Source organism: Pararge aegeria, chromosome 20, assembly GCF_905163445.1.
Source record: "Pararge aegeria chromosome 20, ilParAegt1.1, whole genome shotgun sequence".
NCBI lineage: Eukaryota > Metazoa > Arthropoda > Insecta > Lepidoptera > Nymphalidae > Pararge > Pararge aegeria.
In genome coordinates, this window is record NC_053199.1 from 894,833 (window position 1) to 1,024,207 (window position 129,375).

General features: G+C 37.5%; 5 protein-coding genes across 7 annotated transcripts; 3 read left to right on the forward strand and 2 right to left on the reverse strand.

Moving 5' to 3' along the window:
- Positions 1-29,903: 29,903 nt before the first annotated feature.
- Positions 29,904-39,369, reverse strand: LOC120632851 (cytochrome b-c1 complex subunit 2, mitochondrial-like). Its single transcript, XM_039902889.1, has 9 exons — positions 39,169-39,369; positions 38,499-38,728; positions 37,548-37,833; positions 36,982-37,112; positions 36,164-36,336; positions 35,024-35,143; positions 34,217-34,384; positions 31,202-31,578; positions 29,904-30,180 (listed from the first exon to the last, which is right to left on the reverse strand). The coding sequence occupies exons 1-9, from the start codon at positions 39,367-39,369 to the stop codon at positions 29,941-29,943; spliced, it is 1,926 nt and encodes a 641-aa protein (XP_039758823.1). The 3' UTR covers positions 29,904-29,940.
- A 10,446-nt stretch (positions 39,370-49,815) lies between these two features.
- Positions 49,816-51,722, forward strand: LOC120632718 (kynureninase-like). Its single transcript, XM_039902698.1, has one exon. The coding sequence runs from the start codon at positions 50,026-50,028 to the stop codon at positions 51,304-51,306; it is 1,281 nt and encodes a 426-aa protein (XP_039758632.1). The 5' UTR covers positions 49,816-50,025; the 3' UTR covers positions 51,307-51,722.
- A 1,162-nt stretch (positions 51,723-52,884) lies between these two features.
- On the forward strand, positions 52,885-58,221 carry LOC120632852. Its single transcript, XM_039902890.1, has 3 exons — positions 52,885-53,524; positions 54,014-54,406; positions 54,677-58,221. The coding sequence occupies exons 1-3, from the start codon at positions 52,885-52,887 to the stop codon at positions 58,219-58,221; spliced, it is 4,578 nt and encodes a 1,525-aa protein (XP_039758824.1).
- An 890-nt stretch (positions 58,222-59,111) lies between these two features.
- On the reverse strand, positions 59,112-99,252 carry LOC120632714 (ATP-dependent Clp protease ATP-binding subunit clpX-like, mitochondrial). 2 transcript variants are annotated; one of them, XR_005659148.1, is made up of 14 exons: positions 98,819-99,252; positions 85,981-86,112; positions 78,007-78,211; positions 72,965-73,134; positions 69,287-69,418; positions 68,083-68,227; positions 67,449-67,540; positions 66,832-66,985; positions 65,132-65,327; positions 64,035-64,127; positions 63,330-63,458; positions 62,457-62,622; positions 61,523-61,582; positions 59,112-60,523 (listed from the first exon to the last, which is right to left on the reverse strand). XR_005659148.1 is itself a non-coding variant. In XM_039902691.1 (13 exons), coding segments are annotated over exons 1-13 (1,689 nt in total). In that variant the 5' UTR covers positions 98,892-99,251; the 3' UTR covers positions 59,112-60,521. The 2 variants fall into 2 exon arrangements, 1 of the variants encoding a protein (XP_039758625.1); XM_039902691.1 differs by lacking the exon at positions 61,523-61,582 and having other exon boundaries at positions 98,819-99,251.
- A 1,179-nt stretch (positions 99,253-100,431) lies between these two features.
- On the forward strand, positions 100,432-121,409 carry LOC120632715 (sorting nexin-27). 2 transcript variants are annotated; one of them, XM_039902692.1, is made up of 10 exons: positions 100,432-100,723; positions 107,337-107,439; positions 109,523-109,796; positions 110,778-110,875; positions 111,833-111,928; positions 112,621-112,771; positions 113,559-113,722; positions 114,849-115,038; positions 117,114-117,292; positions 119,164-121,409. In XM_039902692.1, the coding sequence occupies exons 1-10, from the start codon at positions 100,455-100,457 to the stop codon at positions 119,230-119,232; spliced, it is 1,593 nt and encodes a 530-aa protein (XP_039758626.1). In that variant the 5' UTR covers positions 100,432-100,454; the 3' UTR covers positions 119,233-121,409. The 2 variants fall into 2 exon arrangements, with proteins under 2 accessions (XP_039758626.1, XP_039758627.1); XM_039902693.1 differs by lacking the exon at positions 100,432-100,723 and adding an exon at positions 105,596-105,717.
- The last annotated feature ends 7,966 nt before the right edge of the window (positions 121,410-129,375 follow it).

A 129,375-nucleotide genomic window follows, 5' to 3' on the forward strand; every position in this document is an offset into this window, starting at 1 on the left:
TATGTTCAGCAATGGACGTCCATTGGTTGACATGATGATAATGATGATGGTATAACAAGGGATACCATATTATTTTGAATGGTTAAAATAAGTATACCGCGTGGTGACGGCAGATCAGAATACAGTTGTCACCACTCTTCTGCCCGTGGGTATCGTAAAAGGTTATCGTAAAAGGTGAATAACGAAATATAATGAAGAGCGGGCAGCAGCGTTCTCTGTGCTACTTAACCCTTCTTTTCACCCCGTCCATTGGGAAAGGCTTTTAGTCAGCAGTGGACCGTAACAAGTTTTTTGAGATTTATGTATTCGATTCCTAGTCGAGATTGACCTTTGCATGGCATTGACAAACGGAGTAAGTTGATCTCAAACTGGAACCCAAAGAACTTGAAATTCTCATGATTCGTACTTATAAAGTTTTAATATTACAAAAATGTACTTTTCATCACACTTGCTCGTAATCCAAGATAATACACGCGTGGTTTATTTAAAATTATCGTACTTGTGCTTTATTTATGATGACCCGGTTAGATTATACCTCACTGCAAGTTATATGTATGAAGATGCACCATTTTTAATGTAGCCAGGTAGTAGGTAATACAGATTCTTATTTTACTAACAATTTCACGCGGCTAAAAATAGTAGGAATTTCTTTAAAATAACAAACGTCTTTACCTTCTCAATGATGAACTTTTAAATGTTATCAAATTATTCACAATTCATAACTAGTTATGTTTTAAACATATTTAAAATAACAAAATTTTATTATATTTTTCATATAGGCTGTATGCAGCGAACAATGCTGGCTGCATATCACTTTTAAATAATCAACAAATGGTTAACTTAACAAAACAAGTAATGATAAATCTAAGAAAAGGACTACTGACAGCACGGCTAGCGTGGACAGGTGACATTTTTCTTCCCGGGGAAAGTACGAAATGTTATCTTTACCCACAGTTTTATCAACTCTCCAAACATTGGCGCACAAGTAAAAATAATATCCATGGGTATACTGCTCATATATCCTGTTGCCATGCTTTGGCAGGTTGACATAATGATCACATTGCATCCCTTCTCTTTCGATATACTCGGGGTAAGTACTTAATATTTGTCTCCTGCCCATGCACTGTCGTAGTTGACACCAAATTATGTAGCTCTTTTCGTAGCACTAGCGATCACACCGTAGACGTGTAGCCGCAGTAGGTCTATATATCAAGTGACATATGAATGGTTGGGTGGGAAGTAATGTTGCCATGCTTGTTCCTGCCGCTAAGCAGCATTTTTGTAATGCTGTGTTCCGGCTGACCGACGTGTTTGCTGGTGAAACCACAGGCACGTGTGGTTTAACACCTACGCCTCAAATTGATGGCCACAGGGCGGCATGTTGCTTTACGTGCTCCTTGCATGCCCATGTCAAAGTCAAAGTCAAATATTTCTTTATTCAAATATGCACATAGAAGATCACAAACAAAATGTGTACATAGTAGTGAGAAGTGATGGCGTTAACCACATTCATAAACTTAAAACTAAAGCTACGAGGCGCGTTTGGCTTCTTCTTAAGAAGCCTACAACTTAGCCGGGTTGGAAGTTTTAATTATTATTAGTATGATTAAGCCCACACTTTGTGAAGATCTGGTCAATAATGTTGGAGATACAGTATTTAATCCCTCAACGATCGGAAAGCGAACCCCTAACTTATGACGTAATAACTGCATGTAAACATGCCTGGTTTTTTTCTTTTTTTTTAAATCCACTAACAGGTAGCCCTTGAATGCAATCTCCAATACCTGGTGGTAAGTAATGAATGGTCTAATATGATCGCGGGCTAACGTGTTTTCTTAGCAACATCTTCCAGTTCCAGTTTCATTCCAACATTCCAGACCAGAGATAATTCAGAAATTATAAATACCCAAATTGCCTTCGCTGAGAATCAAACCCGGGACCGGGACTGGTGAATAAGAGCGTGCCCGCTCGGAGTTTTAATCACATAATCATTTATTTTCGGTATCACCATCTCACATTGTCATTTGAAAATATTTAAGGAGCAACCTGGTTCACACAACCTGGTTCACACAACCTGGTTCACACTACTACTGGCAATAGTTCACACCCAAGCTTTTTTATAGTTTACGTAATTTTTTTTTTTTTTTAATGTAATAAATATTTCTATTAATTATTTGTATACCTAAAATATAATTTTTATTAATACATAACTATAACTTGAAATAAACTATTTAAAAACTAAATAAAATCTAAAACGTTTACGTAATTCTTTATACTATAATAGGAAAGGAATATAATTTCATGCCCAAGTATTCCTCTGTTTATAGATCATCTGCTTGGCCCGTCAATTATTACCTACTATAAAATAAAAAAACGTGGCTTGCGCTAGGAGTAAACCGCTACAAATAGTACCATAAAAAAAACATCATTCGGTACTGTCCGGCGTAGTTCGGATATCATCGTCAAACTTTGGCTGCCATACTTAGTTGTTCACATTGTTCATGTGCTACATAATGTGACTCAAGAGGGAGCTTTATATGTGGTAACTAAAAGTACAGTAAATTTAATATTATAGCAAAGAAAAGCTAAGAAATTCAAATATTTCTAATGTGATGTGTTAATAAATGTAACAACACATTGAAGCGGTGATAGCGCATTGGGTAGGAGCTCGACTTCACTTTCGGGGGGCCGAGTTCGCATCCCAGAGCGCACCTCAAATTTTTCTAAGTTATGTGCATTTTAAATAATTGAAATATACCTCGCTTCAACGGTGAAGGAAAACATCGTGAGGAAACCGAGGAGGAGCAGTGTTCTACATTATGTTCTTCAAAGGTGTGTGGAGTCCACCAATCAGCACTGGGCCAGCGTGGTGGGCTACGGCCTTAACCCCTTCTCATTGTGGGAGGAGACCCGTGCCAGGTAGGCCAGTAATGTCATGAATAAATATATTTTTGTGCGCAAAAGCTAAACCTTACGAGAAAGATAGAAATAAATAATGCACCTACTACAGAATTGTGTTATATTAATCACTCCCAAATTGCCCCACGTTAGTATTTATATTGTAAAGCCGAAAAAGGTAAAAGCTTTTTGACTTCATAATTGATATTTTAATGACATCTTTATACAAGTGTGTATTATGTAAATAAAAGTATAGTAATAAGGCTATCTATCTATTTTCACGTAACAACACGAGTCCTCCGAACACCAAGCACTAGAGTAAAAAATGTCGTTAAAACTCAGGTGAAGCGATACCCCATTAATCAAATAAAAGAGACGGTTCTCTGAAAGCTGAGAGTCATTTTATATTCTAAGGCCTATTTAACATTTTATAGTCCCCGACATAAGGCCGCTTCACACTGACCCCCATAACGGCAACAAACGATCGGTGCTAAATAAAAAGGCCATTCGAGTATTTTATGGCCCTAAGTTGAAAGCTCGGAAGGAAGGGGACGTTTGGGGCCATTCGTCTTACAGCAGACGCCGTTAGGAGGTTGCCAGGCACGCCTCTCCTACACTTGATACATACACGTAGCAGCTAGATGTGTCCGCAGAAAATAGGCTTTGAATTTTTAGCATACCTTCATCGGCGTCCGCCATTGTTATTATTTTAAGTAAAACTTCTCAGGTTTTGTTACAATAATTTTTAAACCAGAAATGAGAATTAAATTTTCAGGAAGCTTCAAGTTTAGTCCCATTTTGCTACATATAAATAATACAACAAATATACCATATACTAGCTATAGCTAGCTTTATAATATACAGATAAACACCAAGACACTGAAAAACATTCATGTTCATTACACAATCATTTCCCAGTGGTGGGAATCGAACCCTCGGCCTTGGACTCAGATAGCAAGGACCCTGCCCGGCTACAACGTAAGCGGAAGGAGAAAAAGATTAATTGTGAAAACTTAGCATGGCAATTAGTCGGTACAACTGTCACAGGAGTGGAAGAAAAGAAAGCGACCTCAAACACGATAGAATAAGATAGTTTGAGAGAACTTGTAGGTTGCTGCATTTTTACAAGGACTTTTTCAAACAAAAAATATTCTAGAAATATAGAACTATATTACGTAAATGATGCAAACTAATAAACAAACTTGTAAACTCTTATTTATAAAAAAAGGTTTTTCTTTTTAATTAACAAAAAGGCGTAGGTAGTCCGTGGTCACCGTAATTTATTTATTTTTCCAAATTATAACAGTCATAACAGGGCATAGTTTTCCTAATGCGATAATCTAGGACGTTAATCAATATAAAATAATATACAACTATAACGAATATGATATAGTACAAATCGCTATTCTGTGTAAGTTGACTCAGAGTGCAACAAAGTGGCGGAGTAATGTTGATCATACGGCGGTTTCCGACACTGCCAATAATTGTGACCGTGTGAAACCGCCAACGTCGTTCCAGTTATCAGACCACGGACTACGCCTATTTGTTAAATATAATATATGTTTGTAAGCTCCAGGGCAAGAATACAACTTAACGAATTACCTGTGAATACAGCTAAGTAAATTTAATTTGTAATCGAGATCTTATATTTGACACAAAACTCGAAACATTTCTCTCAAATATTTAAACATAAATTATTATTGCACGTCTTGGTTTAAGGTGAAAACAGAATCGGCGCTCATGTTTGCTTGCGATTTTTTGTTTCTTCCAGTTCCCAAAATAACTCTGCGTTACGTCGCATAGCCTCTTGTCACATCTGTATTGAAGCTTCGAACAAGAGAACAACTTGAATACTTGTACGAAAAGATTAATGTTGTTAACAATAAGCGTTTCCCTCTCAATGCGAGACAGCGCAGGGGAATACCGCTCGGCGACATGTTTATACACGTTAGTGACACAAGGCACACTTTATAAAAAAGCTTTATAAAGTCTTCTCCGTTATTAACATTAGCCTTAGTATAGGATTTTCTCCCTCGCAATCGAGGAGTCGTTTTCAAGTACGGAAAAACGTGAACATCGGAGTAAAAGTGAACTTATTTTCATTCTTGTAAAGCTCAAATTTGCCTACAATTCTTTAGCTTGGGCTTTTAAAAGAACGTTTGGAAATTAAAAATTACAAATACAGGATTTGCGACTCTAAAACAAATAGCATTAGTTCCATCTTACTTTGACAATGCAGAGCTTTATTCTCGAAAACGATTCCTCGATTGCGACTTAGCGAAACTTATACTGAGGTGACCTCGAAATTTTATCAACGTATGTAATTCAATTCAATCCAACATTCATTTATTTACTTTTGACTACTGTATCAGCACTTTAGTAAAGTTTTCTTTTTTGTAGTACAAAGATATGTTTCAGAAGAAAGTTCACCAGAAGAAGGTGCCTTCTAAAGAATATCATAAAAGGTTTTTAAAAAATAAAAATAATAGATACTACAATGTATAATAATATAATCACACTGTTTTCTCTAAATTCAATCCCCTAAATAAATGGTTACTAAAAATACCTTTATTAAATGTGGTGTGTCAATGTTGTATGTTTTGTATGTGGTGTTTTTTTTTCAGCATCCGCGAAGTTTGCCTGATAGACAAATACAACAAGAAATATTAAGAGCCCCTTCACTCTAACTCTGGAAGGAATGATGTACCTACCTACCTAAATAAAACTTTTTCACATTACTTACGTCCAATGGACAGTCTACTCCATAGTTTCATGAAAATCAAGCCTACCTTTCGGCAAGGCAGATTCTACCGAGAAGAATGCCGCGAGAAACTCAACAGATTGCTCTTTTCCATTGTACATTTTAACAATCAATGTTAGTAGGTATGGATAATTGAGTCAATGTAAAAGCGGTGACTGCCTAGAGGTTAGGACTTCGGCCTTCCTTTCAGAGTTATGTGTTTTAATGGAATTAACATAACTTGCTTCAACGGTGAAGGAGAACATCTTGAGGAAGCAAGCAGTTGTCAGATGCTTTTTATTTCGTTGTGGTTCTGAATGGAACTAGGATTTCATTTTAGTTAGCACTAACAACCTATTATTGGTTGGGTATACCTATCCGTACTTGGCAAGTACGGATGGCCAATAATAGGTTGTTAGTGCTAACTAAAATGAAATCCTAGTTCCATTCAGAACCACAACGAAATAAAAAGCATCTGATAGTCCTGCAATCATAAATAAGGAGTCAAATGAATCATCACCTCAACTCATTACCGGCCCACTACAGTGCACGGGTCTCCTCCCACAATAAGAGGCCGTGGGTTAAGGCCGTAGTCTACCACGCTGGCCGAGTGCGGATTGGTGGACTTCACACATCTTTGAAAACATTATGGAAAACTCTCAGGCATGCAGGTTTTCTCACGATGAAACAAGTCACCTTCACCGTTAAAACAAGTGATATTGTAATTACTTAAAACGCACCTAACTTAGAAAAGTTAGAACTGCGTGCTGGGATTCGAACTCGCTCCCCGTAAGTGAAGCCGAAGTTCTACCCACTCGGCTATCACTGCTTCTGGCAAATGAATACCTCCTCAATTTAAGAAGTCGCTAGAATCTTCTTCTAAAATTTTGTTATTACTTATCTTCAAATTCAAATTCAAGAGTTCTTTATTCATGTAGGCCTGTCACAGGCACATATATGTTAACATAATTATTGGAAGGTGATAGCAATAACTGCCATTCGCCATTTTAAATCTAAAGCTACGGTTCCAAGCGCACCATGGTCTAAGAAGAGCCAACAACAAACTTCGCCGCGTATTTTTTTTGTTATCTCCAACTTATAGTTAATTATTATTAAGCTATGAAGTAAGAGCAATTCATATCCAAGCTTATTTATCGTTTTAGCAATACTTAACACGATATTAGGATTTTCCTGTAAGCTTACGTTTTATATACTTAAAACTTTTAACTTATTAACAGCCATCTCAAAGATTTCATTCGGTAATTTGTTATAAAATAATAAACAATTGAAAATTGTAGCCTAACTATCTAAAGCCTTTTCAACTTCTTAGCCGGTTATGCAAAGCGGCGTAAATCCAAATGGCTCCCCGTAAAACAATATCAGTGTTATGTATTCCAGTGTCTACGGTCTAAGACACACATACGTTTGTGTCCGACACAATCCTGTTACTGATGTGTAGCAGTTAGGACGATTCCGAGTCTAGATCTTAGTCCTAGTCGACGTTATGCTGAGATATTCATTTCTGTCAGAATAAGATGACAAAGTTTTTAGTTGAAGACACTGAAAATTGTAAGGGAGTCACGTATTTTTAACCGACAAAACGGAGGAGGTTATGAATTCGGTTGTTTTTTATATATTTTAGGGCATTTAGAGAAGCGGTGATAGACCAGTGGGTAGGACTTCGACTTTACTTTCGGGGGAGGGCGTTCGAATCCCGGCACGCATCTCTAACTTTTCTAAACTTTCCTAAGTTATGTTCGTTAAAAGCAATTAAAATATCACTTGCTTTTTAACGATGAAGGAAATCATCGTTAGGAAACCTGCATACCTGAGAGTTTTCCATAATGTTCTCAAAGATGTGTGAAGTCCACCAATCCGCACTGGGCCAGCGTGGTGGACTACGGCCTTAACCCACGGCCTCTCATCGTGAGAGGAGTGCCCTATATACGGAAATGGGTTGGTATGATGATATGATGATAGATATTTTATTTTATTTTGGCGGCTTTATCTTAAATTTTATGCATTGTGTGAACTTATCATTTATAATTTTCCAGTATTCTCGAGATTCTTCCTGAATTTTCCTGCCTGGAACAGGAAGCTATGATGTGCTTCTTTTATTTTCTGTAAAAATGTGGTGTACAGTACAAGTGTATTCATTAATTTAATATTCCAATATGATCCCATTAAAATTTCATATAGATCTGATGAACAGTGTCGGAGTTAGACAATGGAACTCTTCAAAAATGTCAGCAAATCAAAAGCTATTTTTAAATTTTGACGACCTCTCTGGCGCAACGGTTAGCGCTGTGAATTTAAATCGGTGGCCCCGGGTTCGATTCCCGGCAGGGTCAATTTGGGAATTTATCATATCTGAATTTTCTCCGGTCTGGTCTGTTGGACGCTTTGGCTCAGGCTAGTTACAGCCCTATCGACAAAGTCGCGCCGCTAAGCGATTTAGTGTTCCGGTGCGATGTCGCGTAGAAACCGATTTGGGGTATTACTACCATACTACCTAACAGGTTAGCCCGCTTAGCGGCGCTAAGATGTTACCACCAGGTGAGATTGCAGTGAAAAGCTAACCTGTAGTGAAATAAAAAAATAGCTATGAAATGCTATCACTAGTATGTAAGTATGCATTTTTTACGCAATCACACCACGTAACATCACGCCTGTACACTCGAAAGGGCAACGCAGACGTACTGAGTTTATCTGGATACATCCACATTTTCTATCAAAATTAATAGTAGACGCAAATATCACGCACACACGCAAATGTTTGTCACCCCGTTGTTATTCCGTCGGGGGTTAAAAAGATGACATAATAATAAATAAGCGTATGTATGTCTTCATTCCGTTGCTAACCAATAGTGTCACTTTATTCCATAGTCACTGGGACTCCTTGCTGACCCCACTTTTCTGGGAAATTAGCAAAGTGGGGCAACACCTTAATATACACCTAGACCTACGTGGACACGTACGCCGTTCAATCCTTCCTTCATCCTTCCTTCCCAGCTTCATCGCAATTGGGTAAAAATGGACAAAACAAAGTATAAAAGGTAATATTTTACAAAAATATTTGCCAAGACCGAAACTACAAACGCTTTGTTCTGAATGTAAGACCGATAAGGGCATTATCACACTCGATGCTTTTGAAATCAGTTTCCTGATTATGTATGAAAGATCCATAATCTTAAAATCATCAGTTTTAATTGATTTTAAGATTGAAAAAATGCTTTACATTCTCTTAAAATTATTCTAATCCGACCTTTCGGTTACCTTTCTTATTAATAGAAAATTAAACTTTTCGTACATATACTACGACAATATACATATAGTCATGTAGCGTATCCAAAGTAAGCGTAACTTGTGTTAGGGGTATTAATATAACTGATGAATAATATATATAAATACTTATAATATAGAGATAAACACCCCGACACTGAAAAGCAGTCAAGTTCATCACAAAAACATTTTCCAGTTGTGGGAATCGAACTCTCGGTCTTGGACTCGGAAAGCAGGGTCACTGCCTACTGCGCCATTGGCCGTCAACAGATTAATTCGTCTATTTATTTATATATGACAGATTTGCCTGGTGGGAGGCTTTGGCCGTAGCTAGTTACCACCCTGCCGACAAAACGGGCTGCTAAGCGATTAAGTGTTACGGTGTGATGTCGCGTAGAAACCGATTAGGGGTATGACTACCATAACAGGTAAACACGATACCATCTTAGACTGCATGATCTCTTACCACCAGGTTAAATCGCAGTCAAGGGCTAACTTGTAGTGGACTAAAAAAAAGCATCTAATTGTAAAAATGCTCGTCATCGCTAGCAGTGTGTTGGCGGCTTAACACAAATAAGAGAGCGAGTCCTTTGTTCTCGGCCGGTAATCTTGTAAGGAGGTTCCGCAAATTTCTCTATCACGAAACAATCGGGACAATAAAGTGTATTTTGTTTTTATTGGACCCTCTTCAGAGGGATGGCGAGGGTGACCAGCTGGGCAGCGGTCACTTTTAGGACTAGACTAGAGTTTAGAGAAAATTAGACCTTTTTTTCGTGGAAATCCGCGCCACGGGCCGGTAGGAAGGTTATGTCAGACTCTTACTGACTAAAACCCCAAGGTGTTCCTACTCACCGCCTGACGACGCAAACACGGGAACGATAACGCACACATCCGCGACTCCGCCAGCGCCAGCGGTATCCGCCGAAGCGAACCTACCTTGAACCCAACCACCACCCAACTACGTGCCCGTGTTTAGGTTAACCGGTGGTGGTTGGTGTACCAGTGGTACTTTAACAGTAGTGGGAATCGAACCACGGCCTTGGACTCAGAAAGCAGGGCCGCTGAACACTGCGCCAATCGGCCGTCTTAAATGAAAATAAAATCAAAACAATGAAATAAAAAGAGATCATATGGTCCCAAAAGAAACTTTATCTTTTGAGGCTACGAGAGTTTAAGCGCGCCCTGGTCTTGGAAGTAGCTCACAACAAACTTAGCCAGGATTGTTTAAGTTATTACCATCACACAAGGTTCAGCATATTGTGGTGGCGACCATCCTAGACCGATTTTCATCACTATCACCCACACATCACTATTTCGCCTTTCAAAAATAACAAAATCAAAATCGGTTCATCCGTTCGTGAGCTATGATGCAACAGACACACAGACTCACACACACAAACAGCCAAGTGAAACTTATAACACAGCTTTGTTTTTGTGTTGGAGGCCAAAAATTTTAACTGAAATAACCCAAACTATTTGCACAAGTAAGCAATTTGACCCCAGGTCTCTAGCGCTAGGATTAATTGGTGAAACCAGAACACGGCGAATCGCAAGCATCGATAACCTTTCCGAGCCGCCGGAGCCGAAACACGGATTCAATTGCTCCCCCAAATACCCCACTACGGCCCAATATGGCGCGGCAAACAAGCCCCGGCCTATAGCCTACAATCTAGAATTTAAACTAGATAGGAATGGAATTCTAAGAAATTACAGAATTGAAACAATGATAGCAACGAGAAACTGAAATTAAAATTTTAGTATGAAAAAAAAATGTACGAAGTGTTAACAATACATATGAAATTTTAACACAAACAATCGATTTTGGAAATAAATGTTGTGTCAACGAAAAGAAAATACGGTTTTGTATAAATCAAACCATTATTGGCCCACTACAGGGCACGGGGCTCCTCCCACAATGAGAAGGGGTTCAGGCCGTAGTCCACCACGCTGGCCCAGTGCGGATAGGGGGACTCCACACCTTTGATAACATTATGTAAAACTCTCAGGCATACAGATTTCCTCACGATGTTTGCCTTCACTGTTGAAGCAAGTGATATTTTAATTACTTAAAACGCATATAACTTAGAAATGTTAGAGGTGCGTGTTGTGATTTCAACTCGGCCCACGGAAAGTGAAGTCAAGCTCTTACCCACTGGGCTTTCACCGCTTCGATTCGGTATATGAAATTTAAATGGAATAATTTCATAATAAACGGATTTCGAACAAAAAAGGTTTTGCAAATCTGTCCATGCTAGGAGTTATGCCCAATTATACATCCCTATCCCTACTCCCTACTTAATATTATAAATGTCAATGTATGTTTGTCTACTTAACCGATCCTCATGAAACTTTGTACACATATTTTTGAAAGTGTTAGAAGTAATATAGGATTCTTTTTATCCTGACATTAAGCTCGGTTCCTTTGGGAGAGGGGATGAAAGTGTTTGAGGATTTTACACCATAACTCCGACAAATTGTAACTTTAATTTAATTTGTTTATTATTAAATTAATTATTTTTGTACTATGGAGGTATAATATGTGTTTAATTTTGCCGAAACTTTGTGTAGATCTGATGAATGTGGTTGGAGATAGAGGACATAACTACTTTAATTTTTTTTAGAACTACTTATGCCACATCAAAAATCAAAATCAAACGCGGCTGAAGTCGCGGGCAACAGCTAGCAAAAAATATTTAAACTTTGGAATAGAACTCTTTCTCTTTTGAAGTTTGTTAGTAAAAATATCTATGAAATGAAAATGTTTGTTTCTAACTAAAAGGCCTTATAAGTAGAAAATGCGGCGTGACTCAGTAATAAAGTGAGAGAGTAGTTCTTCTTCGTTACGTGTCGTTTGACCTCTGACCATTACTTATTCAGCCTCCACGGTACATAATGCGTACAATTTAGATTACTTCTTTGTTCTGTCTTATTGACTGAGCGACTTTATTTGGTGTTTCTTTATTTATTATCTCCTTAAATGTTCTTCATCGCACTTTCATTTATACAACGTGTAACGGAATTACGAAATACTGTTGAAGTGTGCATAAGTATATTTCATAAGAAATCACCCTGTGAAAATATTAAATGTAAAGAAGCTTATTTATTTTTCCATACAAAATAATTCAAATCATTCGAAGTGCTTACTCATGACAACCCTATTGCAGTAAGAGACCGACATGTGCATAGTACCAACGCTACGCGACGCGTAACTAATAAAGTGGCAGGAGTCACTTGATTTTACTTTTACATTTGATGTTAGGGCTGTATCTGATTTCTTTCAGTAAAACTATTAGTGTTTTTGATTTACAGATAAGTCTCAGTGATAGTTAATAGCCTCGGAAGCCTCTGAAGTATTTTGTCCTATTTTATTTACACGTTGTATACATCATGAAATATAATGAAAAATTGGAATTCAAAATTAAAAAATCGTTCGTTTCAAGAAGGCCTAGTGTTTATAAAGTGATTATTCACTTTTCAAATGTTATGTCTGTCTGGTGTTTAATTTATAATTTAGAGTTTTCTTTGGGCTGGTCTGGTGGGTGGCTTTTGCCGTGGCTAGTTACCACCCTACCGACAAAGACGTGCCTCTAAGCGATTTAGCGTTCCGTTGCGATGTCGCGTAGAAATAAATTGGGGGTATGACAACCAAACTGACGAGCCTCTAACCTAACAAGTTAGCCCGATACCATCTTAGACTGTTTCATCACTTACCACCGGCTCAAAGCAGTTAAAGACAAATACTAGTCAGAAACAAAATGATCACGCAATAAGTCGCATCTTAGCAAGAGCACTTGCCAAAAAAGCGAAACAACATTTTTATTAAACGCAAATCATACCCCCGAGTATCAGGAAATTTTCATTAAGTATAAAAATGAAAAACTTTTTTACGCGCGCCATCGCTTAGCATTTTGAGTTTTCCCGGAGTTTCGGCCATAAATCGTCCGTTAAGAACTCCGCTTATTTATTTTTTACCTCGGTCGGGGAACTTTGTACTATAAAATTGCGGCAAATATTACGATGTGTTGTAAACCGCTATCAAACTTTTCTACGACCCTCTAGTTTCTGAAAAGTCAATCGAACACGAGTGGTTGACTAAGCCACTAACTAACTGTTAAAGTTGAAAGTTATAAAAGATACGCTAGCAGAAAAAAATGTGCCGCCAAGCGATCTAATATTCCTCACCGGTATGAAAATACAGTCAATGGCTTTTTTGTAGTGGAATAATGAAAAAGCTAAATTTTGTATAAAATTACCGTACAGCGATGCTGTCGTTCAGTGTTTTAATTGCGACAGCGCGCATCAGAATAATCCTCTGGAATAGCAATTTTTGCTCAAAGCGATAAATATATGGACGACCGACTAGAACCGATCGATTGAAAGTCCGAATTCAACAAAATAATTGTTTCCTTAGAGCTGGAATTCATTACCTAAACCCACCAACCCACAGTAGAGCTGCGCGGATGCTGCGGCCTGTAAATCTTTATCCATCTATTTTGTCTAACGATGAATTATCCTTTTGCTATCCCTGTTTGAAAATTATCATCAAAGATTCGGCCGATTCGCTAATTTGATCAATGATCAGCGTTTCAGTAACTGGGGGATTAAGATACTTGTAAAGTCTCGTACTTCCTTTTGTGGGTTCTATTATTTACTTAGGTAGGTATTCAGGCTACAACCTACAAGACATCGAAGAAACTGTGACTAAATTGCCAAGAGTAATAATGTACTAGAGACGACGCGAAGTCAGCTGTTGTTAGCTTTGCGGTCCGATGAGCTACAAGTGAGTGCGTAAATGAATTGGCTCTCTATATTAGACTAGCTGTTCCGGCAAAATTCTTCTTTTTTTTTTAATGTTACATTTTAATACTTATTTTAATCCTATTCCGGTCTAACAGGAATCCAAAAAATCAAATATCATAAAAATTGGTCGAGCAGTTTTTGAGTTATAAATGGTGTAACTAACACAACTTTCTTATTTATATAAAAGATTATATCTTTATTATCTACATTTACATCAATAAATTAAATTACATGGGAGGTTTACACGTGAATCAAGTAATTAAGTCACGTGTAAACTCTTATTCCGCAATGCACGTCATGAATTAGAAATCAGCACATAAAATTATTAACGACAATAATTACATAAAATTGCTTTTGGGCGGGTTATTCAGTATCTGATGAACCCGACTATTTTCACCGGAAACCTCAGATGGTTGGTTTAAATGCCTTTGATCACGTAGACCGACGTAGTCATTCGGCATGCTGTTTCCACTTTTATGTTACAACTCAATGGCAAGTTGTTATGATATTTTAACAAGATTGGTTGTCTCGAACTCGTTAGAAGCAATCGTTAAAATGTAAACACGATTATCCGAACAATCTAAACTTCCCCGGTATTCCGGTCGTAAAACATTACCATCAAAGGGATGTTTACCTTTAACAATTCGAGATATATCGTCGCTCTTAGGAAAAGAAAATATAAAATTGTGAAATGTACTTCAACTTATGTTTAGTGCCTAGTGTCTATACCAGCGGTCTTGCCCCCATGTAAACCTTGTGTAGCCTACTAAATTAAGATAAGCTTTTTGAGACAAGGGAACATTCGGGAAAGTACTCCTGCGGACCGCCATGCTTATTTCTGCCGCCAAATATTGCTGTGTCTTAAAGGCATAGTTACCGGTGTAATTACAGGCACATCAGGCTAAAACTTAAGAATCAGGTTGACAGACATAGCCCGGGATTATATCGGGCCTGTTCCTGGAATGCCTTGTGAAGTGTTGCTCTGGTTATAGGCGATGGTTTTCCACTTAAAATGGTTACTATAAAAGATATTTTTTTGAAGTAATACATCTTTAGGCACGGCAAGGGAGTAACTCAGATCTTTTTTCAGACGGAAGTAACGCTTACGTCAGACGTCTGTGTAGTTTCCGCTATTTAAAAATATTAATTTGGATTGTTCGTAATTATATGTCATATATGCCTCTTGACTTATACGCCAGCTCGTGGCAAATATTATAATCAATTAGGATTATTTACATTATTTTCAAACGGATCAATTGTGAATAGAAAAGTGAATAAAAATTCAACCGTTTAAAAAAAAAATTAAATTGCAAAGTTTTTTGAAAATCTCTAAATGTACTTGTTTATTTATTGCTTTTGTAATAAATCCATTATTAATAAATTTTCTCACGATTGCGACATTCTATAATATTCAATGACAAGGTTATATCGACTTGTGCTGATCTAACCTTCAATTTTCTACTCTCAATTATTCTGTTTAACAAATGTAAATATTTATAAAATGTGAAAGTGTAAAATATCAATGAATTTTAAATAGAATATAAAATTAAATTGTGAATACTAAATGAAATGGCGAAATTCCAGGAACATTTTACTCTTTCATCAATGAATAATAATAATAATAATAAAAATTTTACTTCAATCGCGCGTAAAGGTTACACGCATACACTTTTTTTTCAGAATTTTTTCGTGGATAGTAAGTTAGGCTGAACCGTCACGCTCTGAGGTGAAAGGCTCCATCGGGTGACCTCGGGACCGCCGAGTGTGCCTTTGGTTGCCTGGAAGAGATCACTAGAACCTAAACGATTAACGCCCCGGATTCGGGAAAAGCAGTTTTTTGCAAAAGGTTATGAACAGTTGACATTTGGCTATTAAACATAACTTAGATGTAAATGCGAATCTTCCCACTAAAAGGCGTGTTTTTTTTTCTATTTTGTGTGCAATAAAAGTGTATTTATTCATTCATTCATTCCATTGTGTCAAAACTTTGAATATATACCGTTTTTAATCCACCCTAAGTTAGCCCTAGACTGCAAGCTCACCTGGTAGTATGTGATGATGCAGTCTAAGATGGTAGTGGGCTAACCTGTTAGGGAGTATACCATACTCCCTAACAGGTTAGCCCGCTATCATACCCCTAATTGATTTCTACGCGAACGCTGAATCGCTTAGCAGCACTTCTTTGGGGTGGTAACTAGCCACGGCCAAAGCCTCCCACAAAACTTCCTCTAAGAACAATAAATAATTAAGTCTACCTCTTACGGTCCAAGAAGAGATACAGCCCACTGTCATACAGACGGAGTTATAGATGTCGCGCCCAGTTTAATTATACGAACTCAGCATTGCTGTGATCTGTAACACAGACGTCAACGTAAACTCAATATGTCCTGGAAGCGATAAAACGTAACAGCTCAGTCGGTTACGAGGCACGGCCGCCGCGCACCAATCTGTTAAATACGTTTGTGTTTATGTATTTCGCCCCCCGTAAAAAACCCGATCCCCGATTTTACGGCGGCTGTCGCAAAAAGTTATAAAAGCCGATAAGCCGCCGTATAATCAATTCCTGAACGCCGTTCCGTAAATGTACCTTTTAATACGATCCTTTTTTTATTCGATGCCGAGTTAGTGCTTGTCGGCGACCTGACTTTATTCTTGGTTCTACTTTATTTATTTACTTGTATCTACGATATAAAATAGTCATGAGGTCTGTGAAAAAGTTTGACCTTTATAATCATCACAAATACACGATTTCTGCCTTAGGATTCTAATCAATGTTAGTAGACTATGTCAGAATAATTAGTCACTATTAAAGATTGTCAAGTTAATAAATTTCTTATAATCCTACATAATTTAATTTTAGCGATACTGAATACTTGAATGCCACATCAAAAAACAAAATCAAACGCAGACGAAGTCGCGGGCAGCAACTAGTAATATGTAAAAGTGTGGATGTTTGTTACTCAATCACGCAAAACCGGCAGAACGGATTTGGATGAAATTTAGCATGCATCTAGCCTTTGACATGGAAAAGAACATAAGCTACCTTTTATCCGGATTCCTCAAGTAGCTCCCGAGGGAAATTTGTTAACGAGCAATTTGAAAAACGAGACCCTAATTCTCAAGTCCACGGATACGAAGTCGGGGGCAGAAGCTAGTATTAAATAATTGTTCATGCCACGTTATGTATGGCCAGCACATCAACATCTTAATATCGAACAAAAGAATTTAAAAAAAACTTTTATTTCAAGTAGGTCCAGTTTATAGTGACTCTACCACCGGTTCAGAAGGCAGATTCTACCGAGAAGAGCCGCCAAGAAACTCAGCAGATAGCTCCTTTTCAACATAACTCTACAGTTTACAATGTAATGTGAGAGATGAGAGCGAAGCCTCCTTCTAAGCAGCCTCGTTGTTAAGAAATTCATCAATCGTATAGTTACCACGATTAATTAAATGTTTAACACATTGTTTAAACTTATGCATTGGCAGGTCCAAAATTACCTTGGGAATCAGATTATAAAAACATGTACAAATGACTTCTGCACCTTTCGCAAACGATATGCAGATGTCACTAACTTATGTCCATTTCGAGTAAGGTGGTTGTTTATATCCACTTTTCGTTTATAAAGAGTAATCTTTTGTCTTACAAATACCATATTGTTATAAATATATCTACCAATGGACGTCCACTGCACCACGTCGGAAATTGGGAATGGTTTTTGGATTCGGAGGGAAACCCTTCTCATTCTGAGAGGAGACCTTTGCCTTGCAGAGGGGTAGGTTAATGAAGGTGATGATATCATATAGCATCCGGCTCCGCTTTCATTTCTCACAAGTAGAATGAATGTAAATGTAAAATGCAAATTGTTGATGTTGGAAAAGAGCAACTGCTGAGTTTCTTGCCGGCTTCTTCTCGGTAGAATCTGTCTTCCGAACCGGTGGTAGAGTCATTAAAAACAGACAAACTTGACGTTTAAAAAGTGCTTATAGAGTAAGCCTACTTGAAATAAATGAATGAATTTTATAACAATACTTAAAAAAATACCAGCCAATATTTTGTTCTGTGCTAACGTGTATGAATGAATGAATGAGTGAATTTATTGTACACCAAAGAAAAAAGTAGTAACAGAGATTCTTGTGCGAAAATTGGAATTGATCGGAATAAGAGGAATAACGCTGGAGCTATTCAAAAATTATCTTTCAGTTCGTACTCAGAGAGTTAAAATTGATCGACACGTTAGTAGGGATTTAGACATTACATACGGAGTCCCACAGGGAAGTGTCCTTGGCCCTACTTTGTTTCTAATATACATAAACGATCTGTGTGAATTGGAGAAAAGTGGAGCCCGTATTTTTTCATACGCCGATGACACAGCAGTCGTATTCACTGGCAATGACTGGGAATCTGTACGACGGGATTCGGAATTAGGAATGTCGCGTATTACTCTTTGGATGAATAATAATTTGCTAACAATTAATACTCAGAAAACAAATTATATGTGCTATTCTTTAACCAAAAGGACAGAACCTAATATTAGCTTCTCTGTCAAAATTCATAAATACAGTTGTAGCGGTGATTGCGATTGCAGTTGTTCGGTTATCCAAAAAGTGGAAAAAGCTAAATATTTGGGTATAGTTTTAGATCAGCGACTCTCATGGCATAATCATATTGATTTAGTAAGTACGCGTATTAGAAAACTTATTTGGATTTTTAAGAAATTAAGGCATGTTGCATCAACTAACATACTTAAGACAATTTACCTTGCTTTAGCTCAATCTATTATAACCTATTGCATCCCCGTTTGGGGTGGTGCTACTAAAGTAAAGTTTTTAAATGTAGAAAGGGCCCAGCGTGCCTTACTTAAAACCATGTATTTTAAGCGTTATCATTTCTCCACTGATAATCTTTATAAGCTTTGTGACCTATTAACTGTCAGAAAATTGTATATCTTAAACTCTATTTTGAAAATGCATAAAACAACAAAGTTTGATACTAGTCGACTAAGTGGGAATAGAAGAATATGCAATGTTTTACTCAGTCATAGAACAAGGACTGCTTTTGCTCGTCGACAATACATCACGCAAGCCACCACTCTTTACAATAAAATAAACAAAGAATTAGCTATATACCAAAAAACGTTTTTTGAATGTAACAAAACATTGACAGCCTGGCTGAAGACACTAACCTATGAAGAAACTGAGGTGCTTCTTCAGTTTATTTCTATTTAAAATGTAATGGATATAGACGCACTTAATAACATGTACACACACTCACACACAAACACACACTCACACGCGCACACACACACAAACATAAACACACCATACACACCAAGACACACTACTCAATCGTTTTATTTTAATTTTATCTTGTTTTTGCTATGGAAGAGTAAGGCCTCCTGACACAGGTATTTTGATGCTTACTAGGAGGTCTTTACAACATGTATCATTTACAATGTAAGAAACGAAATAAACGATTTTTATTTTTTATTATTATTAGAGATATAAACATAGAGTGTGTAATGTGCATAATTGAACAAAATCATGGTTCTTCCTATTTATACGAGTACTATACATACAAACTGCGAAAGCTCTCTAATAGGCATTAGATATTTACATAAAAAGGTCCAAATCAACAAATCCAATATTTACCTTTAAAGGGGAGGCACAAAACTAAGAGGAAAATCGTGGCAGATTTGCGCTCGCGGAATTTAGTTTTAATGGATTTCTTATTTGGTACTGGCTGATGCCCGCGAATTTTTCTGCGTAGTTTATCTAATTTACCGTGAGATTAACAAGTTCTTCTATGTGGCCAATGCCCGTCTGCCAAAATAAGCTATAGCAAAATTCCTTAATAACAGTTAAACAGTTTCTACGTTCGTTATAAGGACATAAAAAGAAAGAAAAACTGACTTAATTTATTTCTAATAGGTATATTCATGCATATGTTTAAAAGCAAAGATTCTAAGAAACCCGTTGAAAAAACCTTGAAGAAAAAGTATTTTTTTACTAGCTAGCATAGGCACGAGAAAACATTTTTATCACCCGATTATATCCTTTGACAAGGGATAAAATTTACTTGTCCACCTGTAGCATAGCAACAGGGAAATGGACAAGTTTAGCCCCGTGTGATATTACAGGTATATTATTGAAATGTTATTACCAATTGTGTGATCATGCTCAGAATGGATAAAACTAGGAGAAGACAAACGTGTCTTTCCCCGTGGTAAAAATGACTTCTACCTACGCTTGCCTTGCTGGGAGGCTTCAACCGTGGCTAGTTACTACACTAATGACAAAGTTTTGCCGCCAAACGATTTAGTGTTGCGGTACGATGCAGCGTAAAAACCGACTAGGGGTATTGGCTTAATTGTTTTACGCCTAATACGTCAGCACGCTTCCATCATATCTTGAGACTGCAGGCAAGTTATAAAAATAAATCGCAATAAATATTTTTTAAGAATATTTGAATGAATGAATGAATTAACACACTTTTATTGTTTACCACATAAAATATATAAAGCATAGAGATCTCTTCCAGGCTCTTCCATTAAAAGAGACAGCTACAGATAATAGAAAGAGATAGACGAAAGTAGATTGATACGAGTATGTGGTGCATATAAATATTCAAATCGATTCGTGTGTCTCAGCAATAACAATTAATATTGCGATCTAATATATTATCTAGCTAATTAACTAGGACAAAACCTATGTTATCAGTGGAATCGATTTCAATTAAAGATCTAATAATTAGATTTCTATTGTCGGATTTAACCATTGACATGTTTGAGAGCTAGCAACATTCCCCGGTTTACAAAAGTGTAAGGGACGTTTTCACTGTTTTTGGACACAACGGACTTTATGAAAAAATGGCTGCATAAGGTTTCTATATGTTTTAATTTTATGGCCTACCCCGCACCGATGAAAGCGCAGCGTTGGCTAACCCCAACTAGTCTAGTCTAGTCTAACTAGTGCAAGCGGCACAAGACCCTGGAATTTGTAACTTCCTACGGAAGTCCAACAGTGGACGTCCATTGGTTGTCCATTGTCCGATGTCATTAACCAATGTCGTGTCTTTTACATCGTTATTCCGCTCTGTCTTTGCTGATTTAAGCCGTTCTTCGTTCCAGATTAGGTTGTTCATTCTTTATGTCATAAAGACAAAGGCAAAGATATGCCGCTATGCGATTTAGTGTTCCGGTACGATGTCGCATAGTTTACAGTTAACAGTTAGCGGTATGACTACCATACTCCGTAACAGGTTAGCCCGCTACCATCTTAGACTGCATCATCACATACCACCAGGTGCGATTTCAGTCAAGGGCTAACTTGTAGTGAAATACATAAAGATATACGAAATATGTCGTATTATAAAAAGTCAGATCGTGAATTTGTAAACAAAATATCTGGTTTTATACTCCAAATTCATTCTATCACTGCGAGTATAAGGAATGAATACAAAATGATAAGTACAAGCGGTGATAAAGCATTGGGTAGGAGCTCGACTTCACTTTCGGGGGGCAGAGTTCGAATCCCAGCACGCACCTCTAACTTTTCTTAGTTCGTTTTAAGGAATTAAAAGTATCACTTGCTTCAACGGTGAATGAAAACATCGTGAGGAAACCTGCATGCCTGAGAGTTTTCCAGGATGATCCCAAAGGCGTTGAAGCCACAGTGCAGGTACCTATATATTTCAAAAAACGATAACAAGTTCTTAAGCTAAGTAAGTACCAAGATACCTACCCCTATATGATATAACGAACAAAAAATAAAGTAATCTAAACCCGTAAGCCGGCACTGCAGCGCTAAAGCTTTTAAAAGGAAACTAGAGCTCGCTTCTTAGGAGCATGTCCGATTAGATACAAACTAAAAGGTTTGAAGCGAGGGCACCGTAATCCACCGGGCAATATTTGCAGTTCGCGCCATTGCATCGGCGCCGCTCACTGAACCCGTGATTACTTTCTCACGTGGCACGCTGAACAAACTTTGTAGACTTCAGGGCTGGTGACAAATCTAGCGGAATTCTCGCGCGCGGATTTTGCAACACGAGAAAGTTCGACGGAATTTACGGCTCTTGCTGCCAATTCTACATAAACATTCTGTGTATTATGTACCTCGCGACTTCGTCTGCGTATAAATCAACCTTAAAAGAAAGAAAATCAATCTGGTGTGACGGCCTATTGACGCAGTTTTGTAGCGACCCTGCTTCCTGAGTCAAAGGCCGTGGGTTCGATTTCCACTACTGGAAAATGTTTGTGTGATGACCATGAATATTTTTCAGTGTCTGGATGTTTTATGTACATTCTAAGTATTTATGTAGGTATATTATTCATAATAATATTCATCAGTCATCTTAGTACTCATAACACAAGCTACTTTTGGGCTAGTTGGCGTTTTGTGTAATGTCGTAGTATGATTATAATTATTTATAATAACTTATTTACGCGGATTTTTTTGGGAACTTTTAAAGGTCATCATTCATCATCGGTCATCATCTATGATGATTTTATCGCAACTTCAACTGTGTACGCAGCAAACGAAGTGGAAGGTTTCAACAGGAAAAAAGCCCGATTTTGAAACATTATTCATTGATGCTTTGCTCCTATTGGTCTTAGCGTGATGATATATACACTATAGCCTTCCTCGATAAATGGCCTATCCAACGATGAAATAATTTTTCAAATCAGACCAGTAATTCATGAGATCATCGCGTTCAAGTAAACAAACAAACACTTTAGCTTTTTATATAAATAAAAGATTAGTTTATGTATAGTTATTATTTGTAAAGTCTATACATCAGTGGCGTGCATACAGAGTATGCAGATGGCATAAATTGAGAAAATCTCCAGTACGAGCCACACACACTTAAAGGTAGGCTTAGTATAACTCTTACCATGCATAACCTAAAGTTTTATAGCACGTATTAGACATTATATTCATTTTATATAATCTCATCACTGCTATACATATATAATATATATATGTATAGCAGTGAATATATGTTACGAGTATAGCTATGAATATTCAGTGACAGTTAGTCGTGCCGCGTTCTTTAGATCTGGGTAACTAAGTCCGATCCACCCCTTTATATCGTACAACCATTTGCGTCTCTGTCGCCGTGGAGATCCCTTGCCAGCCGTTTGACTGGAAAACTGATCTCCTCTTTGTCGGGTGCCAATTTCTTGTACTTTCCTATTAGAGGTGAAACTGGCCACTAAGATAATGTACAAAATAATAAATTTAAATATAGAACAAAGTTATTCTATTTTCAAATATTTTATTTTGAGCGGTCCAACGGCTCCGTGTATAAATAGGTCTAAGGCGAGACGACATTATCAGTTTGACGAGAAGAAAATAATTCAGTGACGACCAAAAATAATAAATTATGAATGTGTTTGTGAAAACTGTCGCTTATAAAACCTAATAAGGAAAACCACCATTTATTTTTCATATTCGTTCTTTTTAGCTTGAAAAAATAGCGTGCATTTCTATGTGATATGAAAAAATATGTTACAATTTTCCTCGCCGTAAGTATAATTCTATTTGAGCTTTTCTCCTTCTTTTCGTCGCTTTTGAACGTATTTTCATTGGCCGCGTGATAAATCGTATCCTTTGTGTTTCAGGTCAAGAAAGTTTAATCTTTGAGAGCCTAGATTTAAAGCCTTCTGTGAACAATGTCGGATTTTTTATGAGTGACAATGCCTCAATAGCCCAACGGTTTATGGCCGTATACCTGACTTCATATGAAAGTAAATCATTAACAAATAGTATTAATGATTTACTTTCTTCCTTTATCAGAGATTTTCTGACGCTCCTAGCGTATTTGGCAAGGTCTGTGGGTGGTTGCGCCTATTCGGTATAATAAAGTTGAACAGTTATATTTATTTCTTTTAACACGTTAATCTCTGACACTACCAGTCAGAATACGAATGTCCTATTAAATAAATAAATAATAATTTATATACCACAAAGCACACATCGCCATCTAGGCCCAAAGTAAGCGTAGCTTGTGTTATGGGTACATAAATAATTATAATATACATATAAACACCCAGACACTGAAAAACCTTCATGCTCATCACACTAACATTCTCCAGTTGTGGGAATCGATCCCTCGGCCTTGGACTCAGATAGCAGGGTCGCTGCAAACTGCGCCAATCGGCCGTCAATTGGTGCAGACTTGCGATCGGTGGCGAACAACGATTTGGACTCCCAAAACCTCATGCACGCATTTTGTCCAGTGAAGATGATTAGAATGTTGGATGGATAATTGGATTTGAAAATATGGCCAGATGCTGACAAGCATAGTGATGACAAGAAGCGGAGAAGAGAAAGCGAAAAGAAGAGAAGATAAAGCGAGATATCATCTCAGAGGGTCCGCACGAAGTAATACCATGCAGTTCTGTGAAGACCCGGATGTTTTTGAGGGGGTTTTATTATGTGCCGTTAAGACGCGACCTGCCAGCAGACAGTATTCTGTAGGGATTTTTTCATTCTCAACACAAAAAAAGGCCTGATTACTAAAAAAATTAATGTCACGATATCATCACGGCTTCAATTATGCAATTATTAATAAGCGATATATAGTATTGCATTAAATAAACCAAATATAGTTTACGCCTAAATAGGTGGTCATGCAGATGAGCGGAGCTAGGTCAACATTGCACGCCCTAGGGAGCTTGCTGTAAACACTCGACTTACCTATTAGGCAGTCTTGGTTATTTGCACCAGCATACGAGAACCCGACCAGAAGTTCTTTAACAATAACAGGTACTAGGAAGAAGAATAAACGACCAAATCTTGCAGCGAGTAAACGAATTTAAAAGAATCATAAAACTGACTGTCACTGTATATTTATTTAACTTTTGATCAAAGTGCCTTATTCTATAATTCCATACTGCTTACAGTATGGAATAAATTATAGAATAAGGCTAGTCACAAAAATAGTTAGTCCACACTATCAGCTTAATCGTGCTGCTGTCATTGGCGTAGGTTTAGTGAACCAATCTCCATGTCTACTTTCTCAAATAAGTATCTTATCTTTAAGGTGTCCATATCTACTATCTGAATTGCCATTATGCCGTCCACGGCTTCCTAAATTGTTTCATATTGCACCAAGCAAGACAAATTACGCTACAAAAATGTTTATTAGAAGAAGTAGCAACCAATTTAATGAGTTATTTATGGAAATCGACATTTTTTATAACTCTATATTCATACTAACAATAAAGGATATCTTGTCGAGAGCTGACAAGCTGGGGCTGCCGCCGCTAGTTCGGCTTTTTGTATGTTTCACCACTTTATTAATTTTATGCGGCTACACCCAACTTATTTGTTTGGGGGTGTTTAATAATGTTATGAGTACCATACTTACATTAATTAGGTTTAAATATGTATCACCCGAACCTAATTATAATATGTATGTTTCCACAAAATAACTAAATAAGATGTAGTTTGGTGGTCTTGTTTGGTCTCGTATGGTGGTTACAACCTGGTTTTGAAATGGGTTTGCGTGAGGTCACATCGCCGGGGAACTAGTTTTATTAGCCAGTTGAGATTTTTCAAGATCCAGCGAGTTTAGTATTCTTTAGTTATATATTCTGTGCATCATTCCTATAACCTAGGTTACCTTTCTTGATCAGCCATAAATTATTTAATTTATTATAAATTGTCAGCCATAATCGAAATTCAGCATGAAGAATTCAGCATATAAATGGTCTTTCAATCTGTACCATACTAAATTTCTTAAGTTTCGTTTTCATTCGAGTTTCACCAACCTGCGAATATGTGCCAAAAGGCTATGCAATTAAAATTTAAATTCTCTGAGTTTAACGCGTTTAGCTTACAATTATACTTTCATCTCCTATATATTTAATATGATGGTAAATACCAATTTTCATCGTCGATATAACTTGAAAAATAAATGACTTTAATACAAACTTCAACAAACAAACCTCAAGTATGGATATCGGTATTATCATCATCACAATCAAGTCATTACTAGCCTATTACAGGGCACGGTTCTCCTCTCAGAATGAGATGGGTTTAGGCCGTAGTACAGTGAGGCCCAGTGCGGATTGGTAGACTCCACACACCTTTAGAAACAATATGCAGAACTCTCAGGTATGCAGCTCACTATATTTCCCTTCACCGTCTAAGCAAGTGATATTTTAATTGATTAAAACGCACATAACTCAGGAAAGTTTAAGGTGCTAGGATTCGAAGTTCCCCCGAAAGTGAAGTGGAAGTCCATTGGGCTATCACCGCTTCAATTACAAACGCACATAACTCCGGAAAGTTAATGGCGCGTGCCGGGAATCGAACTCTGTGCCCCCGAAGGGGAAAGCCTTACCCAACTCGGTTAAGGTCTGGTTTGGTCGTGGTTCATCAATATTTTAAAGAAGTTATAAATTGCACCTTCCAGATTTTCCTGGTTCCAGATTTCCTGGCAAATGAAGCTTAAAATTCATAATTGTATTAAAGTAACGCCTGCTTCAATCTGAAAAAGGTATAGATTATTATTAGAAGCCACCTACCTAATCTAATCTCACCATGTCCATGAATAACAGATTCATAACAAAAGAATAATAAAACAGCACCCCAATTAAATCGATGTTTTCGTAAACAAGGAAAATACTTGGCTGGCTCCCTCCTGCGGGGCCACAGCCTTTCCGCCATCCACGCTTACGCGGTTACGAACAAAAAATAATCTAATCTAATCTTTTTTTTTGGTCGTAATAATTTAACACGTACAACGGACTGTTCAGGCCAACCAAGTACGGATACAGGCCGAGGAACAGGAGAAGAATTGACGGACCAAAAAAAAAAAAAGGCGTAAACACTTGCACTTAATAGCAGTGTAACACCCGGTAAAGAACGCTGAATAGTAACTCAATACTTGGGGCCAGATAAGCCCGACTCGTAAAATTATATACGCCCATGTGGCCTTATGCTTACAAATACCTAGTAGGTTTAATTTACCTGTCCTATTATAATGTAAATGTTATCTATAAATATGTTTTTTATTGTTTGTCGCCTCTCAGGCTCTCGCACAGGCCACAGCTTCTAGCTGCCGCTTATATACAAGTTCGTGGCCCTAAGAAAACCAAACAAAATATTTTAAACGTGAGAGAGCTTTTCTAAAGCCGGGTTCGCATCAGCGTTTTGTTATAGATCAGAAGACCGATAGAAACCTTATAAGGTTTCGGCCCCAAACGTGACAACGAGATAGGTCATATAAGTTTGTCCGTTTTGTGTGTGTGTCCCATCATAAAGCTGAAAAAGATTAAATTGTGATTTTTGCATTAAGCATTTACGGTTTTAAGTCCCAAATAAACTACTACAAATAAACCAAGAAGTATGAAGATAGGCAAGATATGATTGAAATACTGGATTGAAGCAGGTGTTACTTGGCGGAATTCCTTAATATACATTTAAAATTAAGCTCAATTTGCTATTATCCAAGAAATGCAGGAAAATCTGTACGGTGCAATTTATTATTTAAATCTTTATAAGTACTCCACAATATACAGATAGGTACTCCAAAATGTACTAACGCTCGACATTGCGTCCTCAGAAGATGTTGACTTTACAATGAATAATAATTACCTACTAAGTCTCGCAAATCAATTACTTACTACACAGAATCTAGTGTGTCTCGTTTTTGAGTCGCCATTTCCCAGTGTGTTCGATCGACAACCTTAAGCTGCTTGACGTCATACCACTACGAGTATGTATTCGGTGTTATAAAATCATTTCAACACCACACCCGCGTGTATATCCGGCGTTATAAAAGCACTTCAGACAGATGCTACAAAAGAGTGAGCGGTCAGCACAAGGGCGACCATTAATCCGTGTCAACAAGACGTCGAATCAGTAATTAAGAAGTTTATCATAATGCAAAAAATTAAGCTCCGCGAGCGGTTGACCTAAATATCAGTAGGAAGGGTGGAGCCGCAGTGTAAGCGAGGGCGAATGCCAAAACGAGAAGTCAGTTTTCACTAAACCTAGACATCCCCTCGAATGCCTCACGATTTAGGTGATTTTTACAGGCGTAAGGAAATTGGCGTTGTTAATCCCCTTGCCTAGAAGAGCACGTCAAGCTTGCAGTCCCGGTTATTATCACTTACTTATGGGATTGGCCGTTAAAGCCCACGAACCCGCAGCTTGTGGGTCTATGCTCTTAAGCCGCATCTCCTGAAAGACGACGCCAGTGACCAGCAGTGTTACGTGAATAGGCAGCTGATGATGATGCCAAATAAAATTTTTATACATGATGTCTATCGATAGGCACGTCTTTTAACAAGGCTGCTTGTAAGCAAGCTCCGCTTTCATCTCTGACAAGATAGGAAATTTAAAAGATTGTAATCTATGAAATGATGTTGAAAAAGAGCCGTCTGCTGAGTTTCTTGCTGGCTCATCTCGGTGGAATCTGCCTTCCGAACTGGTGGTAGAGTCACTACAAACAGACTGACTTGACGTTTCAAAAGTGCTAATAAACTGGGCCTACTTCAAATAAATGAACTTTGATTTATTTATTTTTTTATGAAAATGCCACTGTAGATACTAGATACATATTCCCCAAGTCTTCTCTTAAAATCATTAGCCATGTTTATTTTGATGCCAGCTCGGACTGGCACCACGCAACATCCTAATATTATTTTAATTCACGTCCCTTCGTCTGTGATGAATACGGCAAAACAAAATTAAAGATCGCCCACTTAACTCTGCATTGCAGATTTGGCTCCAAATAATAACTCAAAAGAAAATATAAATGAATCTCCATCCTCGAGGATAAGCTTCCAGCTGATACGAATTATTTAACACGGATGAATTCCACCATCGCGGAACGCTTCTTGAGGAAATCGAATACTGAAAACTGACGTAGGTCAGTTAGTTATAACGTTAGCTTTAGTCGACCTATTGTTTGCATAAAGCCCATTATTAAGTGTATTGTTGATTTTCTTTGACATAACAGCCAATAGGTGAGATTTTAGGCCCTTATCTGTAATATAAACCTTGTGGTAAGTGATGCAGTCTAACATGGTAGCGGGCTAGCCTGTAAAGATAGTGACAGTTACCTATACTAAAAACCCCTTGGTTTTAAACGTAATCGTACCGTAACGCTACCGCTGGCAGATTTCCCCAACCAGAGCAAAGAAAATTCAGAAAATTCCCTAATTGCACTTACCAGGGATCAAACTCTAAACCTCCCATTCACTGGAAAATCGCGCTATTATTCCCAGGACAGTGGTGGCCCCGGGAGAAATTGAGATTGGCATATTTATTTTTTCTACAATTATTTTTACACCTTTTTACTGTGTAAATATATGAATTCATCATACTCATATAAAATTTCTAACGTTTAATTATAAAAATAACGCAATGGTTGTTGGAAAATCAGCTTTGAGCATTGTTGCCAATGCGCATCATTATTGCCATTTGCCATATTGTTAAATAATAAAGGGTTAATTACTTAGTTCGAGAACTTGCATTAACAAGAGAGTATGGCAATAAGGTATTATTAATATTATTAATTTATTTAATTTAGATTAAATTTGATGTGTTATCTTCCCACTTCCTTGTGTTGGGTGTTCCCTGAGAAAATTCAGTTGAAATGCTGTATCATGACTGACAATACCTAGCATAGATTATTCCTTGCAATGTGAAACCTGCCTGTAAAAGTCACACAAAAACTTATTATTTAGCCTTTCTTAATATTAGCCCAGACATTGGCCAAATATGACGTGTGAGAAAAGTAGAAACGTGTTTGGGGCTATAGTACAATTATATTACCTACACAATTTTAAATTCTTTAAACTTCACGGGATTTATTAACTTTGGTGGGCTTAAATATCCAGACTGTCTCCATTACATATGTTAGTTATGCATAATTTAGATCTACAATATAAAAAGCTGTCTTGAGAAGAAAAGCGATGGCTAAGTTTGTTGTAGGGTTCTCAAAGACTCATGCACGTTTGGAACCCTTAGTGTTAAGTTAACATATGTAGAAATCACTATTACATTATGGGCTTGCAATTACATGAACACTTAATGGGTGCCTATAATACGGCTAATTGCTTAACATTTATTTGCCTATTTGAATAAAGGACATTATTGTTCAAATAAAGAGCACATACACCCATAAACAATAATTTATGATGCAGTCAAAGAAGAATACACCCAAAACAGTACTATAATATTATATTATTAAATCTACAAATTCAAGCTTTATAAACATCAGTGTGTTTGTAGTTGATCTTCTTATCAATGCCCAGTAGTTGTCTTATAATGAACTCTGGTAGTCTCTTGTGACGCCAGCGAGTGGGCAGCGGTGTATGGTTGGCCTTCTGCAGCTTGCCTGATACGTATTGCTCTGCTGAGAACTCATTGGCCTGCTTCACCATTGCTAGTAGCTCATTTTGAAAGATCTTCTCCTTTTTTATGCGGCGATTTTTCTTAACCTGGAAATAGTAAAGTAGACTTGTAAACCATATGACTTTGCAAGGTTTAATTTTGTTTTAAAACCATATTTTATTAAGTTTAATTCCAAGCAGACACAAGCAGATGTAGATAGAGAGTTCAAATGTTACCTTTCAATATACAAACATGACATAATGTTGGTAATTGCAGTTGATATCTAATAAATATCACTACAGAATAAAATAATGATCATCAGGTCTTTGGTTTTTATTATTACGGTGATACTAATTTGGTTATACAAAACTAAAGCTAGGCAGGCAAGAGGAGTTTTGCTGCTATTCTTAACTACTGTGTATGACCTAATTATGTTTAATTCACATGTAGATTCATGGTAAACTGCATGTTTCCAGCAACTCCCTGCAACTTGTTTGTTGGTCGCTATCTAAATCTACAGCGCAAGGCCAAAAATGTAGCACCATGGGCAGTGGCATGCATAGAGGGTATGCAGGTGATATAAAATGAAAACAATCTGAGTTATGAAAAACTAAAGAATAGACTTTGTAAGAGTTAGGTATAAAAAGCCTACCCTTAAGTTTTTATAACTTGTACTGGACTAATTTTTTATCATCTGCATACCCTTTATGAACGCCAACCATGGGACCCAATGTACATGTCATGAGACAGCTCAGTGAAAGAAGAGCTACCCACTTGTTGTGGTCAACTATCCAAAATCCTTAAGTGCAGTTTTCGTGACTCTACTCCTTGGCTATGAAATAATAAAAAGTTTTATATATTTCTGTATCCTCCCTTCCCTTAGAGATTCTTGGGTTTTTATATCAGACAAGTAATTTGACATAGTTAAACAAGAAGTATCCAACACACTAACTGGCAGCACCTTTTAAACATCTTGAGAGTGTAAAGCCCTCCCTCTATTATGACATAATGCCACCTTTATTTTTAAGGCCCTAAAATCTCCCAACTTCCTCAACATGGGCAGGATCGTTTTTTTTAAACTACCTCCGATTAGCAACTACTTTTTACCAAATATAATATATTAATTACCCTGGCCCAGCGATATCTCATCCTCTTCCACAGCTTGTGCCTCTGATGCTTTTTCATCTTTTTCCTACGAATTACAATCAGACGGACTGCCTGCTTTTCTTCTTGTTGCAGTGCGGGTAAACCGATCTCATCCTTCTTCCAATTTGTGTCAATCAAAGGTAAGATAGACCGGGGATTTATTATAGGTATGTAGGATAGAGGATCTTGCTTTCTCTTTACCCCATTAGGCTGTTCATTGATCTCAAAATTAATACATCTAGGAGCAAAAGTCAAATTTTTCGCTTTCGATATTACGTCTATTTTTGGTTTCAACTGCGCTGTTGTTTTGTTCTCCTTTAAGGTATTTAGAGCGGTCTTTAAGTTCACGAGCCGTAAATCTGGAAATAAATACGATGTTATATTAAAAAAGCGATGAAATAATGGTAATACAGCTATATAATAGGATAACCTATAAATATTACGTACATTTTACGGTGTTCTGCAGTGAGTTCATCATTATTCAAACTTCTTAGATACCAAGCATGTTTTTTATATTACTTAATACAATTATTAATATTCCAAAACTGTATTTGGAAACCCCTTTAGCATAACCTCAGTATTATGATTTCGATTTTTAATTCAAGATAAGGATTTAAGATGACACTGACATTTGAGTTTTAGTTTTTTTTTTTATTACAACAGGATTTACGGTTTCAGAATCTAGTTTTCTTAATCTTTGGGTTTTAACATGATCAATGTGAACCCAGAGATGATACTAACAATACTGTAATTATTATTATTATTATTATTTTTATATAATAGACTAATCCGCTTTCTCAGAAAATACTTAAATAATTAATAAATAGGTTATAATTGTTTGTTTGTAAATACTATATTTTTTGTTTACATATTATAAAATATGTCTGTGGGTACTGCAGCAACATCGCCAACAATGGCTATAGCCATTTGATTACCTGAAATATAAATCTAAAATTAGATTAAGCAATATAACTAATATTATAAAAAATGGTTCTCTACACAAATTGAATTTCACGTTATTCCGACGCATGCAATGTGGGTCATGATAGTTGCCTTTAAAACAGATACCTTATCTTAGTAAATTTTCTTCTTCAGCTTGATCATCTGTGTTATTATAGGTAGGTTGTCGGTAGTGATGGACGGAGTACTCGTGTATTACTCGGTACTCTGCATATTCGGCAGTTTTTTAAATTGCTCATACTCGGCCGAATAATTCGGTTTAAATGCAAGAGTTATTTGGGTAAATACAATAAAATTGTAGGTACTGGATAGTATACTTAGGTACCATTTTCCCTATTTAATTGAGGTATTTACGCAATAGGAACTACTGTTTCTTATAATTAAATTTATAGAAATGTATTCTCATTTCTCAGCTGCTATAATAGGATTTATTTTATAGGTGCATACTCTATACAAGACGTATTAAGCTTGCATAAAAGACACATTCTTCATGTATATGAGACGTACTAAACTTGCATAAAAGACACTTGTAACCTGTATACGAGAAGTATTCAATTGCATAAATGACACTAGCGACCTCTTTACGAGACAAGCTAATCTTGCATAAACGACCCTTACTTAGAAGTACTAAACTTGCGTAAATGACACTTACTTCCTATTTAGAAGACGTACTAAACTTGCATAAACGACACTTGCGACCTGTATACGAGACGTACTAAACTGTCATAAAAGGCACTGGCGACCTGTATACGAGAAGTATTCCATTGCGTAAAAGACACTAGCGACCTCTATACGAGACACTAATCTTGCATACACGATCCTTGCGACCTTTATATGAGACGTACTAAACTTGCGTAAATGACACTTACTTCCTATTTAGGAGACGTACTAAACTGGCATAAACGACACTTGCGACCTGTATACGAGACGTACTAAACTTGCATAAAAGACACTTGCTACCTGGATACGAGAAGTATTCAATTGCACAAAAGACACTAGCGCCCTCTATACGAGACACTAATCTTGCATTAAAGACTCTAACGAACTTTATACGAAACGTAACAAACTTGCATAAAAGGTACTTGCGACCTGTATACGAGACGTAACAAACTTGCATAAACAACACTTGCGATCTTTATATTTATTATTTATAAATCATAAATTGTGATTGTGCGCATAAGATACATGAAGTGTACAAAGGTATACAAGACGTACTAAACTTGCATAAACGACACTTGCGACCTGTATCCGAGACGTATTAAACTTGCATAAAAGACACTACGAACTCTATACGAGACATACTAATCTTGCATTAAAGACTCTTGCAACCTTTATACGAAACGTAACAAACTTGCATAAAAGGTACTTGCGATCTGTATACGAGACGTACTAAACTTGCATAAAAGACACTTGCGACCCGGATATGAGAAGTATTTAATTGCATAAAAGACACTAGCGCCCTCTATACGAGACACTAATCTTACATTAAAGACTTACGACCTTTATACGAAACGTAACAAACTTGCATAAAAGGTTCTTGCGACCTGTACCTATACGAGACGTAAGAAACTTGCATAAACGACACTAGCGATCTTTATATTTATTATTTATGTATCATAAATTGTGATTGTGTGCATAAGATACATGAAGTGTACAAAGGTATACAAGACGTACTAAACGTGCATAAACGACACTTGCGACCTGTATACGAGACGTATTAAACTTGCATAAAAGACACTAGCGACCTCTATACGAGACATACTAATCTTGCATTAAAGACTCTTGCAACCTTTATACGAAACGTAACAAACTTGCATAAAAGGTACTTGCGACCTGTATACGAGACGTACTAAATTTGCATAAAAGACACTTGCGACCTCGACGCTGACTCGCAACTAGGGTTCTCGTGCCTGTAGAAATCTTCGCTTCAAGCTCGGTTGAGTACTCGTAATGAAACCGAGTCAAACTCGGTACTCGTTTACTCGGCGAAAATTGTACTCGGCACATCAGTATATGATTTTAATGAAAATGACAAACGGTTAGCCGCCAGCGTTTCCGCAGCGGCAGCGACATCTTCGTTGGGAATAGCGTCGACCATAGCGATGGATTTGTCTGCGGTGTCTATGGATGTGCAGTTGAGGGCCTGCAAGGCGAGGCCTTGCGAGGCCTTTACGGAGTCCTCGTCGTGTAACGCGAGACTTAATTCTAAAAAAGAAATTGAGTTGGCTCTCATATGATTTAGTAAATATTTATACACCGACTGTTGGAATGTACTGGATTCTATTTAATATTATAACATCTCAATGTGTAGGAACATTCTTGTGAGTAAATTATTATTATTGTTATTGTTATTACTATAGTAGGAAATTATTTTAAACTTATAAAATAGGCCTTTAAGGTTTCATAGCTTCATCATCATCATCATTATCATATCAACTCATGATCGGCCAACTACAGGGCACGGGTCCCCTCCATTGAGAAGGGGTTACGACTGTAGTCCACCACGCTGGCCCAGTGCTGATTGGTGGACTCTAACACCTTTGAGAACATTATGGAGAGCTCTTATGCCAGGTTTCCTAACGATGTCTCCTTGACCGTTGAAACAAGTGATATTTTAATAACTTAAAAAAACAGCGAACAATGTCTAATTGGTTTTTTAATCTACCTTCATCTTAGAGGTCTAATAAGAAACAAAATATATATTTTTTAAGGCGCTCAGGCCGCGATTGCCAGAGGGTCGCAGGTTCATGCATTTTAATTTAAAGAATTGATAATTCCTCCAAGTTTAGGAAAACTAATAAAAATTATAAAATGAAACATAATAATGAGTGTAAATGTCTTTACGCAGTCTCTTTTTTCCATCTTCAATATGTTGTGAATTCAGTTTGGAAACGTTAGCCAGGAAATCCGATGCGAGGTAGGCGACGTGGCAGGCTGTGGCTGCTTTAGATTTAGCAACTACTCCTAAAACAATAATTAACGATTTTTGTATGAGAGCTGATCGCAGCAGTGCAAATCAGTCGACTAAGAACTTTTGCCCAAGACATAAAGCGCCCGTCCCGGTTGAAAATCATCCATACTAAAATGCGATTTTTAAAGTGGGAGAAGAAATTGAGCGTAAGAAACAAACCTTCTCACTAATAAACTATGTTCTTACCACTGTATTAAATAACTTTTCATCGATTGGTAAACGGCAGAGATCTTCTCTTCCTTCTTCACCTTCTGTGTTTGTCTCCGTACTTGGTCGGAAGGAACCTTTTTGCGTAGTGCCACTGGTACAGCTGGGTCACCGCTGGGTCACTCAAGCCAGCCGAGCTCACTCCAGAAGGTTAGCAGGCCGCCCAGGTCACCAAGTGACGGTAGAGGTCTGTCATCTCCATATAAAATTTGGTGATGACTAGAATACGAGTATATGAAGCGGTGCAAAACAATATAATTTTGTAAGAGGACAACCGATTGGCAATGCGTTTGGAAAGGCATTTTCTAGCCAAGCGCGACCCAACCTAGAGTTCATCATTGCCTTTTAACAGGCATGATGGGCAAGCAATGCTTAGTGAAGATCACTTCGAGGTTGAGTTTTAGTCAACGCCAAATTCCTTATTGGGCTGGTACTTACGTGGTACCTCATAAGATCACGACAGAAAATCTCGGTATAACCTCCTGATCTGCAGTTGAACATGCCAACCACTAAACAAACGGACTAACAGATCAACAATAGTCTAACAGTCCACTGTTGGACTAAAGGCCTCTTCCAATGGGAGGGTCTGACCATTATCACCACGCTGGCTAAACGAGCTGGTGATCGCAGTAAATGGTTGTAGCTACACAGAGGACGCTGCCGACCGTTCTTCGCTATATTCCCTTAGTCCCTTAGAACCTCGTACAACACCGGCAGGAAGAAGGAGAGGGGTGGTTTAAACTGTATTCAGATCTGACGTCACCAAGTGGCCAGTGGCCAACAGAAACAGACTAACAGATGCGTACCGAAAATACCAGTGTCCGCATAGGAGATGTTGAACGCTCCGTAATCAGCAAAGAGATCGCCCTGGGACAACATTCCGTTCGGTCCTTGAGGAGTTCGATCCAAGCTGTGCTGCCCCTGAGTCATGTTGCCGGTGCCACACGCCGATGCTACTATAGCATGTCTAAAAAGATTGCTGCAACAAACGTTCAGTTTTGATACTCTGCGATATATAGGTACCTAGTGTTCGATTCAGTCACTTTTCTGTCTTTCCAACCGCAAATTTCATGAAACTGACTCTGACACTGAACACTGTACAATCCAATAAAATTTATCAAACAAAACTCCCCCATACTCAAATGGAAAGCGAGCAAGGCAAGGCTTTTTACTTCATTAAAACCAAACAATAAGATTCGGGAGAAAACATCTATCGCGTCATCTATCAATAACCTTATTCGTAAATTCCTGTACGTCTTCGCTGAGTGGATACGCATCCAGTAGCCGTTTTCACAGCGCGACAGTTTCCTCTTCTCTTCACTCATATAAGTTTAGTTAAATAATGTTAATCATCAATATCAACTCATTACCGGCTCAGTAACGACACGAGTCTTCTCTCAGAATAGGAAGGCCGTAGCCACAACGCTGACCAAGTGCGGAGAACTCTCCTCACGATGTTTTCCTTCATCGTTGAAGCAAGTGACAGGTATATTTAAGTTGCTTGTAAGTTGTACAGCTGCAGGTCACTAAGCTATCACCGCATTACTGCTGATATTGATCATCACGCCATCAAATGAGAAAAAGTACATAAATGTAGATATCCCTTTCTATCTGAGTTACTAACTTAACATTATTAGTTCCACAGCCGCGCACAGCTACCGCTATCCAGGTGTCGCTGCCGGGGCCCAGGTCGTGGGTCTCAATACCACTGCGAAAGCAAGGTTGAGGGTGGCATTGTTCAGACGTGGCTCGGACCTAAAACAAAACTCTTTTAAGCCAAGAAAGATCTATGAAGGTGGGAATGATCATCATAATCAACCCAAGACCAATACAGGGCACGGGCACACGCCTTTAAGAACGGAGAACTATCAGGCATACTAAAAATACTGTTAAAAACGCACATCACTCCGAAAAGTTAGAGGTGCGTGCCGGAGATCGAAATCGGTCACCCAAAAAGATAAGCCGAAGCCTTACCAAGCTTTTAGCTTTAGCTATCACCGTCCTACAGCTGAGGCCATGCCACTAGGACAGAAGTAGGCCAGGCCTCTTAGAGAACGTAGACTAGTGTTCTCACACAAATGAAATGAAAATAATGGAATGTCTCGAGAAAGCCTCAGTGCTTCTAGCTTTTAAAGATTTTGGAAGTGCCTAAAAAAAGTACATTTTTAACGAAAATATGTAACTCACCACCCTAGAGTCAATCATTTCGGCCAGCTCAATGGTTTCCTCAAACGGTATGCCTACAGAGGCCACAGCACAGTGAATGGACTTAAAGTTCAATGCTGCATAATTCATCAACGTATCCGAAGTAATGCTGTCAATTCTTTCCTTTTCGCAGAACATAGAGTTGGCCAGTGGGCCGGCCCAGCATGCGTTTTGAACTAAGTCTAATACGCGCTGTTCTGCAGGCATTCTGGTTAGATCACCTGTTATTAACATCCTCCGATCATCTATTTCCCATTCGTGGTACGAACATCTAGGGAGAAAGCATTCTGAATATCATATAGCATAAAGATCTGGCTTATATCAGTTCTATCTTCAAGACAAGATATAAATCAGATACATTTAATGTTCAAACTAAGTATAAGGGTTTTGGACTGCATTTTTGTAAATAAATGACAAGTATATAATTCTTTGCCCAGACCAGTGTAAAACTTAAATCCAGTTTAGATACCCCGCATGAGACGAACAACTGGTAAATAATGGAAATCAAGGATCACCCTTTTAACAAAGAACTGCCTGTATGCGACAGACAGACTTTCTAACATGCCTGTTAGAAAGCAATGATGAAGTATAGATTAGTTGAAGCGCGCTAGCCTACAAAATGCTTATTTACTTTTTCTTTGAAGTAGAACATGTTTCTTCACTTTTGCCGTGAAGTATATAATGCTTATTCACTTTTACCTTGTAGTTACTTAAGTTATATCTACGTGGCAAGAAAACACATTTGGCTTGAGGGCGTTCAACATTTAACGGTACGCATCAGAACCGTGGATAAGAAACGTTTCTGACGAGTTGATTGAATATTTATATAAACCATGGGACGCATTGGCTATCCAACTCAGTTAAACGCTTATATGCCAATGTGTGCCAAACACTTTGCATGGCAAAATATTTAATTTTAAATTGAAATGTGCACACCTCGCTGCAGCATCCATCAAATAACCTTTCAGCGTGGTAAATAGGGGTGTAGGACATCTTAGCGTGAAGGCAATGGTCTGCCTGTCCGACGTACAGGTTAAATAAGCCCCTTGCTGCTGCAATACTCGGAGTTTCGCGAAGGCGGTTGAATTACTTCCAGATCCAGAGGACATGGCGCGGATGAAGTGGGTGGCGCCAAGGTCGTCATTTGTTTCATATCGGGAACCCGCCTGGGAAATTGGTGTAATATATATATATATATATCTCATATGACTATACTGCTCATTGAAACAGAATCCTCATCCAACCAGTATTGCATGCAGTGCATTGTGTCCAAAAACAGAGGAGACGCCTCGAGCTCGTCTCACGTCACACCCGTCGAATGTTGCAAGAATACAAACATTTCCCATATTCCTCATTTTATGGTAATCGTTTGGAACATTAAAGGTAAAATAATTACTGCCGACTGCTTAATGACTGAAGTGACTAACCGCCTGTTCGAGAAACACTACTAAAGTGCATTGATTTTTGGTTAAAACACACGTATTTTCGAAAAGTTGCCAAAGTTGAGGTGAGTGCCAAACTCGGTCCCCCAAAAGAGATGTCGAAGCCTAAACGAGATCATATCACTCACTTTCATTCGAAGAGAGACTGTGGAAAGTGTTTAAACCTGGAACATAATGGTGCAAGCAGTCATCAGTGCTCCAGAGACCCTCGCCGCCACGATCTTGATGCCGTTAAGCATTTTCGTCTTCTGGATCTCCGTCGGCCCATACGCAGCCTGGGGGAAGCAGACCTCCTGCAGTAGCATGCTTGTGTATATGCTTCTGTTACTTCTATATTGATATAAGATTTGAGACAGCTTTTTCATTTTGAACCAGCTAGGATTTTCCTTCAAGTTTAATTTGATTCACGTTTAATTAATTATTTTCGTTTCGCGATTTATTCACGAAAATATCGTTCTGAAATTACTTACAGAAGTTCTGAAGTTGAACTATTTATGTCACAGATTTATGTTTATTTCTCTTTTTGACATTGTTGCATATTGATTTAAAATGTTACTTTATGTTAGCTCACTGGATCTAACATGTTTACATTCTCTGTTGCAAGTGTTTATTTACTCTTTGACAACACTTTAACAATACCTTCTGCTAAAATCGAAAACGGAAGACAAAGAAAAACGAATTAAAATCTTATAGGTCATGTCGTACGTATGGTATCCTTTTGAAGACGCATGACATTATTCTGAAACCGATAGAAAGATTCGGACCGACATTATTAACCCGCTCGGTGCTTTGACAGAGTGGACCTGTTTCGTTAGCTCCTGTGTACAAAATTACAAAACGGTCAACTTGCTGCTTTAATTACCACAAAAATCTCAAGTGCATAGAGTTAAATCGGTTTAAGTGCAGTGTTTTGTGTTTGCTAAGAACTTTCACCTCGAAAAGTGTTAAAAGAAGTAAAAAATGTTTTAAAAAGACTGGAAATAAACTTATCTTAATGTGTAAAAGTGGGTAGGACAATAATTTTATCAGGGAATTGGCACAATAACATCATCTACGAGTAACACCATCTGCAAATTCGTCAAATCTTGTAAATATACTCGTGGTCTAATGGTAAAGACGTCACCTTACCTGTCGCTGCTGTGAGTTCGAATCCCAACGCGAGCGCGGAATTTTTTTTCATTTATATTATTTCTTCAAAATATTAATTAAAGGAAGACTACCAAGAATGGTCGGAACCTGTGAAGCATGCCAGGGCCATATCAGTGTGACAGTTAAGCGCATAAAATGTACGGTCTGTAATCAAATGTACCATTCTGAATGCGTCAGATTTACTGGCGATACGACATCAGCAAGATCTCAATGGAAATGCCCGAACTGCGTAGCAACTGGGCGCAAAGGTGGGGACAATAGTAACACACCAGTGCGAACAGATAAACTAAGCAAAATCTCCCGTTCCGCTGACACCGATTCCGATGTATCGATTGCGGAGATTGCTGTCCCCTTTGCCATGGCTGATGATGCTAACATATTCAGTCGTTTCGAGATAATTTTAGATGCTAAATTAAAGTCGATTAAATGTGAAATAGTCGAAGAACTTAAAACCACTATCTTCAACGAACTAAAGAACGATATGGCATCGTTATCTACAGAGTTTACTCAGTTACAGTCTTCTTATAGTCAACTGCAAATTGAAAACGACCATCTCAAAAACGACTTATGTATGCTGCAAAACCGCATCAGCAAATCTGAGGATCAGGTCTTGGAATTGCGCTCCCAGTTTGGTAAACAACAACAGCAAGCGAGAATAAATAACTTGGAAATTGTAGGGCTGCCACAAACAAGTACCGATTCGCCTATAGATTTTGTACTAAGAATAGCTAAGTACGCTGGCGTCGAATTAAGCCACGGAGATATCGAGTTTGCACATCGCGTCCAGCCCCAAAGAACTATTGCTGGAAGGCCTAAACCTATTGTCGCTAAGCTAAGAGACCGATTATACAAAGACAGAATACTCTCTGGCTTAAAAAAGAAGAAAGGCATTTGCACGAAAGATGTAGGAATTGAAGGCCCTGAAAAAAAAATCTTCGTTAACGAACACCTAACCCCTGAAAACAAACAGCTTCTAAAATCTACTAAAAACAAAGCGAAAGAAAAAGCCTACAAGTTTGTTTGGGTTAGAAGTTGTAATATTTTTTTAAGAAAAAACGAGGATTCGCCGGCTATAAGTGTCCGTCTGGAAAAAGACCTAGCCAGGATAAAGTGATTTCCTATATTTATGTTTTTCTATTGATCTACAATTATGTATTAGATTTAACTACACGTACCTTCATTATAATTAGCGCTCATAAATATTCACAACCTATACTTCGACCTTACCACACACTATATTCAAAGACATGCATTCAGCACATATTTCCAAGAGCACACAAAAATCACACAAAAACCAATATTCCATTCACACAGCAATCTTCTCTCGTCACTCAGTTTTACTTTTCGTCAAGCTTACAACTGAGCTACCGCAACCAGTTTATTATAGTAACTAGCCATGAAATCATTTTTGGTCCCTCATGCCAGTTGATCATTTCATGTTATAAATCACGCACATCATTTTGTACATCTACATATACCTTTTTTTTCTATATTTTGGTACTAATAATATACTCACCGGCGCCAATCCCATAGATATACTATACCAGAATGTACGCGGTTTACGCACTAAAACGAACGAATTTCGACAAAATATTCTTCATAACGATTATGACTTAATCTTAATCACAGAATCATGGTTAGTTAGTGGTATCTATGACCCTGAAATTTGTGATAATAGATATGATATCTTACGTTGCGACCGAAATCCTGTTTCATCTACGAAGACAAAGGGAGGTGGAGTCGTTATGTGTGCTTCAAAGAAACTACACATACAACATCAACATGAGTGGGACTGCCCTGGAGTTGAAGCTCTATGGGCAACTATACCTGCCCAGTCTCTAAATGTCCAAGGCAATCAAAATATCCATATAGGATTAATTTACGCGCCACCAGACGTTTTGTTACCTGCTCGTCTTGAGTCAATCTCTTCACGACTAGCAGAAATCGTTGCGTCGCATCCCAATGACTTCCTTATCTTAGCTGGTGATTTTAATTTACCAAATATTACATGGTCGGACTCCGGACCTACCATACAAAAACGAGGATCACTGGACTTACAGAATGCTTTTGTGAATTTTGTAGACTTATGCAATATATCTGGCCTTAAACAACAGAATACCATTAAAAACAGTAAACATAATACTTTGGACTTATTGTTTAGCAACATAGACTTTGATGTTATTCACTGCCCAAACCCTTTAGTTTCGGAAGACGTGTATCACCCTTGTCTTGAGTTCAATCTCTCCAACCTGCTTGTTCGCAAAGCTCGCCAGATATCTATAAGCAAGCCAAACTTTTTTAAAGGTGACTATATTAAAATAAACGAATACTTATCTAAAATTAATTGGAAAGTAGTTCTCGTAGGTGACTCAATAGACAGAGTAATTGAAATATTTTACTCGATTCTCAACGAAACTATTAACAATTACATCCCGATTAAAGCTAAGTTTAATTCAAATTTTCCTGTGTGGTACTCTAAATCTTTAACTCACATAGTGAAGGAAAAGCTGCTTAAGCACAAACGGTGGAAAGAAGGCAAAAACCCACGTGATTACGATGAGTTCGCACTACTAAGGACCAGGCAAAAAAATGTACAAAAGAAGTGTTACAACTCATATATACGTCGTATGCAAAGCTACATTCTAAAGGACCCTAAACTTCTCTTTTCCTACACAAAATCCCTAAGGAGCAATAATAATGGGTATCCTACTAAGCTTACACGAGGGGACACTGCGTACACAGATGAAACCTCCATCTGCAGTGGGTTCAGTGAATACTTTGAGAGCGTTTTTGTTAAGCCAACGAACACCTATGACCCAACTAGCCTTATTAATTTGACCCATAATGAATCCCTCAGTAAAATCATTTTTGCTGAAGACGATATTCTTAGACTGCTAAAATCTTTAAAAACTAATAAAGGAGCGGGTAGTGATGGTATTCCTCCTATTTTTCTCAGTAAATGTGCTTCCAACTTGGCTAAGCCTCTAGCCATAATTTTTAACCTTTCCATTAACGTCTTTTGCTGTTTTCCCGAAATATGGAAACAAGCCCTAATAGTTCCTATTCATAAGAGTGGGTCCAGAACCAAAATAGAGAACTACCGGCCGATATCTATTCTCAACGTGATGAGCAAACTATTTGAAACAGCGGTTTACAGACACATAAACCCTATTATTACTAGATCAATACCATATGAGCAGCACGGTTTCATGAAAAATCGTTCTACAGTTACAAACTTGGCTGCTTTCACTGACTATGTACTACGAAGTATGGACGAGAGATGCCAGGTGGACGTAATCTACACAGATTTCGAAAAAGCTTTTGACCGTGTGGATCATATAATCCTACTTGAAAAACTGAGCGTCTTGGGAATAAATGGGAACCTGCTTCGATGGTTGACTTCATATATTAGAAATCGTATGCAGGCAGTTGTGACGGGAAGTGCTAGAAGTGACTTTTTAACAATACCTTCTGGTGTGCCTCAGGGGTCTATTCTAGGTCCGCTTCTATATAACGCGTATTTATTTGATATTGGTAACTGCTTCAGTCATGCACAACACTTAATGTTTGCTGACGACAAAAAAATCTTCTATAAAATATACACCCTGGACGACTGTCACAAGCTACAGGAAGACTTAAATGCGTTGTCAGATTATTATACTAAAAATAAAATTTCAGTTAATGTCAAAAAATGCCATCAAATAACTTTTTCTCGTAAAAAAACATCAATTATTTTCGACTATAAAATTAACGATGTAACGATACCTAAAGTGAACACTGTTAGAGACTTGGGTATCAAGATAGACAGAAAGCTATCTATGAATGAACACGTTGATGTTGTAGTAGATCGAGCTTTTAAACAATTGGGTTTCATTAAACGAGTGACCCGTCATTTTAATAATATTGAATGTATCAAAGCGCTATACTTTGCTTTTGTCCGAAGTCTACTTGAATATGCATGCAACGTCTGGTCACCTTATTATATCATACACACCCAAAGACTTGAATCCGTACAAAATAAGTTTCTTAAGTACTTAGCATTTAAAGATTTTAAAACTTTCGATACTTACGAGGAAGCTTGTACTCATTACGGAATGGATTCTCTAGAACAAAGAAGAAATCAGAGTGATATGTTACTGCTGCAAGCTATTCTGACAGGCAAACTAAATTGTCCCAGCTTACTGTCAGCCTACTCATTGAATGCCTCCTCGATTCGAACACGTCACCGGCGCTTACTGGTTGTCCCCAAGTCAAATACAAATTATGCTCAGAATTCTATAATATTGCGTCTGGCAAGAAACTATAATAAATTTTATTCAAAACTTGATATATTTCATTTATCGAAAACACAATTGAAGAATGAAATAACTAAACTGCATCGCGAGAGATAATAAATGATGTGAAATCATTCATTTTTGCACACTTACGAACACACGCACACACTTACGCACACTCACACCCACTTACACTCATTCATGCTGTTGTGAATATCGTAAGTGATTATTTTGTATATTTTGTACTTGTACCTATTGCTTTATATATGTAATCTAGATTTGGCCTTATTTTACTAATAAGATAAACCCTTAACAAAAATTGTTTGTAACGCTGTTGGATTACTAATAAATAAATAAATAAATAAATAAGATATTAAAAATTCGCAGTTTTCATTAGTATACACTTGCTTGGCTTATTTGTAAATTAATTTAAAAAAAAAATATTTTTGGTTTTCACCCGCCACGCTATTCTTTTGCGGGTTGGCGGGCAAAATAATATTATTTATTATTCTGCATGACTAGCTGGAACTCCGGAATTACACTCAATTTCCAAGAACACGCTCTTAAGCGGGAAACATATTTGTTTATTTATCTTCCTTTAAGGCTTAGCTTATCTTATTATTCGAATGCATCGCTCTGATAGAAAACATTATTGAATGGAATTCCACCAGCAAGCCCGCTGAAGACTGCCTTCTTGTTATTTTTTATTCGACCTGTCAACCTATCTTCTATTTATAAATTTAAACATAAATCTTTTTTTTAGTTATAAGATTAAAAAAAACATACAAATTTACAGGTAACATATATTTACAAGAAAATTTTTTGCTTAATCCATTTGAGGTTGTCTTTTTTTTTTTTAAATTATTACACTGAAGAGTTATTAAAAGACTATACAAATTACAATCTGCAATGTTGGTGATATAAACCCTCTTATCTCGGAAATAAAAATCAGCCAAGTGCGAGTCACACTCGCGCAAGAAGAGTTCCGTAAAATCTATAAAAACGGCAAAAAATTGTTTCTGTTGTAGCCATCCATTATTGTAATTTGATTATCTAGATATTTATATGTCAAGCAAAAACTTTGTACCCCTTTCTACAAAAAATTGCGTGGACGAAGGTGTATGAAATAACCCACGCTTAAAGTTTATAAAGAGGAGTACATAGTGCTATTTTTTTTTTAAGTACATCAATAAAAACTGTAGTGGCATAAGATAAATAAACAATGTAGCCTTGGCGAAATCTGTGATTGAAAAAGTATAATTTTTGACAACAGAACATATAAAGTTCAAACTGTCAATTTAAATTAATTACGGTTAAATGTTGACCACTAGACGACCGGTTACTATTTTTAAAGTGAATATAAAACTAAATATTCTGTGACTATTCATGTGCCGTTATCAATATCGTGCAAAAACTTGCCCTTGTATGGGAGCCCCCTTGAATATTTATTTTATTCTGCTATTCAGTATACATTCTGAAAACAGGAACAGAAATACATTATTTGTGAAAATTTCAACTGTCTAACTATCACGGTTCATGAGATACAGCCTGGTGACAAACGGACAGTCACATAGACAGGCAGAAGGACGGACAGCTGAATATTGGTAATCCCGTTTTATCCATTGGTTAAGGAACCCTAAAAATAAAGTTTCTAAGTTTATTATTATCTCACATAGCGACATACTCCTAATGATTTTTTATAATTTTTTTATTACTTACATTGAATAAATACAAACAAGTTTGTTTCCGTATCACAGTGTTAAGTGTTTTATGACTTAAGCTTGGCTTTACGGATCATTCTCGCTGATAACATAGTAACGTTGATTTGCAGGTTACAGGGTGGAAAATGGTGAGACTTTTAAATTTGATGATCTCTCGAGTACCTACTCTTAGGATATGAATGGCAAGCATACGGTTTTCTTCCCAGGTCAGGTCTGGTAAGTGCTTTGAATGCGGTTAATTACTAGTGGCGTACATTTCGTACATGCATAAAAACACTTCCTAGCCTTAAAATCATGCTCTTCCTACCTAAGAATTTTTATTCCCATCAAACAAATAGGACAAAGGTCCTATTTGTTTGATGGGAATAAAAATTCTTTAAATACATAGGAGGTGATGGATTTCATGTAATAAACGAAATACATAACTTTAGATTGCAGTGCAGGTAAATACTTACTACAACTAAAACGAGGCGGTGATAGCCAAGTGGCCAGAACATCGACTTCACTTCCGGGGGGCCGAGTTCGAACTCATCGACCTTGTAACTTTTGTACGTTATGTCCGCAATTAAAATAATACTTCTTTCAACAGTGAAGGAAAACATCATAAGGAACCCTACATGCCTGAGAGATCTCCATAAGAGTTATCCATGGTCTCAAAGGTGTGTGGAGTCCACCAACCCGCACTGGGTCAGCATGGTGATCTACGGCCTTAACCCCTTCTCATTTTAGGAGGAGACCCGTGCACCGGGCCAGTAATAGGTTTATGTGATGATGATCATCTAAGACTGCATCATGACTAATAGGTGAGATTGCAGTCAATGGCTAATTTTTAGCCATATATATACAGGGTACTGACGAATTCAAAAAGACTGCCCGTTTTCACTAGACCAAGGAATCTCCTAAATCAACTCCATTTGGTTGATGCGTAGAGAAAAGAAAGGTACTCTTATGTGATGTCCTCACCTTAGGCGCCGTCTAAAGTAACGACACCGATTCGGCAGATCGTACAGTTTAGGGGACTTTTAAACTGACACTTGTCAGATGAAAAATTATAAATTTTTTTTTAAATATTATAATACAAACGCAAAATAAATACTGGTAAGAGCCATAGACAAATAGCAAATGAATAGCTATGAAGTAGTGTGTTTCAACACTCAGGGGTTCCCAACCTTATCAAGCCAGCTGCGCACTTACAAGTAAACCTTTTTTGTCACCGCGGCGCCGGCGAACTAACTAGTTAAAATAGGTAATTGTTAGTTAGGCAGAAAGGCAAAAAAATAAATCCCCAGTATGAAACTAATAAAACCATAATAAATAAAAGTTTTTAACATAGAATTAGGAAAATATAACTATACGAACAATGATTGTATTGGGCTGAGCTTGATGATTTCTACATAAATTTCGAAAGTTTGGAATGTGTGGTCTTTTGAAGTACAGAAGGAGCGCCTCGCGGTGCACCTCTGTTCTTTCTACGGCGGCAGTTTACTCAAAACATTTGCAGAATAGTATGTTTTGCCAATCTAACTAAAACTGTTATTTACACGGTGTTGATCTATTTGCCTTATAAATCCATTTGCCCACGGTATAGCCCTCGATTGAATGTTTTAACTTTTAAGTTCTTACTTTTATTATTTTTCAAATTCAAACGATTTTAGTACGGAAGTATAAATGTTTACCCTAGTCACTTCGTTTACCGCCATGACTGCTTGGAAAAAAAATTAAGTTTTTTTTATATAAAGCGAGCAAACAAGCAAGCGGGTGACTGTTTCAAAGTAACCTACTTTTCGGGTTAGCCGATAATGGGTCATGGAAAGAACTGGTTGGATCATCTATCACCTAAAATGCCGCCACGTTCCGAATCAACCTATCACTTTTACGACTTGATTGCCTACACTATCACGATATCAGTGATCTTCTATTTGGTTGTTTTCCTGTGAATGTCAACGTGGTGGCCATGATATATGAATTTCAGATGGAATCCGGAATTCTTTTATGAGCTTTTAGATTGAGCTTTATCAGTTTCTCCTATGAGAGAGTAGGAATGCACTTAAACTTGTTTAAAAGCTAGTATACCACTTTTTTATTTATCGCCAGTGATTTTGATTGCCGCAAGTAAATGAAAAGGCTTATAAAGAGACATACTCAGCGCCAACTGCGTCGGATCTTAGATCAGATAACCCTTAAAGAAATGTACAATTGTGTCCGGTATTGGGGTTTTTAAATTAAAAAACACACCGTAGGTAAAGTACCTACATGCAGATACTGTCAATGATAAATAGCGAGCAACATGATTTTTGTCAAAATTCAGGAACGCCGAACATTAGCCACGGGTAAATCGAATAAAAACAAAATTATAAATGCTGAAGTTTATTTAGCTCTCTACCAGGTTAAGATATCTTGCATTCGCATTCAATAATGAGATAAGAGAGAAAGTACTAACGTAACTTTGGTCGAAGTTGTGAAGTTGTGAGCAGCCGTCGCAACGAGTTCATCACCGCAAACACCTTCACTTCCTACTCGATTCTTACACATGCACGAAACACGACAACTCCCTGTCCAGCTCCGAAAACTCTCAATCGACCCTTGCGATCATTTCTGGGCTAGCAAAAATTATACTTTTGAATTTTGCAGGATTGACCTTAAGTCCATGCCGCCATCGAGATCACTATTTATATAGCAGCAACGATAGAAACAAGATTTCCAAGACCAGAGGTGCGATATATTTGAATATCGTCTGCATACATGTGATTGAAAGAAGAAATGTTTTGAGTAATATAGTTGATGTAAATGTCAAAAAGTAAAGGAGATACCATACCACCCTGAGGTACCCCGGCCACACACTGACGATATCGGTGTCACCAATTTCCATGGAATTTTGAATGTGTCGTCGTTTAGCATCAGTACGCAATAGACCTTCAGCGATTTCGTGCTTTATTATATTTTCCGGTTAGCGTCTGTCACATTTCCATATTGTCCATTAAGATTTTTATCTCATACGATAACGACGAAGTTGGTAGATGCTTCAACTTGATTGGTCTTATCGGAGCATGCATATCATAGAGTTGCGTTACGATGGAATAAATATTTGAATTCTAAGCTCATCCGAGTCAATATCAGCGATAGCCAGTCAAAAATGACTAGCATCAACACAGGCAACGCTTGTCGATTTTGCCAATCTTACGTCCCAGAAGTATCTACCCTAGATTTAGCTTTAAGTGGATATAGATAAATCAATTCGTAAAATGCTTCGTTTCTAGCCGTGCCTGACGCTGAAATTCGGAGAACAATTCTATAATTAGAACAAGAAAAGAAGCAAAGATAATAATGTGTGCAAGGGGCAGGACAGGCAAATAACGTAGTAGTGTCCTAACATAATGGAGTGGCTTTGCAAAAAGTTTCTTCCTCTTAATAAGGTATCAAATTGAAAGTAATCACACTCAGCCGCATCAATCAATAAATGGAGGTTATGAAGCCGAACTTATTTACTTATTTATGTATTTCTTCAATTAACTCTGAAAACTACTACTTTTACTTGTCCCACTGTTGAAATAAATCATGGGCACACGCATAACTTTCGCACGATATGAACAATACGTGCGTCATATAAACACACTTATCATATAAAAGCAGTTACAAAATACTAACGGTATCATTAGTACATCTCTTCACCACGAAAATCTATATCCTTTGATGAAAGTGCAACTTGATTAAGTATTATATACAATCCTAAAAATAAGTTTTAACATTAAGAAACTTACCGTTGCAGTTTAACAACAAAGTAAAATAATAATTACGTTATCAACAAGTTTTGTTTAAAATACATTGAATTCAGAAGATTTAATCGCAATTAAATTAAGTAAAATACTAGAACTGCAATATGGATCAACAGTTTAAAGATGGTTCAGACTTCCCAATTTTTTTGGACAACAATGACCCTCTAGGCCATTTCCGTCATAGATTCTATCTTAAAAAAGATACAATTTATATGTGCGGAAATTCCTTAGGCCTAGCATCAAGGGACGCCGAAGCAGCCATATTAAAAGCTATGCAAAAATGGAAAGAGGAAGGCGTAAAAATTTGGAACGTGGACGATAACAAATATTTTCTGTACTCAGCAGAATTAGCCAAAATAATGTCGGGATTAGTCGGAGTCGACGCAGACGAAATAGCAGTGTCCGCTTCTACTACAGTGAACATACACCAAGCGGTCAGCACGTTTTATAAGCCCACCAAGGACAGATATAAAATCTTGGTGGACAATATAAATTTCCCCACAGACAAATACGCAATTGATAGCCAAGTGAGGTTGAAAGGCTACGAACCAAAAGAAGCAGTGAAAATTGTTAAATGTAGAGACTCTTTGATGGATGAAGACGATATCATTGAAGCAATGACTTCAGACGTAGCTTTGATTTTACTACCTACAGTTTACTATAGATCTGCACAAATTCTAAACATGGCAAAGGTTACTAAAGCTGCAAAGTCAAAAGGTATCATAATTGGCTGGGATTTGAGCCATGCAGTCGGCAGCATAGAAATTGATTTGAAATCCTTAGACATAGATTTTGCTGTGTGGTGTACTTATAAATACTTAAATGGAGGTCCAGGATCTACTTCAGCCCTTTATATAAATAGAAAGCATTTTAAAAATCTGCCTGGTTTAGCTGGATGGCTTGGCAACAAACCAGAGACACAGTTTCAACTACTGCAAGATTTTGACCACCAGCAAGACGCTAACGGTTGGCTGATAGGCACACCACATCTACTTTCCATGGCAGGTTTGGAAGGCTCCTTAAAAATGTTCAACGAAGCTGGAATGGCCAATCTTAGGAAGAAATCTTTGCATATAACAGCATATTTGATGTTTTTGGTCGACACAAAATTGGCAAGTTATGGTTTTACTATTGGTAATCCTAGGGCCGACGATAAGAGGGGAGGTCACGTATGTTTAGAACATGATGAGGGTTACAGGATCTCTATAGCTTTGAAAGCTCGCGGTGTGGTGCCAGATTTCAGAGACCCTAATGTCATACGCTTGACCCCTACGGCCTTGTACACGAGTTATGAAGAAGTGTATGAAATAGTGGAAATTATATTGGATATTGTCAAAAACGAGACTTACAAAAAAATTAGCCAGAAAAGGAATTTGGTTGTCTAAAATTTGTAATTTCTCAAGTATCCATTGTGTGTACTTTAGGCTGGGCGCACATTGATACTAGAGCGACTATTGTACCAAAATGATTTAATTTCATACATAGGACTGTAAAAATCAGACACGGGGACAGCCTGCGGAACTACAGACTTAATTCATGTGCCACTGATCGTGTCGCTTGAAAGGCTGTTTTTCGGAGGGAAATCAAGCTGCAATACTTCAACGGTTTTGAGGATTTGGTACTATAATCCGAAAGTTCATAGGTCCAAATTCGACAAGCGCAATAATTAGTTAAGAGCAAAAAGGCAATAGTGTTAAGTTTTCATTCAACATAGCGTTCTTTATATTAATATTAGATCTAGCTTGTGGAAACACTTAATAGCTAGAGTAACGAAGGTACAAGTTAAAATGAAATAAGCGGTTATTATTGGTTGCGCCAAGTTATAATTAAGTCTTAAATAATAATTTAAAATTTCATTGGTGTTCCTATTCTCCCATATCCAACCTAAAACAGCACTGAACGATTCTCCGTGAAGAGACTGGCGCCCTCATACGCCTCAAAAACACTAGAACGCAGAGCTGTCACTTAAATTAACGGAAGCAAACGATTAAGACGTTTGCGGACGACTTGCTTTCCGATTGCGAAAAGTAACGGGCAATACGAGTTTACTGGCTGCCTGAAAATAAGCCATAAAATATCATAATATACCTTAAAAGTTTCAATGAGATCCTTTTAAGCATAATTCCCATATTTATGTGTGTGCCGAAATATAACATAAGTGGTGGTGTTCGAGAAGAGAGGACTTCGTGAGGAATATTTGGATCAACGGACGGCGTGCTCCTACCCATGAAAAATAAGGTCAAGTAAGTGCTGTCTTCCTTGTGCTCTGATTCCTTGTATCTTTCTTTTGTACACCAATTTACCGCAAAAAATACAGTCCACTCATTCGAAATAAAAATCTTAAATAACTTAATATAACTTGGCGCATACATATTTATTTGGTTCCGTCGAGCCGGATATTTACAGCATTTCCTTCATATTAACGTATTGAAGCATTAGTTTCCTTGTTAGAATACTTCTATAGGCTCTAATAATTGAAATAATATAATTTTAAATAAAATAGGTCATTGCGTCATCTATTTTCTTTGTCGTAATACTGGCATAAGCGGCATTATAGCATTGAGCTAGCTATTTCCCCAGTTAGACATACTAATTATCTACACATATTTATGTATATTTCGATAAATATTAGTGTATTTAAATTGAATTAACAATTAAAACAAATCTTAAAACTTGCAATTATTAATTATTGTAGTACCTTCGGTTGTGAAACATTTACTCAAGAGTCGTAAGACCTAGCATATAAGGTCGAGATTTGTCTATACGAACCTCTGGTCGATCGAACATTCGATATAACCCGACCACGCGTAATATCGAACGAAGCGCGCTTGCGCATATTATCCGCACTCCGCGCGACCTACTTAATTTACCAGTATATGATTGGCTATTAACCTATCATACTCACATAAAAATATAGGTATTTCGTGATCGTTAGATAATTGTCTCACTTACACTTTAGTAAAATGCCTCCTAAAGTAGATTCTAAAACTAGCGAAAGTGATAAGGAGATTCAGGATACTAAACTGTCTATCTTAATTGCTAAACGTGAAGCTATATTCGGTATCATGCAAAATGTCTTTGACTTATCTCGTGAACCCGATGTTCATACGAACGTTGAAAAAAGAGAACATTTTCTAGACGAATCTTCACAAATTGATTCATTGCGTTTAAAGTACGAGTCTATTGTAGACGATTATAATACACGTTTATTAAACTTAAATTCAGATGCAAAACCTGATTACAAAAGTCTGTATGCTTTTGAGACTTTGTATAATAGGGTCAAACGAACTCATACAAAATGCTCAACTTTAAATACGACACCAGAAATACATAATGCGACCTCCGCGCTGCTAAAAGCCAAGCCGAAGCTAGCTCCCATATCGATATTAGAATTCGATGGTGACATTAAATCTTTTCAGATGTTTTATACGACCTTTAAGTCAGTAGTAGATAATAATCCATCACTCACAGATGCAGAAAAGCTATTTTATCTGTTACCGAAGCTGACAGGGAAGGCAAAAAGCGCAATCGCTGGAATTTCTCCGTGTGCTGAGAATTATCAGCTCATTTTACAAACACTCGTCAATAGGTTCGATGATAAACGTATGTTGACTTCCGCGTACCTACATGAATTATTTCGCTATAAGGGTTTTCAGACTCCCTCTGCGACTAACTTTGAAGATTTCATAGACCGGTTCGCTGGCGCAGTAAGCGCTTTAAAAAACCTAAAGTTAGATAACCTAGCTGATCTTATCATACTACATATAGCTACACAAAGGGTCGATACTGAGAGTGTACGCGCGTTTGAAATTAAATGCGGTAAGAATATACCTACTTTCGACGACTTTGTGGAATTTATCACAACACGCGCGAAGGTGTTTGAGCGTACGAATACGAATGTCACAAACCCTTCTAATACGCGTCATAATAAAAATATAAAACATTTGAATAACGGGACTTCTGGCAATGCGCCGAAGTATCAGGCCTATATAAGCACTGTTGATAAGCCTACGTCCAAGTGTCTATGTAGAAATATAACACATGCGCATTTATATAAATGTGTTGACTTTAATAAATTATTAACTCCTCAAGAACGTTTTAAGTGCGTCAAGGAGAAGAATGCCTGTGTGAACTGCCTGTCTATAAAACATAAAGTCGGGCAATGTGAAGTCTCCCCGCACTGTTCGTGTGGTCAGAAACATAACAAAAGGCTGCACTTTGACCAGCGCGAGGAACATTCCCGCGCGCCTCAGTTGAATACCGTCATGCCGCCACCGAACGCACCTACCGTTACCGCGTCATCGCCCGTAGCGGATGATCGCGCCGACGTAGCACTGTGCGCTACGCGCGTAAGCCCGTCTACAAGCGCTACGCAGGTGTATAATAGCAATTTAATGAATCGTGTGGAAGACAAGCGAACTACTGTCTTATTGGCTACCGCACAAGTTGCTGTTTACGACTGTAATGGTGAACGGCAAGTTATACGTATATTGTTGGATTCTGCTTCGCAGGCCGATTTCCTCTCAAAAGAATGTTGTGATCGCTTGGGTTTGCAAACTAAATTCACAGAACGTACTATCGTGAAGGGGTTCGGTGGAATTGAGAAGGTTGTACAATCCAGCTCGGTTGACTTGACGTTTTATTCGCGTTTTGATGATAACGTTAGTTTTAATATCTCGCCACTTGTTGTTGATAAAGTGACAGACAAATTACCTACGGCTGTGATAGATACGGCAGTCCTATCACACCTTAAAGGTATTCCGCTTGCCGATGCGAGTTACGGCGTACCTGATAAAATTGATGCTTTAATAGGAGCTTCCCTATTTCCACATTTGCTTCTCCCCGACGACGTCCATACGTCACGTCGCGACCCGTCGGTGCCCGTTGCATTGCGCACGGTGTTAGGTCTGGTGTTCATGGGCAATGCGCCTACGATACCTACTATAAATACTCATACGGCCTTGACATGTTGTTTCGTTCAAGAGCCTCCCGCTATTGACTCTTTAGTCAAGCGTTTCTGGGAACTTGAAGAACTTCCTTCCGCTTCCATTCAGAATCCTGATGATAATGAATGCGAAGACTTCTACACTTCGACTACTGTCCGAGATCCCGATACGGGCAGATACGTTGTCGGGCTGCCATTTAAAGAGGATCTATATTCCCTAGGGAATTCTTTGGACATAGCTAAGAAACGTTTCATCTGCCTCGAAAGAAAGCTTGAAGCTTCGAATAAATTGAGGTCGGCATATGATGACGTCATAAAAGGTTATCTCGCGAAAGATTATATTTCTCCCGCGCCTTCATATGATTCTAAAGATCCTGTTCCGATTTACGTGATGCCACACACGGGGATTTTACGTGAAGACAAACTCTCGACGAGACTGAGATTAGTCGTCGATGCTTCTTGTCGTTCTAGTTCTGGAAAGGCACTGAACCATCTGCTACATTCCGGTCAAAATTTACAGGGAGATCTTTTTAAAATAATTTTGAATTTTCGTCTGCATGCAGTGGCAATGACAGCCGACTGCCGAGAACAGTTTCTACAAATCGTTATGCGCGAAGCTGATCGTCGCTATCAATGCTTCTTATACCGCTTTAATCCACAAGACCCTCTTGTGCTATACCAGTTCAATCGAGTCTGTTTCGGTCTCACTTCCAGTCCCTTCCATGCACTGCGCACGGTAAGACAGCTGGTGAATGACGACGGCGCAAAATATCCACGAGCGAATAGCATTGTGCTACCCGCGCTTTATATGGATGACGTAGCTTTCTCGCTTCCAAGCGAACTAGAGGCAGTCACTGTGTCGCTGCAGATGATCGATCTTTTTAAGGGTGCACAGTGGGAATTAGTTAAGTGGAACAGCAATTCTCGCGAGGTCTTAGATAACCTTCCTGCGTCCCACAAACTTCCGACTGAAGTGGAGTTTGACAAAACCATGCACCATAAAATACTTGGTCTGCATTGGTATACTAGAAATGACGCTTTCTATTTTAAAATTTCTGTGCCCGACGATGTGACATGCACTAAGCGCTCCATCTTGTCGACTGTTGCCCGTCTGTGGGACATAATGGGCTTCGTTGCTCCCACAGTCGTGTATGCCAAAATATTAATTAAAATGCTTTGGCAATTAAATCTTGATTGGGACACTGTAGCTCCACCACACATCATTAAGATGTGGAGACAGTTTTGCGATGAGTTGCCAGCTCTAAATAAGCTACACATACCGCGTCATGTGGGCGTGACAACAGACTGTGAGGTCACTCTCCTGGGACTATCAGATGCTAGTCTCGCAGCCTATGGTGCTGTCGTTTATTTACACGTTAGCTCCCCTACTGGTAACACTGTGCGTCTTGCTTGTGCGAAAAGTAAAGTTTCGCCGACGAAACCTCATTCAATTGCTCGTCTCGAACTATTAGGTGGCGTCCTACTGTCGAAATTGCTTCGTACAGTACATGACACTTACTCTGAGCGTATCCCAATCAAGGCTACATATGCATTTCTCGATTCCAAAGTCGCCCTATATTGGATAAAAAGTTCACCGCATAGATGGCAGACTTTTGTCGCGAATCGCGTTGTACAGATAACTGAGAATATCTCACCAGACAACTTTTATCATTGCCCTGGCACTGAGAACTCTGCTGATATTCTATCGAGAGGTGTAACTCCTGAGAAGCTTCTCTCACACCCTCTGTGGCTGCATGGTCCACCATGGGCATCAATGCATCCGTCTCAGTGGCCACTCAAAACTCTAGAGGGAGAGTCTATTGAAGACGTACCCGAGAAGAAGGTTCTTATACACACTGTGCGTAAACCTATACTCCCGAACGACTTACACGAGCTTGCTCTCCGTTTTTCTTCGTGGAGCAAACTTCTACGTATAATTGTATACATTTGTAGATTTGCTAAATTACTGCCTCGTCGCGGCACTAGTGCAGTTACCGCTGACGACTTAAATTTCGCAGAGAATAGAATGCTTCGCGCTCTGCAAAATCAGCATTTTGCTGAAGAATATTCTCTTATTAAAAATAATAAAACATGTTCACCGGCATTTAATCGCCTAAGACCATTTATTGATGATGGACTTATCCGCGTTGGTGGTCGTCTCGCCAACTCTGGACTTAGCTTTGAAAAAATACATCCGGTTATATTGCCTCGCAATGGCCACGTGGTAAATATAATCATTGATTATTACCACATTAAACATTTACATGCTGGACCCGAACTCCTAATGGCCCTGCTTCGTCAGAGGTACTGGATTCTGTCGGCACGCCGTATTGTCAGGCAAAGAGTACATATGTGCAATACTTGCTTTAGATTTAAACCGCGTCCAACCATTCCGCTGATGGCGGATCTTCCTGATATACGTACACGTCCAGCGTTGAAAGCCTTTAGTTTCACCGGCTGCGATTATGCAGGCCCTATACCATACGTTCCTGTACGCCGCCGTGGCGTACACAGCGAGAAAGCTTATATTGTGCTGTTCACGTGTCTCACTACGAGATCTACGCACATTGAGGTTGCTACCTCACTCAGCACCCCCAGTTTCCTCGCCGGGTTTAAAAGATTCCTATCACGTCGTGGTCCTGTTCAGGTGCTGCATAGCGACAATGCTAAAAACTTCCAGGGTGCTGCTTCTTACCTTCGGGACCTCTATAAATTTCTAAGAGAAGAATATTACCCGAAGCTAGAGCAGGAATGCGCTGAAAATAGCATAACTTGGAAATTCATCTGTCCCAATTCCCCACACTTTGGAGGTTCATGGGAAAGTATGATCAAGGTGACTAAGACGATCCTGTTCAAGGTCATAGGGCAACAGCTCCTTTCTTATGAGGAACTTTGCACTGTGCTCATTCAGGTCGAATGTCTTCTCAATTCGCGTCCGCTAACAATACTAAGCTCTGACCCTGCCGAACCTTCGGCTCTTACTCCAAGTCACTTCCTACATACTGCGCCTCTATTCTCCTTGCCTGCGCCTGATGTCAATCCAGACAAAATTAACTTGGTTGACAGGTACTCGTTAATAGATAAAATGGTCCAATCGTTTTGGAATCGTTGGAGGATGGAATATTTGCACGGATTGCAAGTTCGTTTGAAATGGAATACGCCTTCCGTACCTATTACGCCGGGAACTGTCGTCGTAGTTATAAATGACAACGTACCGCCTCTGGCTTGGCCTCTAGCAGTAGTAGAGAAAGTGCATCCCTCGAAAGACGGCGTCATACGCGTAGCGACCGTTAAAATTTCCGGGAGAACTTACGTCCGTCCGGTCGTTCGCTTATGCCCTCTTCCGACGCAATAAGCGTAACAATTATAGTTTCATAATTTAGTACTAAGTAGCTCATACGTTAAGACTTTATTCTCTTTTATAATAATTCTACAAATAATTAATATTTTTTAATATACTTTCGTAAATATACACATACTTATATGAAATACGCCCATGCGCAATACGCGTTCTTAAAAGAGGCAATTCTACCTCATACCTTATGAGAGCTTTTCTTAAAGGTGACCCTTTAAGGGCGGGTGGATGGTTGCGCCAAGTTATAATTAAGTCTTAAATAATAATTTAAAATTTCATTGGTGTTCCTATTCTCCCATATCCAACCTAAAACAGCACTGAACGATTCTCCGTGAAGAGACTGGCGCCCTCATACGCCTCAAAAACACTAGAACGCAGAGCTGTCACTTAAATTAACGGAAGCAAACGATTAAGACGTTTGCGGACGACTTGCTTTCCGATTGCGAAAAGTAACGGGCAATACGAGTTTACTGGCTGCCTGAAAATAAGCCATAAAATATCATAATATACCTTAAAAGTTTCAATGAGATCCTTTTAAGCATAATTCCCATATTTATGTGTGTGCCGAAATATAACATAAGTGGTGGTGTTCGAGAAGAGAGGACTTCGTGAGGAATATTTGGATCAACGGACGGCGTGCTCCTACCCATGAAAAATAAGGTCAAGTAAGTGCTGTCTTCCTTGTGCTCTGATTCCTTGTATCTTTCTTTTGTACACCAATTTACCGCAAAAAATACAGTCCACTCATTCGAAATAAAAATCTTAAATAACTTAATATAACTTGGCGCATACAATTATAAACGCTTCAGTCGTGAAAACCAACATGCGGCCATTCTTATGGTAATTTTAATAAATTAAGTAAAAGGAGAATATAAAATAAAACAGAAATATGAGTTGTTTTCTTTATATTTTATCTCGAAAATAGGCTTAGTCTATTATAACTCTAGCTGTAAAGTGATTATTTTCTGTCTTTCTAATTTAACTCAACTAGAAATTACAAAAAACAAAAGAAAACCTTATTAGTTACTATAATCACATTGCAACTGTACACAATATTTTAAATAAAAAAGTTGATTAAAATAAAATTAAAAAGAAAAATGTCAAAATATAACTTTCTCCATTGTGTTGCCAAACTTTTTTTTGTTATGTTTTGATACTTACTTACAACTTATCAAGGCATAAAAAAAATCGTAATCTAACCGTTCTTAACTATTTATTTAATCTAGTTTATATTTCTCTATATATTTACAGTAATTTACATCACAAGAGTTAAGTTGTATGGTGGACGACATTACAACATTGTTTTTTTAAAATTATATTCTATTTAATTTTACAAGAACGAATAATTTAAAAGAGGAACTAAAAACTCACGAACTAATATATATATATATATATTTAAATATTAAATACATATTAACATTTGTGGGCCTCGAACCCGATAATATATCCCAGTGGGTATTAACTTTTAACCCAGTCGGCCACGGTTCGCTTATTGAAATTCTAAATTCTTGATTCTTCGACGTTCAGACAGTCACCAGTGCATAAATTTTTTACCATATATTTTGTTTGCAAAAAAATTTTTATTTTGGTACCAATTTACAGTTGGCTTTTTTGTCCTTTAATTTATACAATTTACTAGGTATAAAATTTGGACATTATATGAACAGCAATAAAATCGTTTAATTTCTTCCTTACAAATTATATATTGTGTACTCAAAGTATTATATCATTATATGCTACAGGTTACTGAAGATTAAACCGTGTTTGTGCTAATTAGAAAAATGTTTTAGAAGATTAATTTGAAATCTTAGCATTAAGATATTAAAATACACACGAAATTTGCTTTGTTACGTCAATGATAAGGTTTCAATGCCGTTTCTAAGGCAGGGCCTAGTAACAGCTATCAAAAGTAGTCTATGAATACGACTGAGTGGAATGCAAGTACATTTAGTACGAAACAGTTGTTATATCGGCCGAAATAATTTCACATCTGATTAGGATAGTGTCGATATTATTAGTCAATAATCCATTTAGTTGGACCCAAAAAATAAAATATCAATCAAACTTTCAAAAACTACAATTCAAAACAAAGTCAGGTTTACAAAAAAAAAAAATTTATTTTACTATTTAACTTTTCATTCTTGCAATTTTTTTTTCTATTATTAATTTACAGTATAAAGACTTGCGTTCACAGTGTAGGGGTCGCCGGTATTCGTAACGTGTGTGTTAGTTCGTTCGCCACCACACTCGCACCTCACAGCGCGCACTGACTGACAGACGGCTCAGACTCTGGCTTGAGATCCTGGGGGGAGAAAAACTTAGTTTAAAACCATGAAATGGCAAGGAGTCATACTGCAACTTATTCACATTTGATGATAAATGGAAATAAGTTGGAGTCTGTGATTAAAGATAAGATATAAGAAGAAATTATAATTAAAGCAACATGAACAGTCGAAATCTACGGAAGACTTTGTAGAGGCCTTTGTTTTTATTTGATAACGCGGTTGGGTATTCTGACGTCACGGACTTCGAATAATAATGCGGTTGACTACAACCATGACGCCATGATTACTAACAGTTAGTTCGTACGACTATAACGACGTCCCGATTTCTATTTGTTAACGCGGGTGAATATACTGACGTCACGGACTCCAAGTTTTAGTGCGGTTGACTACACCGACGACGCCATCATTACAAAGAGTTACTGCGGACGTCTAAACGAGGACAAGTAAACGACGTCACAATTTCTATATTTTAACATGGCTGTATATATAGACGCCACGTACACCTAGTAATTGTGCGGTTGCCGGTTACGGTTGCTTCGGTATACCGAAAACGCCTTGATTACCAAGAGTTTGTGTAGGTGACTATGTTAACGCCATGGTTTCATAGAGTTATAGCGTGCTATTATACTAACGCTGCGGTACCCGACGCAACTGTGTCCAAGTGTTATCGCGGAACTATACAGTTGATGCCACGCTTTCGGAATGCGCGAATGACAATACCGGCGACGCCACGATTTGGAAGTGTAGGCGCGGACGCAAATCCTAAGGTATCTAACAGACCTGATTGTCTGAAAACTCCCGATGCGGTTAAAATGTATGTAATGAGTTTTATTTTCTACTAGCAAAGCAAAAGTCTAATCTAAATTAAATTGACATAGCTCGTCAAATTATTTCAAAACCTTATATAAAAACGCGTTTGTGATACATTCTAGAAAATATATAAACTGCTACGGGTATGTTTACGATCTATATGATAAACAGCGTTTGTAACTAGGGGCAACGTGTGGTGTACTAACACTGTGTCATATAGAGCACCCGTTAGTGCGGGGCCACAAGGCGGCGGTTTCTAACGCTTCCTGCAATACAAATAAACAGAAAAACATCAAATACCTAGATTTCAAGGATGTAACAACGTTGCTACAACGATGTAACAACGTTGATTCAACGATGCTGCAACGTTGCGACAAAGTTCGAGTATTATCAGTAGATAGCGCTCTGCCGATTCCATGATATTATAGGACGCCTTAGACCATCTCGTACTAGGAACTCAGAAGTCACGAGCAGATGTTTTGGCAATCTTCAAAGCTCCCGAGCGTGATTAAAGCCGTCTCAGGAGCAAATTTTATACTATAGGATTAGTAATCGCGTTCTATATTGGCCAGTCTTAGTGTTTATTGTGGAATTTACGAGCGAGCGACTGCCTTCTAGTTACAATACTGGGATATTATGAAAGTTAAGCTGAATTTGCTAATAATTTAACTAAGAAGATATTATAAATTACACCATACAGACCCTCCTGCTTTTCGCGGAGTTCAGCAAATTAAGCTTAATTTTCATAATATATCATAGAGTTTCGCCAAGTTACGCCCTTCTTCCATCCAATACAATAGTGGGAAACAGTATTTACACTAATGGCGCTCTTCCGAGTGACGCATACTAATTGTTATCCGTGGGCGGAAACGCGTCTCATACTAGGCATTTCGAAGTCACGAGCAGATAGAAGTTTTGGCAATCTTTCAAGGTTTTAGGACTCGAGCAGTATAACGGGAGTCAAGACAAGCGTGACATGAGACATCTCATCAGCACATGTTTTATTAAAGGAAGAATACTCGTGCATCAAGTTGGTCAGCCTGAGTGGCTTGCGTAAGAAGAGCGCCATCTAGTTACAGTAATGGGAAACATCAAATGCGCAGTATTGCGGCTAGATGGCGCTGTGCGGCGCGCACGTACAGTTGGCTTGGCGCACCGAGGGCCAGCGCTGCGGCGCGGGCTCGCGCTCGGGGCTGCGGCGCCGCACGGCGGGCGGCTCGGCGCGCGCCACGCAGCCCTCGTGGATGTGCACGCACGCCACGTCGGAGCCGGGGATCTCGAACATCACCTCCAGCAGCAGGTTCTCCTGCGGGGGTAACATTGCACCCGTGGAAGGTAAGCACGATTTACATGGTATCCAAACAGCGCCATCTAGTGCCAGTGATTGTTACTAGATGGCGCTCCGTCGATACCATATAAATCGTAGCTAACTTTCACGAGGTCGAATAAGTGAACGTTGGTAGAGGATCTCACACTTGGCAATCCCAATAAAGTTGTCACCACCACTCTTCTTCCCGTGGCTGTCGTACAACGTGACTGAAGGCATATAACGAGGAATATGATTTGACGGCCGATAGGCGCAGTTTGCAGCGACCCTGCTTTCTGAGCTCAAGTAAATGGATTCGATTCCCACTACTGGAAAATGTTTGTGTGATGAGCATGAATTTTCAGTGTCTGGTGTTTATATGTATATTTTAAGTATTTATGTAATATTATTCATAAAAATATTCATTAGTCACCTTAGTACCCATAACACAAGTTACGCTTACGTTGGGGCAGTGGCGTGCACAGGGTTTTTGACCAGGGTACGCATAAAGAGAGATGGCATAAAATTCTTCCCCTTTATGAGTTATATAAAAATTTTAGGGTAAGCAGTGCTTTTCCGCATGTATGAAGTGCACGCCACTGCTTTGGGGCTAGATGGCGATGTGTGTCTTGTGCAGTATATTAATTTATTCAAAGACCGGCCCCAAGCGATGTCAGAAACTTGCAGCGACGTGCCAGCGCACTCACCATGATGGCGCGCAGGCCCCTGGCGCCCGTCTTGCGCTCCATGGCGAGCGAGGCCACGGCCCGCAGCGCCTCGTCGCTGAACGACAGCTCGCACTTGTCCATCGCGAACAGCAGCTTGTACTGGGCCATCTGACAATATAAAGGGTTAGTTTGACAGAGTAAAATGGGCCTTATTCGTATTGTTACAGAGCTCAAATTTGTCAGCTAGGTATGGGAATAAAAATCAGGAGTACGGGATTTGAGACCATAAGGCCCATTTTGCTTCGATGGTATAGAATTCCGTATGTGATGAAAAGGACGCCTCGATTATAAGCGAGCAAATCGTGTACTTGGTAACTGAAAAGAGAGAAAGGCGACCGCATGAAATAGTAGTAACACCAATAGAAAGCAATGGCGCAAAATCGTGAACGGAACGACACAAGAAATTTAACATCGACAAAATTTCAAACTAATTCTCAAAATTAAAAAAAAATCCATTCGCCAAACTACGTAGATTGATTGTTTACGTGGAGCGGTGTGTATTAAATTTGCAATAATGTTGTCTGCAACCAATGCTACTTTACTGCTAATTTGGGTGGATGCAACACTGATATGTTCATTCAAACTTAATAAAAATCATAAGAAAATGTATTGTGCATACAAAATTTTGCTAAATTCACAGCGCGGGCTAGCTCTTAAAGTTCACAATAGCGTTGTAGTACTCACAATAGCGTTCTTGGGCTCCGTGAGTATCCGCACGAGCAGGTCCTGGTTGAGGCTGTGGAACGGCACCAGCACCGGGAAGCGGCCCACGAACTCCTGCAACACATACACAGTTATAATAATAATAATAATAAGTTTATTTGAATTAACAGTTACACAGTAAATTAAAAATAATACAAAATAAGGCAAACATAAGGTAATGTGTATCATGAAACCCAAATTCGATAATACTGCTATAGTGCAAGATTGAGTCGCAGTTATTATCGCCCATCTCTGGAACGAGAACCATACACTTAAATTAAATCTAATGAGATGAATAAAAATAGAAACCTAAAAACCTTACTATGCGGCATACTATAATTGATACACAGGCAAAAGGAGTTAAATGATCGCGATGCCTAAAATGTCTAGAGCATTGTGGTGGTCTCCACAACCTAACTAGATGGCGCCACAAGATCCTGTATCACGGTAGTGAAGTTTTCACAAATCACGACCATATAGTGTGCTACTTCCCAAGATGAACGGATCGACCTCGAGCACCCGCTTGAAGGAAGATCTTCCTATTGTTACACTCGAGCATATCACCACGGCTCCCGAACAGCATTAAGACAAAGATAATTTTATTCGGTGCATGAGAAATACCCTACAGTCAATGTGAACGAGACGGTGCGGCTATAGTTCACAGTTTTTAAATAGGTTCTTTCGATAAACTTTTTGACAGCTATCGATGACATTGAGAGCGAAGCGTTCGACATACGTATCACAGATAAACTATAATTATGTTTTCAGGCCGAAACAAAAACGATCAACTGTAGCCCTAGTATAAAATTCACTGCTGACATCGATGAGTCGTTTTAGAGTCACTCACTCTGTAAGCTGAGCTCACTTGTAAACCTGTACTTCTTAATTTCACAAACGTTCTGTCAAGAGTGCATTCTTAGGAAGTGTAGTAGTTTCAATGGACGGATTCCAGGGCACACGACGGTATGCCGAAGTCGATGCCTGACTCGAGTCCTTCGCGAGCCGCAAGGTAAATGTCGCTGCTGTGTGCGTGTGCGTGCGTGCGTGTGCGTGCGTGCGTGTGCGTGCGTGGCGCTCACCGGGATCATGCCGAAGTCGATGAGGTCCCGTGCCTGCACGGCGCGCAGCCAGTGGTCGCGCTCGTCCGCCTCGGCGCGCGCGCTGTCCAGCGGCGACGCGTCCGCCGCGGCCGCCGCCAGCGCCGCGCGCCGCCCCGACTTGGGGTCCCACGCGCCGAACCCGAGGTACTTCTCGTTGTTGCGCCGCTGGATCAGCCTGCGAGCGCACTCGTCAATATACCCACATCGCCATCGAGCCCCGAAGTGAGATTGATTTGATTTATGAATAATATACATAAATACTTATAATGTACAAATAAACACCCAGATACTGAAAAACACTCATGTTCATCACACAAACACTTTTCCAATTGTGGGAATCGAACCCCCGGCCTTGGACGTCTGTCCGATCGGCCTTATATTATCAAAGTTTACTTTGATTTAGGTTGTATCGAAGTGGCGCCATTTAGTTACAATACTAGGAAACCGTACTGTCACTAGATGGCGCTCCTGCGATACCATGCAAATCGTATTGAACTTTCATAAGATTGTATAAATAAACGTAGGTAAAATCTCACGATTAACATTTGGAAGAGCGCCATGCAGATACGATACAGGTAGAAAGTATTATCGTATCGTACTTTCACGCGTTCACACAGACACACGTGAGTGGAAGCGTGTCAAATACTAGGCACGCAGAAGTTTTCACGACGCGGGCGCGCGGACGTGTTCGTTCAGGCGCAACGAAGACGCATCTAGAGACTATACACCCAGTATTATAACTAGATGGCGCTCTTTCGATACCACCTAAATCAAGGTAAACTTTCGCGCGATCGAATAAGTAAATATTGGAAGGAAATCTCACACTTTACACTCAGGACAATTTTTCCTATTGTTTTTTTTTTTGTATAAATATTTGATGGAACACCTATAAAGAAAGCAACACTTTGTAGGGCATGCAAGGCGCCTACGCCATCTGAGGCGTAGGTGTTTAAGACGGGCTTCCACGCCCTTCAAACTTAAACACAGCAATTCTGCTTTGTGACGGAAATAATCATTGCAGTATTCCCTGGACTAGCCACTAAGTACATCATTTATTCTATTAAAAATCTTTGCTCGACAGTATCGCCGATAAAAGTAGATGTTTTGTCTAGGATAAAAAATTGCGGATGAATATTATTAAACAAATCAATTTATGCTTACGAGGACACTGTTATGCAGTGACATTTCAATCGTTCAGTAAGAATAAACCCTAAATCGATCGGCGTATGCCGAAATTAATATTAAGCTATAAAGTTAGAGCAATTCCCACCCAAGCTTTTCTTACCGTTTAAGTAATCCTTAACATTATAACAGGATTTTTCTGTAAGCTTCATTTTATAAAATTGTAAAATGTCTCCTTTACTCTTCGTCCTATCAACTTTTTCTATGCCAAAAATAAAGTCGTTCGGTTACCTTGTTAGGACGTGAATGAAGGAAAATTTTTTATGATTTTTTGAGTGAAACTTCTTTAGAATCATTGTAATTTCAAACCGGACGCAACGGAAAAAACGACAGGTAAGAGACACAAATACAAAAAATATGCATTTTGAATGGGTTAAAACTTTAACTAACAACGGCAGCCACCTACCGGGTCCAACTGTTTTCAAACCATCAGGAAATGAATTAAAAACCGGCACAAAGTTGTATACACAAATCCGTCCGTGTGGCAGTGGGCGCACCTGTCGAGGCCGTTGTAGGCGCCGCTGGCCACGAACAGGATGTTGGTGGTGTCGACTTGCACGGCGTCGCCCCGCAGCTTGCGCGAGTTGCGCTCCGGCACCGACACCACCGCGCCCTCCAGCATCTTCAGCATGCCCTGTTGCACGCCCTCGCCTGCGGACACGGGCATGGCTCTATCGTTTGTTTTAATACTTTTGGCGGAGGTGAGTAAGGAAACGCAAGGGCCATCACATTCTAGCTTTTATTTTACATGATTATTATAACTAGGTTTTGGGTTGATAATCTGTAACATGTCTTGATGTCTGGCAATTTGAGCTATTACCATAGCACGTTCGTTGCACAGGCCAACAAGTAAATAAGTTCAGATTGTTTCTAAAAAAAAAAAATTTATATATAAATTCTTAAGCAGGTTTTTAAACAAACATCGATTGTACAATCAAATGAATATGATATTGTTAGTTTATTTAAGGAATTAAAATAAAAAGTCTTAAAACTTTGGTTTGGTAAACTTTAGTCTCAAAACTTTGGTTTGTATTACTATATAGTATTATATTAAAAAAAAAAAACATTTATTTCAAGTAGGCCTTATTTTCTATCGTAACATATCGTAACTCACCACCAACATCCCTTAGTTGATGTATTCCGGGCACCGCCCCAATTTTGTCCACCTCGTCCAGAAACACGATGCCTGTCTGTGCACGCTCCACGCTGAGAACGTTAAACAATTCTATTGTATAATTGAATAGATTAATTTCATAAATTGCAATAAATGAAGATTACTAAATTGAAAGGAAGAAACATTTCACTGGATTTGTGAATTTAGTTGTGTTAATATCGCTGTCTATGGTGGAATATATAGGTGGAATACCAGGAGCATGTGACGGAGTCATCATTCTTCTAGTGGTAGTCTGTAAACTTTGCATTTAATTTGAATATAATATAGTTCGTTTAAATTATTATTATCTACCTCTTACACTGTATATCTTAATTAGTTAGTTTTATGGTATTATTATTATAATTATAGTTGTGGGTTTATTCAGTTAGTTTAGTAGTATTCATTTCATTGCTGTTTATTTTTTTTTTTTTTTTTGCTTTTTTTTCTCGGTTGTTTTTTTGTTACTTTATATAAGTTTATGTTATCTTTGCTTTTTTTCTCGGTTGTTTTCTTGTTTCTTATATAAGTTTAAGTTAACTTTAGCTTAGTTATTTATTTATTAAAATGTGGTCAGTAGGTGCCAGCGGCCACTCACTTGTAGTTGGCGTCCTGCAGCAGCTTGGCGATGACGCTCTCGATGTCCTCGCCCACGTAGCCGGCCTGCGTCAGCGTGGTGCAGTCGCAGATGGCGAACGGCACGTCCAGGCACTGCGCGATGGTCTGCGCCAGGAGCGTCTTGCCTGCGCACACAATGCTACTTACAACGACGCACTCTACGCTATAGTTATTTATGCAACTGTTGTATAGTAAGGGGTATCGAAACAAGAATGTGGGCTTATCACACGAGTTAAAACCTAATAATCAACAGGTGTATTCAAGACTTTATCTACTCCCATAGTATGCCATTAAAACATCCAGCCCTAGACATTGTTGCATAAGGAACGAAGGGTAAGTGTCATATTTGGTGCATATTATAAAAAATTACGTGCCTACTAAATGAATTACATTTATAAAACTAAAATTACCTAGATATCTCTTATGGAGATGGTGTTATTATAATTTTTTGAATTAATGAAGTGAAATGAACTTTACGGTTCATATTTATTTCTCACTCATTAACGACTTACCAGAAACTAACATATCCCTAAGTCCTAAGTCCATCTTTATCCTTTTTCATTCAGTTGAGTCAAGTACCTACGTATATGCAACGTGCAACCGAATTACGAAATACTGTTGAAGGGTGCATAACGAATCACCCTGTAAAAATATAAAATCAAAAGAAGCATGTTTATTTTTCGATACAAAGTAATTCAAAACTTTATAAGTGACAACCCTATTGAAGATAAAAGACCGACACGCGCATGGTACGTTACGCGACGCATACTTAATAAAGAGGCAGACATCACTTGATTTTAATCTTGCAAGTGATGTTAGGGCTGTATCTGATTTCTTTCAATTTAAGCTAAGGCAGTGGTTTACTCAATAACTATTACCGTTTACAGATAAGTTTTGGAGATAGTAAATAATCACGTTAGCCGCCTGAACGCCTCTTAATTTACTCGGGCCTAAGGAGCGTTATCCTGAAAGAGATCGCACCATACCATCGACGCCCGTTGAGTTGCCGCCACTGGCTGATAGACTCTCACCAGGATCCTACTGGTGTATGGACCACGCTGAGCGGCAGGCGATAGCACACCGCGGACTTCCATCACCCTGAACCGTTGCCCCGATTGGGTCTTCGAGATGCGACCTCTTGATGCACATTGCAGGATCTGCCGGGTCACATGAAACACACTCACCGCTGCCGGTGGGCCCCAGTAACAGCACGTTGCTCTTGTCGAGCCTGAGCTCGTGATGGTTCCTTTCAAGGACTTCCGCGCCGCCGGCCGTTCCCCCACTGCTGGCCGGGTTGTGGCTCAGGTGCAAGAGATCTGCAACGTTACACCAATCTTCATAAAACACTTCTTAAATATAGTTCAACGGGTACGTAACCACGATAATATTTGGGGATTTGTCGATATTTCAGCCCCGTCGTGACCACGATCCATGCAACTGGGTTGAAATATCGACTAATCCCAAAATATTATCGTGGTATGTAACCGTAAAGCAAGGGACATCTGAATTGCTTGCATTAAAAACGCACATAGCTCCGCAAATTCAGTGGTGGAGGAAAGCCTTACGTTAAAGGAAAGGCTATCACCGCTTCCGATCTTAGTCTATAACTAACTCTAATATGTCTAATCTCTGTAATAATGGGCTTCTTGTTAGACCAGAGCGCTATTGGAACCCTCGTAGCTTTAGATCTGTGTTTACGAATAATAATAAATAAATAAATATACTACGTCGATACACACATCGCCATCTAGCCCCAAAGTAAGCGTAGCTTGTTTTATGGGTAGGTATTAAGATGACTGATGTATATTTTTATGAATAATATACATATAATCACTGAAAAACATTCATGTTCAACACTTTACTGACTGACTTTAATCAAATTATATTTATAAGATTCATATGATTTCTTATTTCTATAATTATTCTTTAAAAGTAATAAATCAGTCTTTATCCTGATATAAAATTAGAAACTGAGCATCCACTAAAGTAAATACGGAGCGAGTAAAGTCGTGATAGTTTCGCTTTTCATCGCGTTTGGCGTCAACAAATCAATTCGACACACTCTCGCGGAGCTGTCATCTCATTGTCATAGCCGAAACCGAGGGCGCATTCCGCGGCGGCGTCAGCAATATAAATAAACTTTGTTGTAATAAACGATTTCACTTTACACCAGCTATTATAACGGGCATTTTGTTTTGTAAACAATAATGAAGTTAAATAAATTGAAAAACCTCAAAACGTAAACACAATTAATAGTTCGGTGTTTTATGGACGTTTTCACTAAATCTAGGAATCTCTTTAATCGGATGTCTAGTGATTTAAGTGATTCCTGGAGAGAGAAAAGCGCTTCTCGAACTCTTATGCGATGGCTACCGCCGTTAGGCGCCGTCTAATGTTACGACACCTATTCCTCGAATCTTGAAGTTTACAGACTCGTAAACTGACACTTTACACATGAACAAAATATAAATTCGGTTTTTTTTTAATAATATGTAAGTAATAAGTAAACTCTGCGATAGAATAACTGAATAATGACATTATTTTGTTTTTGTCATAGGAATTTTAATGTAACTTAGTTCACCTCAACGTACGCTGGATTTGTGTATTTCTCATACTTAACCCATAAAAGACAATCTAATGGATCTGTATAACTCCCATTCTAAACCCCTTTTCTTTATATTAATAGCGGGCAAACGAGCAAGTGGGTCACCTGATGTTACGTGATCACCGCCGCCCATAAACATCTGCAGCACCATAGGAGCCACCGATGCGTTGCCGGCTTTTAAGGAATTTGTTTATCCGCCCCTTTAATAACCATACATTGTATTTTGGAGGGAAACACATCATAAGGTAGATTGTTCCATAATTTGCAAGTAGTAATGATCTGGTATTGCGAACAGTAGAAGAGAACACCAAGCATCCAGGTGATGAGGGTGGAATTTATTTCTACCGTGTCTATATGTGTGCCATGAAGGTAAATTTCCAACGTATTTTTATCACAAAACTCTTAATGCAAAAATTCTTTATACACGAATAAAGGCCTACGGGTACTTATGAAGCTAATTATTGTGAGGTGATGGTGACAACTACGTCCCAAACGCGCCCCGCTCTATGAAGCCACAACGAATAACTTTTTAATGCTTGCTCAACAAGATTTTGCAGAAATGTGTAATGATTGTTCTTGTTGTGCACTTTACATTGCGCATGCTTAATAGTAGAATGTGAACGAATGTTATATTATACTAGCGTACCCAGCCCGCTTCGCCGGGCTAGATTTTGCTCTATTTTAATTAAACAATAAACTTACATCATTAAATTTTTAATTTAAGTCTCATAATATATTAAATCATTTATATCTCTCCGTTAGTGTTGCCCAAATGCAAGAACAAGACGAGACTTAGCCAGTCTTGGTCTTGGTCTTGCGCCAATACACCTGGTCTTGGTCTTGGTCTTGGTCTTGCGCTCCCAGTCTTGGTCTTGGTCTTGGTCTTGCAGCAAGAGTCTTGCAAGTCTTGCAATTACCTATTAGTCTATTACTATTTATTAAAGTTTACTTTAAATCTTAGAAAAACGTATTAGAATTGGAACATTGTGAGCTTGAATTAACATAGCCATAGTAAAGATCAAGCAGATTAATAAATAACTGAAGATTTGATAAGAAATTCGAAAAATCAACTGACCTATATGTCGTTTTCCATGGAAGTAACTGTTTCTTAATAAACATTTATGATTTATAAGCTTACATTTGCTAAAACAACTTGTAAAAACTTAAGAAATATAATGACTAAATGTACAATAATAGTACCTAAGTAATTAGTTTAAAACCATATAAGTAATCAATATTATAATTACTTACTAGAATGAATTATTATGACATCTACTACCTATCCTCACCATTTTATCCTAATCATAATACTACTTGCGTGATCAGTATAATGTATTCATTTTCATTCTAAGCACTCTGAAACTTATTTATTCTTTGGAACACCTGTAGGTACTCTTAAAATTCGAAATTATTTTGCATGAATAGTGTCAAATGTTATGATTTCGGCGCGGCGGCAACGATTGTTTTAGATTTCAAAAGAAGCCGCCGGCGCGTGTATCATAACCATGTACTTCCGAAAAGCGGCAAATTTCTTTGAGAAGTAAGTACAAAACCTTTGATGCCGCATTATCAAAGTGCCGATGGTTAAAACATAACTATGCATGCACTCAGTTTGATTTTAATAGATATTTTTTTATTCGCTATGTTTATGGTATTAGTCGTAATGCGCATAGGTCCAGTTTTTCATATTCTTTGATATAGTTTTTTGCGTCTCATAGAATTCCTAAGCGTACCTACCTACCTATACACCGAACTGTTACACCTAACTACTCCGTGAAATAGCGCTAAGTCCTAGCTGCAAGACGCAAGAGTCTTGCAGGCTATGTCTTGTTCTTGCTCAAGTCTTGCAAGGTCAGTCTTGGTCTTGGTCTTGCTAAAAATACGCGGTCTTGTTCTTGGTCTTGGTCTTGCAAAAACGCAAGAACAAGACCAAGACTGCAAGACCAAGTCTTCTCGAGCGGGTGAAGATCATTATCTACACCCATGTACACCCAACAATAGAATATCATCATAGTAAATAAAAGCTGTATTTGACAGTTTGACAGTTCAAAAATAGGAGTTCTCCGATCGTCACCAAACTTTACAGGATTACTCGGAGATTCCCTGAAAGTTTCATTGAAATCGGTCCAGCCGTTTCGGAGCCTATACGGAACATACCCACACACTTTCTCTTTTATATATATAAATAGATTATAAGACGACCCTATGCAAGCTCATATTCAGCGAATAAAGAGCCGGCGGCGCGGGCGGGAGTCACCTCTGTGCGTGTGGTGGAGCGGGTGGTGCGCGTCGGTGCCCGTGACGTTGTTGTGGATGCGCTTGTAGTGGTTGTACACGGCCACCGACAGCACCTTCTTGGCGTACTCCTGCCCCACCACGTGCTTGTTGAGGTACTCGAAGATCTTCTTCGGCGGCGGCGGCGGCTTTCTGCAACAATGTGCTCACATCCAGTGAAGTGCATTGGGTTTCTTACCAGGGTATGCATACGGCAGAAAAATTGCATAAACAGGCAAAAATCCTCCCTCCCTCCCTATAGGAGTTATAGATCAATTTTAGGGTATGCAGTGCTTTTGCGCATGTATGAAATGCACGCCACTGCTCACATCATGTTTCGACCTCGCCGGGGCTGAGATGAGCGCTGTGCTCTTAACAGCGGAAGGTCCCGTACGGGGGCTGTGAAGTCTTAGGACTCTTTGCAACTTCATAGATTTCTAACCGACAGACATTTGTAAGCCCTATTTTGACAAATTTAAAATACATATCCGTACCTCAATTTTATAAATTTAAAATGCATATAAATATTATAAAAAAGCAATGTGTCATCCCTTGTTACAAACGTTTCTCATTGTAATATGGATCTCTGAAAAAAGTTGCAAAGTTGCAGTTGTGATGACGCTACAGTCGCTATAAGACTGATGTGAAAGGCATATACTAATTTCGGCATCGACGGTAGGAGAGCCGTAGCTTAATTGGAGAAAGCGCTCAGGCCGCGATTGCCAGAGAGTCGCAGGTTCAAATCCTGTCGTTTCTGAAAATTTTATATTCAGAACCGACAGGAGCTTGTAGCTTTGTAGGATTGTAGCTTTTTAAATTTTTTTTATTTTGTCTTTTAATTTTCATATTTTTGACATGCCATTTGAATAAATTTATACTGTAATTTTAATTTTTAATTCGATATTGTATATTAGGAATACTAATTGTTGTATTAATATGGGCTTTGCCTAAAATAAAGAATTTATTATTATTGTTATTATTAACTCCTCCAAGTGTAGATAAAAACACTAATAAAAATTATAAAAATATCCGTACGTGTATATTAAAATTAATCATCAACGTTTTAAATTCTCTGAAAATGAGCGTCGGAAGAATTAAATACGTTTCGTGCACAAAACTTCAGCATCATTTGGCAAAAGCATCTTCAACATGGCACCTCAAATTTATAATAAAAATTGAATGAGGGATAGCTCTTGTTAAAAAAGCAATACTATAACTGACACGTTAAGTCAGAATATATATAGACATATAATATACTAGCTGTTGCCCGCGACTTCGTCTGCGTTTGATTTTGTTTTTAAAGTATTCAGTATCGCTAAGCCTTAAATGATTATAGTAGTATGTGACTGTCAATTAATTATAGACAAATAATTTGCAATAAAATAAAATTGCGACTATAATTAAAGATCTAAGCTATCCTATCTCTTAAGTTGGACCAGACTGCTCACGGTGTGCCCATTTAATTCAAAATCGGTTAAGTAGTTTAGGAGTCCATCGCGGACAAACATCGTGACAGGAGATTTATATATATTAAGATAAAATTGGAAATAAGACTAATACAAATTTTTAATAGAATATAGATTTTATATTTTTCCTTTTAAACTAAATTATTATTTATTTACAGTGAAAAAATTAGATTAAGAATAACAATTATTTTTGCATGCTACTCCGTAGCAGATTGTGCTACTGCTAATTTCTAATACCGTTGTACCTTCTCAATCTGTGCAAATAAATGAATTCGAATTTCAAATCTGACTGGTGGTTCCATAGATTTGCGCATCCAAACAACAAAAACATAAAATCAGCTTTAATAGGCAAGGCATATAAATATCATTAGCATGTAGATTAGTCAGGGTACGTGACAAAGATTATTCCTTTGTCAAGTGCCCTGAACCATCATCATCATACCAACCCATTTCCGGCCCACTCAGTGGCGTGCATTGAGGGTATGCACAGGGCATGCATTAAGCGGGCATATAAAGAAAAATTAATAAAATCTCCAGTACGAGCTATAAAAAACCTTTGTAATAGTTATAAAAAGTCTACCCTATAGATTTTATATTCCGTACTAGAGATTTTCTTTATTTTATATCATCCCTGCTTTCTGAGTCCAAGGCCGTGGGTTCGATTCCCACAAGTGGAAAACGTTTGTGTGATGAGCATGAATGTTTTTCAGTGTCTGGGTGTTTATATGTATATTATAAGTATTTATGTATTATATTCATAAAAATATTCAACAGCTATCTCAGTACCCATAACACAAGCTACGCTTACTTTGGGGCTAGATGGCGGTGTGTGTATTGTCGTAGTATATTTATTTATTTATCTGGATACCCTGTGCATACCCTCTATGCACGCCACTGGGCCCACTGCAGGGCACGGGTCTCTTCCCACAGCGAAAATCTCTCATTCTCTCATTCTCTTCTCATTCTGAGAGGAGAACCGTGCCGTGTAATGGATTGATAATTATGATAAGTTGTAGGCACAATGACCCTTTACCTACGAATCGCGTTTAGGTTATTGACATTGCGACTTCGTTTGTCTAATAACGGCCAATGGCCGATAAGCTATCAAAAGAAAGATGACCTATCGAAATGTTTATAATATTATCGGAGGTAAGCGGCCTTTGTTTTGAGATACTTTCCGCGTACTTAGAAAATATCTTTACCGTTGTCGGTCAGGGAAACTGTCTATATTGCAAAGTTAATTTAAGATATTATATTTAATTGCCTTTAAAGCACTTACAAAAACAAAAAAATTTAGGAGTTAAAGATGCAACTAAGTAGATTTATAGATAAAATATATATCAATGTACTTCAAATTCATTATTCATCATAAATCCATCAAAATTCAAAAAATTCAAAATTCAAAATTCATTTATTTCAAGTAGGCCTAATATAAGCACTTTTGAAACGTCAAGTATGCAAGTTTGTGTGACTCTACCACCGGTTCGGAAAGCAGATTCTACCGAGAAGAATCTGCTTCTCGAAGAAGAAGATTCTTTGCTTCTTTGCTTCTGCAAGAAACTCAGTAGTTGCTCTTTTCCAACATCAACATTTACAATCATCACCGGTCCACAACAGCGCACGGGTCTCCTCCCACAACGGGAAGAAGCTAAGGTTGTATTCGTAAGACACTGAGAAATATTCAAGCTCATCACACAAACATTTTTCCAGCTGTGGGAATGGAACCCACGGCCTTGGACTCAGAAACAGAGTCGCTGCCTACTGCGCCAATCGGCTGTCTAACGGTAAAAACACTTCAAAAAAAAAATATAAAACCACACATTATAACATTGTATTAAATATTGTCTCTATGAGTAATGCATTCTACTATATTATGTTGTGTATTACAAAAAAATAACTCCACGCAAATTACAAGTTCATAAGTGGATAAGTGGACATTTGCGCTATCGCAATCCTCTAAGACAATGTCACAGACTTGTCATGCAGCAACATGGTTCGTTGACACGATGTTTGCTACAAATGTCAATCCGTTTAGCACGCACTTAAGGTTACTAACTTACTTATATAATAATGATTCCCACAAACATTATAATCGAATTCGATGGAATGTGCTAATTTTAATTAAGACGTTTTATGTACGATGTCTGTTCATACGTTACAATGGTTTATAGACCCACCGATGAGAAAGTGGAACGTTAATTCGGAGAACAGGTGGCTCTTTTTTTTTCTTTTTGGCGTGGTGGAAAAGCTTTTTTGCTAACTCCGATCGGACAAGGCAGGACGGAGATTATATGGGACTCCCCCCTCTAAAGGGGGTATACGCAAACTAAAAACCACCACGGCATGTCCCTCTTGTTGGCTTTGTTAGACGCCCGGGGAACAGAACAGGTGGCCCTGGACTCTGGATTTTGAAACTCTCAGCAAAATACCTATACCCACAAGTGGACTTTGAGGTGATGATTATGGTGACTGCGAATGGGCCTTCACTCATATTATTATGACCATTGCGCAAGGGAGGTAGTCTTCATCATAATCTTCGTACAAGCGTCCTTTGTCCAGCAGTGGACGTCTGATATCGTGATGATTTACTGGCATTGAAACAGCTAGGGTTTTATACTGTGCGAACTTTCATAGTCGTTATTGGGGCAAATCTGCTTATATTTAAGCTATATTCATATTGCAGAAACGAGCTGTACGGTTAATATATACAGTATATGACTTAAATTACACGAATCCCTCCGTGAAAAATTTGAAGAAATAAGTATACCTACTTACTGTAGTTTCACAATATATTTATAACAATATAGTATTTGTCGGTCAAAACACTGCTTTTTATACACGAAAAGTGGATATAAACAACCGACTTAGGTACTCTAAATGTACTTAAGTTAGTAACACCGTCATATCGTTTGCGAAAGGTGCAGAATTCATTAATTCGAGTATATGCTTTTATAATATGATTCCCAAGATAATTTTGGACCTACTAATGAACAAAATTAAACAATATGTTACCACCACATTTAATAAATCGTGGTAACTATACGATTGATTAATTTCTTAACAACAAGGCTGATTGGAAACAGGCCGCCCCGCTCTCGTCCTCCCACAAGATAGAAAAATTTCTAAGTTTGTAAACTAACATGATGTTGAAAAAGAGCAATCTGCTGAGTTTCTTGCCGGCTCTTCTCGGTATAATCTGCCTTCCGAACAGTGGCGCGCATGTAGGGTATGTACAGGGTATGCAGATGATACAAAATGAAGAAAAAAAGTAAGAGTTATAAAAGACTTAAATCCAGGCGTTATAAGAGTTATAAAAAGCCTATCCCTAAGTATTAATAATTCTATAGTAAATAAGTAAATATAAATCTTCATTTTATATTTTCTGCATACCCTGTGCATATCTTCTATGCACGCCACTATTCAGAAGGCAGATTCTACCGAGAAGAACGGAACCGGTAGTAGAGTCATTACTACAAACAGACTGACTTGACGTTTCAGAAGTGCTGAGGAATGCCGTGCAAGTAACGTACTTGAATTTGTATTTTGTCGCCAACGTTACCTGTAGAAGCCGGATTTGTTGTCGGCATTGTCCTTGATGCTCTTCTTGGTGTCGACCTCGCTGAGCACCACGAAGAAGTGGTGGCACTTGTCGCACTTGACGAAGCGCGTGGAGCTCACGAACGTCTCAACGTGCGTGCACGGGTCGCCGCACTTGGGGCACGTGAGCACGCCGCTGCCGCCCTTCTTGCCGCTGGAAGATGAGCCTGGAGCACGGGAAACGAGATTTATAGCCGCGCCATTAAAGAATACGTTTATAAAAGACCACGACTGTTATGCTATCTCTTTCGAACAGTTCGCAAAACATCAGTCTTTATAAACAATATCAGTCTTTATAATTTGAATTTAACAAAAATGAATATGAAGTGATTTGTATGAAATATACAGGTATATTTGTAAAAACTCAATGTTTTAATTTAGATTACTATATACTATAAAATACTGCGACTGTTATGCTATCTATTTCGAACAGCTCGTAAGTTATTATAAACAATATCAGTCTTTATTATTTGAATTTAACAATAATGGATATAAAATGATGTATATTGAATATGCAGGTAGATTTGTAATCACTCTATGTTTTAATTTCATCTGGATAAATCCCAAATAAACAATAAACAATCGACTTACTAGAAATGGTCATAAACTAGTGACAACTGGATTTGCCTGCGAAACCCCTGCCTGAGAAGCCGTCTATCCGTATGTCTGTCATTAAGTAAATACAAATCAGCCTAAAATCACTTTTGGCTTATCAATTGCGTATTTATATTTAATTAACCTTTAGACAATATGTTAAAAAAATATTACACCGACGTTACTTATTGTTGCATTTCTTAATGACAAGGATACTTTGAAGCACACAGCTCCGCTTTCATCTCTCGCAAGATAGAAGAATTATTGTAAAACTTATGATGATGGAAGAGAGCCATTACTGAAGTAGAATTAACATAATCTGCCTTCCGAACCGGTGGTAGAGCCACTACAACCGAGACTGGACGTCAAAATGCATAAATGAATGATATGTTTAGTAATATACACGCGTGCGAATATTGTGCGTAAGAGCGGATTATACTAAGTTTTCGTTTATCACCCATGAGTTAAGTATTTTCATTAGGATATGTTGACCTTAATTAAAATTTTATCATTTCTGATCTCAAGGTCCGTACATTAACCTTGTGATCATAAAATCTTTTGAATTTGAAACAGTTAGTTGGAGTATTAAATTTAATTAAGGTCATACGTATCAAATGCCTCGATCTTCCGAACTTACTAGAACAATACATTCTCTATTGCATTCAAATCTTAACCCACAATTGCATTTACAATATGTGGTATAAAATGACGGTCTTTATATCATCATCATCGTCATCATCTCATTACCCGTGCTCTGTAACGTCCCGACGTTACAGAGCACGGGTCTCCTTCCGCAATGAAAGGTTTAGGCCGTAGTACTCTGCACTACGCTGGCCAAGTGCAGATTGGTAGATTTCAAACACCTTTTAGAACTCTCAGGTAAGCAGGTTTCAACACAATGTTTTCCTTTACCTTTACAAGTGTCTTTGATTAAAATCGCACGTAACTCCTAAAAGTTAGAGGTGCGAAGATCTTAAAGAAAACAATCTTAAAGAAGAAAAGAAGAACAATAGGATTTCCGCCGCTTAATCCTTATTTATGGCTCAATACATACGTCAACAAAACATTGATTTCCAGTACCTCTATCAGCCTATTAACGTTCAACTACTGGGCAAACGTAAACTACTACTGTCTCCCATTAGCTTCTCTCTAATGGGAGAGAGATATGTACGATACCACTAAACTACGTAAGTATATTTTTTTAATAATTATTAATACATTAATGCCTTTCTAATTATTGATCACAATTGTAAATGATTTATATTATGTTATCAAATTGTCTTGTCTGCGAATTCTTATGTTAAATAATGGCGAGGTCTTTCACCTTAGCCAATCAATCAAACAGTTCACATACTAATCGCAGAAAGTAGGTATTTTAGATTTGGTTTCAAGATGTGAACTATCTACATCTATTTCGTACCTAGCCTTCACTATAATATAGAAAACTTTAATTTTTATTGTTTGTATGTAATTTATAAACTCGAAAACGACTTGACCGGCAGGGCGATCTTTGCTGCCATACTTCACTTTTGTACACAAAAAAATACAAAAGCGACGTTTGCAAACATTTATGTCGCAGAGAGAAGCTATTCTTTGTGTATACACAGACTATGTATTTTTTCAATAATAATTAGACTTCGTTCAAGAAGGAGGATGTTATCAAATCGTATGTTTTTAAGTATGTCGGACTCTGTCATTTATAGGCGAAAAGGGTTTACTCTGAAACTGTCCCATTTCAATTTCATATACATCTGATGAAGTCTTTTGGAGACAGACAACAGAACTCTTCAAAAAGTGACATATCGAATCCACCGCGATTACTGCTGTCGCATAAATATGTGTTTACGCAATCGCACAACATAACATCTCGCCTGTACACACAAAAAGTTTGCGCAGATGTATTCAGTATATCGGGGTAGGTACTCCAGCATTTTGTCATATGTATATGTTATATGTTTTGTTATATGTATAGTTAGCAGTAGTTGCAAATATGGAAGCTAGTTGTCGCCCATAGTATTCCGGCATGATTTACTAATTTAATATCATATTTACTATTGAGTTGGTTTTAACATAAATAACATGAAACATCATATTATATTAGTGGTAGAGCTGTGACAGAGCTTATCTCTGCCGCTAAGCAGCATTGTTGCTGCTGCTGTTGGAAGGGTTTGCTCATAACCACCACGCTTGGTAGATGTGGTATTGGTGATTGCAGTACCAATAGAGGCAGCATTACAAGAGGACGCTGCCGCACGTTACCCGTTATATTCCCATTTTAAGTTCACATATAATATACAAATTTTGTATATAATTAAAGCATCAAAAGTGCCATCTATGTGCCTATTTGAATAAAGAAATATTTGACTTTATTCCCTTAGTCACCTTGCTCAGCACCCGCGGGAAGCAGAGGGGTGGTGACAACTTGGGGATGTCTCTAGAAAAGTTCAAAGTTTGTATTAAACGGAAGCTTATAGAAAAGTCCTATTATAGTATAAAGGATTACGTAAAAGATAAAACAACTTTGGTGTGAACAATTAATTGCTCTAACCAGGTTGCTTCTTAAATATTTTCAAATGACAATGTGAGATGATGATTCCAAAAAGGACACTCGGCTAAGTTTGTTTTGGACTTCTTCTTAGACCGGGGCGCGTTTGGAAGCTTTAGTTTTAAGTTTACGAATGTCATCACTACTAACTGCTTTGTACACATTTTGTATATAATCAATGCATCAAAAGTGCCATCTATGCCTATTTGAAAAATAAATATTTGACTTCGACTTTGAACTGCATTCTGTTCTGCCGCCAACCAACGGCAAAGAAAAAAAATTTTAATTTTGAACCTCTTTGAAATTGATTGAAAAGAAGAAGCAATTGTGCAACTTTGTCGCTTGTCCTATTTATAATCAAAAATATGGTCTCCTACTTGACCTTTATCATTTGCCCCCTACATGATAAGAATTCATACATCGACAGTGGAACAATGGAAATGCGACCTTGCATGCTTGAATTTGGGTTCGGTTTCACCTTCGTATCGCATGGAAAGATCGCAACATTGTTTGATTACCGTTCATTTCATTGATAGACGAATCGTTCTAGTACAGCGTTGATCATTTTGAACTTGGAATCAGTTGAAGCGTTTTGGAAGTTGGCGCGAGTTGACGTCAGAGGTGCAACTCGGTAACTAAAGTTACAAAATGCAACATAACGATTTAACAGATTATTTGATGGAATCTTTCCGTAGTTTGGCACTCCATTTCCGATTACAAAAATAAAGAATCCTTCAGATCTTTGAATCGTTTCGAGGCACTTACATTGCCTCATACTCCTGACATGCCGGATCAGCTTAACTAAGAAATTGAAACCCGAAGATCCGATTGTTCTTGAGTAATCATCTTTCGCTTCGACCATTAGGCAAATTTGGGGAAAGTCATCACATAACGAAATCTGATACCCATTCATAAGATAAGAGCGTTGATTGAGTTCACTGACCGCACCGTCAGAGGGTTGTTCGAGTTTTGCCCAGCATCGTACACTTCGCATTGAACGGTGCTGAGCAAAATACAGGGACGTGACATTTTCCCGACTTTCATTGACGGTGAACAAAAATTATGGTTAGCCAATATGATTATTTATCTTACTGATAGGAACTGGTTATTACAACCCCTGGACTAATTAACTTGAAATAAAAAAAAAATTAAATAAACTCACATCGCTGAGCCATAGAGGTCAAGCACACAGCGCAGTGCGCACGTCATTCGCGTCACGAAGTTATCATCATCAGATGGATTAACGCAACGCAATTGAACGTAGATCGATCGGCGAACATGTGTTCAAACATTTCATATCGCTAATATCGCACATGGTGTGGATATTAATATTGAAAAACAATTCGATCGCTATTCAGAGGACCGCAATTAAATTCAACCGGCCATTTGGTCATCATATCTACAATTCGCGAAGGTCCGGGTTCGGCATTTTATGATAGAGCTCGTCCGGGTAAGCAGCCCGGCTTTATTCAGGTGTGAAAGGCGTGGTTACCAGTGATGCGGCAGTTTGTAGGAAGTAGTCCTTGCATGCCCTTCGAAGAGTTGCTCTGTGTATGGGCGACCAGCTTTTGCCCGCGGCTTCGTACGCCGTTTTTTGGTTTTTCATGAACCCTGCGGGAACCGTACATTTTACCGGGACATAAAGCTGCCTATGTGTTAATCCAGGGTATATCTATCTCCATTCCAAAATCCAGTCGAATTGATTCAGTAGTTTTTACGTGAAAGAATAACAAACATCCATCCATCCATACTTTCGCATTTTTTATATTAAGTAGGATGGTTTTATCATTTCCATCTGTCGGGCCATCAGCTTGGTCAGTCAATTATAACTAAAAAAAATGCATAGCCCACCTCCGTGCCTCAAAGAACATCGCTCCAAGTTAATATCACAAACATGTAATAATGATCCTTAAATTACACTAACCATAAAGTTTGTCAACTGCCGAAATAAATAAAAAAAGTGAATCTGGAAACTGGTTTAGTGAAACCAAATTTCATTAACTTTTCCAAAATTGGATAAGCGGTGGCCACCTGCTGGCCCCGTACAAAATAAGCGATGAGTTTACAAATGTCTGTATCAAATTATGCGTTGTGTTTGAAGACCGATGATAAAAGCGATGATAGATTAGAACGTTGAGATAGCTTAGAACTTCGGCTTCAATTTCGGGTAGCCGAGTTCGAATCAAAGCACGCACCTCCAATTTTTCTAAGTTACGAAAATGTACGTTTTAAGCAATTAAAATATCACTTGCTCACAGCAAAAAAAACATCGTGAGTTCTCCATAATGTTCTCAACGGCGTTTGAAGTCGACCAATCCGCACTGGGTCAGCGTGGTGGACTACGGCCTGAACCCTTCTCATTGTGAGAGGAGACTCATGACTTATAGTGAGCCGGTAATAGGTTGAGATGATAATAATGTATGAAGACCAATAGTTAACAACTAGTTGGAAAAGTTAGTAAATCGGGTAGAAGATCGGAGCATGCCACACACCGCTACGCCATATAGCGCATGCGTCAATTAGTTAGCACGCCACACGCGTCATATTTGTTATCACCGACAAGTGGATTTTTACAACATTGTTTTGTGCGTTGACCGGACGCGAACATGTGATGGAACGTGTCCAATCGCTAATAACTCGCACGTGGAAGAAGCTATTCGAATTAAGTCTTTAACAAAGTATCGGACCATCGAGACGAGAGATATATTTTTGATGTATTCAATTTAATTGTGATATTACTGTGTATTGAACTGTATTTTCTCTCGCAAGTAATGCTAATTTTAATTTTAGGATTGGACGAGAGTTCTGTATTTACGTCTACGAGCATCGATATAGATGAATAGATATAGCCCTGCAAACAAATATTTTAACATCATTTCCAATATTAAACTGACACTGGACAGATGGAAAAAATACCATCTGTCCAGAGTCAATTACGATTTTCCATAAACATTATGAAACGACGAATAGGGGTTGTAACCTCAGTTAGCGCTTACGCATTATTTAATACGCAGTAATGAAAAAGGTCTATGCCTTCGAATTATTTTTGTATGACGCTCGCGGTAAACTGATTGGTCAAAATTAGATCCGCGTTGAACGTGATTCGATGCACGGTACGGTAGAGTGGGACATTGATAAGTTGAAAATAAGTAAAAGTGACGACGACGAAGATGATGACCCCACAGGCGCAGGTGAGAGCGCTGCTTTTTTTAATGGGAGTCCCAGGATTGATACCCGGCAGGCGCAAATTTATAATTTCTGAATTTTCTCTGGTGGGTGGTTTGGGCAATCCTACCGACCGCTTAGCAATTAAGGTACGGAACGATGTTGTTTTGAAAACGATTAGGGGTATGGATTTGATACAACTACACTTCCCCTAACAGATTAGCCCGTTACCATCTTAGACTGCATCATCATTTATCAGCAGGTAAGGTTGTTGAGCAGGTTGTCGAGAGCTAACTTGTAGTGGCAAAAAATAAGTAAATATCATATTGAATATGATAAGAGTCTCCTCCTAGACGTGTCCGTCAACGGCGGGCCAGACTAACGCCGAGCCACTGGTGAAGAGATTGTGGACAGCTAGCAGTAAGGTTTAGTTGTTACACACGTGGAGGTGTGTAGATCAACAACCTCTGAGCCGTCCACTGAAGCCTACATGTGGAATAAAAATCATAGGAAGGCCTTACTTTCTAAGCTTGTATGGATTCTTGTGTCAAGCTGAATCTCGAGTTTGATCACCAAACATTAATGGCAGATGTGATCCTATCCCAAATTACAATAAAAAAATGTCGGCTAACACATCTTCTCGTCTATTACAAAAAAAATCGATGTTCGTTAAATGCTTCCGTCCAGGTATAGATCCTGGGACCGCCCACTAATAAGGTCACAATTTAAACCGCTGTGTCAGAGCGGTTGTATAATTAATGCAAATCTTTAATTATGAAGTCGTGAACCATGATTAAGTACTTACATTTTTAATTTTAAGTTACGTAGGTATAAATAAATTACACGTGTGTGAAAACTTGCCAATTATGACATTTTGTAGCAACTACCACGATTCTACTTTCTACTACCATCGCCTGAAGCAGTATTATTATAATATCGTTGACGTTTCGTTACAGAATTATAATTCCTATTTTAGGAAGTCAAGGTATGCCAAATACACTGTAATTTTAAGATGGTACTGTTTGTTTAAGGGACGATGTTAAGGCCCAGGTGCAAGGAAATCTTTAAATGACTGAAATGAATAAATTCTCTCTGGCCTCATCACCAGTAGTTCCAGCAAAATGAAACTAATGTTAATCGTTTCAGAATCGCAAATTTATATATATTTTTTTATTTTACAAACAAGGAAGATAAGTTTGATTTTTCGCTGAAGTGTTTTCAGAACAAACTGACGCGCTACTGGTCAGACGACATTAAAGCGTTTTGTACTCACTCTTTCTTGGGCGATCTCGGGATGTCACGCCGAGTGTGCATAGCCCTCGGCTTTAAATGAATAATTAAGATTTTCTTTCTTATCTAAACACTACTTTCAATACGCAAAAGCGCTTCAACATTTGTAAGGGTACATTCAAGTTCATAGTGGCGTGCACTCCATACATGCACAAAAGCACTGCCTACCAAAATTAATTTATATAGCTCGTATTGAAAGGGAACTTTCTCTTTTGTGTTATATATCTGCTTTATGCATACCTGGTGGACGCCAATTGGTTGAAATAATGATGACGATGATTGTCAACTGCCGAGAGTTATGACTATCACTTGACGACGACGACAGTGGCGGCTGGACGTTACCTGTTCCCGGGGCTTCTTTGGAGGCGTGCGGAGGCCCCGGCGGCTGCTCGGTGGGGCTCTTGCAGAGCACGGCGCACGTGCTCAGCGGCCTCGGCAGCGAACGCCGCAGCGCTCGGCACGTGTGTGCGCTACCTGCGGAAAAGCAAACAGCATTACTATGACAGCACAGTTCAACTACTATTCATTTATATTATTTATTTATACCTTTTTATTGCACACAGATAAATACAGAAGACAAAAATAACACAGAGAGATATTGCTTAAAGTTAATAGCGATCTGTTTCAGACAACCTTAGGATAAGGACAATAAAACGATAAAAGACTGCAGGATTTGCATAATTTAAAAAAAAAACATACTAATACTTGAACTAGATTACACAAATAAAATATTACATACTATAAAAAATATTAAAAAAAAAAAAACCTAATATATAAGTTTCTGATATATATATCAAGTGATTTACTATGCCGTATAATACAAGGTGCTCTTAGTGTTTCAATATCCGATTATCTGACTTCGAATTAAATATAATATTATTATTTGACATTACTATACCATTGACCTGTATAATTATTAATTTAATTAATTACATTTCATCATTAGAAAATCTTCTTTTTAACACATGTATAATGGTTGTTGTTTTTGTGCACTTTAAATTTCGCATGCTTAATAGAAGAATATGAAAAAATAATGAAACCCTATGAAAGCTCAGCGAAAAATTTTCATTTCAATACCCCAAACTCAATGTAACGGGACGCTATTACTAAGAATCCGCTATCCGTCCGTACGTCCATCACCAGGCGGTATCTCATGAACGGTGATAGTTAGACAGTCGAAATTTTCACAGATGATGTATTTCTGCTGACGGTATAAAAACAAGAACTTTAAAACAATAAAATAAATATTTAACGGGGCTCTCATACAACAGACATGATTTGTGATAATGGTAATGGCGTCACTTCGTGCGCGAATCCGACTCGCACTCGGCCGTTTTATATTAGTCATACAACAGTCTGTCAGTCACTATCAACGTCAAAATGTTAAAATTACGCTAAAGTCGATAGTATGGACTAGACATGTTATGTACTAGGTATAGGGGTAGTGTGGCGCCTTATTTTATTAATCTTTCTATGGTCAAAAACTTTAAATACAAGAATTTGAAATATATTCGGTTACTCCGCTGCAGCATTTGGTTTTTCATTCTTTATCTTAGTATATTTATAATTTGGCAACTAAATGAATTGCAATTTAGTGAAGTAACTTTTTTATTGAACCTACATCCACCTCGTCATTGAGAAAGTGATACTGCTTTGAAATTATACTAATCTAATGCAAAAAAACTGCATCAAAATCATTGAAATAGTCTTAGAGGAAAATGAGAAGAGTTTAAAATTTAAATCCAATCTCTGTTAAGTAGTTTGTGGATAAATTACGTAATCCACTGTCATTTGAAAATCGCTACGGGTTTTCCTTGTACCTGTTCGACATACCTACCACGGTCAGAGCGTATGTATAATATTTATATTTATTAAATAATTTTACTATTAACAAAAAGTATTGTGCCGGATTAATATGTTTAATTAGTTACACTATTCAGCCGATAAGTTATCTGGGATAAATTGATATGAATAAATTATATTTGAAAAATACAAAAAACAAACATTGTTCTGTTATTAGTATTTTTTTAAAGTCAAAAATTTTCTTCAATCCTTTCAAAATCGCTTTTTTGAAAACTTTAGCTAGAACAGGTATTAAAGTGATTGGGCGGTAATTGTGTATATCATTTGTGTCATCTTTTTTAAGAAGTAATTATAGGCACTTGAGGCTTAACACCCACGACTCAGGTTGATGAACACAGGGTAGGATGTGTAAGGCGATGGTTTACCACTAACCATCAAGTGGGATATCTGCTTGGTCGATCAATTGATCTTATCGTCCCATTACCGGCCAACTACAGAGGTCTACTCCCAAAATGAGAAGGGGTTAAGGCCGTAGTCCACCACGCTAGCCCAGTGCGGATTGGTAGAATACCTGTAGAAATACCTGAGAAAATTATGTAGAACTCTCAGGCATGCAGGTTTTCTCACGATGTTTTCCTTCACCGTCGAAGCTAGTGATATTTTTAATTAATTAAATCGCACATAACTTAGAAAAGTTAGAGGTGCGAGCTGGGATTTGAACTCGGCCCCCCAAAAGTGAAGACGAGCTCCTACCTAGCGCATTATTATGAAAAAAAAAAAAAAAAAAACATTACCCTTTCAGGAGGTCGGACAAAAAGTCAGATAAGAGCTACCTTCTTGTTGATGAGTTAGCCGGTTCGAAGTTACTTGTATGTTTTTTTTTAATTTTAGCAATTTTGTCAATGTCAGCGGCTTTACGCAAAAGATCAAAGGCGATTATCAACTTTATGGACTTTGTCTTCACCGTGGCTCTCCCTAATCAATTATTGTGTGCAGACAATGACAATCCTTGGACACTGCACCGCATTGTTTCCAACGATCTCAACGACCTACTTTCTTCAATGTGTGTTTATTCACGACTTTGTAGACAATAAAACTAATCGACTTTAAAATATGCATTTGTCGGTAGGTAATTATATTATAAACAATCGCCCAAATATGGTATCTATCTAATCATAATATATGATTCATGAATAATCAATGAAGTATTTTTATTTACAATCGATGTGAGATTGGTACATATTTTCAATAAAAAAAAACTGCAAAATCTAACGATCCAATATGACAGGTAAAACGCCGAATTCAAAATTATGACGTCGCGTCTATGTAACGAACTTCGAAAATGTCTGCGTATTTTGCGATTTTAAATATCAGTTGCTTAGTTATTTGTTATCAATACCAAAATCAATAATCTTTAGCAAGTCAAAAGTGACTTAATAAAGCTCGTCCTACGTCACGAGTACGGCTATGACACCCGGCGTTTTTGCGGGTAATATTTTATTTTAAATATAGTTTGCAATTTATATCAATTTTTACAAAAAAAAAATCGCGTGTAGTAGATACTTCCAAACATCATAGGGCAGTTATGGAAAATAAGTCATCATGCCTATTATAGGTATTATACCAGCTTTTGCCACGATTTCCCGTACTTAAAGCGCACCTTAACTTTAACCATCTTTAAGCAAAAAACCGAATGCTTCATAAAAATAGTATTATCGTTTTTCCTGGCTAGGGTACTCTGCGTTGTCCCATAAATAAAAAATCTCTGAAAAATACCACATTCAATGACATTTAGTTGAATGTACAACAAAGCAAGTATCGTTCGGTAACATTTTGCGGATGGCCTTTTTGAGTCGGCTAAACTTTATAAGGGGGCGTGTCCTCAAAATCTGAGACGTGCGTATAAAAAACTCAAAAAGGCTAATAAAAACTTTGTAATTTCCCAATCGTGACCGTGTCCTCGGCGGAGCAGAGAACAGGCTTTAGTATCAACACATATAAGGTACTGGCTGCAAGGCAATGAAAAAAAACCACATCAACAACCGGATTGCAAAACAGCACCTTGACATAATAACTTTGGATCTGCACTTAATGTAATGCGAAAAAGGAAATTGTGGCCGCCTTACAAAACGATCCTTTTCACGCTCCGTCAAAATATAGTCAGTCATATCTACCCATTTTGGCTACAGGACACGGTTCTTCTCCCAACAAACGGTTCTAATCTAACGCGCTGACCAAGTGCGATTCGGTGGGCTTCAAACGCATTCGAGAATATTATGGAGAGCTTTCTGGCATACAGGTCTCCTCACTTCTTAAATATAGTTCAACGGGTACATACCACGATAATATTTATGGATTTGTCGATATTTCGTTGAACTATACCACGAAAATCTTAGTTTAAAAAGGTTTCCTCACAATGTGTTACTCCTAACTTAAGAAAAGTTAAGTTCAGAAAAGATAAGTTGCATGCAGTGATTCAAACAGTGTCTCATCAAGATCGGTCCAACGACTGGTCTGAACATAGGTAACAACATACAGACAGACACTTTCGCATTTATAACATTAGTACAGTTAATTTTGACGTGGCCCTGAAATGCTTTTACAATTGAAATAACGCGTCTGCGAAAGAGCAACTGCTGAGTTACTTGCCGGCTTCTTCTAGGTGTCTGCCTTTAAATCCCCTCCCAGGGGATATAGTCCACCTGCTAAAGCACGCTAACAAGAAATAGGTTTACCCCCGTTTATTATTACACATATATATTATTTGGATATTATTTCGACTTGTGCGCCAATGCTATGAGCATTGATAAAGGTTGGGGAGAAGATACATTTTTATCCTTTCCCCGGATATAATTGTCCATGCTATCTGTGCAGGTGAGAAATACTGAAACTGAAACGCATACTGATGGTCAGTATGCGTTTCAGTATTCTGCTTTCTTACAAAGAAAACATTTTTAACATAATTCCGACGAAAACACAAGCTAATCAGGGTTTGATTGTTTATCAGATAGTGGTTCGGACCAGACACATTTTATCAATATTACATAACATTTGTTTTTATTCTTAGCAGTGCATGCAAATTTTACTAAAATGTCTTGTTCGCTTCTCGTAACATTCAAACTTTCTCATTTTCAGTAAGACAGCCTAAGCTATTGGTTAGAAGCAGACGTTACTTTGCGGAAATCCATAATCTTCTTCTCAGTCGGTTCGCTCTTGTCAGAGCGGTCGTGGTCGTCATTTAAGGGTTGTGGCACGCTTAACTTATTAATTCCCTTTTTCATGATGACTTTCTTGGGAGAATAGTGCAGTGGTTTCCCCTTGCCTTCTGCACTTGCCAATGTAAGTTTGTTTGTTACGCTTTCACGCAAAAACTATTCTTGGAAGTGTTAGAAGTAATATAGAATACTTTTTATCCCGACATTAAGCTCGGTTCCTTTGGGAGAGGGCTTTGAGTGTTTGACGATTTTACACCACAACTCCTGAATACTTTAATTTTTTTTAGGCTTACAACTAAATTGAATGCCACATCAAAATCAAACGCAGACGAAGTCGTGGGCAAAAGCTAGTACTATATATATTAATTTTTAACAATTATTCACTGCAAAGTTAACATCTCATAAGGATGCTCCGATTTCGGAGCGAAACGTGCGTAGAGGGTACATTGCTAAAGATCTGTTTGGTGTGGAGTATAAGGATTATAAATTACACCATACAGATTCTCCTGCTTTTCGCGCAGTATAGCAAATTAAGCTAAATTTTCATATTGCAGCTTAAGCTCGAAGAATAGCAAAGCTGACGTTGCAATGCACAGTGTACATAGGTCATGGCATTGATATAATATGTTGCTATTACTGGCTCAGGGTATTGATGGACGCAGGCGTTCAAAGGTGCAGGAAAGGCTGTTTCTATGTACCATTTATTGGGTTTGAGTTATCTTAACCGTGCCAATGAACCACCATCGAATTAAGATCTGTTTGGTCTATCAATAATCACTATAAGAAATAAATTCGCGGGATATAATTTTTGTCTCATGCCGGTCCGCGTGCAGAAGAAGAAAAGTCAGTCAGTCGGTAAAGATGATCATTTGACGGCCGATTGACGCAGTGGGCAGCGACCCTGCTTCCAGAGTCCAAGGCCGTGAGTTCGATTCCCACAGCTGGAAAATGTTTGTGTGATGAATTTTTCAGTGTGTCTGGCTGTTTATATGTATATTATAAGTATGTATCTTATTCAATAAAATATTCATCAGTCATCTTAGTACCCATAACACCAAGCTACGCTTAATTTGGGGCTAGATGGCGATGGGTGTTGTCGTAGTATATATATATAGATATGATGATGAAGCGCTTTCTTAGATGTCTGGATTAATGCTCACCGCAAGAGTCACTTAGTTCAAGTGAAGGCGATTATCAAAATTGATGCCATCACAAACTCATTACGCACTCGCGATTCGAGAAGCGAAAGCTTTGCAACGCGAAGTTTCTTTGTTCGTTTGCACTTTAGACTAGGTATATAGGTTTAGTATTTGTTGGGAAACTTCATGACTTCTTGATGCTGCAGTAAGTTTAAATTGACGGCTTCGTGGTACCTTTTGCTTCGTACTGTGTAAATACGGGATATTTTTAAAAGTGGATCAAAATCATCCACTATAGGTCACAAGTCTCCTCTCAGAATGAGAAGCGTTTGGGTCGTAGTCCACCACGCTAGTCCAGTGTGGATTGGTGGACTCCACACGCCTTTGAGAGCATTATGGAAAACTCCCAGGCATGCAGGTTCGCTCACGATGTTTTCCTTCACCGTTGCAGTAGGTAAAAGATATAAAAACGCACAATAAATTCTACAACAGTGAACAATACTTTTTGTCAAATTTATTACATGTTATAGTCTAGGAATATACATTATCCTAATATGATTAATTAAATTTTAATGTAATTATAACCAAATTATACGTCACTGGCTGTAATCCCGCGACTTCGTCTGCGTTTGTTTTTGTTTTTCGAAAGACATGTGGCATTCTATTTAGGTGTAATTCTACGCACTGTATGTATTTAGGATAACTAAGCCTTGGATGACGGGTTGGCACCCGCTGAGGAGTTGTGTCCTCGATCTCCAATCAGATTCATCAGATCTACACGAAATTTGGGCACAATTAAACGGACATTATAAATTCTAAAGTACAAAAGTTATTATTTAAATCGGTTATCATTTGACGGCGTTATGGTGTAAAATCGTCAAACACCTTCTACCCCTCTTTCAAATGAACTGAGCTTAATTTCTGGATAAATTTCATCCTATATTAAGTCTAATACCTTCAGAAATATGTGTACAAAGTTTCACGATGATCGGTTTAGTATTTTTTGCGTGAAAGCGTAACAAACAAACTTAAATTCACATTTATAATATTAGTAGGGAAATAGGGATAGGGATAGTAGGGATAGGGATTATTAAATTTGAATTCTTTCATATCATAAAAATTATACATATTAAGCCATTTCAATAATTTAGTTTTAAATTGATTAATTGCTCATGATTTCATATAATTAGATATTTTATTATATACTTTAATAAACATGATAACACAATTTCTATCAAAATACTTAGTTTTGGGAAGGGAGTTTAAAACTAAACGATTGTGATTTCTAACCTATACCTAAGGTATGCATCACTGGCCGTTGTAAATAATGCCTTATGCTTTTTGCACATTAGCTTTAAAGCGGCAAGTAGGTAAATTAATTCCTTCTTTTTTGTAATGTTTGGCTTCCATAGGGGCGACATAGTCACGTTGTGACCACACCCCTTTAAATAAATAAGATTAAAAAAAACATTTGCAAAAGGCTCAAGCTGCGTAAGGCTCTACCTACGTATCTTACTCGTTTTTTCTATGTAAGATACAAGTACGTACGCCGTTGATCGCTTTAATCGTGATTAAATTTACAAGCGAGTGCAGATTTCCTCCCGATTAAAGAACTCAATTCCCAACTCACCGTTAAAGCCAGTGATATAAATAAATAAATAAATATACTACGATAATACATACATCGCCATCTAGTCCCAAAGTAAGCGTAGCTTGTGTTATGGGTACTAAAATAACTGATGAATATTTTTTATGAATAATATACATAAATACTTATAATATATGGATAAACACCCAGACACTGAAAAACATTCATGTTCATCACACAAATATTGTCCAGTTGTGGGAATCGAACCCACGGCCTTGGAGTCAGAAAGCAGGGTCGCTGCCCACTGCGCCAATCGGCCGTCGAACATACACCGAGTGATATTAAAATTGCTTACATCAAAAACGCACCTAACTCCGAAAAGTTAGAGGAGCGTGCTGGGGATCGAACTCAGTCCCCCGAAAGGAACGCCGAAGGCTTACCCACTAGGCTATCACTGCCGAAAGTGGATACCGGCTATGAGAATGTTACTTTTGAGATTAACAGAAACTGGCGGTTTTTTGACGTCTAAAATCTTTTGACGTCCTCCCTGGCGCAACGGTGAGCGCTGTGAAGTTAACTCTCACGAATCGTTTAAATTTTTTACGTAATGGTAAAAAATGGTCATAAAGCATGCTTAGCCGACTTTACTTTGGAATCAAAACAATGTCGGCATGAACCAATACCTTAGTTCACCAAATCGAATAAACCTTAATGTTAAACCACATAATTTAATTTAAAACCAACAGATCCGGCCGATAAAAAAAGTTTCCTATTCTCGTTTTGCAGTTGTCAGCCTTATTGGAAAGCAAAGAATATGCCAAGCTATAAGCTTAGCCAAGGGTTACGTAACCAGTCTTAGGAAAGTCCAAGTACGCTTTACATCTTTAAGGACTCCATACATCTTACGATCTTAAATCGGACAAAGGTTGGGTGGCAGCGGATATCGGATAAATTTCTTGAATGAATTAATAAACTTTTAGTAACACAGACATTAAGCAAATTAGACAGAGTACAATTTGGCGATGTTATCACTAAAAGCGATCTCTTCCAGGTAACCAAATGCGCAAGATACAAGGCAATTCGTGCTTTCTTCTTAAAAATCCAAAAGCTTATTACCTACCTGAAGCTTTCGTACATTCTATCTGTATTCGTTTCGCAATAAACGACCGACATGTTAGAGCAGTGGGCAATTTAATTGCGTCCGAAATGACTGTCTGTATTCGCATATATATAAGGGGAGAAGCAAACACTATACTTTAGAAGGTGCACGCACAGCCTCATTGATTCGGTGGTTAGAACGCTTGACTTTCAATTGAATACTGGTCTTAATTTAAAATTTGCTTAGTTACGGATTTAGAGGTTTTTTAGCTGTTCGGTGACAGGGTAATCGGGGCGGTATGAACAGGTTTAGAGCATGCATTGTATCGGCTACCGAACCGGTCTGAAGACGTCTAGGGGGGGATCCCTTGCGGAATACTGTCGATGAGGTTGAGATACCGTATTGCGTATTTGACCCAGAGTGGGCAGTGGGCAGTTGAGTGCCCTAGTAATGCATAGAATAATACCACCCTCTGCAAAGCATTGCTTTACAGACTGACATGTTGGTACCTTCTTCTAGAATGACTGTAAAACATTTGACGCGAGTGTGATTCTAGCTACGAAAATACAATTTCAGTTGATTAAACAAACACGCGTCGGGTGGCATTTCTTCTACTGGGTTGGGATTGGATTTTTCTAACCGGGGAAATGACAAATTGTATCTTCTCCCAGTTTTATCAACTTTTAAAGCACTGCATATAAGTGTATTAATAATAAACGGGGGTAAACTTCTCCTGTTGCCTCGCTTCATCAGGTGGACATGTAAATTTTACCCCTTGTCAGGGGATAAAAGCGGGGGATTTAATTTTTGTCTCCTAGCCTTGTAGATCGGCTGGTGTTTTAGTGTAAATTCAAATTCAAAAAGGTTTTATGTATGTAGACTTATCACAGTCACTTATGAAGATTTCATATATATCGAATAACCATTCATTATTGGGAGGTGATCGTGACCACTAAATTCGTTATTAAAAACTAAATCTAGCAGGGTTCCAAACGCGTCCTGGTCTAAGAACAGGCCACAACAAATTTGGCGTTTTTTTTGTCATCACCATCTCACAGTCAATTTAAAATTTAGCTACTGCCTTCGCAGCGTGTGCTCAGGGCCTAACTAACAGCTAAGCTGGAATCTGGCGTCTCATGAAAGTGAAAGCGGTGAAGTAACTCGACACTTATCTGAAGCAGTAGGCTGTATAGCAGAACATTCGAGTGCTTTTGTTATATATGCCAGTTTTTATATTAGTTTGTTATGAATAGTTACGAGTATTTTCGCGAGTTACGAAGCGACGGTCACGGATGGACCGATCCGAATTCGGTATTTTTTCTTTACTTACGTATCTAATAGTACGTAGGTTCTTTTTTCATACTAATATTAGAAATACGAAAGTTTGTCCGTATTTTGGGGTTCCGTACCCAAAGAATAAATCAGGACATGTTTACTAAGACTCCGCTGTCCATCCTTCCATGTGTCTGTCTGCCTGTCCTTCTATCACCAGGCAAATTTTTTGTGTACATTTTTTTTAAACAACCATTGTGGGTGGTTTTCTTATGTCATTCCTTATATCTGCCTTTTCTTTAGGATCATTTTTCATTATTTACTTATTGGAATATTACTCACCTTCATATCAATATGAATTAATCCTACAAGAGTACATAATACTTATTGTAAATAAATTATTTTATTCATTCGTTCTGCCTAATTTTCTAATTAAACTTGTTTGAATAAATAATATATACAAATCACCCTCGATACAAATAAATAATGTTGAAGTGTCTGTTTGTATTAATAAAAAAAACACTTTCTTCATCATCATCATCATAACACACCCTTTACACACAACAGGGTATAGGTCTCCTCTCAAATGAGAAGGTTTAAAGATGTAGTGTAGAAGATTGGTTAACCTTAAAACACCCTTGTGAATTTTACACAGGGAATTTTACAGGCAAATTTTTAAATTACGTTAAGTCTCTATTACTAGGGTCCAATATTTTTCAAATTAAGCAGATTCGTTTGAAAGAGCAAACCAGAAGAACCAGGGTTTTGGATTTATATGAAAGTTTTTTGAAATGATGAAAGTGCTTTTAAAAGAAATCTTTCTAGGGTGTTGATGAAGGACAAACATTCTTATGAGATAAGATTCATCATCATCACATCAACCGATAGACGTCCACTGCTGGACATAGGTCTTTTGTAGGGAGTTCCAAGTTCCACGATTCTGAGCCGCTTGGATCCAACGGCTACCTGCGACGCGCTTAATGTCGTCTGTCCACCTCGTTGGGGGTCGACCAACGCTGCGCTTACCAGTACGGGGCTGCCATTCCAGCACCTTGGGACCCCAACGTCCATCCTTTCTCCGAACTATGTGCCCGGCCCATTGCCACTTAAGCTTCGCGACTCGTTGAGCTATGTCGGTAACTTTGGTTCTTCTACGAATCTCCACATTTCTGATTCGATCGCGTAGAGATACTCCGAGCATAGCTCTCTCCATCGCCCGCTGAGTGACTCTAAGCCTTCTTATGAGGCCCATAGTTAACGACCATGTTTCAGAGCCATAGGTCATCACTGGCAACACGAGATAAGATTACATAAATCAAATTATCTACCTAACATCACCTTAGGTAGAGATTGCTACTAAGCAATAAGGTCGCTTTTTGCATCCTAATTTTTAAGGTTCTTCTTTCAAGTACGTCTTTTTTTGTGCATTAATAAATAAAATTAAATATATGCATACAAAGTAGTAGGAACTTCTAGCATTATAACTGAAACTGCAGCTAACAAATTTCATAAGCGAATGAATAATAGATGTAGTTTGTACTAATTTAATAATTGTTTTGAATCACACAAAGGTAATTACTAATTAGGTATTGAATTTATGTAATGAAGTAGTTCATGGTCCACTTTAAATTGTTGCGCATTGGTATTAGATACTCATTACCCACTTAATAGAAATCTAGTGTATATTTAGCAACAACTTTCATTTAGCTAGAAGAACAGAACTAAAGCCCAACTTCCCAATTTTATTTGGCCTTGGAACCCGAATTGATCATACTCTTTTTGGTGAACTCTACCTACTTTGATAACTAAAGTGCTTACTTTTTAGTTTGAATACATTAATGTTAACAAGCTTCAAAGAAAGAATAAATTATAAATTAAAATAATTATAATAAGTATTGCACAACAATTAGCTTAGCAAAGAAATACAATGTTCCTCTGTGGAGCAGTGTGTGTACCCTAAGTCACTTCCACAGAAATCCAGGGTTCTGCAATCCACTATTTAGGAATTGCTGCTTGAGAGAGCTATATAGTGTCTATGGCCTATCAATGAGTAACTGTTATGAAGAGTATATGATATGTCATGATTTTCTACCATTTATAGCCATGCCATGATATTAGCAGTAACTTTCATCTTCAGTAGAAGCAATACCAACTCTTATAAGACTGGTTAATAAAAAATTACTGGTTTTCCTGCACTTTCCCTTTGATCAATCAGAACTTTTCACTGGAAGATGGGAAAAGGAAAATAAAGATTGAAGATGTTGGAAAAATATAGTGAAGGAGATTAATGATAAAACATTGTTCGTACTAAACTATTCTACAAGATTTATGAAATAAAGTTTTTATTAGTAGCTAATAGCCCAGTTTGATTATAATATATTTCTAATACCATTTTTTAGTTTTCATTTATTATATTTATATATTTTTCTGACAATATTTGTAATTAATGTTTATCACACTAAGCCTATTAATATTTCAGTGCTGCAGTAATAAATATTACCAAAAGCTTTACATGCAATCTGAGGAATGTGGGGATAGACAATTTTTTGAGCTGATCCAGAATATCTTTTGAGCAAAGAATCCAAGCCAAGACCTTAAGATCCAACATGCTTAAAATGATGCTGTCAGATATTTGTTTCTTTATTTGAAGTTTTAAGTAATTTATCAGTTGGGATTATAATATAATTTTTTATGCAAATATTAAAAGCTGTTTACTGCTAATTTTCAATACTTTAAAACGTTAATAATGTTTGGAATTTTACGTATTCATTTGAATAACTAATTCTACTAATCAAATTCCAAACAGCATAAACAAAAAAAAGGACCTCGCGAACCAATGTCAAACCTCCGATTATACAATTTAAATGTTAATGACCTTGTTGTGAACACGGCCTGATGCAGGGAGTTCAGATCACGTTTGTCGGGGCAAACAACGAGTGGTGCATGACGTATTGTTATCAAACAGTACTTTAGCGCGTGTAAACTTACTGTACTGCGATGTACGCTACTTATACGATTTTGGAACAACGCCAGTTCAATAGAAAAACAATGATCACCCACTCACCTGATGTCAACTGCGAATTTCTCCTAACAGCAATCCTTCCGACGGAAACAAAGCTTAATCGGACGCTGCTCATTTTATTAATGTTAGCACACTTTATCACATTAGCGAATTACTAGACAGACACGTTAAACGAGCGAAATGGAAATGCTCCCTGTTTGCCGTAATCTCTCGTGAGCAATTTTTATTGTATTTATTTGTCAGTGAGGGGCTATTCTGTCATGACGCAACACTTTTAGTCAACATCAACACCGATAGCTCGCCAAGATACAACTGAATATTTTACACGGTTTCTCAACTATAACTACACTTTTCTATTTTTTATTGTATGATTTTATAGCAAAAACAATTTTATTTTGTGGATATTGAAACAGCCATGCTGATGTTCACAGCTGATTTTGATGTGTGAATGTAAAAAATTTTTGATACCACGTTGTTTCAATACTACTGCCATCTATTGTTAAAGATAAACCTTGAAAATTGAAATGTACTGCTTTACCGTAAATTTTTTTTCTCGATGATACTAATACCATCTATTGGCGGGGATGCTAAACATAATCGTCAATCGAGATATTCTCTGAAGGATATTCTCAATTCTTAGACAATGAGAATACTGAAATTCGCTACGTAGTAGTAGCAATTTATTCTGAGATAGATATAGAATGTAGTTCAGCATTGGACCAAATGCTTATTAAATAACTATAATGAAAAAAAAATGAGACCAAAATTGAAGTACATAGTGTGTTTGTGTTTAGTGTCCATGTTGTAACACACATGCGCACGTTGCACCGTGTACCGATGGCGATAATAACGTTCGATAATGACAAAGTATAATTAATTACTGACTTAGGTGTATACTGCGCATATTATTTATTTAAGAAAAAAAACTATAATTGAAAGTTTTTTCGTCCAAATAGAAATAGTAGTAAATGTCACAATTTTTCCTTCGACGTATTTTGCGAAATTGTTTCATATTTTTGTCTAATAATCAAATAATTTTCAATTATTAGTTATAATACAAAATATTTATGATTGGATTTTGCTGGCGAGACCTAACTAAAAATTACAACAAGTTTTTAACCAAATTAAATGTTTACCTTATAAGATTTCTAATAGTAATCGTTTATCTATCTCGCTCTAGCGTACGGTTGTACTATGTTCTTGTTCTGTCTTTATTAGTTTTTCCCGTCTTTATCTATTTAAATTATAATTTGGCCATTCAAATATTTTTAGTACATTATGTTATTTAAATTAATTCGTAATTTTGTAGAAAATAAAAAAACGGTGCGGTAAAATATGGTTTAAAATTTATTTCAATATACAACTATGACTATACTTTGTAATAGATCTCGTCATTTTGCCAGTGTCGTTTGTTTATTAAGTAACGCCTGTTTCTATTTGCTTTTAAGTTATAAATCAATACGTAGGAAGAGAAAAAAATCTCTGGTTTGATTTCTCTTCTAACACAATCCTGTTTTGTGTTGTGTGTACAATTTATAGACCAACGAGGGACTTTATTTGTATTCTGTACTAGTAGTAATTTGACTTTAATCAAGTGACACTTCCGAATTCTAAATAACTCATTGTCTATACTCTTTGAAGTGACATCTAATGTCATGGCTGCTTGAAATTGTCCAAAATGGCCGAGACAGAAACTGATAATAACAGTATTGTACGGCCCGAAAAAAATAATAAGGGCACAGTGACTAATAGTGGGCCCCGTCGTGTTACTATATATAAAACTGAGACTGGCTTTGGTTTCAACGTTCGCGGTCAAGTTTCTGAGGGCGGGCAGTTGAGATCGATCAATGGGGAACTGTATGCACCTTTGCAGCATGTTAGCGCAGTTCTGGAGCAGGGTGCAGCTGAGCAGGCCGGTATTCGAAAAGGGGACAGGATCCTAGAAGTGTGAGTACTGGTTTCATGAAGTTTTCATTTAATTAATTCATACGGTAAGCGATTAATAAAGCTATTTCTCTTAATGGGGTTTTTCTCATTATTGTTTGCATTTCCCAACCTTAGCGGCTGCTTTAAGTTTTTCTTACTAGAACTAACTGGTTCCAATTGCATTTCTTTGTTATGTGAGATTGATTGAATTGTGTTTGTGAGTCATAAACCAGTTTTGCGAAATTGATGTTTAGAAACAGTTACGTTCGATGTCTTGTGTAAACGTAGACTTCAAATATGTTATTGTTGAACTTACGTTGGGCAATTTAAACGTTTGAAATGTTTACTGTATGATGCAGTGGGTAGTATGATTTTTTTGCATTCCTATGTTGCAATTCAGTCAATTGCATTGGTTTAAGGAACTTTGTACCAAGTTAGTAAATAAAGTTTGCGTTTTACTGTGCGTACTACATACCTTGACAATCTTGTCAAGATTTGGGTCTGGGTCATTAACACTAACCAATCTTCATTACATATAACAACCACTGGCACTGGCAAGCAATGTCCACCACATCATTGGTCTATATTCTCCAATGAGAGTGGAACCTACACTTGCAGTAAGAGAGAGAGATGGCAAAGACAAATTATTTGAAAGTCTTGAATTAAGCTGGCATTTCTATTACAACAAAAGTTGCAAAGGTGATGTGGACATTTAGCACAGAGAACCAATGAATGTTGGCCTATCAAGGTGTTCAAATAGGAACAGTTTTAACCCCTGACTATTTGAATATCTAAAATGTGACTGGAACCTGAAAGCAAGTGGCAAAATATACCTTTATTACATTTTGCTATGGGGTTTTACCCTTGGGAGACATTATTTGGTTGTTGGCAAGTTGGCATATTTTTTAAGAGTAGTGGTTATTTATGCTTCCTAGTTTGTATTGAACTAACTAACTTCATGTAAAATACCATTATAATAATAAAAGTTTGTTTTTTTTTGTTAATTTTATTGCATATAATTAAATAGAAGCTAGGGAAATATATAGGTTATTTTGTAAGCCTCTCAAAAAGTATAGCTTCCATGTAATAAATATTTAACTATTATATTGCTTGACTTAAAAATTAAATTTCATATATTTTCATATGATATTATTTGCATACGATGCAATGCAGTAACAGCCTAGACAGTCAGCTATACTCTAAATATAGCAACTTAGCATTGTGTAAGGTTTCTTTAGAATGCATTGCTAATTACTGATACAGATTATGTAAAAAATATGCCAGTATATATCTTAGTAATGGCCTTTGCACATGATTTCTGCTAACCATCACCTTAAGATAGAACAATGTTCAGTCTTTATAAAATGTGACAAAGTTTTGTTTGATGTGTATGATGAGATGCAACATGTGGTTCACTCAACATGGCATAATAATGGCACAACAAATTTAATCACATAACAAAGCACACATTGATATTATTTAAATGGTACACCATGTGTACTGTATGTTGAATTTTTTTCCTGACCTTATAAAAATACTCTTTGTTCAATATCAAAAAATACTGCAAATAATCTTGAGATATGTGGCTCAGTAGCAACACCTTATTTGAATTGATTGATAAGCAACGTTGACTAAGTCATTAAATGGATGAGTACCACTTTCTAAGACTGAAAGGAGAATTGGACTAAAAGTTCAAATCATAAATAACTTGCAGTAAAGCTGAGAAAGGCACAAACATAAGAACAACATTGTTAAAAATAAAATAGAGGAAACTTGAGAATCAGGTCTGACTGGTCAGAAATGGAATAACAAAACTTGTCATTTTATTTGACCTTTGACCTCAAATCTAGGCACCTGAATATTATTATTTGAAGGCCAACTAAGACATCTTGCTAATTCTAATGCTTGCCTGTAGGTTTTACTTTGCATATTTCTGTGACATAATAAAGACCATGTAAGATTGGTTATGATAATTATTTTACTAATAATGCTAAGACCTTTGTGCAGACCTCTGCACCTCCCTATAGTGCAGTGATTATGTTGGACTCTTAACAACTTAGAAGTGTTCAAACTTGTTGCCTGGTAACTGTGGGTTATGGGAACTCTTTTGCACACAACAACAGCCCAGTCACCAATAATTAGGGCTTTTATAAGACCTTTGGTAAGCACTGTATTTATTAAATTCAAGTAAATTGTTATAGCTTACTTATGACCTGAAAATATTAAAGGTCCAAGGAATTATGAGATATTTTAGGCATAATGTTTGAGTCCATTTTAAGCTACATCATCATCATCATATCATCTCATTACTGGCCTGTTACAGAGCAAAGGTTTCCTCCCACAATGAGATGGGGTGAAGGCTGTAGTTCTTTATGCTGGCCTAGTGGGGATTGGTGGATTTTAAGCTTGCGGCCATAAATCTACGAAATATTTAGAACTTTAGAATTTCAGAACTTTAGTTCACTGCTTGTTATTTATTATCCTGAAACTATAAGGCTCAATACTAGTTACTAATTGTCAAAAGCTCGAAGGTAGTAATTTGCTGTTGTACTTTGTATTTCATCTATGCGACGAGACATTGCAGTCTTTATCATGTAATTCAAATTAAAATTGGATCACTCTTTATAAAATACTTAAGAAACCATTTAAAAGTTGGTTGAAAAATTCCCAGTGGGCATTTAAATATGCTTTATTAAAGTTATGGAGTTTGAATGGGATGCAATAATTTAGATTGCCATTTTTTTAATTCTAGAGAATCATTCCATTATGTAACTGGCCTATTATGTGAGATAGTTGCCTACACAAACCATATTGCTTTTTACAGTCCATTCAAAATGGGTTGTGTGTGGGAATATGATAATTGTCTGCTTTAAACTGTAGGTAAGTATAATATTATAGATTGTAAAGTAGACACAAACAAAAGCGAGTTGGACGCAATTACAGTTTATTAAATAGTCTGGTATTTATAAATCAAGATACTCCAGTAACCTACATAATTTGTATTACTATAAGTTATCACGGAACAAGAAATTGTATATTCCCATTATCACCATCACATTTGACATCTAGACTATTTGAATCATATATATACAATCAATTTTGACGACCTCCCTGGCGCAGTGTTAATAGCTGAGGTTTTAAGTTGCAGGTCTCAGGTTCGATTCACGGCAGGGGAAACTTGGGAATTTATAATTTCTGAATTTTCTCTATTATGGTCTGGTGGCTGAAAGGTTGGGAAGTGGGAGGGTAAAGATGTGCCGCTAAGCGATTTACTGCTCCGGTACGATGAAGCATAGATACCGATTAGGGGCATGGGTATTTCATACCCCTTGCCTGATTAGCCTGATACTGTCTTAGACTGCATCGTCACTTAACAGCATGTGAGATTGTAGTCAGGCTTGTAGTGGAATAAAGTTCCAGCTAAAAAAGTGTCCCACCAAAAACATTTTCATGTAAAATGCCAATACGACGAGCCAATACGACCATATGATTTGCACTGTCAGATATTTATCATATCTCATATAGAGCCAAGCTTCTAACACTAAACGCCCTATCTCTACAAGGCCTAACTTCACAATCTCTACATTATTCAAAATATATGGCTTGGCCATTATGCTACATTCACATGGGCGTAAGGCAAAATTGATATATAGCTCGTATAAGAGGAGGATTTCTGCCATTGTATGCAATTTTCCTCCTGTATGCATACCCTGGTAAGAAACCAAGTGCACGCCACTGGCGTAAGGTGAAAATGTATTCCACAGTTCATTTTTCTATTATACAGTAAGTAGTTCTTGTAGTATACAAGATGAGAGGTTTTGTACATGAGAAATATCATCATTACCATAATTTTCATCACTCGTATTATAGATACCATCATCATCATCAGCCTATCTCGGTCCACTGCTGGACTAAGGCCTCTTCATTTGCATGCCATCTCGGTCTATTGCTGGTTAGCTGCATCCAGTTCTTCCCTACTGCCTTTACAATATCATCCCTCCATCGAGCTGGTGGTCGGCCGATGCTTCTGTGTCCAGTGCGCGCGCCAATCTAGAATCACTCGGCTCCACCGCCCGTCCTCCCTTCGACATATGTGACCCGCCCAGTTCCATTTCAGGGCCGCTGCTCTTTGAACGATGTCAGTGATTCCAGTTCGGTTTCTGATCTCTACGTTGGAAACTAATAGAGACAAACCTAACATCGCTCTTTCCATTGCCCGCTGAGCCACTGAGCCGGTGCACCACCTTCTTTGTAAGGGTCCATGTCTCTGCTCCATATGTCATAGTGGGTAGGACACATTGGTCAAATACTTTGCGCTACCATACCTACCATGCTCCGACTCAAATGAGTAATTAGTACTGAATACATTCGAGTTAATGAGAACACAACATATTAGGATAACTTCGCAATAATTATTTCCAACCAATGTTAGTTTATGCATAGTTAATTATTTATATTAATTAATCTAATACCACACAATGATAATTACTTTCATTAGTTATTCAAATCTGGAATAGTTAGCTAATGCATAGTAATATATAATAATAGAATATTGAATTATTATAATTTAAACTAGTGATAGCCTCTCATAGTTATTAAGAACTGGTAGGTAGTTGAACGCGAATTTGTCTGCACGGAATTTCTGTTTTCATTCTCGATAGAAATACTTAATGGAACAGTATTAACAGTTCTATTTTTACTTAAGTGAAACAGTTATCTTAAAACTAAAGATATAGGGCAATCCAGGCAGCAGCGACATTCAATTCTATGAAAAAACATAATATGCTGCGTAGCGACCATACACCGCGTAACTTTAGAACTTATCCCATATAAGAGTGCCAAGTAGTGTTATAAAAAAAGTGAAATTTCTTATGTTGTTTGTGTTATATTTAATGGAGCATGATGTCAATACAAAGGGGAGGAGTGGGGGAATTCCGCTTCTGTAGTTATTATTGTGACGACACCGGATTCGAGATATACGATCTGGAAACTCCGCAGCCAAAACAAGTCAATGGGTAACTTAAGCATTTCATTTGAATCTCTTACAAAGAATCTGTTGTTTATCATCAATCAGTGGCATGCACTTCATACATGCGTAGAAGCACTGCCTACCCTAAAAAATTATATCACTCGTAAAGTAGGATGATTTTTTTCATTTTCTGCCAAGTTTCTGAATTATTCCTATCCCTAAAGCAATGTGCACGCTGTCATAAATAGTCTATAAAGCTAGCTGGACTAAAGACCTCTCCCAACGTGAGAGTTAGTCCATAATCCCCACGCTGGGCAGGCGGGTTGGTGATCGCCGTAGATGCTAGTAGCAGCACAGAGGACGCTGCTGCCCGTTCTCTGTTATACTCCCTTAGTCGCCTCGTACGACCTCCGCGGGAAGATGAGGCGCTGTATTCTCATATTTTTTATGCAATGTACGTAAAGTACCTCCTTTTTATACTTACTTAGTGATCATACCAACCCATACCGGCCCACTACAGAGCACGGTCTCCTCCCAGGGTGAGAAGGGGTTAAGGCCGATGTCCAACACGCTGGCCCAGTGCGGATTGGTGGATATACCTACTTAGTAACCAGTGGTAACTGGTGGTAAAACCCACCTGCATGTCTAGCAGGAGCAGGGCAGGAGACAATTATATCCCCGGGGAAAGGATATAAATTTACCTTCTCCCACAGCTTAATCAACTCTCAGAGCACTGTCGCTCAAGTGGAAGTATTATCCAAATAATAAATGTGAATTAATAAACGGGGGTAAACTTTTCCTTTTCCATGTTCCAGTGATTTAGCAGGTGGACACGTTAATTATATCCCTGGTCAGGGTATATAATTTTTATCTCCCGCCCGTGCTAGCCCTGCTGATGGTAAGTGGAAAACCATCGCCTGCAACACTTTCAAGGTCATGCAAGAAACCTGGCTTGTATCCATCGATCTGAGGCGCAGGTGCTAAGACTCATGTCCCTGTAATTACACCGGCAACCGCGTTCTTCAGACCGGAACACAGCATTGCGACTCTGCTTTGCGGCAGAAATAAGCATTGTGGTAGGACTTCCCCGGACCAGCTATGTCACAAAAAATTGGTTGTCTGTAAAGTCGGCTTACTGACGATAGTTGAACGTGACAACGTCGTAAGAAAATACTGATGGAATGGTTGCATTTTTCAAAAGAAAATTTTAATTTTATTTTTTGATAGATATTAATGTTGCTATAAACAATTGACACCACATTCACTTTTCACTGCACTTCATCCTTGCCGAAAAAATGTAAATGTATTATTGTATAGAAGCTGTCCACGCGGACGCATCGCTCACTCAAGTAGGAGAGAGACAGATGTCGAACGCGGAGGCCGACTGTGCCTCTTTGTCGCTCGTTCCGCGCTCTCGCTTGCACTTCAAGTCTTGAATGGAACGCCTCAGAGTGAGGTAACGCCGCATGCGTCATGTTTTTTCGTGCGTGCAGCCGGCTCCATCGAATTATAAGACGTTGTCACGTCAAAAACTACAACAAAATAAGTAGGAGTAGAGCTTTTTGTGACAGAGCTCTTATATCCCATCCAATATAACGTGCGTTATGACCTGAATATTTTCAACTGAAAGTTTTAATATGCTAGAAAGTTATATTATGGTTACAGCAATGGGGTGAACGTTGAAGGCGCCACGCACAAGCAAGTTGTAGATCTGATAAAGTCGGGCGGCGACTGTCTCACTCTCACAGTCATCTCCGTCACACAAAAGGTAACCACTATACTGTCAAGGGAGCTACGAGTACGTTGGTTATAATTTTTTTTATTTATTTATACTCTCTATTTGCACACAAATAAAAATACAGAAGAAGAATAAAAAAAAACACAGACAGAAGAAGTATACAAAAGGCGGCCTTATCGCTTTGTAGCGATCCCTTCCAGGCAACCTTAGGATAAGGAAAACAAGAGGATAACATACTGCAGGTTGTGCATATTAAAAAAAATACATTCTAATAAATGTATAAATGTGCGTTCTTAATCTCTACGGCGGCGCTGTAAACGCGCTTCAACTGCAATAAATAAAACTACTCAAAAGCCTTGATTCTTCATCATCATCATATCAACCGATAGACGTCCACTGCTGGACATAGGTCTTTTGTAGGGAGTTCTAAATTCCACGGTTCTGTGCCGCTTGAATCCAGCGGCTACCTGCGACCTTGGGTGTCGACCAACGCTGCGCATACTAGTGCGGGCCTGCTATTCCAGCACCTTGAGACCCCAAATTCCGTCCTTTCTCCGAACTATGTGCCCTGCCCATGGCCACTTCAGTTTCGCGACTCGTTGAGCGATGTCTGTAACTCTGGTTCTTCTACGGATCTCCACATTTCTGATTTGATCACGTAGAAATACTCCGAGCATAGCTCACTCCATCGCCCGCTGAGTGACTCTGAGCCTCCTTATGAGGCCCATAGTTAGCGACCATGTTTCGGAACCATAGATCATCTTTTTTTAATGAAAGCCTTGATTTGAGGAAGCAAAATCATTGCAGAACGTTTTGCTCATAAATCGAGCGTACGTTCGAGTATTTGAGGATGGATTCAAGCAATATTAATGAAGAGGGACGTATCAATTGAGTTGTTCTGCAATCTTGTATTACCTATATTAACATTTCCGTATCAGTAGTTTGTCCCTCAATTTCCATTAGATACGTGCACTTGATCTGAATTTCGCGCAAAAACAAAATAAAGCTGTCAAATTGTATATAACCCGCGTGAAAAAAAAGGATAAATTAACAAAACGCGTGCTATCTCTTTCGGACATAACACTTATAGATATTATACGAAAGAGACTGCACGTCATCGGCGCCCGCTTATAAATGTCAAAATCAAAATTCAAAGACAAATATCTTTATTCATATTGGCCTACCACAAGCACTTGAATGAAGAGTTCAAATATATAATATGTTAACATTGGAGTTAGATATGGAGGATGGAGATGGTGATAGCAACACTCAAAACTTAACCGTGTGTTTTTGTTTCGTTTACTACTTTAATTAATAATTAGCAATGAAATTAGAGCAATTGATACCCAAGCTTTCGCGTCATTCTAGTAATCCTATTAATATTTTAAGAAGTTCTTAAAAAGTTCAAAGTTTGTATTAAACGTAAGCTCATAGAAAAGTCATATTATAGTATATAGGACTACGTAATCGATACAAAAGCTTGGGTGTGAATTATTGCTCTTACCAGATTGTTCTTTTAATAATTTTTTAATGACATTGTGAGATGGTGATAACAAAAAAAAAACACCCAGCCAAGTATGTTGTGGGCTTCTTCTTAGACCAGGACGCGTTTGGAACCCTCATAGCTATAGTTTTTAAGTTTACGAATATCGTTATCGCCATCATCTCACTCATGACGGCCGACTGGAGCAGTGGGCGGCGACCCTGCTTTCTGAGTCCATGGCCGTGGGTTCGATTCCCACAACTGAAACATGTTTGTGTAATGAACATGAATGTTTTCAGTGTCTGGGTGTTTAGCTGTATAAAATAATTATTTATGTATATTATTCACAAAAATATTTATCAGTCATCTCAGTACCCATAATACAAGCTTCGCTTACTTTGGGGCTAGATGGTCATGTGTGTAGTAGTATATTAATTTATTTATTTATTTATAGATTTCTAACAGTATCATACAGTAACATGTAATGTACGAATCAAAAGGGGCCGGGCCCAATTGAATGAAGATATTTTTGGCTTTGACTTTAAGCGTGAATAGGATTGTTCTATGAGCTATATTCTTTAACGGCGCGGGTGCCATACGGGCCGCCGGTCAGTGTAGTATGCGGTGCAGGAGGCGGAGCGGCTGGAGCCGTGCGAGGACGGCTCGGCGCCGGTGGGCGTGATCGGCGGCGCGACCAACGCGCGCGCGGCCGTGTTCCAGCGCTACGACTACTCGGACAAGCGCTCGCTGCCCGTGTCCGTGCCCGACTACCGGCTGGTGATGGAGCGCAGCTCGGGCCGCAGCTTCGTGGCCTTCAACGTGCACATGGCCGGCCGCCACCTGTGCAGCCGCCGCTACCGCGAGTTCGCGGCGCTGCACGCGCTGCTGCGGAAGGACTTCGTGGGTCAGTGTGCACAGGGTCTGCACCGAGCGGACCGATGGTATAAAATGAAAAAGAATCTCCAGTGCGAGTCATTAAAAACTTATGGATAGGCATTGTAAGAGTTATAAACAGCCTACCCTCAAGTTTTTATAATTTGTACTGTAGATTTTCTTCGTTTTACGTACACTCGCACACACACATAATTACACACACACGCGGACACGCAGACGCTGACGCACACACATACACGCATACAAACAAGCATTCACTCACGAATACACACTCTCACACAGACACATACACAGATGCGAACACATACACACAGACGCGAACACGCACGCCCAACAGAAACACACCTAACTTTCACAGACTTCACATGAACTCACTCAGGCATACATAAACGTACTCACTTACAAATACACAAACACACACACGCACTCACACATACATAAACAATAACACACTTCTCAGACTTCACACGCACTCACTCACAAATACAGAAACACACACACACTCACTCACACCTACATAAACACACACACGCACTCACTTAAACATACATAAACAAACACACACTTCGTACACTTCATACATACTCACTCACAAATACACAAACACACATGGACTCACACATAAAGAACTCTTAGGAATACAGGTTCCCTCACAATTTTTTCGTTCGCTCTTGAAGTAAGTGATTGAATTGCTAAAAAAGCAGCAAAAAGCTCCGAAATAATAATGGCTAGAGATCTAACTTAGTAACCTTGAAAGGGAAGCTAAAGTCAAACTCTAATGAGTTTGACTTTAGCTTCCCTTTCACTACCGCCACATAAACATGGTCTTCTTCAACTGGACTCTGTGGACTTGGTAACTTTACCCACCCAAGTTTGTACCACAGGCAGGCCTAGGGAAGGGAATGCAGGGTCCGAGATACATCAGCACTGTCAATGATAAAAACATATTATACAATGTATTTATTTTTTAATTTATTTATTTATTTTTCAGGGTTCAACTTTCCAAAACTTCCGGGCAAGTGGCCGTTCACGTTAAGCGAGCAGCAGTTAGATGCGAGAAGAAGAGGCCTCGAACAGTATTTAGAAAAGGTTAATATAATGGTATTTTTAAAACAATTAGATATTTACCATCAGTGTAGATGAACAAAATACTTACATGTTAAATAAGTCTTGTAATAAAACATTGTGGAGAGTGAGAGAAGTGGAGAGAGAAGAATAAGGAAGTAGTGGTGTCAAAATTAAAATTTGTTCAAAAGAGGATAGCTACTTCCTTTAGCTGTATATCGGGACGTTCGGTTTAAGCACGAGTGCTTTTACTTGCCTTTTTTTTTTATAACCGTTGTTCAAATTCACAAATCGAACCTATTGTATTCAATTAATTTATTTATTTTGACTGCGTCTTTAAAATTGCAAATGTTTTCACAGTTATTTAACTTTAACTTAATAATATAATAACTTAAACTAAACTAAATAGTTTCCTTAGAGTCGGCTGATTTACTATTACAAATTATCGATTCAATAACTAAAATTATTATGCGAGATTGCAAGCTATGTGCAGGAAGAAAGACCCGAAGAAAGAGGCCGGATAATCAGGAGATCTCGCAGCCCTCTTTATAATTGACACGTGAACCACGACGCTCCGTTGTGGGTCACATGATTGCAATGGCGTCACAAATCTATTAAAATGTAAAAACAGATAGTAAGCTGCAGTATCGCGCTTTCAACATCTATGAGAAACAATGAGGACTGTTCCAAAATGTTTTAAGTTTGTTCTAGGAATGTTTTAATCCAATAGTAATCAAGTTTTTTTTAACAACAGAAAACACAATGTTTACAGTCTTCTGACGTCAGAATACTGTAAATAGAGAGTCAACCAATCAATGGCATTTGTGATCAAGTGAAATTGTCTCTGATTTATAAGAAATTTATCCTTTTTTTTTAGTTTTAGTAATTTTTAAATATAACACTAGCGCAATATCTTGAATACAGTGGAATACTCTATTACACATTTTCCGCACTTGCGATAATATGTACCGTTGTAACCAGGTGTGCGCAGTCCGTGTGATAGCGGAGTCGGACGCCGTGCAGGAATTCCTCACTGACTCCGACGACTCGTCAAACCCCTCTCCAGTCGAGCTGAAGGTATGGACTTTCAAAAGAAGATTAAAAAAAAATAGGGACCCATCGCAAAAGCAACATTACTCCGCAATCTGACTCCAATCTCACCTGTGTGGTGGTGACGGAGTTGTGTTAAACTAGAAGCCGGCCACCAGAACACACCACAACGATATGGAGGTGGTGGTGGAATAGATGGCGGCGGATGATGTTTTAAAAAAGATGATTATTCACTCTTATTTTAAAGATACTCAGTTTTTAAGAATTAGGAAACAACTTTGAAAGACGTTCCGAACCCTACTCATGCGTGTAAGAAAAGAAAATGCAAATCGCTTCAAGTGAGATTTTGCAAAAATTTATAACGTAGGGCTGAAAACCCATCTGTTGTCTTGCGGTGCGATGGTAAAATGCACATGTTCCTAAACACACTAAATAAATGTCATGTATTCTCTCAATCTAATTTCCCAGTCTGCTTTCAATTTAATTTAGCCTTTATACCTGTACTCGGACTAGAAATGATAAATTTATATTGATAGTGACAAAACAGTGTATCAATGGTGTATCTTATAAAATAAAAAAATAAAAATAACGAATAAAATTAAAGTTATATGCGAATTGGAAAGGAATGGATGTTATAAAAAATAGTTTGAATATTTATATTTTTAAAAATTTGTTTTTTTTCATTAATATTATTAATATTAATATGCGAATCCCCCAAGGTGCTGGTGCCCGAGCGCGAGGTGGTGTCGGTGTCGGTGCTGAAGTCGACAAACGCAGACGACGTGTACCGCGCCGTCTGCGAGAAGATCGGCCTCTCGAAATCCGTGCAGAGCTACTTCTACCTGTTCGAAATCGTCGAGTATAACTTCGGTGAGTTTGCTCTTAATATCGTATGACGATATAATTTTGTAATGAATTTCATTAAAGTACTACTTTGTTTTTTTTCCGATCCCTTCTGCGCGAAGGGTTTCAGAGAGACAGCTAATTTTTAATTGTTGCGATGCGTGGTATGTGTACGAATTTAAAAAAAAAAAAAACATTGTTATTTACACATACATCTGTCCGGCTGAAAGCGGCGCGCCGTAAAATCCCCGCCGTTTTTCTTCGATATTTTTATACGTTATGTATAACGTTTCCAAAAAAATTAAGATTCAAGTTTTGACAGCACACCGCCAGTTATTAAAAATATAATGTTTTCAAAAAAATTAAAAAGTGGTTAATATATATAGTGGTTAATATTATAGATTTCTTTGTATATAAAAGCTGATATATGGGTTTATATGCCTCTAATAAAAAACGTTATTATTATTATATTATAATATAAGTATTCCACCGAGTACATCGAGATCGGGACCTTCCAGTATTAAACGTCAATATTCCAGTGAATTTTAATGTGAAATTTAAAAGTGCTCTATACAAAATGTGCAATTGTTACTACAATAAATAATTCTTTCTTAAGTAATACTAAAATAATAATTTGTGAATATTCAGTAATGGACGACATTAGGCTACTGGCTATGGGTGTAGATATTAATGATAAACTGATCATTAGGTATTGAAACACTCGTGTGATACTATTATCACATTGTGTTTAAATACCCCTTATTAACAACAGTTGCATGAATAAGTATTGTGTTCTGTTGTGGTGCCGCCCCAGAGCGCAAGCTGCAGGCCAACGAGTGCCCGCACTCGCTGTACATCCAGAACTACTCCACGGCGTCCAGCAGCTGCCTGGCCGTGCGCAAGTGGCTGTTCAGTCCCGCGCAAGAGCTGCGAGTCGTCAGCCAGGACGACCAGGCCGCCGCCTTCATATTCTGGCAGGTGGGCTCGCACTCCATCCAGCAGGCTCCGCAGGCGGGACGCGACCTTAGCAATAGGAAGATCTTCCGAGAGCGGGTGATGCTCGGGGACCGAGGTTAGGACCTTCGACCGTCCGTTAATCTTTCGTAAAATCGCTTTGTTAACAAAAGAGATCAGCGCGAGTTTTCAATGAGGTTGGAAGTGAGACAAGGGTTTTACGCGAAAGAAAAGACTTAAAAAAAAAAGACTTTTCTCCCTCTTAAAAAAATTCTTTACTGCCAGGCATCTTCACACATAGATACAAACACGGTTTCCCTGAGCGTCAGCCACGGTTGTCAATCTCCAGAGAGATTTTCCAACTACGCCACAGATATTATAGTGCACAAGTGTGTTTATAACCACGTCCACTCGTTTTTGGAGGTTTTATATTATATGATAATTTTTTGTGAACACTTCGTTAGCGCGATGCTGGATCTATGTGGCTCCATCTAGTTTTGTAATGTGGTTGATCGCATTTCAGACCAGAACACAGCATTGCAACGATGCTGCTTAGCGGCAGAAATTAACATGGTGATAGTTCTTCCTTGGACGATTCTCGCACATAAAGCGAATTCTTCTTGTTGTAACTCTACGAAGGTTACGTCATCCATCGTAAATGTTGAATTACTGTCTTTACAACGTGTAAGGGATTTGAAAATACTGTTGAAGGGTGTAAAAATATTTAATCAAAAGAAATATTTTTTTTCCATACAAACTAATTCAAAATATTTTCAGGGTTTACTTTTGACAACCCTATTGAAGATAGGAAACCGACACGTGCATAGTACCAACACTACGCGACGCGTACTTAATAAAGTGACAGGAGTCACTTGATTTTACTTTTGCATGTGAAGTGATTTACTCAAAAACTATTAGAATTTCGGTTTTACAGATAAGTCTCAGACACAGTAAATAATGTACCTCTAAAGCCTTTGAACTACTATTTCGGTTTTCATTTACACATTGTATAGTATTTTTTTGAATTATTTTTTATTATCTTTTAGTTATACTGTACAAATAAAGTTTTTTTACTAACAAAAAGCCAGAAGCCTGAAATAAAAATTATTATTATTATATCTATTTTATCTATATCTTATCGTTTCCCCAGGCCGTGGAAGACGTGAACCGCGGCGTGTGCGTGGCCGGAGCGCGTCTCTACCAACTGAAAGCCCTACAGGAGGTGCGGCGAGCCCCGGACTACCTCGCGCTGGCTAGAACCTTGCCCGGCTACGGCGACATAGCCTTTCCCCCGGCTAGAACTGATTGCAGGGCTACACCAGTTGTCGCGGTCACTGTCGGTAAGCTTTAGTTATGTTTTCTGATTACTGTAAGACTCGTTATCCGATATTAAACACGCGTGTTGTATCTTACATAGCAACACTATTTTTGTACACTACAAAGTGAGGGAAATAAAAGAATATATAAAAAAAGTCCAAATTCTTTATTTTCAGAAACATTTTACATAAAATGTTTTATTGTTTTAGTTGTAGGTATAGACATTGTTTCGCCTTAACAATAGGCATGCAGAACTGTTGAAATAACAAATACAGAATCATATTATGGAACCATTTTATACAGTTGGAATGTAAATAACAGTTGAAATAAATTTATTATATATTTTTATGTCACATGTATTTCCTATTTATTACAACATTTTTTAATTATAAATTCTATTAATCTACTCAAATTCAAATTCAAAATTTCTTTATTCATGTAGGCCTATCACAGGCACTTATGAAGCGTTCATACAAATTTGTTTACATAATTGTAACGGGATGGTGATAACTTCGTTCGCCAACTTAAATCTAAAGCTACGAGGGTTCCAAACGCGCCCTGGTCTAAGAAGAGCCCACAACAAACTTAGCCGGGTAAATTTATTTTTATGTTATCACCATCTTCCATTAAAATTAAGTTAAGCTATGAAGCTAGAGCAATTCACACCCAAGCTTTTTTATCGTTTAAATAATCCTTAATATTATAATAGGATTTTTCTGTAAGCTTACGTTTTATATAAACTTTGAACTTATTGAGAGACATCTCAAAGATTTCATTTGGTAATTTGTTATAAAATAATATACAATTGCCCTTGAATGAATTTGCAATTTTGTGTAGCCTAGTAAATTGCACAACGAGTTTATTTTTGCTTCTAATATTAATATTGTTACAGTGCATTTTCTTTTTAAATTTTTATATATTTTTATGGACATAAATTAAATTTTCATATATGTACTGACTATGCACCGTCATTATTTTAACTTCTTTAAATTTATCCCTTAATGACTCTCTTGGGCCCATTTTATATATCGCACGAGCAGCCCTTTTCTGCAGGACGAAAATAGAATTTATATCAGCAGCATTATCCCATAATAAAATGCCATAGGACATAATGCTGTGAAAATAACTAAAATAAACACTAAGTTTTCCATTGAAGGAATAGTAGCATTTATGTATTAGAAATTCCTTAAGTTAGTTATATTTGATTTTTTGTCAAATTAAGTTTACACGACGCTTTGTCAATGCTATTTATATAGTGATTGACGTGCATATCACAGTCCGTGTAATTGTGTGTGCTCTATATTTAAATACGTGTAATATGCATGTTGTTAGTGTTACTCTTAATAATGAAATAAAAAATTTAAATGAAATTTATTCTAGTCTCTTGCCGGTTTGTGTTTTTTACGTCGAGTTGAGACAATTATTGTATTTCCATCGTATAAGCTACAACTACTGCAGTGTTGTGTATCGGAGCCCCGTGACTCTCATTAAAGGTTACCTAACATATTCTTAAAAATAGTTTTTCTCTGAATCTGGGCTAACAATAAAAAAATATATTGACGAATGAAAACATTTAGCTAATTATATACAAAAATAAAAAACGTGTGAGCAGTCACGGGATGCTTGACAGTTGTGAAACATCAAAATTGTTTTCTGTAAGTTATTGCAGATATTGCATAATGTAAAGATAAAGCATTACATATTTTTTCCACAAATTAAAAAAAATACAACCAAATGGATTACTCCTTTTTGTAAGTCGGTTAATAATGACATACAATATTGTTACATACGAAATACAAAAATGCAATCATATAGCGTGGCGATGCGTCGCCACGCAATCAGGTTTACCCTCCGCCTATAGATGTTTCACATCAAAATTTTAAAGCGACCAGAGAGTCGTACTGAGTATACAGTGGCGTGCATAGAGGGTATGCCCAGGGTATGCAGATGATGTAAAATGAAGAAAATCCCCAGTAGGAGTTATAAAAAACTTAACGATACGCATTGTAAGAGTTATACAAAGCCTACCCCTAAGTATTTATAACTCGTACTACTCGTACCCTCCATGAGTGTCCGTATCCGTGAGCCCCGTCCGCAGGCTGGAGCGGGCTGAAGCTGTCGGCGTGGTGCGAGGGCGACGCGGCGTGCGGCGCGGCGGCGGGCGTGGCGTGGGCCGACGTGCGCGAGTGGCGCGCCGACGACGACGCCGCGGCCGCGCGCCTGCTGTACCGCCGCCGCGAGCGCCCGCCGCGCGCGCTGGCGCTCTACACGCCCTACGTAAGCCGCCCTCCGCGCCCTACAACCATTACTCCCAAACACCACCCACACTCTCAATAACGTCGAACCGAGCCGCGGTCCGAGTCCTCCCACTCTCCCCCCGACGTCGAGCCCCGGGGCTCTTCTCCTGGCGAGCTCTCGCGCTCGCCCCGCTCCCCCGGTGACGCCGTAGCGACCCCTCAGGTGGCTATCGGCAAGTGTCCATCCAAAAATCGAAACAATTCGTAAACAAAATAAACTAAGCTAATCTTAGCTAGTATGTAACCTAACATATAAAAATAATTAGGTTACATACGACTAACTATCTAAAAAAATATCAATTTATTATTAATTGTTTATTAATATTGCATAAAAAAAATAAAACAAAAATCGACTCCTCGCCCCCTGATCTAGTTGACCGTCACGGCTGGCATCAGAAGTGGGATCGTCTTAAGTGCCAAGTGCGAGAACTACCACCTAAGTTTACTTAATCGATCACGGAAACGTTAACTATGATTTATACGGTATAGGAAGAGCGCCATCTAGTGACAGTACGGTTGCCTAATATTTTTACTGGTTGGCACTTCTTCGATATCTCGTAAATCGCAGTTAAATTTTAAGCGATCGAATAAGTAAAATTAGACGGAACATCTCACTCTCGGCACTCAGGACAATCCCACTTCTGATGTGTTACGACAGAACGTGCTCTTGTGCAAGCGGAAAAAAAATTCAAGCAAAGAAGATAAATAAAAAATACGCAATCTTTATAGTATTCATTGAAGTGATTAGCTATTTAGTGACGGCAGATCGGAATACACCACCACAGATTGTATAATGGAGAGCGGACAGCAATTTCCTCTGTGCTACTACTGCGATCCACTGCAATCACCAACCCGTCTGCCCAGCGTGGTAATTACGGCCTCTCCAAACCCTACCGTTGGGAGAGGCCTTTAGTCCAGCAATAAACTATTACAGGCTATTGATGATGATTAATTGAAGCAGATAGCCCACTTGATACTAAGTAGAAAACCATCGCCAATAAACAAAGTGTCTGCGTCCGCTTAATTGTATACTCTCTGGCCCCATTTGTTTGTCTGCTCATTAGCCGCTGTGCTGGTGTAACGTGGTTATCTGTGACCGCGATGGTAAATTTTGACATTTGACAGAGATTGGGGTTTTGGTCAAGGTTACCTTTTCAATATGGAGGGTAGAGGTAAGGAGAGTCATCTGTGTATATGAAAAAGTGTCGTCAAAATGTATTAAATTAGGATGGCGCCACATTTGCATCAGGGTAACTCTTAAAAGAAGCGCCAAATATAAATATTGATGAGTAGTCTTGAAAAATAAACAAGGAAGTATGGAGATACAAGGAAGTAAGGTTATATTTACCACAATATTTTGTACAACGTAAGTTGTTGAAATTCTCAATAATTAACTACTTTAGTCGATAATGACATTAAATTTTTTAACTCGGCATACTTCAATTCATCTACGATTGCTACATTCATACCATACCCTGTGCATCCACCAGCGCCATTGTGGAGGATTTTTGAACTGTTATTTAGCGCAACAACTGGACACTTTTTCAACTTTTCTCCCATATAAGATGACTCTCCTTACCTCTACCCTCCATACTTTTCAAGGGCATGCAAGGACCACGAGCTACTAAGTGACGCCTTGTGACCGGTCAACCTGAGGCATAGGTGTAAAGTCAAATAAGCCGATAATAGGTTGATTGATTGTATTCTTGCGTCCGGAAAGAGATGGCGCTGTTTTGTTGCTTTTAAATAATAATATATTTTATAACATGAGCTTAGTTATTGTAATTAAATGTAACATAAACCAACTGACTTTTTAGGTCCAATAATAAATACTGTATATTTCTGTTGCAGTACCAATTTCTATGCAATTGCATGGATAGAATAGCGGAGGAAGCGAACTGGGTCGACACCGGAGAATAAGACACCGTCCCGCCTGGCGCCCTCTAGGATAAGATAACCGACGGTATTACGCCATTACACGCCGCCATCTTGGAAATATCAATTTTTTATGCAAACAACAAAGCAAACAAAAAGAAATCTTGTTTGTATAAAAAATTGTACGGTTTAATTGTACGCAAAACATGTAACAGTTTGTTTCTGAGTGGGTAGCTTGAGATTTATTTCGGATTCGATCGCGTGAAAGTTAAGTTCAGAAATCTTATCGGCTGTCTTAGCCGGCCCTACTGCGTCGCGTCGTCCGACCTAGTCGTTCGTTAGCTCGGCTCCTAAGAAGCGTTGCATGATGTTACCGTAACTTTCCTCAAGAATCGAGCTACCGAATGCAAAATAAAAAAAGAAGAGATTAGCGTGTTCAAACAAACAAAAAACAAACTCTTTAAGTTTGTTATTATATTATATTGATAAAAATATGGCGAAATACATAATGTTGTCAATTTAATGTAATGTTTTGTGTACAATTATTGACAGGTATGGATATTTTTATCAAAATGGTGGCGTCAAGATCCTTTCTAGTTTACGTGTCATATATAGGGTGTCCTTATTTAATGGGCAGTTTGGGGAACTTTTAAAACTATAATAACTCTGGCTCATAGCTGTATTTGCTGTGTTTTTATCAATTTACTAATACTGACTATTTGTTTTGTTGATTTTGTATTTTCTACATACCGAAGACAACAATTTGTAGTTTAAATACCAAGTTAATTCGTACACAAAATCTTCTTAAATCGGCTAAATACCACGATCGTGCTCGGGAAATTAATAGTTATGGAAAGTCGATTCCTGATAGACAGTTATTATACCACAATTTAATAAAAGTTAACATTTAAAAGGTTCTCATTCTGTTCCAGTTTAAAAAGCACACGCTGTATAACTATGGTAATGAATGTGATTGGTTTTTAACTATTAATTAATATTATTGGGAATATTTAGACGATTTATTATTATTAAATATATATATTATATATGTCTTTATGTATGTATAGATATGTATGTCTGTGGTTCGAAGGGTTGCCATTCGAACCGTGACACTGTGATAGGTTTTGTTTTTAAATATTTTATTTGTAAATCTTAAATTTATTGGATTTGAAGCACGCGTTACTCGCGGAAGTCCGTTATGTACAATGAATATAAAGGTTTAATTAGCATATTCCGCAACAACCAGACAGATCCGTGTGATGTTATTTATATATCGAAGGCATCTTGGAAAGTGTCACTAATGCTGTTTAGAGTAATGATTATAATTTCAAATAACGTTTATTTCAAACGCCGCGACTTGTGGTTACCGCGGATCAGATTAAAATGGTCTAACTATGGCGACTAAGGGATGATAACGGAGAAACCGTCCGTCCAGCGTGGTGATTATCTTTAAGTTCCCATAGGAACGGGACCTACTGTCAGACTGAGCCATAGTTAAGCGTGGATGTATAAGGCGAGTACATAGATTTTTTGCATTTTTTTAAAAGAATGTAACATTATATTTTAAAAATTTTATACTTGTATGTTTGTAACATCATATTATTAAAATTTATTTATGTGTGTTTTAAACATACCAGTTATAATTAATAGATTCAAATTTATATGTCAACTTCAATATTTAAATATATAAATTACACTGCACAGATTTGTCTAGATTTTGGCCATAAAGTAAAAAAAATTTCATTGTATTAAATATATGGGACAAATGGAAAGCTGAAAGAGGGTAGTTTATTTGAATTTTGTATTATGAAAGTTCAATCGGCAAAAACGTACGTTTGTTTAACGTTACGGTACGCAGTGTGGTGAATAGGTCGAGGTATAGGCAGTTAACTGTTATAAAACTGCAAGTTTAACGCGCTTCCTTCTCAAACTATATCGCCCGTCATCGGGGCCCCAACTCTGCTACTACAACTTACATACCGTTTTTTTAAACTTATGAAAAAAAATTAAAAACCAAAAGCTTTTTTACATTCAAATATTATGTGCAAAACATATAGCATTTTTGTAATTGATTAATTATTATTTTAAATACTGAAGATTGTGTCAAAAAACATATTTTTAGCTTTAAAATAGCATCATGGTTTGTTTGGGATGTTAAAAATGCTGTCAAATGCCCTATAGCGTATCAGTTGTCGATCAAACACATGTCATTTATCGACCACTGAGGACATAAAAAGTAATAAAATTACTGTGCTGTTGATTGCAAAAAAAAAACTAGTTTTACTATTTGTTGCATATTTTCAACGTTTTTTCACTTTCCTATTTTTATATTAGTCCTATGATGTCATTGATAGACTTATAGATACACATTAGGGTCTTTTATTATCTGAAAGTAAACATACTTTTCTGAAGCTAACAATTTGTTTATTTCTTGGCAATTTGCAGTATTATAAATAAAAATGGTCACCTGACTGCATTGCTAATGTTAAAGAGAAATATATATTTTTTTTCATTTGTTCTTTGATGTGATGTCATTGATCGACAACTAAGATACAATTGTATTAGCAGAGAGGCCTGCGTTAGATCGCAGTCTAGCGTTAATTTAACATCGAAATAAAATAAACTACCCTGACAGTTTGGATACTTTGTTTTTCTAGTACACCGAAACGAATTGTATCTATAATTATTGATTATATTATTCATATCAAATGAATTACAATGTTCAAACGTGTAAGTGAATTGTTCAATTGTTTAATCAAATCAAAGCGGAAAGGGTCATCCGATTATGGGTATGGGATTGATATATATTAGAAAGAATATATATTCTATATAATATTATAGGTACCTATAATAATACCATCCGTACCATTTTGGACTGCATCAAAATATACCACTAGGTGACTCAGTGGCGAGCACTTGGTTTCTCACTAGGGTATGCATACAGCAGGGACATTGCACAAAACGACAAAAATCCTCTTATACCAGTCATATATAAATTTTTGGGTAGGCAGTGCTTTTGTGCATGTATGAAGTGCACGCCACTGTAGGTGAGATAGTTCACTGCTATCCTGTCTTCTTCTTTAAGCCCTTTAACACCCGGTGGTGCAGATACTAACACTATTTTTTTCCATCTATATCTATTTGGGAAAAAAAATTCTTTGGCTGCAATCATATCTTACCATTAGGTAATATTGATGAAGAAAAAAAAACATACTTCAGTTGGTATAGTATTAAACCATTGGACAATTCCACTTAGTGCCATGTAAAAACAATGAGCAATTCTGTGCTCGGGATCGAGGATTAATTAATTAAAATGTAATGTACTTACAAATTTTTATACATAATCAAATATAATATTATTATATCAGTAATCAATTAATTAATATAATTGCAATTTTTGTAATCTTTTAAAGACATCGAGGTCTATAGCACCTGAGTGTACAGCGTTACAGTAAGCTATAATAATCCTTATGCCTAGTTACAATTAGTGCGAAAATTCAATTTCTTTTTCGTTGCAGCGTCTGATCACACAAGGGGAACGTCGTGCGACAAAATGTCTTCAGTGTGATCTCACGCTGTATCTATGTTTATTACATATAGTTAAAATGCTGATTATCAATCGATAGTTAATCTTGAAAGCCGGGTGTTCATTCATGTATGTTTTTTTTAAATAATAAATACATGCATACATGAACAATATTTAATTTTGTTTTATGATTTTATTTATTTGAACGCAATATCATCATCATCATATATACACGTATTTGTTTTTGTTTTTTTATGAGAAGAGTACATTGTAAAAGGGACTCGCCGTCCATATCAGGTCAGGACCGATTGGACCAAACGACCACACTGTGATATCCGAGAAATTGGTGATTAAAAAGAAGTCCTGAAAACGGTTGTCTATATTAATTAAAATGCAACATTTCTTTAATGTTTTTACCGCTATGACATAAAATAACATTTTATGTATTGTACAAAATGAACGAATAAATTTAAGCCCGCCATCCCGATATGGAGCAGCGTGGTAGGAGACGATCCTGGATAGATATAAGATATCCTAGTAGGGTGAAGATGATGTTGATGATACAAGTAAATTGATTTGTTGCATAAATTTGACAGATTTTTTTGTCCCTCTAATCGTTGCAAATATTTTGTAGAACACCTGCTAAAAAGACCAAATCTTTTGTAGAACAACTTTAAAAAAAACCCTGGCAAAAGATTATTTTTCAATTGAAAAATCAGCGCATAGACAATTTTTATAAGAACCTGTTTGTTTAACAGTACTTGTACTAACGTAACCGATTTTCCGCGCTTAAAAAGTTTATATTAGTGAAGCGAAAGAAAATTAAAAAAAAAATACTTACTTAAATATCGATATGTAGTGTTTATTAACAAGCATATACTTTTATCGATTAGTATATTACATCATTAATTGATAATCAATAGTTATCACGTGATGTACTTTTAATTATATATACCAAGTGCGTTCCGGCAGCGCGATATAGGTATGTACTGTTCTTTACTATCGACTCAAGATTGTATTCGATTTATCTCATTGATACAAAAAAAAATAATACACTTTAAAAATTAATATTTAAATATAGTTTTTTCACATAATCGAAAGTAGTTGAAAACTTAAAACATTGGCTTTCTAATATATTGCCAGTTAAATAGAGGTGACCTTTCATTATTTTTAAATTATATTAATATTTTTACTGACTTAAATAATTCATACAAAAACAAAATACCTGTCTTCTTTTTTATTTTCGTCTATACTCGAGAAAATATCTTCTTCTACTTTAGGCCTTTTACAACATGTTTAACTTCTCGCGACATTGAGCTGTGTGGATTGAACCGGCTACCATCTACACCGCGTCGTCCTTCCAGCGCATTTGAGGCCGTGCTGCAGGGCGCTTTTTTCCCCATCCCTTCCAGTCAAGAAGAGTTCTCCTTCTGAGCTATATGTCCTGCCCACGACCGTTTAAGATGCTCTAATGTCTTGCTAGGGAAAATATAAAAATAAAGAAAAACAAAGAATTAAAACTTAAATAGCGTATGGTGCGTCGTTTTGGTGAATGGGTCGCCTCCTCAGCTCTGCGCTGCAGTGCGATGGCAGTACGTAATACTGCAACACTGGTTATCAGTAAATACATATCTTTCGCTAATTATTAGGCTATTATTACACTTGATTGCAAAGAAATTGACTATACATAGCCGGTACTATTATAGACTATACTAGCCTAAGGTAATTTTAATTTTGTTAGTTTTCAAAATAGATGTAAACATACATTTTTGATAGATAAAGAGAATACGTGAATGCGATCGTTTTTATCGAAAACCGCATCGATCTCGGTACATACCTATATGCCAATTAAAAACGTATATGACAATTATAATTATAAAGGTACTTCGTATATTAAAAATACTATAGTAAATTAGTGAAAAATAATCGTTTATCTAATATATATTTAAGTAATACAATTTTTTGGTAAACAATTTTATACTTCGGTAACTATAACTTTATAATTCGGTAAACAACTTTTTTTTTTATCAGTGACCAATTTTTATTTTAGCTAACGTATTCTATGTCCCAATTTTTGATATTAATTATGTAGTTCGCCTGATTAAAATTTATTGAATAATAAATAAGTTTCCGTAATTAAAATTCGTATTAAATTAGTCATAAATTGAATCCCAATCACTTAAACCAAGCTAAAATGTAGAGTATTAAAATTTTTAAATTAAAAAAAAACATCTACATTTAAAATAGCTTAAAAAGCTCTTTTAAAAAACAGCATCATGTTTTTTTAATTAATGGAATGGAATAAGACTTTTCTAATTTGAAACCAACGTAAAAGCCAAGTTATCGCGTCGAGTTCAACCCCAAGCGGGGCTATAGGGTGCATCGTTAATTAAACTCCGCAATCTGAGTAAATTAAGCCTTATATGGGGTATATATATATATATATATATTTATGTATATTGTATTCTTAGTTTTTGGCAACTGTTTTATCTCAGTTTTTAATGAATCTATTGTTTTTATCGTATGCCGTTTTAACATTATTCTATCCGATATCGGGTCCTGTACAACATGCAAGTTAATGCCAAAGGTGCTTTTTAGAAACAAAATATTTGTTATGTTCTTGAGTTCTTTTTGAAATTGAGTATGTGAATTCAAATAGTTGAACAACAAGTGTAACTATATAGCAAAAGAAGTGAAACTTCTTGGGTTCAAATAAAACATACATCTGCAATCTGCATGTTGTGAATAACGTCAACACTATGAAACCCTAGCTACCATTGTTATGCGATATCGTATCGGATAATGTGGAAACTGTTTTAAGAATGTTCTTTTAAACAGTATTAATTTTAAGGATGTAAAATTATTCCATATAGGTGCCATAAAGCATCATTGTATATTTGCTGTGCGTTTGAAACTCAAATACAATTACATAACTATTGCTTTAATAACTAAGATACGTCCTACTATGTCAATAAATATGGCCGCATTGGATGACATATCATAAAAATGAATGAATATAATCTATTTTGTGCAAGCTCTAATTGCCCTAAAAGCCCTTATTAAAAAAAAAAAATTTATAGGCTTTTAGGGCTTAAAATAATTTTTTTAAGCCCTAAAAAAAAACCAAAGGCACACAGACAGACAAACAAAAGCGGTCAAACTTATTACACCCCCCTTTTTGTTTTGGCAGTAGGTATCAAGGGGAAGCCAATCGCTGAGACTTAGTTTACTACGTTAGGCTTGTGCTCTTGAGTTTCTATTCTCATGTTATTTCTTCTCTTTTCCGTTCATAAACTGCTATGTATGTTGACATAGTTGGAAATTTCTAATCGAACAGAGTACACTACATTTAGCAGTGCAAAGACACACACACAGCTTCTTTATCATATTATTATCATAAGGACCTCTCATTCAGTGCTGAATAATTAAACTGTATTCAAACTAAATTTAAATCCCTAAACCTTTGCCCGCAACCATAGAGCCGTTGTAGTTGTAACATTCTAACGTCAATGTAAAATGCACCTAATCTGACCAGTTTTAGAGTTGTAATTTCTGTACACTATGTTTTTAATTTAACAAATGTGCCGCCAGAATGGTTTGCTATTGAAGTCTAGAAGAATTTTAGCGTTTATATATACAATATAGTACACAAATTCCATTCTATACGCTCGCGAACCTGCAGTCACTTCCAAGTATTAAAACACTTAAGTCAAAGCAAAATTAACCTTACGTCACCAGTTTTTTAAGTTCTTGGACTTGGACTCAGAAACAGTCATCGCATATTAATAAGACGAGAAAATATGCTATTAAGATTATACCATTACTTTCATCTAAAAGTTATTGTTCTTAAAAGTCAAGATGGAAGTCTTTATGATAATTATAAAGAAGTTTGTATATATCTTTTGTTTTATAAATAACATTTCACATGCTTTATCGATACACAGTATTTATAAATATATAACGAAATAAGTACAAAATGTACAATTATTACTGTATAATATTGTGATTGTTCATGTATTATTTATGTTTAAATCCCGTGTATATAGATATTTTAATATTATACTATACATAAATCATATAATATTGTACTGTTATAGTTTTAAGCGGTTTTAATAAGTTTACACGACAGACGAATGACAAGTACTTAGTGTTTAATCTTTTATTTTAATGTGTAACTGGGATATTTTAATTATAAAGGAGTAATCATTATTATAATAACAATGTTTAATTTTCTTTTCCACTCTTTTAAGACGAGTCCACTCTTAACAAAGTTTATCACATAATTAGAACCGTATTTTAGTGAATAAAATAAGGTCCTTTAATGTTCACGTATAAAGAATACATATATACAAGCAAAGTAATGATTTAATGTCTTTTTCCCCATTAATGGAGGTTTCACATATTTTGTACACAAAAACAGTTTCACTTTCGCTTTTATAATATTCGGCTATGGAATTAATGTTACAATTTACATGTGACGGTTACAGTGTGGACTTGTCTTAAAATATGATTAAATCACTGTGCAATAATCAATATGCCTTTAAGGAACGTTAGTTGCTAGATATTTGACTTAATATTGAACTATATTTAAATGTTTCGTATTGCGGCCTGGCTGTAATATTGAATATTGCAAAAGTTTTATCAAATGTTACTAATACATAATATAAAGGCTTCGAATTTTCTATCGATCTGTCTTGTTATCGAATTTTTAAAGTGATATGATTGATTGTTAGAACGAAGTGTAGCAAGTTTTATCTATAAAAAGCAGTGCGCCTCATTCACGCGGATGGGTTTTCCCGTGAAAAACATTGTTCTAAATAACTCTTTGGCTCTTTGCAAAATGCAAAAGATCATATAGATCCGTTGCTGCGTGAAAGAAGGGCAAACAAAAAAACACAATTGCTTTTATAATATTAGTACGAAGTATGATTCACTTGGCATAAGAATAACTTAAAAAAATTGAACGTACTTTGTGTATTCCCTTTTACGCCGTGGTAAACACTTCCCCTCCCAGCCCGCAACGACCCGTTGTCGCCCTACGTTGCCATTAGGGCTATTACTATTCAATACTAGTGAAGATTCATAGCTTCCATTTTCGCGTGGTTTGCTTCTCCCTGTAAGGAAAAGTACTCCGAGCTATAATAACAGCCGGGAAGTGGCATACTTTCTTACTCCCACTCACATCGGCCAATCACAAGGCAAGGTTTAAGTAAGAGCTGTGATTCGTCGAAGGACGCAAGTTAAAACGCCACGACGGCTCGCTTTATAAGTTATTCTTGTGCTGGAAATTATCAACGTGTCCGATATGAATTAAAAAAAAAAAAACTTAAATTCTATTCGAAACTTGAAATATTTTAGGGTCTATTACTGATATTTAAAATTGCTATGACTATGGTCGAAGCAATAACAAAACGTGTCTAAAACATATTGTTGCGTTAGAATTAATTAATAAATGAAATTTTGAATGAAATATTATGTTTAATGCTAATTGGAAATTCAAACAAACTTTTTATTGTATATTTATTGGTATTAATAAAAGTAATATAAAATATGAAATGGTTTAAATAGATTTCATAAAAAGAATAAATGAATTATTGTGATACTTTCTTAAATGGAAAATAGATCTCATTTTTGGAGAATTAATGTTTCAAAGGCGTTAAAAGTTAAGACAGAACGGTGGAATACATTATACCATGAGTTTTGAGTATATTTCTGTAAACAGTGTGAATGAATGTCTTTAGGGATCTTCACTAAGAAATTAGTCTGTATAGCTGAATGCTAATGTTGATATATTGCTATATTACGCATGGTACGTAACCGTGTTATGCAGCTGCAGAATGGCTAATATACAGCATTTTATTGCGTTTTAACTCAACTGTTAAAAACCACACTTAATTTGCGTGGTATGTGATGATAACTTTTATACTTACTAATATTATTGTAACCAACCGTCTGTCTTACTGCCCGTGAAACATTTATAGGGCAGCTTGTTAAATCGTATTAAAGTACCGAATTAAATTATTAAAAAAACAAAACAATTCTAAAATATCACTAACACATCATTATTAACATTTGTTTAACTGAAAAGTATGTATATCTATGAAAGCATTAAGTGAAGTAATTGGAAAGCCTACTTGCCAGTTTATTTGAAGCATTTCAAGGATTAAATTAAATTAACTTTGATGGTAAAATATTTTATGATACTTAGCTTTTCTTTTACGTTTAACGTTACAATCCTATTTTAAAAAACTTTTATGTATTTACTACGGATGTATAATCCATGTGTAGTTGTGTAAAAAGAAAATCTACAGTTGCCACTCAAAGTTATCTAAGCTAGGATAAATAAAACTTAAACAGTTATTATGTTAATAGACTGGTGGGTAGGCGTTTTAAGGACATTTGCACGTTGCAACAGTAAACCCTACCATAGTTACAGCTACAGTGCATAATCGATAACAAAGTTGATCTATACAATTAAATAAAAAAAAAAAGTATTTTATGTTGAAGCGTTATAAGTGCGTAATGTCCGGATACCAAATATTGCTACATCGCAATTGTATAACATAGCTGCTTGCTAAAACTTAACCATGAAATATCGTCTTAAACGTGCCGATATTATATGTAATGCGCTCCTAGCGAATGCATGGGGTAAACTTCTGTGT

Bases quoted from the DNA above. Each gene is read 5' to 3' on its own strand.
- LOC120632852 (XM_039902890.1), top strand. From the start codon at position 52,885: ATGCCTCCTAAAGTAGATTCTAAAACTAGCGAAAGTGATAAGGAGATT. The intron at 53,525-54,013 runs GTATGTTGACTT...TAACTCCTCAAG, and splicing joins CAATAGGTTCGATGATAAAC to AACGTTTTAAGTGCGTCAAG. The intron at 54,407-54,676 runs GTATATTGTTGG...CACACCTTAAAG, and splicing joins TGGTGAACGGCAAGTTATAC to GTATTCCGCTTGCCGATGCG.
- LOC120632714 (XM_039902691.1), bottom strand. From the start codon at position 98,891: ATGAGCAGCGTCCGATTAAGCTTTGTTTCCGTCGGAAGGATTGCTGTT. The intron at 73,135-78,006 runs GTAACGTTGGCG...ACATTGTTGCAG, and splicing joins AACAAATCCGGCTTCTACAG to AAAGCCGCCGCCGCCGCCGA. The intron at 65,328-66,831 runs GTGCGCCCACTG...GTGCGCTCGCAG, and splicing joins GCCTACAACGGCCTCGACAG to GCTGATCCAGCGGCGCAACA.
- LOC120632715 (XM_039902692.1), top strand. From the start codon at position 100,455: ATGGCCGAGACAGAAACTGATAATAACAGTATTGTACGGCCCGAAAAA. The intron at 107,440-109,522 runs GTAACCACTATA...TATGCGGTGCAG, and splicing joins TCATCTCCGTCACACAAAAG to GAGGCGGAGCGGCTGGAGCC. The intron at 113,723-114,848 runs GTGGGCTCGCAC...TCGTTTCCCCAG, and splicing joins CCGCCTTCATATTCTGGCAG to GCCGTGGAAGACGTGAACCG.
- LOC120632851 (XM_039902889.1), bottom strand. From the start codon at position 39,369: ATGAAAAAGCTGTCTCAAATCTTATATCAATATAGAAGTAACAGAAGC. The intron at 38,729-39,168 runs GTTTAAACACTT...CCAATTTCCCAG, and splicing joins CTTGCACCATTATGTTCCAG to GCGGGTTCCCGATATGAAAC. The intron at 37,834-38,498 runs GTGTGCACATTT...CTTTCTCCCTAG, and splicing joins TTGATGGATGCTGCAGCGAG to ATGTTCGTACCACGAATGGG.
- LOC120632718 (XM_039902698.1), top strand. From the start codon at position 50,026: ATGGATCAACAGTTTAAAGATGGTTCAGACTTCCCAATTTTTTTGGAC.